A 144179-nucleotide genomic window follows, 5' to 3' on the forward strand; every position below is an offset into this window, starting at 1 on the left:
CAAAAAAGGCAAATGCTATTTTAGGCTGCATTAACAGAAGTATAGTTTCCAAATCATGTGAAGTTCCACCCTGTTCAGCACTGGCTAGGCCTCATCTTGTGTACTGCATCTAGTTCTGGACACCACACTTTAAGATGGATGCAGACAAACTGCAACAGGTCCAGAGGAGGGCAACAAGGATGATCAGGGGACTGGAAACAAAGCCCTATGAGGAGAGACTGAAAGAACTGGGCATGTTTATCCTTGAGAAGAGAAGACTGAGCAGAGATATGATAGCATGCTTTAAGTACTTGAAAGGTTGCCACACAGAGGAAGGCCAGGATCTCTTCTTGATCATCTCACAGTGCAGGACACAGAATAATGGGCTCAAGTTGAAGGAAGCCAGATTTCAGCTGAACATCGGGGGGGGATTGTGTTGGAGTGGCACAACAATGAAACCAATTACCTAGGGAGGTGGTGGGCTCTCCAACTCTGAAGGCATTCAAGAGGCAGCTAGACAGCCACCTGTCGGGTATGCTTTACATTGGAATTACTGCATTGAGCAGGGAATTGGACTTGATGGTCTTATAGGCGCCTTCCAACTCTATGATTCAATGAAAGATAGTAGTGAGGTTTACATCCAAGAGAAAGGAGTGCAGCTGACATGTCAGTCACAGTTGATAAAATGCACTTGTAGCCCCAACTGCCACCTAAGCACAAGTAGCAAGGCTATGATCCTGATCTTTCTTGGGATGTGAGACCTCCATCTAGTTCAAGAAATAGGTAATTTATTGTGTAGAGTCAGTCAGTTGAGTATATATGCGTATGTTCTTATGGCAGCCAGAGGGAAAGCATCCTTAGTGGCATTCCTGGATTCAGTTCTTTATTATTTCCAAAGTCTCATCAAAGTCAGGCAAATCAATCCCTAAACCTTTAATACCTTTATCAGAAGTGCGTGCAGATCAAGTTTTTAATTAATATTTTTGTATCCTCATTTGCTTTAGTTAGGAGTTCAGGGAATATACATATTGGTGTTGAGGTTGAGCTCGCAGTAGAGGAATCAAGTGGATGCACCAGCCAAGGCTTTAATCCAGCAACTATCTTAGAGTCAAATGACATAATAATAATAATAATAATTTTAATTTATAAGTCGCCTATCTGGCCAATGGACACTCTAGGCGACGTACAACTCAATTAAAATACATCATAATAAATACAGTAAAACAGTGACAGTTCAGAGTAGCAGGCAATTAGTAAAAAAGATTAACGCTCCCTGGAAGTCCCGAAGGCCTGTCTGAAAAGCCAGGTCTTCACGGCCTGGCGGAATACATTCAGGGAAGGGGCATGCCGAAGATCATATGGGAGGGAGTTCCAGAGAGTGGGAGCCGCCACAGAGAAGGCCCTCTCTCTAGTCCCTACCAGCCTAGCTGTTTTAGTTGGTGGGACTGAGAGAAGGCCCTGTGTGGCTGATCTTGTCGGGCGGCATAATTGGTGGCGTTGGAGGCGCTCCATCAGATAAACTGGGCCGAGACCATGTAGGGCTTTAAAGGTTAATACCAACACCTTGAATTGGGCCCGGAAAACAACTGGGAGCCAGTGCAGATCGAACAGCACTGGGGTGATGTGCTCCCGGCGGCGACAGTTTGTAAGTAGTCGAGCCACCACATTTTGTATAAGTTGTAGTTTCCGGACCGTTTTCAAGGGTAGCCCCACGTAGAGCGCATTACAGTAGTCCAAACGAGAGGTGACCAGGGCATGTACCACCAATGGGAGCTGATGAACAGGGAGGTAGGGTTGCAGTCTACATATGAGGTGTAATTGATACCAAGCTGCCCGGTTCACTGCCGAAATCTGAGCCTCCATGGACAGCTTGGAATCAAAGACAACCCCTAGGCTGCGGACTTGGTCCTTTAGGGGCAGTTTCACCCCATCGAACATCAAGTCAATATCTCCCAACCTTCCCCTGTCCCCCACGAGTAGCACCTCGGTCTTATCAGGATTCAGCTTCAACCTGTTCCTTCCCATCCATCCACTCATGGATTCCAGGCACTTGGACATGGTCTCCACAGCCAACTCTGGTGAGGATTTAAACGAGAGATAGAGCTGAGTGTCATCTGCATACTGGTGACACTGCAGCCCAAATCTCCTAATGATAGTCCCCAGCGGCTTCATATAGATATTAAATAGCATGGGAGAGAGGATAGAGCCCTGTGGCACACCACAATTGAAAGGCCAAGGGTCTGAAACCTCTTCCCCCAGTGCTACTTGTTGATGCCTATCGGAGAGAAAGGAGCGGAACCACTGCAGTACAGTGCCTCCTATTCCCAGTCCCTCCAGGCAATGTAAAAGGATACTGTGGTCAACAGTATCAAAAGCCGCTGAGAGATCGAGGAGGACAAGAAAGGTGAATTCTCCCCTATCTAACGCCCTCCTCATATCATCCACCAGAGCAACCAAGGCTGTTTTAGTTCCATGTCCAGTCCTGAAACTCGATTGGTATGGATCCAAATAATCCGTTTCATCCAAGTGTGCCGACAGGTGATTAGCCACCACTCGCTCAATGACCTTGCCTAGAAATGGTAAATTTGAAATAGGGCGAAAGTTATTCAAAACTTGGGGATCCAAGGAGGGCTTCTTTAAGATGGGCTTCACGACTGCCTCCTTGAGGGCTAATGGCATTACACCCTCCTCTAGGGATGCATTAACCACCGCCTTAATCCCCTCGCCCAATTTCTCTTTGCAGCTCACAAGGAGCCACGACGGGCAAGGATCATTTAGACATGTGGTAGGTTTTACAGTTGAGAGCACCTTGTCCACATCCTCAGAAGGGAGAGGCCAAAACAGATCCCATTTAACTGGCTTGCAACTGGCCAACTCTGGTTCATCCACTGTATCCACGCCGTACGGGATCAAGTTCCGTAAGTGTTCAATTTTATCAGCAAAGTGCTTTGCTAATTTGTCACAGGAGGCCTTTGACTGTTCCAAGGGTTCCTGAGCAACTGGACCGACCAGGCTTCAGACCACTTGGAACAACCTCCTGGGACAGCACTCTGCGGACGCAATGGAGGCAGCAAAGAACTTTTTCTTTTCTGCCTTCACTGCCACTTGATAGGTAGCTACTGCTACTCGAACCTGTGTCCGGACATCTTCGGAACGTGATTTCCGCCACCGGCGTTCTAGTCGTCTCACCTCCCATCTCAGATTACGCAACCGTGGTGTATACCATGGTGCTAACTGAGTTCTATTCAGGGGGAGAGGATGTTTCGGAGCCATGCTGCATGTGTGTGTGTGTGTTAGATTGGAGTTGAATGTGGGAGGGGGGTCCTAATCATTTTCCTCATCTTAACTCAGCTGAGATTCCTTGACTTAACTCCACCTCTGAAACTATTCCCAAACTACTATGGTCATAGCCTAGTGGTAGAGCATCTGCTTTGCATATGGAAGGTCCCAAATTCAATCCTAAATAGGGCTGGGAATATTCCATTTGAAGCACTCAAGATTCACTGCCAGTCAGTATAGACAGTGCTGAGGTAGGCAGACCAATGAGCAGATTAAGCATAAAGCAGCTTCCTATGTTCCTATTGGGTGAAGAAGAGAAAATTAATTAAGTATTTTCCCCTCTGTCAGTAACAGGTATTTTAATGGAAGGTTTAAATGGGGGAATCAGCACAAGTGCAAAAGGTTAGAACCCCTTCCACCATCCCAGGGCCCTGTTGTAAATCTCACCGACACCACACAGAAACCTTTTGTAAAATAAAAATAATCAGGAGTTCTAATCAAGGAACACCCACATTGCATGTAGTTTGACTTTCATATCAAATAACAATACTTTAAAACAATGTTTTAAATTGTTTTTAAAATATGTGTTTTAAATTGTATATTTGTTTTAATGTTTTTGATTGCTGTAAACTGCCCAGAGAGCTTTGGCTATGGGGCGGTATACAAGTGCAATAAATAAATAAATAAATAAATACTGTTTCAGCATGACTGACTAGGTGGGTCAAATCAGGTTGTAAATAGCTGTTGCAACCTCCTTGAAATATATGCATATGTGGTAAGAATTGTACATGTTTTTAGAGAGGGAAAACAATACCCTTCTGACCAAATCAAACAATTCAGAAACATAACATAGCCTGGGTTTTCCCTGTAGGTGACAGAAGCTAAATATGCTACTACCCCACTGCTTTTCAATGTCAACATGCCAATCCTTGACTATTACAGTAACTCTTGCGAAGCATGCCATTTGCTGTGGAGAAGAGTTGTGTAATACAAAGTACAAGCAAGCACAAACTAGCACAGTGAATAATCCCTATCTACCTAGATACCAGCAGAGGGCTCTAACCACTTCATAAACACAAACATTTATATACGGGAATAATCAGAGTATGAATCGACTAAAAACAGGACTTGAGTGCATTTTGATGGAAAACATTAGTTTTTAGTGAGAGCGCATCATTCCAAGCAAACATCTGCTAGCAGAAGTATTGGCAGAGTTCCATAGTTAATGTACATAAGGTACTTTCCAGACAACACAGAAACTGAGATTACTTAGTATTTACTTATGCTAGCACTGATTTAGCAGTGCCTAAGGCAAAGGGTGAGGGGAAAGAGAAGAAATTCATTATCACATTATTAGCACCTTCCCTGCTGAATTTCTTGGGACAAGGGAAGGATGATAAAATATCAATGGGAGAAAATAATGATCCTTAGAGGTCAGTAGTCCAACAGGCAAGGATTTTACACAGTCCAAAGTCAGAGTTTCACATTTGTTGTTTAGAATGGAGTTCAGGTAGGAGCACTGAATAGGGCTACTTTTTTCCTAACAAGGCTGCTGTTCCTTCAACAGCTGCATCACACACAAATTCAACAGGTAATGCTTTCCCAACACTGGTACAACAGTGGGGGTGGGGGCGGAAATCACCTGCTGTATTTATGTTTATCATACATCTGTTACAGACATAGATTTTTGCTAGGAAAAATGTTGCCAACCCTAGCTAGACTTGCAACTCATATTCAAGTCAAAAAATTAGTCAAATAGTCTAGCAAAAGGTAGGCTGAAGGGAAAAGGCTCCAATCACCAATAACTTTGCTAGTACACAGAGATTTACAGCCAGAGAGGCTACTTGCCCAGACATCCTCCTGGCAGAACAACTGTATTCTACATCTGGAAAAGAAGTTAATCTATTGAATGACCCAAACTAATTGTATTACATTAATTCAGCCGAGCATGATCATAGGGAACATTGACAGCCACTGACGCTTGATGGAGAAACATTGCTGGCAGCCCAGCTGCAGCTAATTGGCTTTAGAGGCAAATATGCTTCTTTCTTCAGCTTACCAATTTCCTGCTCTGCCTCTTTGCAGTCATATGATAGTGGAATGAGATCTAAGTGATCTATATTATGCTTTGTCTAGGGCTGCCAACTTTTCAACAGACCACAGCAACTGTGCCTATCATCAGTCTGTCCTGTTCCTGTATCCCTAACAACAGTTTCATGTGCAGAAAATCACAAGTGAAGCTTTTCGCAGCATGGAGATAAACAGTTTCACCTGATAATGCCTGGGCCTCAAATTGCTATAAAAATCACAGGAACTGACAATGCTGGATTTCTTTTCAGTCAGAAATCTTAACTTCCATTTGTGATTTTAACTTATATCTGTGCAGCTTGTACTGCTTACCCATACAGTGTTGTGGTCATAATGAAATGCTGAAAGGAATTATGAGTACAGTAGGGCCCCACTCATACGGCGGGTTAGGTTTCATACCCCTGCCGAAAAGCAAAAATCGCCCAAAAGTGCAGCATAGCCTTTTTCCCCACTAATATAATACAGTATAATAACTCAGTGGCGTACCAAGGGCGGTGCAGTGGGAGCAGTCCGCCTCAGGTGCAGGCAATAAGGGGGTGCATCAGCCCTCCCTTTTGTTTAAATTCCCCACCATCCCTCTGTCAAAATGGGCTTGTGCTTCTTTCTCACTTTGCAAAACCAGATCGCCTCTTCGCTCGCTTGCAAAGGTTGCGAACAGTGCCAACAGAGCCGTCAACAAGTACTGCAAAAGCTTAAAGAAGATGGCGGGGGGAGACAGAACTTCAGAGTTTTGTGGACTTTGGGTGTTTTTAAGGACTAGCCCTCAAAAAGTTGCACAAAAAAATGTGCGCCCATCGATGCCCTCCAGGGGTCCCCAGAAAGAGTGTGACAGAGCAAGCGAGTGAGCCCGGCTCCAAAGGCGCCCAGACCAGTTGCAAGCCAGCATCAGCAACTCCAACAGCTGCCCAGTGACCCTGCCTGCCGCAGGTCCCCTTGGCTGGCTGCATCGGCTTGTGGGCTCCTTCCTGCCGCTGCAAGCGCAGCACTCACCACATGGCTGGAGGTGGAAGACGCGCCTCGCCATTGCCATCGCACCTTGCTCCAGGGCTGTGCTTCACATCATTGCGGCAGCGGCGGCAGGGCATCTTGCCTCCATCGGAAGGAGCAGCGTAGCAGCCCAAACTGAAAGCGGTCACGCATTGGCCCACTGGGAAAAGGGGAAGGGACAGAGCAGGAGGCTGCAGTGAAGCCCAAAGCAACACACCTCTGCCCCGCCTGCTGGCCCCCACACACGGATCCTAGCATGCTTTCCGCAGCGTGGAGCCGCTCCCAGAGGAGGAGAACAAGGTGGCGGAGGATGGGGCTTGTGCATGCGTATCCACTCTGGGTGTCAAATATGCTAGTAATAACTTTAGGTACGCCACTGTAATAACTTTAAAAAGTTTGAAAGTTTGGAAAATTGCCAGAATACAGAGGCGCAGAGCACACAAATGCTGTAAACAGACTGAATCACCGACAATAAAATGGTACCCAATGCCCTTCTCGGACTCAGCTGCTGAGCGCATCATGCCGAAAAACACCAAAAAAGCAGAACAAACGGCAAACATAATGAACATAGATATAATTGAAAACCGTCGTATTAGCAGAACGCCGAGAAGTGGGGCCCTACTGTACTGTGTAATGTGCTATTACAATGGAATACTATCAGACATCTGACTACCACTTTTGAGAAAGCAACAAAGCAAGCCTCTATAGTGTGTGACCCCCACAAGCCCAATGAAGCCCACAGCTATGTACTGTGGCCTACTAGGTGCAATTTCCTGCTTTTGCAATGATTCAAGCAGCAACAGATATAGAGATAAACTTATTGAGGCATTGGCGTGCCTCTGTGTACAAATACTTGGCTTGGGTGGTTACAGAATGTGTGGGTCTGACATAAAATGTAATTGTGATAAATGCATTAAAAAACTGTCCCCCAGTATAAAAAGCCACAGAATTCCAGGAGAATGAATTATCAAATACTGCTGCCTATTAGCTATAAGGCTATACTGAGATGACTTCCAGTCATTTCTTAAAGTCTTCAAAGAAGGCGAACCTTCCAGCTTCTCTTTACACCCTTCTGCTTACAGCTTTATCACTTTCCAGTTTCCCAGCATGGTAAAATATTGACCCCTTATCCTCTTATCCCCAAGGCTACTACGACATTAATTGTTCATGGCAAACATGCTGGGTTGGGGTGCTTTTGGAACAGGACATTAATTCACATCACAAGCAGGCTCACTCTCAAAAAATAGAACACAGCTGTGTCCAACTTTTAATTAACTTCTCACAAAGTGGGGACTTCCACATCCCCAGCACTCCATTTACCCATAATGGCAGCATTTGTACCAGAGCTTGGAAGTAATGCGTCAGGAAAAATGAATTACTTGTAATTTATTACTTTTTTGAGAAACGAGTGGGTAATTTCTTTACATTTTGTAAGAGAACAAGGAGTAATTTCATTACTTTTGAGCTGTAATTGTAATGTTTCTGGCATTCCTTTTGGGTGTTAATTGGGGGGGAACAGGGGGAACATTCTGCTCCTCTGATTTGTGGATAAAAATCATGTGCTCCAGACTTTGGAGTTGCAGTGAGCTTCTCCCTTGGAAGCCTGGAAAACTGCAAGGAATAACCGGATAAAACTGTGGAGAGAACCCAACGGTCTGATGTAGTGGTGGCCCACGCCCCTGCGAAGTTTAGACAGCCCCCTATGGCTCCATGACAAGCCACTGACCTGGCATCAGGAGGCTTGACCCTTCTTTGACCCCTTCTGGAACTTGGAAGTGGAGGGGTAAGGAGAGGCAGATTGTGATCTGGATTGATTGGTACTAGGGGTTCTATCTGACTTCCCCCATCAAAGCTTGTACCCTGCTGAGGTATTCTGGTGATGAAAGTGTCTCAAACTCAGGAAGGGCTGCTGCTGCTTGGTCTTGCGCTCGTCCTTCTTAGCCATGGGGAAGGCCTTCCATTTATCCCTTGTCTACACTAGGACTTTTTCCAGTGGTTCCCTGAATAGCTTAGCCCCCCCCCCAAAGGGGAGTTAGCTAGGCGACTTAGCAAGCCAGGGTCCACTTCCCAGTGTCACAGCTAGACGTTCTGTCTTGCCACTGTGCTGGAAGCCATTGCCCTGGCGTTAAACATCATCACATCCCTTGTAGCATCTGCTTGGAAAGCTGCTGCCAGCGAGATCTTCTTCAGGCCATCCTTCACTTGCTTTGGAATATCTTCCCTGGCCACCAGCTCATTTGACAACATCATGTTTACCTGCACAAGCACGGATGCAGCCACTGAAGCTCTAAAGACTGAGCCTTGTGCCTCAAAATCCTTGCGCAGCGCTTCCTCCACTCTCGTCACAGGCATCCTTCGGGGGCCCTTCCCCTTTCAGTGGGGATGGTGGCGGAAGAGCAGAGAGCCCACTGCAGGGCCCACTGCAGGAGTCTTCAACTGCCACATCACGACTGGTGCAAAGGAGTAGTGCTTACTAACCAACTTATGCACTGGTTTGTGTTTGGCTAGAGTGGCCCATTCTGCATTCCATAATGCCTGGAAGGAGTCTGGGAAGGGTAGATTATCCATTTTAGGATGGCCCTCTGGGAAAGCTATCTTGGAGCCTTTTGAGGCAATAGAAGTACTTGGTTCACCTTCCTTAGGCTGTTGCTTGGGATGTTGTAAAATCCGTCTAGCCTTTGCAAACAATGCGGGGAAGAACTCGCATGGAAAAGTCTCCCCTTTGGAGGTGGGGTCTCCACTTCTTCCTCAGAGAGCTCCCCTCTCCTCTCTATTTTCTGAAGAGGGAGAGCACTCCGAGTCTGACTGGAGTCTGAAAGCTGTAGCTGGCTGTCTACTCATCACACTCTAGTCCCCTTGCTTCCTTTTGGACTGGTAAGAGGAGTGTGTGCCTTTAGTTTTGTGTTTCTGTCTCTCTTTATGCCCCTTCCCATGGGTGTATTGGTGAACAGGGGAGGAGGAGGGGGAGGAGGAAATGGAAGAGGACAAGGAAGATGCTGGTGAGGAAGACCTGAAGCACCTCCTTTTCTTGTGTCCAATTTGGATGGGTGCTTCCTCTTGTAGTGCTTGATACCTAGGCTGGGGTCTGTCCCTGCCTGTGCCCCAGAACTCCTAACTTCCTTAACCACAGTCCCCCTTATCCATTACAGAAATTTGGGGAAATCCTCCTGTCCCAGGAGAGGGGGAGAAGGGCTCTGACAAATGGCCACTACTCAAACCTTCCATGTGGTGCTCAAGCACCTCTCCTGTCTGCTGGGAGCGAGGTGAGATATGCTGGTGCATCGGATCGCTCTGCTCCTCTTCTGAGAGTGTAGCCATCCCTCCACTTGCCATTGCAGGTGGGAACAAACACAGAACCCAGCCGAACCTAATGTGGGGGTAGGGAGCAGGGCTGTGGAGTCGGAGTCGTGGAGTTGGAGTCGGAAGCGATTTTGGGTGGAGTTGGAGTCGGTAGAAATGTACCGACTCCGACTTCAAAATAAATTTTGATTGACAATTTTTTTAAAATATAAATTCAAAATGTCAAAGAAGCTTCCCATGAAGTCAGCTGTAGTTGAGCATTTCACCATAACTCAAGAGGGAAAACATTTTGTGTGTCAGTGTATGACACAGGACCCAGATGAAGACAAATGCTATGATGCCAAGATCAGCGCATATTCAGGCAGCGATAAAAATGCTCCTATGAGAGCTTCCAATTTAAAAAGACATGTACAGCCCTTTCCAGGGCTGTGGAGTTGGAAGCAATTTTGGGTGGAGTCGGAGTTGGACAGTAGAAAAATAGAGGAGTCGGAGTCGAAGGTTTGGTGTACCGACTCCACAGCCCTGGTAGGGAGGGCCTGATAGTATGCCAAGGCCTTTTTTGCACCTTTCCACGCTGTGCGCAAGTGAGTAAAGGCCGTGGCTTGATGTCACCGCTGCCGCTTTGTGTCTCCGCTGCCGAATGGGAGGGTATTAATACACCCAAGGAAAAGGCTGCTGCTGTGCAGGCTGAAATGTGGTCATACTTCTCCTCCAAACAAGAAGGCATACGCCACTGCCCAAAGATCGGCTCCCTTGCCATAGGCCACATGACTCTCTATATGTTACCCTGCCCCACCCTGTGCTGGGAAGCCAGGTAGGAAGGGGAAGGGAAGAGGAGGAGCACTGAAAGAAAAGAAAAAAGGAAACACCGAGAGAAAGATGGAGAAGCATTGAAAAACTAAAAAGGTGAGGTTTTAAGGAGAAAGGAGAAATAGAAGCTGGCTGGCTCTTAGGGAGCACAGCCAGACCTTGACCATCCACAGCAATAGGCAGGACAGGTCTGGAGAGTGGGATGGCCCCTCCCCCTGGGTGAGGTGATCTGAAGATTAGACCCTGCCTACCACACCGGTAGAAATGCCATCCCAAACTGTAGAACGTCCTCCAGGAACCACTGGGGAATGTTATATTTCGTACAGTTACAGATGTTCTTTTTAAAAAAAAAATAGCCCAGATTCTGTGGTTATTATTTTTTTTAATTTGAGTCCTTTGTATGGTTTAGGGTTGGCATTGCAGAAGTTCAGGCTCTTGTGCATTTAACAGCTGTGAGGCAGGTAAAAATTAAATGGAGTAAGCCTTTTCTACTACAGAAATACAATTATGGGGAAAGCTTCACCTGTTAACATTCTGCCTGTCAAACATCTTATCGCTTGTATGTGCCCCCTCCCCAGATTTACTTTTGATTTGTAAATGCCATGACCATTGCCATTCTCTCCCCCCCCCGTTTATCTTTGCAAAAACCCTGTGAGGTAGCTTAGGCTGAGACAATATATGTACACAAGCAGCAGTTGCTAGTTGTAGATGGTAGAGCATTAATAAAGTATAGCCACTGAAATGCTGAAATGTATTCTGGTGGAGTCCAGTCCTATATATGTCTACTCTGAATTAAGCCTCATTGAGTTAAATAAACAAGTATATAGGATTACGGATTAATTTTTACCTCTGAAAGCAATGCGGTGTCAGACATAGAATTTAAGAGACATACTTTTCTGGATATGTTTGAAACAGGTGGGTAGGTGGGAAGGGAGTTGTGTTAATCTAATTGGGTCATCAACATAGTGCCCTCCAGATGTTGTTGGACCACAACTCCCAACAATCTCAGACAACATAACCAATTATCAGGGATGATGGAAATTGTAGTCCTACAACATCTGGAGGGCACCACGTTGGCTATCCCTGGTCTCTAATGTTCCACAATTTTGTTGTTTGTTGTAATACATACAAGAACATAAGAAGAGCCTGCTGGATCCAGCCAGCGGTCCATCTAGTCCAGCATCCTGTTCTCACAGTGGCCAATCAGATGCCCTAACGGGAAGTCCACAAGCAGAACCTGAGTGCACAAGCAGCACTCTCCTCACTTGTATTGCCAGGAACTGGTATTGAGAAGCATACTGTCTGTGACAGTGGAAGTAGAACATAGCCACCATTGCTAGGTGTCACTGATAGCTTTATCCTCCATGAATTTGTCTAATCCTCTTTTAAAGCCATCCAAGTTGGTGCCCATCACTACTTCTTGTGGTAGCAAATCCCATAGTTTCACTATATGCTGACCAAGATTAGATTTTTAATTGCAGAAGGGATAACATTTATTCTGGTGGATTACTTTTGATACGTGCATTTTCTGTTTACCTACGTTATATCTCTTAAGTTCTACTTCTTTATTTTTATTTATTTATTATTTGATTTATATCCCGCCCTTCCTCTCTGCAGGAGCCCAGGGTGGCAGTTCAATCATGCATACATGTCTACCCAATGAGTTCAATGGGACTCACTCCAAGGTAAGTATGTACAGGATTAAGTTACCTCTAAGTCAGCCTTTCCCAACCAGTGTGCCTCCAGATGTTGTTGGACCACAATTCCCATCTTTCCTGACCATTGGCAATGCTGGCTGAGGCTGATGGGAGTTGTGGTCCAACAACATCTGGAGGCACACTGGTTGGGAAAGGCTGCTCTAAGTTATATTGTTGACAAAAAAATACACAGGCAACTAGTAAAATAATAACTTTTGCATTTTTGTTTGATAATGGGGGATTTCCATATTGATAAAAATGTGTTTTAATTGAAAGGGGTGCTGCGGTGTTTTTTGCAGCACAACACAGGCATGCCTTCAAGAGCCACAATAGAATGCCTGTTCAGTATTGGTGGCAACGTAATGACTGTAAGAAGACATTTCTTCTCTGACGTGCTCTTTGAGCAAAGATGAGGCATAACAGAAATGTATTGTAAAAGCAGCATTTCAAGTGTAAAATTTGATTTTGAGTGAAAAAGTATACATGTGTTGGGATATCACCATTGCTGGGGTGGGGGCTGGATGTGATATTCTGTTATGCCATTCTGTTAATCTAATGGAATAAAAAAATATTCTACTACCCTCTCTCTCTCTCTCTCTCTCTCTCTCTCTCTCTCTCTCTCTCTGTGTGTGTGTGTGTGTGTGTGTGTGTGTGTGTGTGTGTGGTATATTCTTGGTTTACTAATCATGGTTTGTCCAAGTGAAACAAAACATGATCCCGAGTTCAGGCATAACACTATGCCAGAGATTGTGGTTTGTTGCTCCTGCTTGAGCTAGGTCGGAATAAAGGTACATAGCTTTTTGCTGACTATGGTCTCTCTCTCTCTCTCTCTCTCTCTCTCTCTCTCTCTCTCTCTCACACACACACACACACACACACACACACACACACACACACACACACACACACACACACACAAAATGTTTCTTAAAATGATTCTAACTTCTTGGTCATATTCACTGCCATCTGCCATATAAAACCATTTTGAGATTAGCCACTGCAACTGACAAAAGGCTAGATGGATGCCAAGGGGCCTAACTATATACAGATGAAGCTGGTAATGGACTCCACATGATGGTTTCTCTGCACTGCTGATACTATAATAGAAGTTAAGTATGTCTACCTGACATTAGATTGAACTATAGGGCAACCACTTATTGATATAACCTCCATGAGTTTATCTAAGAGCCTAATCCTATGCAGAGCAGAGCTTGGAAAAGTTACTTTTTTGAACTACAACTCCCATCATCCCCAGCCAGCATGGCTACTGGATTTGGCTGATGGGAGTTGTAGTTCAAAAAAGTAACTTTTCCAAGCTCTGATGCAGAGTGAGCCATACCTACGCTCATTAATTTCAAAAGGTCTAGGTGTGCCTAACTTTAGATTGGATTGAGCTGTATCGCATCTTTCAAAATGTTTATTACCGAGCATCATTACATTCCATGGCAAAGAATTCCGTAAGTTTACTTTGTGTGAAGAAATTTTTTCTTCACACTGTGATGTTTAAATTTTTAGTTTAAGCTTGCCCTTTGTCAAACTCCTTTGCACCTTAATTTGCTATTTGTCACAATTCACTGAATGATCTCTACGTACTTTTAATTTAAGGATGAATAATGTTTCCCCGTTAACTATCTAGTTACCATGTCTAGCTTTATAAAAATTCACCACTATCATTCAGGTTTTTTCTTTCCTCTGGTGCAGATAACAATGTCACAATGCCTTTTTTTAAAAAAGCAAAATTGCTTCAGGCAGAGGAAAGGGGTGCCTAATAGACTTACCAGGTCTCCAGTTTTTGGGCGGAGTCTCTGGTTTTTGGGGGGGCCCTTCGGCTCTCCGGCTAGCACCCCTTAATCTCTGGACTCTCAGCTTCAATTTAAAAAAAAAAGTTTCTAGGTGATCTGGTTCCCAAGATATACACAAAAACGTTAGCCCCCGCGACTGTTTAATCTATTTAACTAATATGACGCTGAAGTTGGTTCCTAGCTCCCAGTTCCTTATTTGCTTGAAAGTTCAAAACACTAAAAAAGAAGAGTTAACAACTACAGCAACTTCAAACCAAACTTAACATCTCTCTGAACCCCAAAATATATGTTGGGGTACCCTGTATCACTGTGATCGGGGGACTCTCCCCCTCAAGAATAACAATACATTTATGCAATCAAAATCAACAGGCCTCTGTTATTATTATAAATACATAATGATATCATAAAAACATAAAAAAATAAGTAACTGGGGGTGCCCAACCCAAACTCTGCTCTGGGACAGGACAAATCATATACCCCAGGAAAAGGGAGGGTGTCCTCTACGAGATGCCACTGCGTCCTGCCTGGCCCAGAGCTTCTGCTGGCTGCGGGGCACGGAGGAGGGCATCTATACAAAATCAAAGCAGAAAAAGACATACAGGAAAAATAAATAATTGGGGGTGCCCACCCCAAAATCTGCTCTGGGCCAGAACAAATCATACACCCCATGAAAGGGGAGGGTGTCCTCTATGAGATGCCACTGCGTCCCGCCTGGCCCAGAGCTTCTGCTGGGCGCAGGGGAAGGATGAGGGTATCTATGCAGACAGAAAGGGTAGAGAATCTTCTTACTCTTATTCATTTCTCAGACCTCTTTCTGAAGTGAAGGGTCAAATCTGTAAAGAAGTTTGGAGCAGCCACATTAAAAGATAAGGGCAGGGCATTCCAGGCAGGGGGTTGCCAGCCCTGCTTGGATATGGATGTCTTTACAGAGGATCCCTAGTCAAGCTTTACCAACAGCACAATCCAAACTATATCTACTCAGAAGTAAGTCCTGTTGAGTTCTATGGGGGCTTAGTCCCTTAGTACGTGTGTTTAGAATTGCAGCCTTGAGGGGCATCCATCTTTACTCCTGAATGCTCCCATCTAACATCTCCACAACGCTAGGCTCCTTTCTTCCTACAGTGACCTTCTGGTGACTGGTGTGGCCTGAAGGCACTTAAACCCTTCTTGCCGAAAGCAAGTAGGCTAGATTAAATGTTCCCTACCCAGGCTCCATCTTTTAGCTAAGATGTCTAGCTTAATTTCCAGTCAGATATATTTTTAATTGTACGCTCCAAGCAACTGTGATTGATGCTTAATGTATCATGCTTAATGACATCACTCGGGCCTGCCCCGTGACATCACTTGGGCCCGCCCCTAAAATCTCAGGTTTTGGGATGCTTCTGACCTGGCAACCCTAGTGCGTAATCTTTTCACTGGCCATTGTTCCCTCATTCCATATCCCCCCCCCAATTTCAATTGTGTTTTTGCACTTGCATGGGGATGAAGCCTTGGCACCCATCTCTGCATAGGCAAGCTATTTCTCACAACTCTGTAACATCTGAACTGTGGGCCTGGAAAAGACAAATCTCCAATATTGTTTTTGTTATTTTAAATTCATGTAACTTTAACAATGGAATATCATCAGACTATTCTATGGGCCCACATACTTTCACTTGATAAAATTTGTTTCCAGCTTTGTAATATCTTTTATTTTTGTATTTTCCTCTCTTCTTATTCATGATCTAAATGTTTCCCATTACCTGTGACCACATTTGGACATAATGCTGTTTTAATGGCACATGAACAATCCTACTCTCCTAGGCTGACACATCGCCCTACCCTACTTCTTTCTGCATGGCTGACAGGGAAAGTTTGGAAGGTTTTGCCTCTGCTTTCCATTAGCTGTGTGTATAATCAAAGCTGCAAAGTATGTGGAATCCAGCTATTCCTCCTTTAATGCCCTATCTAATATTTATTTTAGGGTCTGATACTGCTTAATACCATACTTTAATTTGCCATAGTAGTTCTGTAGGAATGGATAATGAAAGACAGTCTAGGCAGAACAGGATGGGAAGGCTGGACACTCCAGATCACCCAGACTGTCTCAGTAGGTCTTTGATGTGGATGAGCTTGGGAACAAGGTGACTCATCTCTAAAGCATCATTTGAAGTAGTCAGGAAACAAGAAACATCACCTGGTCTACACAAAATAAGAACATGGGACTGTGTAGTAAAAAACTAAATAGTAAATAATTAAAGCAGTGCCACCTATTGGCCATTGATAATACTTGAAATGGCCTATGGCAGTCATTTCTCTGCCTATAAAGGAAACACACAGGCACAGAGAGAGAACAGAGACAGAAGAAAAAGTTCCCAATGTTAATCCATCAACTGATTAAGAATTGGGCAGGAGGAGAGGTGTGTGTATACTCAGCATCTGCTAAAGTTAAGATCTGGGGAAGAGAGTCTCCCCTGTTGCTGAGTTGTATTATCTGCCTGTTCTGAATAAAACTGCATTTAGCACAGCTGATGACAAACTTTATTGCTTATCTGACCTAATTATAAAAGAACATCTTCCCCCACCAGTAAACATAAAGGGGTGACAGAACACATGACCTTGATGGAGAATTTTTCTCCTTTGGGATCTTTTGCTGGGAGTCCTTGAAGAAATTTGAAGACACAGGCTTGGAGCAAAAAGGTAGGCCTTTATTCTTTACAAGCATATGCAGGGTCAGCCTCCCAGAAACATCCAGGAGAGACTGCAATGAGGCACAATCTGCATAGATCTTTTATACAGCACTAAATACACATGTGACATTAGGTTACCAATCCCACAAGTTCCTTCCCACATAACATAACAGTTCCTTCCTCCTGCAATATTTCCAACCAATCAGATTACTTTATTTAAACGAGTATATGTATATTTATAATTTTCAAACACCTCCCATCCCATTGTTCTGTTGCCTTCTTTGACTAATGTCAATCTGTCCCCTTGACTAATATTTCCAATATTCCACTGTCTCCTTGACCGATGTTACCACTATTCTTCTGTCTCACGTTACTGATGGTTTTAGGCCAGTTGAGACCAGTTTGTACCATACACTTCATTCTACTTATTGTGAGTGGGCCTTCACACATACTTTCATGGCTCCTGATCGACCAAGCTGACCCAGGGACACCTGAGGACATTACAAAATGTTCCTTAAGCAATACCACAATGCCAGGTTGAGATTGGCTAACTTAGGGTGTCCATGAGCATCATAATTTTATTAGCCTGCTATAAGGTTCCTTATTCCTTGTATTTTCTCAGAAATCCCATTCCTTACTTATAAAATACATACCTTATGAGGGAGGATTATATTTAAACACTAGGTTACGTTTATGACCACACAGTCTAGAGAAGATACTGGGGGGTGATTCTAGCCAACCAGTGTCCCTCAGCCTCAGAGGAATAGACAAGGCAAGCCACCTCAAAATACCTATTCACCATGAATACCCAATTACAAAGTTGTATTCTATTTATCAAAAGTAAAAAACAACACACCAAGTTATTTTAAAATGCATGCTAAAGCTCAAAGTTCCTCTCATTCCTACTTTGGAAGAGTTACAAAATATTTCCGCTAGTCAGCATTCTCGCTCTACAAAATCAAGAATAGAATATATGTGATTGATATCTATTTTACTAAAATGCCATTTCTCAGGATCTCATAGCTCAAAATACATTAATCAAAGATTATATGCTTCTTTGCTTAAAACAATATGGTCGTTGTTCAAAAGTTAATCATACACACAGGCCTACTTGCTTCATTCTCATGAGTTGAGAAGTTCGAACTGAATTTGCTTCTCTATGATCCCAAGGCCTGTGGCCTTCTTTGCTTAGTTCTTTAGCTCCTTGTGATTATATTATATAAACCTATACCGTCTAATATAATAACCCATGTTTATATGTGTGAATATATAAAAATCCATTTTTCTCCATCAACCTCACTAATAGGATAGGACCAGATAAGCAGAAACCAGCGAGATCCTGAGCAGATAAAAGTGACGGTCAAGGCTTCATTCCCAGGTGAACTCAGACAAAGGTTTGGGAGCCTATAGCCACAACAGGAAACAGTTAACACTGCTTGTGTCCAGAGGCGGAGAAAGAACAGGTCGTTAAGAGGCAATAGGTTTGGAATGTGATCTGCTGAAATTAATTACTGCTCAGAAGAAAGAATGAAGGACAGTTAGGTCTGACAGAGTAAACTGATGAATGGAGAAAACTTCGCATACAGACTGGGAATTTGCAAGAAGTATTGTATCAACCCTAAGGAAAAGACTTATTTTACAATGCTTGAAGGAGTTTCCCATAGCAGATAGAAACTAAGAGGGAGAAGGGGATAGAAGTTTCTGGAGATCTTCAAGGCTGGAGCTGCCAACTGATGCCAGACAAACAGGTGTGTGGTGTGCCTGAAAGACACTGACACACTAAGCACTCAGAGACTGGCTTGTGGAAAAATCTAAGATAAAAGACAGGAGGCTGTGATGGGGAGAAGCCACAGGAAGAAAGGGGTAAGTGCCCACAGAGACTATTCTAGAGTATCCATGTAGCAGTGATAGGGCATTTCCCACCCACAATCTCCAGTCAGCAGAGAAAACACCCATTTGGGCACAGGAAGAGGAAGGGAGAGAAGAGGATCATGTCCCAGGAAGATGCAGAGATGAGACAGCAGACATCAACCACTGCATGTCAGAGGCACAGGCTCTGTGGAGGCCTAAGGAGGGCTGCTATACTGACCCATAGGAGGCTGTCTTCCCTGTAATATAGGGGAGAAAACCTCCCCCATACCTGAGATTGGTAAATTATTACATGCAATAAAGGATCTTTTTTGTAATGCTGAAGTATGATCTGTTAGCTGAATAAAACTATACTAAGTAGCACAGGTGGTGTCAACCTTTATTGCTTATCTGACCTCATCATAAAAGGACATCTGCCCCTCCTCCAGGCAAACTCAAAGTGGGTGACAGAACACTGTGGTGTGTTGTTCCATCTGAACCAGGGATCATGGCTTAACACTAAGCCATGGTCAATTTCAACAACCTAGTTTCAACAAGAGATGTCCAAACACAGGCACTGTTTAGTTCCTTCAGGAATGTGCAATCAGTGCTGAAATCATATAATTTTCACCTGAAAATGAAGCTGGTTGTTCTTTGACTCAGTAGTAAAGAATGTATACAAGTAATTCTTCAACTGATAATAATAAACTAGGCTGATTATAAAACTTCATTGTAACTTCAATACTTTATATTTTAATTCCTGCACAATGAGAATGTACACTGACTCTGAAATTCTGCTTTTAAAAATTTGCTATTGTTGTATTCTGCTGGATAAAAGACTGGACACAATTCTAGTGGAAATAATAGTGACTGCCAAAAGAATTTTGTAATGTGCATACATTAGAAAGATTTAGGAAAGCAAAAGGAATTGACATCAAGTTCCTGCAGTGTGTAGGAGTGAGCTTTAATGGAAATTTCACTGCAGTGTGACTCTATGGAAAAGAAATTCTGTCTAGAGATTAATGTGCTGATAATACAAAATGAAAGCTTCCTTTTTGGTCTCATCATAACTTCTCCTCCTTCAATTTTCCATAGAAAGAAGTGGGGATGTAAATGAGGATTAAAAGGCTGACAAGTATGGCACATGTCAAACCTGGGTACTCTAATAATTATGCAATATACACAGTGTTTCATTTTTAAAAAATAAATGGGGGGTGCTGGTATTGTTATCTCCTTCCTCTTGACATTTTTAACAGGGTGTGAAGACAGGTTTTAATTTATCAATTGTTAGAAAAAGGAACTCTGCACATGTTCAGAACCATTTGTTACTGCTACTATAAATGTAAATGTACTGCCTTCAAGTTGATTCTGACTTATGGTGACCCTATGAATAGGGTTTTCATGAGGCTGAGAGGCAGTGACTGGCCCAAGGTCACCCAGTGAGCTTCATGACTATGTGGGGACTTGAACCCTGATCTCCCAGGTCGTAGTCCAACACCTTAACCACTACACCACACTGGCTCTCTTATTATACTAGGAAAAATACGAATTTATTATGTATTCAAACCCGACACGTTTCAGCCTATTGGTTTTTAGGCCTTCATCAGGGGCTATAAATAAAACAGCAGAGACAAATTTACTTACATGAACATGTAAAAACATACATATAAAATCTATAAATCAGTCTATGACTTACAGTGCAGGCTAACAAGAAGTTCAAATGAGCAGACCGCTTACAATATAAATGCCTCAGTCAACATCTAAACAAATTCTTCGAATAAGTTAACAACAGGAGTGCCAATATCCAATTTGATTTCCACCACAGTTTGGGGGAGGTCAATTTTTTGGACTTATTAATTAAAAAAGAAAGATTATCTGTGCACTACAATATATAGGAAGCCCACTGATAGCTATACCTATCTAAGATTTGACAGCTCCCACCCCAAGCCCTTAAGGCAGAATCTACCATATGGACAATTCCTAAGGATCAAACGGAACTGTTCCTCCGAAAAAGATTTTGTGCAGCAATCTCATATTTAGAAAAATCAATTAATTAAGAGGGGTTATCCAAACAATATTGTTGAGAACAGCTTCAAGAAAGTTCTTCACAGAGAACACACTGATCTTTTGCAGCAAATGGTAAAGAAAGCTCCTGATCGTTTAAACTGCAATTTGACATTTGACCATGTCACCAACACATTACAAAAAAGCATAAAAAGACACTAGCACATCATACATCATATTCCTGGATGTCATGAACATCCCCTAATTTCCTTCAAGAGAACCAGGAATTTAAGAGACATTCTGATTAAAAGTGAATTTAGAATAACATTCATCCCATTTTGAACATCCTGCCAGGCACCAGTGCACCTAGGGGTCATCACCCCTGTGGACATTGTGCCTATTGCAGGTTTACATGTAAAATGATGGAGTTTGTTAACCCTATTAATTAAAAAAAATACACTTTGAAGCATTTTTCAACATGCAATACTGCCAGTGTTGTTTATGTAATTCAGTGGATGCTTGGAATTTTATATTGGACAGACCTCTAGAATTGTTAAAAGACGCATAGGGGAACATCTCAGCAATATTAGGAACAAGAGGTCTGGGGCCCCCTTAGTGGATCATTTCAATAGTTGCCCCCACTCTGTTGCTGTGCTTAAATTTTGGGTTTTAGAAAAAGTATGTGGGGAAAGTAATAATGTTTTGCTTAGGAGAGAGACGTTATGGATTTTGGATTTGAAAACGATGACCCCTAATGGTCTTAACGGGGAGCTTGAGTTTCTTCCTCTCCTATGAAATCCAGAAAATATCCATGGTCTTTTACTTGTTTTCCATCCCCAGATGGTTGGCATTTTGTAATAAGAATACCCAAGTGGTTGCACTGGCATCATATTTCTGGTTGCTTGTATTATACATGCCCAATGTTCTCTTCTTTGAGGCGCTTATATTGTTGTAAGCAGTCTGCTCATTTGAACTTCTCGTTAGCCTGCACTGTAAGTCATAGACTGATTTATAGATTTTATATGTATGTTTTTACATGTTCATGTAAGTAAATTTGTCCCTGCTGTTTTATTTATAGCCCCTGATGAAGGCCTAAAAACCAATAGGCTGAAACATGTTGGGTTTGAATACATAATAAATTCCTGTTTTTTCTAGCATCTTGGTTTTCACCCCCCCCTTTTTTCCCCCTTGTTCAGATGCTAGCCACTCCTCGCTGTTGCTCTCTTATTATACTATAATTTGTTTATATTGTAATTTTTTGTTTTTTGTTAACTGTCTTGAGTGGTTAGTGCAGAAAGCAAATTTAAAATAACAATAGTAACAAAAATTGTTCCAGTGCAATATAAGTGATTAGGGGAATATATGAAATAGACACATTTTACATAATTTGTCATGTTTTTATTTCTTATATTAACAATAAAACTAATGAGATCATATGCCTCTTTTTAGACATTATAAGGAGATCAACTGGATACCCTGATACAAAAATAGGCACCCAGAAGTTGAGATTAATAGCAACAGATTCCATATCCTCATGTGCTCTGTGAACAAAACGAAAAAATTGTTGTAATTTTTATACAGTTTATAATTTTTATATTTTTATTACTGGCCAAACTTTTCCCCAAGAATCTGTAAACTGAATCCTGTATATTATTGTTCATATAGCCAATCTTTTGAAATTTGTGTTTTATTTAATTTTCTTTGTTCTTGTTAATATGGTTTATTATATGCAGAGATGACGTATGTTGATATTAATTAAAAAGGTGTTCCAGTGCAGTGTCGTGAATAATGCTGTGGTGGTAGTTTATGGATGTCTTCAATTTTCCACTGTTCATATTCATGACAAAAGTTAAACAAAGGAAGAAAATAAAAATACATTATTGAATTGCAGAAATAAGACCCAAGGATAGATTTATTAGAAATGTTCCTACTTTTCCAGATTTTGGTATGTTTTTACCCTACTAAAGCCATAATGTGTAAAATATGTTACAGTTTGATAAGTGTGAGCTGTACTATCTCTCATGCTACAAATAATTAGAGCAGCATTGCTAGCAAGATGTTAATATGTTGTTGATTCCCTTGATGTCAGATCATCCACCAGTTGCTCAGGTGGTTGCTAAAGCATAGTTCTGCCAAGTCTGATTCATGTAAAATAAGATTTATACACAGGCTCCGTTTCCAAGCTACACATCTTCCAAACTCAAAAGACTCATAATGGATTTGATGCTGCATATGAAAATCTATCTTATTGGCATTGTGTTAATGTCCAGATAAAAGCATTCTCTCTTAATCACAAGCCCATTTGGCATTTCATGCAAGAAAGCATTCAGTTTTTCACCTTCCAGATGAGGGAACAATTAAAACAGTTTTGTATCCACAAATACTGAGCTCTGAAATTATAGATGATTAACATTTTAACAACAAGACATTCACAGAGCATAATAAGATTCTACATGTTAAAATATTTATTTATTTATTTATAAACGATATACAAATGGCTTCAAGTGTTTAAAGTGCTACAGATGCATTATCTAACTATGATATAAAATAGAAATTCTGGGAGATGTGTACAAGAAGATTGATTGTAATTACCAAAACAATTATAAATTGTATGTATGAAAGCTAATGTTATAGGTTCCTACTGTTGAAAGCTGCTGAACAGCAAACTGATTTAAACATTATTATACCTTTAATACAAAATGCAACATCAGAAGATAACATACTACACAAAATATAAATACTTCTTAAAAAGCAAATCCAAAAGTTGTTAATTGAAATCAAACGGTGTTGTTTAAATAAACCCTATGTATAATCTTAAAATTAAAAATATATTGATAGTGCCATTAATTGTGTCCCCTGCAATTTTTTTTAAAGGTCAGAAAACATTAAGTGCTCTGTCCAACATTAGTCATAGAGAGACCCACTGAAATCAATGGATGTGACCAACATACTTCCATTGATTTCTGAGCATGACTTAGTTGAATATAACCCCTAGTGTTAAGGTTTACTGATTTGCCTAGACCTTTAGAATGTCTCAGCTGATGTGTCAAATTTTCCATTATCACTGATTTTCAGTCTTAAGTCACTAACATAAGAATAGTCTCCTTGATCAGGCCAATGGCCCATCTAGGCTAGCATCCTGTTTTCATGAGGCCAACCAGATACCTATGGCATTAACAACCTTCTACTTCCAAGATCTCTTCTCAAACTGATACGTGCATTGTCTGTTCCCCTGTTTGATGTCCATATTAGGGCAATACATTTATTAGGCCAACCAAAAAGTCACAAAATAGCATGCACGTTTTCAAGTTCTCCTGAACTTTTCAACATAGGAAACAAAGTAAGGGAATGAAGAAAATGGTAATGCCATGCTTTATTCACCATTGAGCCTGATGAGGTGCTCTGGAAAGCTTGACAGCTTGCACACTATCTTATGACATAGTAACTGAGGTATTGCCTTAATATAGATATTTGGATTTTTCTTATGGGTCTGTGAGTCTTAGTAGCAGCCATCACTTTATGCTCTGTGTACCTATGAATACAATTCACGTTTCCTTCAAACAATGTATATACAAATGTGCTATATTACTCTTTTTAAATGCTGGAATTTTCTTTGCTACCTTGACAGCTTGCTAACCTAAAGCCCCTAGTGTGTCGATACAATTATTTAAAACATACAAACAGAGATTTCTCTTAATCCTAACACTCAGAAAAACAAATACAAAGCTGGTTAAATGAAGAATGGCTGGGACTAAAGTAAGATCCTTCATGGACATAGGAAGATCCTGAGATGTCTTCAAAGGAAACCCAGTCCAGTTTTATTAACATGACTCTGGTACCAACAAAGTTTAAATTGTGGCATATCTGAAACATTCATGGCTTGCTGGACTGGTCGAGCTTGTGGGAAAACCAAGCAATAAGAAAAAATCAAATTACTCTGGATCTAGGCATACAAGAAATGTTCAAAACTAGGAAGTCAGAATGCCTGTATTGTCTTGTTTTGCTTTTTTTCAGCTGGAGGGTTGGCATATTTATGGTGGACTGTATGAGTTCTCTGACTATTGTGGATTGATGTCTATGTGGCCTAGTGGCATGATAAATGGTGTACTGAATATTTTCTTGCTGAGCATTCCATATACAGGATGTATTTCAGGTGAAGGATATTAGAGAGAGTTGTTGGACAGCCTATCTCAGTGATCCAGGGGAATGGTAAGCATGGTAGAGGGAGGCACTGGAGGCGTGATGGGATGCACTTCTGCCTGATATGTCCTGTCTGGAGTGAAGGAACACAAGTGCATACAGTTCAATAAAGTTTTCTCTTTTTATTAAAGTTACAGTTATATCAAAAGCTTTTCTACTCATTCACCTAACTATGCTTTCTAAGAACTATTTCCCTGACTAATGCTAAGCAAGCCTCCAGTTACAGATGTTGACTCAGCACCCCCTCGTTAACGCCCCTTAAATAGGTTTCACTTTCATGAGCAACTGACATTGTTACAGATGTTGACTCAGCACCCTCTCCTTGTTAAGCAACCTCTGACAGCTCTCCCTGCACTTCCACGGGAGGAGTTGGGATTTGGGTGTACTGAGATCCTTCCTCCCTCAACCCCATGCCCGAGTCTTCAGAGTCCTCCTCCTGCAAGCCCTCCCCCCTGTCCTGGGTCACAACAGATATCCCCCACGGAGCTCCCTCCTCTTCCTGGTACTAATGGTTGCTCTACCAATGTCTCCTCCAGTCTGGTGGTTTTGCTATTGAATGCCAAGTTGGTCCATAATAAAACCATGCTGATCCATAATATGATCATGGATGAGCAGGCCAACCAAGTGTGTATCACTGAGACCTGGGTGGGGTGACTGGGCAGGCCAGATCTGACTCAGCTCTACCCATCTGCATACTCAGTACAGCATCAATCCCAGACTGGAGGGTCAGGGGAGAAGTGTTGCTGTAGTCACTGGGAAACCTCTCTCTTTTGGAACAGGATTGGAGAACCTGCATCTGATGTTGGCTCAAAGAGACAGTTTATGGTTGCTGTTGGTGTACCATCCACCATGCTGCTCAACAGCCTCCCTGTTAAGGTTGTCTCAGGTGTGGTGTTGAGGAACCCAGAACAGTGGTTTTGGGAGATTTCAACATCAATGCTGATGATGCCTTGGGTCCAGCTCGGAAATTCATGGCCTCCATGGGCCTGCTTCAATTAATCATCTGTCCAACACAGAGAGCAGGACATACCCTTGATTTGTTCCATGTAGAGAGGGGGATGGTTTGGGAATAGCCAGGGTGGATTTCACCCCATTACCATGGTCAGACCACTTCTTGGTGAGGTTTGGACTTGCAGCAACACTGAAGTTTGGACTTGCAGCGACAGTTAGGATGGTACACTCTCGGAGACTGATGGAATCTGATAGATTCCTGTCTGTTCTGGGGGATTTTCCACTGGATAGAGCAGGTGATCCTATTCCCACTATGGAATGGTAAAACTCATAGGGCCATTGCCACATTCATTCCCTCTCCAGTGCAGTGGAGACTGATTCATTCCTTGGTACACAGAGGAGCTGTGGATGAAATGGATTGGGTGAGAGCTGGAGTTTAAGTGACTTAAGTGTCACTCCAGAGCTAACCAAGCACATGTTCACACTCATAACTGGGCCTACCAATTGGCTATGAGGGCAGCAAAAAAATCTTACTTTGCTGCCTCTACTGTATGCTTGAGAAGTCACCCGGCAGGATTGTTCCATGTGGTCCAGAGGTCATTTACTCCTAACTAGTGGGGTGGACCTCTGGAGCACACATTTGTTAACTGTAACCAGCTGGCTAAACACTTTGAGGATAAAGTTGCTCAGCTCTGCAGTGATTTAGTACTTCTCACACACCCCCGCCACTTGTTCTATGGGGTTCCACAGCATTTTATACTTTCCCCAATGCTATTTAACATCCATATGAAACCATTGGAAGTGTTCATTAGAAGTTTTGGAGCAAGGTGTCATCGATATGCTGATGACACCCAGCTCTATTTTTCCATAACATCTGAATCAGAAGAGGCTGTCAAAGCTCTAGACTGGTGTCTGAGTGCAGTGGTGGACTGGATGAGGGTCAATAAACTGAGCTTGAATCCTGGAAAGATGGAGGCTTTTTTGGGTGGGTGGTTCCCTTGTCCGGGAGAAAAGCAAGTTACCTGTTCTGGATGGGGTTGCACTTCCTCTGAAGGAGCAGGTGTGTCACTTGGGGATACTTCTGGAGACATCTCTTTCACTAGAGGCTCAAGTGTCCTCTGTGGCTAGGAGTGCCTTTTCCTAGCTTTTTCTGGATAATGATAGCCTGACCACTGTAGTCCATACGTTGGTAAGCTCAAGGCTGGATTACTGCAATGTGCTTTATGTGGGCCTGGATCAGAAGCTCTAGCTGGTGTAGAATGCGGTGGCCAGACTGCTGATAGGAGACACGTGACTGACAACATGTGACACCATTATGAAAACATCTGCACTGGCTGCCCATCTATGATATATGATATGATATATGATATGATATGATTCACCCAGAGATTCCACGGCGGGTTACAACAATTTTAAAACACATAATTAAAACAGTTAAAAACAACCTAAGCAATATAACTGAAAATAGGGTGGGTCCTAAAAATATACATCTCAGGTGACAAAGGCCAGGGTAACGTCTTCAGCATTCACTGAAAGTTGTATAATGAAGTTGCCAGACACACCTCAGTGGGGAGGGAGTTTCACAGCTTAGGAGCTGCCACAAAGAATGCCCTCTCCCGGGCCGCCCGCCCCACCGAGCTTCTGAGAATGGCAGAATAACCAAAAGGGCTCCCTCTGCTGATCTCAACACCCGCGATGCTCTGTAGGAAAGGTGGCAGTCTTTCAGATATCTACTACTGAGCCTGGGTCAACATCCTTGTATTACTTTACAAAGCCCTGAACAACTTAGGCCCAGGGTACCCAAGGGACCACCTGAACCCTTTTATTCCAGCTCGATCACTGAGATTATCTGCAGGAGCATTGCTGTTCATCCCCCGAGTTGGCGAGACTTATTTGACAACAAGAAATCAAGCCTTTAGTGTCATTGGCCCAGTTCTGTGGAATGCTCTGCCAATAGAGATTCAGCAGGCACCTTCTGTTCTGACTTTTCAACACCTGCTGAAAACTTTTCTATGTCACCAGGCTTATGTAGGCAATTGTGAAGATATCTTTCTGCAATAGTTAGTTAATTATTTCTAATTTTAAATTTTTTATATGGTTTTATCATGTATTTATATATTTTGTAAACTGCTTTGATTTTGTTTAATGAATATGGGTATAGAAATATTTGTATAAATAAATACAAATAAACAATTAGAGAAGACTTCCAAGTATTTCAATTGCTGTTATTGGTACTACACATTCATCTTTTTAGACTCTACTAACTATAAAAATGTGACTTGTCATCATTTATAAACTCAGAGATTTTTGAAAAGAAACGTGAAACTGTTTCTTCTAACCAAGGATCCAATTCAGGAATGGAAGGGGATGGGCTATAACCATACCTCCTCTAGTCTACTTATGATGAGTTTATTTATTTATTTATTGTATTTGTATACCACCCCATAGACGAAGCTCTCTGGGCGGTTTACAGTAACTAAAAACATTAAAAACAAAATTAGAATTAGAAAATAACAGTCACAAAAAATCTTGATCTCCACTGAAATCTTTGTCTTTACCCTTCTCAATCCAAAATGAAGCTTTTACTGTTTTATGTAATCACTTGTTGGGGGGGGGGGGTCATGTACTAGTCAAAAATGGATAAATTTAAATTCTAATAGGAAATAAAAATATTGGGAACATTATGACAATGTTCTTCAAGTGTTGTTATACTCCAACTCACATCAGCTGTAGCTAGCATGGCAATGGTCAGGGATGATGAAAGTGCTAATCCAGCAATATTTGGAGGGCACCATATTGACTTCCCCTAATTTACAGCATAATCACATACCAACCCAGATAGAGCAATGCAAACTATAGGAAGCCATCATAATTTACAGTGGGGTATGCTAATGTAACTTACCCCTGTTCCAAACTCCATTCAGAAGTGAGGCTTGTGAACTGGCCCAAGCCTGACAGAGGGAAAACAAGCCTTTAAAATAATTTGATTTACACCACTCTTTTTCCCACTGCAACTCTGGCTGGGTTGCTAGGTCACATGATTGAACTGAACAGAGTTTGCAATAGGAATAAGTCTGTCCCTGCCCTGTCTCACCCATCACTCCCCCTGGAATGCCCCTTTTGGGGGACTTGTCCTGGCCTCAGCTCAGCCAGCTGAGCCAGGATGGTGTCCTGGCTCCCAACCAGAGAAGCAGATTCAGGACTCAAAGACTAGGTTTTGCATGAACTATAAGGTAATCTATCATGAACTGGTACTCTATCACTTCTGAATGGTTCTCACAAACCATCAACAGGCATATTTCAAAGCACTGTATGTCAGATGAGCTCAGGCAGCAGCACAGAGAAAAATGCATGCCTGCAGTGGCAGCTTATCTCCATGGTCTCCCTTGTGAAGCCGCCACTTAGGTGGCTTCAGGGTGCCTCGTGGGAAGTGATTCATAAATTAAATAAATATGCCACTTGTTTTGGTAAATCAAACTTCAATAGAAATGCAATGCAGAAAAAGTTAAATATGATTAAATTTCATTAGGACTAGCACTGGAACTTATATTTTAATTGCTTCATGTTTTCCAGCTTACCAACATTGTGGAGTGGACTGTGATTCAGCCAAGTACAGAAATATATTCAAAAAGACCACACACACAAAATCTATCTTCCTTTTCTATCTTACTTTATCTCCAAACTTATCAGTTCCACATCTATAGTGTGACCAGTGCCAACAACCAATTTTATTATCATGGCATTTTGTCCTGGATCTTGCATAGCTTTTTTTATTCATTTCTGTTCATGGTCTTTAGTAGAAGATGTAGAGGCCTAATTGTTGCCCACAGTTTTACAGGGCACTTGGGTGATTCTTCCTTTTCAGCTGCATGCAGTGTGAGGACATAATGAAAAATATTGCCATTTGTGAAATGGAGTGAAGGCCTTGTCTCTTGCAGAATGCACAATCAGCCTGGCCTCAGGGCTGGAATTTCAATTTGTCCATGGAGCTTTATGTGGAATACCTAAATAGGGAAGTAACTAAAGCATTAAGTCAAAAGGAATGGCAAGAATCTTGCTTTTATTAGCATTGTAGACACAGTAGTGTACATTATAAAATACTGAAGTATAACATGGTTATTCAGAAAAGTGCAGAGCAGATACTATCACTAGCAGAACATAATTAGCAAGGTTTGTTCTAATAATACAGGTACACAACGCTTGAGTTAATCTTGAAAAGCAATCAATTTATTTTGAATGATTGTTGCTATACTATAATTATATCATTTGGTGGCAATGAGAGCAACCAATCGATCATTTAACTGATTGCATAATTATTTAATAGTGCACATCTCCTTAGCACTGACATACTGTGCTGCGGAAAGACAGTGTTAGCAGTTGCTTTCAGAGGATGAATTCATTAAACTTTGTTTCATTCAGAGAAGCAAGGAGGGAATGTACTACAATAAGGGGTCAAAACTTCACCTAGAAAGCAATGGCTGCAACCTCAGAGTAGACACATCCAAAGGCTAGTCATGCATCAAATGTCTCACTTTTTGTCATTGGGTTATTTCTGAAGCTATCCCGGGCTTTGGAGATAGTCATGCAGTGTAAGGATCTGCTGTTGGAAGGAACATGCAGATGTCAAGACATGGACATTTGAATCCAGGGCCAGTATGTTGCCTATAAATATATGAGAAGTACAAATGTTATATAGATGACAGAATTGCAAACTCACCACCCTCATAAGAACATAAGAAGAGCCCTGTTGGATCAGGCTGAAGGTCCATCTTGTCCAGTATCCAGTTCTCACATTGGCTAACCAGATGAGAAGCCTACAAGCAGGACCTGAGTGCAACAACACTTTCATTTTCAGCAACTGGTATTCAGAGGCATACTGCCTCCAATAGTGGAGTTAGAACATCGTCATTGGGTGAAGTAGCCACTGACAGACATATCTTCCATGAATTTGTCTAATCCTCTTTTAAAGCCTTCCAAGTTGATGGCTATCACAACAGCCCTTATTACCATCTTAACAGGATTGCGCTACCCTTACATGTGGTCAACACTAAACAAGAATAGTTCTGACATCTGTTATTTGCACTCAGAGCTAAGACTTGGAAAGATAGTATATTACTACAGCATATGAAACAATGCAGCTACAGATTGTCAGCATTTATTTATAATTTACACATCCAGTGATAATTTCAGATTAATTTACACACTTGAACATTGAGGTGTCTAATTGCCCTGGGGATCTTAACATTCCATTTAGATGTCCATGATAACTGAAATATACTTATAAACCTTTGCTTTTTTAAAAAGTATGTTTCTAATTTCTCAAAGCTGCACAGGACAAATAGGATCCCAGGAACTGGCATGTATGTAAGGGTGTGTGTGTGTGTGTGTTTATCTGTATGTACATATGTGTGCATAGATAGATACAGATGCAGAGAGAGAGAGAGAGAGAGATGTGAATTATACACATATACCAACAAGCCCTATTTGGGCATTCAGTTCACTTGTCCAATGACACCAACACAAAGGAGAGTGGAAGTGCACCAGCAAGCCCTGTCTTTTCTGAAGTGAGGAGTCTTCTACTTGTGAATGTTTCCCACATGATTTGGAACCTTGATTATGTAGGGTTCAAAATGACATCGGAAGCCTCCATAAATACATGAGGCTCCCCCCTGTGGAGGTTTGCCCTTCAACTTTCAGAGGAATGTAAAGGCTAGGAAGGTATCGCGCCAGAGGGGCAGAGCTTGCCAGCACTCCCTTGCTCTTCTTGGCATGGTTGTCATTGTATGAGTGAAGTGAAAATCCAATAGTGCTACAGTGTGGCCAATAATGACAGCTGGAGCAAGGGGAATTGCTCTACGATGCTTGGATTTGGATACCACTGCATCTTTTTCATTTTATTGTTGTTGTCTAGGTTTCCCCCATATCTGAGTATAAACAGATTGATTAACATGTTTGTAATAATTATTAAGAATATTAAAAGAAAGAATAAATGCAGCATACCTGGATTTACCAGTATAAGGTGTGGCAATTACCCTTCCTCTTTGCCTTTCTAGAACAAGCTATTGGAGCATGCACAGTATGTATGATTTCAGGGTGCGCTGACTCCTCTCAATAGATTCCAGCAGTCCAGCCTAGCCCAGGAACAGAGAAGGTGTTCAAGGGGGTTGGGAAGGCCTTTCAACCAACAGATCTGTTTTTGACTATTTGAAGAACTCAAGCAGGAAAAAAAGAGTGCTTGTTGCTATAAAGTAATAGCAATCAGATTGTTAAACAGCACTGACAGTTATTACCATTAGCTACATCCTTTGATTTATATAACTATTGCATTTCCTTCAAAATATTTAAGTTTGATGTTTGTTTTTATTTCCCTTTATTATTGCAATTCATGGTTGAGCTGGTGCAACCATGGCTACGAGTTCTGCTGTCAATACAGGTAGATCCTGCCCACTCATTCTCTAGATATAGGAATGACTAGGGCACAAAAAGGGGGGGAAGTGTTACAATTCTTATTTTTTATTCTGTATTTACTGCTGTGTAAAAGGTATTTCACTATGGCTAAAAAAAGATGACACTGGAAAAGATGTCGGTTTCTCCCAGTCCTCTTGTATGACAAACTATTTGTATATGTCTTATCGAACCTTTATTCTTTGGGACTGAAGATAAGAAAGCCAAAGATGGCAAATGTCGGTACTAATATGGGGAAATCCTCACTAGTAAATCTAATTATGTCTGTCTGTACTTCTCTACCTCTCAAGTCTCCAATAGGCTTCTCTAATATTTGAAACAGGCTTTTATGCAGTCTGTAGTATTTTGTCACATGTTAAGTAACATCCCAGGCCAGCCTTTCCCAACTAGTGGGCCACCAGATGTTGTCGGACCACAATTCCCATCTTTCCTGACCATTGGCAATGCTGGCTGAGGCTGATGGGAGTTGTGGTCCAACAACATCTGGTGGCCCACTAGCTGGGAAAGGCTGTCCTAGGCCATTCCATCAGTTGTACAGATGGAACATCTGTCCTACATGCTGAGAAGCTAGCAGCTGAATGCTTTCACCACCAGCTGCTACTCTTGTAAGACCACAGACCAGACATTGCAGTGTGCTTAATTCTTTGGCATGTGCCTTGTAAAATGACCAACTAAGCCAAAAGTCAGATGACATCACAGCAATCAGCTGGACCTGGGGTAATGAAAGCACAAACTGTAGGAAGGAATCAGGGATTGCAGTACTTATATGGAACCTTCACTAGGATAAGGAAAATAAGGGAAGCAGTCAGACCCCAGACTAGAGGAAGCGGTCCACAAAGGAGGGGTGAACACATTTCAGTAAGGTGAGGGAAGTAAAGATTTTAGAGCAAGCTGGCCAGTGTATGTGAGATTCATAAAGTGATGCATTGAGTGGCATAGTGAGACATCAGTCTCCATATTACGTCTCTCCATGGACCTCACTGCATCTGGGAGAATTAAATACCCAGCTGAGAGAAATGGGACAGAATATGAATATCAATATTCTCTTTCTGAGTCTTAAAACTGGCAGGTGCTGTGTAACTGGGATAATTCCAGCTGTGTGATCTTTCTGAATAAAAATCTGGTTTTGGAGAGGGTGGGAATCAGTGTGATGAAAGCCACAAATATGTATATTGTATAGCACAAGATCAGAGGTATAGCTAAAAAAAATGGAAAACAACGCTTTCAGAAATCTTAAAGAAAACCATGTACCTACACACATATATTAGTTAGCAGTAGTCACACTTTCTGCTTTAACTCTTGTGGGAGTTGGGGGATTTCTGCATGACAGGTTGTGGATGACAAAAGTAAAAACAAAAGTAAAACAAAAAACAGACCACATTTTTCTTTTGTCCCTTTCAATCATTTTTAAGAGAGTTGAACATGGTATAAATGACTTTCCTCTTCTCCCAGGCATTTTAGCACGTGTTTTTAAATTGTTTTTCTTTAATATTTTAATTGGGTTTTTAAATTGTTTTTTGTGTTTTAAAATTTGTATATTTGTTTTTAATATTTTTAATTGCTGTAAACCACTCAGAGAGCTTCTGCTATGGGGCGGTATATAAATGTAATAAATAAATAAATAAATAATAAAAGAGACTTTTGTCCCACAGTCAGCTCTGGTCAAATGGGTTTTGCAGGGTTGTTGTTGTTTTAATCCAGAGGCAAAGGTGAGGTTGAGTATATACAGCACAAACACTTGTTTATCAACCCATTTTTACTCTATGCTGATAGAAAAAATTACTTTAACAATCTGATTTGGGGATCAAATAGCCCAAGAAAACCATAAAAATAAAATATCTGGGTGCATGACATTATTTGCAAGTAAATAAATAAAGTCTTTATTGAGAACTTTCCTTTTCTAGCAAAAGCAATATGGTTGCAAAGAAACCATTGGTGTCAACAATACCACATAATGACCTGGTTCACACAAGGGAAGGAGATAAGGATCTGGTCTACCAGCCGTATCCAGCTGCCCACCCTGGCAGGAAGCCATAGTAGGTGTAAGTTAGGATCTAGACCTATGTTTTAGATGTACTATCTAAATAATGTAATGTGTTAAACAGCACAAGGTTTGCTAACAATGAGAGGGAGCAAGGAGGAATAACAGAAGGATGAAATCTGAGAAGGAAACATAGCCATGCCATTTTATATGGTAAGGATGCCAAAATAGTTCTTTTGAAAGAAAAAAGAAACATATGATTAAGTAAACAGCCAAGTCCTTTGTGGGAGATCCTTCATAACCCTTTACAGTCTCCTAGAAATAATGTGGCATTTTGGTGCAATCTGTTCATATATAAAGCAATGGAATCATTTCCTGCTATAAGGATTTGTTTTAATGTCCTCTTAATTCAGAGTGCTCTGCTGTTACCAAGGTTACCAAAATTATGGCCAACCGAAGAAGAGCAGAAGACTGATGTCAAAGTGGAATTTGCACTTGCAGAGAGTGGAGTGAATGAAAAATAGAGACAAGGACATCCATCTTTCTGAAAGCAAAATTAAAAGTATGAAACAGTGTGCCATTATGTGGCATCATGAAATGTTTGGAATATGTGTTTGGAAGAACTCTGTGTGCTGCTGCACCTGTTGCCACATGCTCACAAATTTCCATATTTTCTTCTGCTCTAGGTATATAAAGGGGAGGGGCTGCCTGACGCAGCATCTCAGCGCACGCCTTGGCGTTGTGCAAAGTGCAACACTAAGTGTGCACTTAGCGTTGCACTTGGAGTCATCTTGGAGTCTGGAATCCATCGCCTGCCAAGAAAAATCATTGCTACAAACGCTGGAGAGAGACAGGCAAACCAACAAGTTGTTGTAATTGAAAGCCTGCCCTCCTTTAGGAATATTTGATACTTGAAAGGTTTTTGTTCCTCAGTTGAGAGATGAAGGACGTGTCATTGCCTACTATGTTGGAAAAAGTGGTTTCCATACCCCCAGGGTGAGAGCCTGGTGGGCATAGTTTCTGCCCCCTTGAGTGAGAGACAAGGGGAAGTGTTTAATATGAATGTTGCATTTAGAACATGTGTGTGCATTATTTGGCTGTATGTAGATTTGAGTGGTTCTTGTATGGATATGTGAGTGTGCTGTTTTTAGGATGTAAATTATGTGAGTGCTTGTAGAGTGTGATTTGAGGTGTGCTAAAATAGTACTCTTGAGTGTGTTGGTTTAGAATGTTAAACATGAATTTGCTGATCTTGTAAGGGTGTGTTTGAGTAAACTAAATGTCTTTTTTCAACTGTAGTTAGATGAAATTCTGTTATAAAGGGGGCCAGCTGATTTAATTGTTTTGCTTATTATACTGTGATTAAGAAATGAGTGGATGTGTTTAATCTATTATGTTCAAAAATAAGCTTGTTTTAACTTGTGATGTTTTTTTCTTGAAGCTCAGAGAATATTCTGTTTAGTCTACTATGCTTGTTACAATTGTTTTTCTTGTACTTAATTTTATATGCAATGTTTATATTATATGTTGATACTAAAGAGGATGCTTTGTTCAGTTAATTGTATTTTATTGATTGTAGTTTTTTGTAGCTGCTGTTTTAAGATGTTTTGACTTACATTGTACACCGCTTAGAATTTTATTTAAATATAAGCAGTGTATAAATGGTCTAAATAAATAAAATCTACTTAGGATAAGCAAGCTGATGAGCTGCAAGCTGAACAGGATTTGAAATGAGATATCAGAGTATACTGGTAATCATATCCGCTATCCAATACAAGTTGTTCTGCATTTCAGACTGAAGTCAAAAGGTACTGAATATGTGTGGGACTTCACAAGATTCTATCATTAACAACTAAAAAGAAAAAAAGAATCTTAAGATTGCTAGTAAATGTAACAAGTGTCACATTACTTTGGTTTCAGTGAAGGCCAACCATATTTTACTTTAATGTTAGCTGTGTAATAAAACCCAATAATGTCCTTCTGTTGTTTTGGAATACTTACACCAAGTTAATATAGCATGCAGAGTAAGAAGGGAGCAGTAATTCAAAGAGCAAAAAATTACTGTATAAATATTATCCATTGATTGTAGTACTGACTGTGAAATGTATTCCTTACTCTGGGTTGGATCCAGAATCAGTGGATACAGAACCAGTGGGACAATCTAGTCATGTCTTAACATAAATCTCATTTATTTCAAAGGGAACTAAGTTCAACTAACAGTCGGGATCCAACCCATAGTTTTCTGCTTGTGTGTCACTTCAAAAGTGGAAAACAGAGAAGATTTGAAAGAATTAATGCACATGTGACACAATCTGAAGCAAATGTACTTGGACATAAGTCCCATTAAGTTTAGCCATGCTTACTCCCAGGTAAGCAGATATAGGATTGTTGCTAAACTACTTGTGCTCAAGTACTCTAATTAAGGTCCCACAGTTCCTATGAAACAAGATACTTAAATATTATGCTTTCCAGCAGAAATACATCCTCAGTTCTTGCTAGAGATTTGGCAAGCTTGGCCAAGAGAGAATTTTAATGTTATGCCGATTATCCAGCAAGTGTAGAAAGTAATAATCCTTTAATGGATACCCATATCCAACCAGGAAGGGCAAAAATCCCACCACTGGGATTGTAGAATTGATTATAGAATTTACACAGAAGTAGACCTACAATGAATTCTTTCTAAGATAATGTCAATAGTAAATAGCAATGTCCCCAAATTTCAGCCACTTCACTTTTACAGCATTCTTTCTTTAACCAAAAAAACACCAGGACATAAAATACCCCAAGAAAGTATTGGACTACATTGTAGGTCTACGTCTGTGTCAGTTCTACAATAAAATGTACACTGGTGGTGGGATTTTTCCTCAAGCCAACATAAAATGTTGAAATAAAATGTTTCAAACAAAAACCTATTCTTGGGAGCAGATATAAAGTGCTCATACAGAGTTTTATTTCAAAATATCAGGCCATAAAATATACCAAAAAACCCTATTGATGTTTGTCGACACAGTGCTTTTTGACCCAGCCAGTGAAAGTGTTGGGGTAAAAAAATGTCTGATAGGGTTTTTCACACAAAAACTGATCCAGGGAAGCTGACAGGAAGACAATCCTAAACTAGCATCCTGAGATGATAAGGAACAACAGAGCCACTTATGAATTTAAAGCCCTGCTGGCTCCTGCTGGTCAGAACAGAAATTGGGGTGTTTTTCTCTCTATATATTTTGCTGTGCCACTCCAGGCTAGTGCAGCAGAGAGGCTGCAATCAGCTCCCGCCCACCTGGCAATGGGCTGGCTTAGGATCCAACAGCTCCTTGGCCAGCCATGCTCTGTCCTGCCCCCCCAAATGCCCCATTTGGGGGCTTTTCACCAGCAACCACCAATGGAAATACCAGCTGCAGTAGTTCTCAAGTGCCCTGTACCTTTGGCAGGCACAGTGGGGACTTCCACAGTGGTGGGACCCCATCATCACTGGTGGACTCAACAGAATCAGGTGGAAGGACTCTTCAGTCTAATCTGAATCCTTCCAGGAGCATGGATTGAGAGTAAAGGGGTGCTTGCTCCTTGTTCCCCATTTACTGGCACATGGTTTTGTTTTGGAACATTTTACTACACATACACACATGTGTATGTGTGAAAAATACCAATATACAGTTGTATGTAAAAAGGGTGCATAATCATCAGGAAGATATCATTTAGGAACAACATATTCGGTTACAGTGGTTACAGGGATGGAGGGAGAGATGATTTAGCAAAAGTCAGATTAGACTTTAAATCCTGGAGATACAACAGTAATGGCCTTATGTGAAGTCTTCATTCATTCAACTCAAAAACAATTTTACACTGCATGTGGGATCAATCAATTGGCTTAAGGACAGTTAATGATGTCTAAATCATCATCATCCCACTCCTATACTGTGGTAGCAGTAAATGCTGCTGTGGTGATATTTCTAGGTCAGAATGACAGGGCAATTCAGGATGGAGTTACCAATTACTTATTTGCTTGTTAATAGGCTGAAGCTGCCCTTACCTCTGCTTTCTTTTCACTGTAGAGGTCTTTGAACAAGATTCTATGAAACAAACCTGACAGCAACATGAGAGACACAAAGAAAATATTAACATGCTGGTCACCAGCAGTAACAGCTGTTATATAATGCTGTTCTAAAATGATTTCCTGCTGCTGGAAGGCTGGAAACAGCGTTTCAAAATAATCTTGTTCTGGTCCATGTATCCATTCACATTTATTTATTTATTTATTTATTTAATTACATTTCTAGACCGCCCTATAGCAGAAAGCTCTCAGGGCGGTGTACAACAAATAAAATCACAATTAAAATATGAGCAAGTGTGGAAAAAATATATATATAGTACAATTATAAAACATTAATAAAATTAATTAACTTAAAAAATAAAACAACTAAAACCAAGAAAAGCCACAAATTAAACCTATACTGAATTTAGCTCATAATGCCTTTAATAAGGGAAATATCAAAATAAGTTACATATCTCTTTTCCCGCAAAATTAATATCCATATTTAACTAGTAACACCAAACATAAAATAGCTAATGTCAAAAAGGCAAAATTAGCAAATAAAACCCAAACCAAAGGGTGACTATATATTCCCCCTTTCTTTTCCATTAATTCATTTTTTGTCAGTGCTAAGCAGGCACAGTTGTAGCTGCTATTGCCCCGGCACCAGTACTGACCTGGAAACCAGTTAGCTATCCATTTATAGTTCACACCCAATTAAGACGAGGAACTCAGATCATCAACATTTGCATTAGCATCACATACCAATAGTACCACTGAAATATGCCTGTACATCAATGTAGTGTTATAGTCTGCTAGTATGGCAAAGAGTTAGTGTGATATACAGTAGGGTCCCACTTTACGGCGTTCCGCTGATGCGGCGGCTTTCAATTAGGGGAAATTCCCCGTTTTAAAGCTGCTTTTGCGGCATTTTCACGTGACACAACCCATTATTGTCAATGGGTTCCGCTTTACGGCGGGGACCTGGTCCCTAACCCGCCATATAAGCAGGGCCCTACTGTAAGGGAAAGATATTTTATTTATATATTTAATAAAATTATTTATATACCTCTTCATGAAATATCAGAGTAGTGTGCAATGATATTTATAAACAGGGATGGGATCCACATTTTTATGCCAGTTCGATTTTTGCTCTGTCGAACTTCTCTGAAGTACCGCTTCATTAGGGATCAATGTCAGCTATTTGCTATAAATACTGATTTTTTTCTGCAAAAATGTCACTATTGATATTGTTATTTTAAAAATATTGATTGTTCATAGATTTTTTAAAGGGAGGGAAATATTGATATTGATATATTTGAGGCATTTTTTTAAAAAAAATCTGCTTCAGTGGCAGAAAACAGCTAAAAAAACTGGATCCGCACAGACAAACAAAAAGTGAATAAATCAGAAATCTGGTGTCAAATTCAAATTTTGCAAAATTCGAGCACATCCCTAGTATACAATAAAATAAAAAAAAATCATTTTACACAAGAGTCTTTCCCAGCCCTACTCGTAGATTCCAAGGACAGAACCTGGGACTTTTACATGCAAAGCATATGTTCTGTTACTGAGCAACAATCTTCCCCTAAGCTGTGAGATGGCAGGGGTAGTACTATAGAGTTTGTTTTCCTACGGATGAGCAAGTGCACTGCAGACATGAGTATGTTTTATAAATATAAGCAGACTGGATATATACTCCTAAAGGAGGTAGAAAAACAGCTGATTCTGCATCAGATTCCAGAGAGCAACAATGTGGACTTCTCACAGGCTCCAGGCTGTGTCCAGTGCAGCTAAACTCACACATTATTGCCCTTTTCATATCTGAATTCAAATTCAATCTGACAATTGTTTCTAGCTGCCTCTCTATCCCTCCCCCCAACTCTGATTGGTATGAAATTGCAAAGGCAGGAAAAGCGACTTCTAGTAAGCAATGAATATTTGTGTTCTTTAAAACAAATAAAAAGTACCTGATGATCATCTATTAATCAAACATTCTCAGCGAACACAGAAAAACTATTAACAACCATTCTATAATCTTGTATTTGTAAAGTTCTAGGATTGCCATCTCACTTGTTTAAAATATTGTCTTAACAGAATCATACATTTCAAAGCCACATAACATTTAGTAATACCCATGTTTGTCAAGGAGCACAACGCAGTATAAAATTAAGGATTGTGAATCATCAATTTTGAATGCCAGCTTCTTGCATACTGGTTAAATACTGGCATGGGAAGAAGCCATTTTTAGGTTCAAAGAATGTGTCTGAGCTAATATCCTTCAGGACCTACAAGATGATCAAAAGTAGGCTGGGAAGAAACCCAGTGACAGGGCCTTAATCTGATTAAACATATCTTTTATGTCAAAAATCTGGAAAGAAGGACAGCATCTTCTGTTTCTCAAACCATATCATTCTGTGATCAAAGATTTTTCTACTGTAAAACATGTCATTCTAATTACATATTTGGGGTGATTATCACCAAAGATAAAGAGATAGACTGTAATGTCCATCTTTTTTCTTTAAGGCTTCTTAGAAAAGAAGTCTGGGATGTTGGCTTCTGCAGCAAAGGCTGCAATACTATATATGTGTAGGAATGGGGAACCTTTGGCCCTCCAGATGTTGCTGAACTACAACTCCCAATAGCTCTAGCAAGCATGCCGATGGCCAGGAATGGTGGGAGTTACAGTTCAGCAAAGGCTCCCCACGCCTGCCATCGCACATACCAGTAGTAAGACCCACAGAACTAAATGAGGCTTACTTATGAGAAGATATGGATAGGATTCCACTACCAATTCGTATGGGGAGGAGACCACTGTGTGGGAGAAACAACCATTACTGAACTGAAATATATCTACCAGTTTATATTTTAGTAAAAGCTTGAGGAAGCATTTTTTCATAAAGAGTGGGAAAGTGGAGTGCTACTGCCTCACAAAAAGAGGAGATATCATTGAGGCAAAAGCCAATATTGATACATTTTTTGAGCTATGGGCTGGAAAAAAAAGATATCTTAGAAGATTCTTCAGTGTTGAAGATATTGACTTTATTCATCACAGCACAGTCTCTTGGATAGTTTTTCCACTGTGGGAAATTACCCATCATTTATCATCTTCTCCTTGCTTGCAGGGCCTTTAATAGCCTCCCTGTTAGGCCCTGCCATCTGCCATTAGATACTAGTCAAGGAGAGCAAATGCCTCTAAAAAACAAAATGTCCCTTTCTTATGGGCCACTTCTCACAATACAGCTGCCATGTGGAGGCTTCTGTGAAACTGGCTCCACACACAATAGCTTTTCCATATGTTCCAGCACAAGTGGGCAGATCAGTGCTCACCAGCCAGTGTCCGTCAAACTTTCTAATGGCCTTGAAACAAATCACACAATGCAGGGAAAGCATTCTAGGGAAACAAATTATTATAGCAGAAACTACTTCCACTTATTGCTTAGTCCTGGCAGGTTGGCATTTGGTGTTGTATAAGTACAAAAATGATGCAAGATCCATAAGATAAAGCTAGTTCAGGCAACCTGTTTGAGGCACATTTTTGACTCTGGGAAAACCACTGCTTTTTTTTCTTTGCAATCCAAAAATTCCCATCACTATCTTCTTTCTTGGAATTTGCACTGGAGAGGACAAAAAAGGCTGAAATAATGTTTAGAATCTGAATTTTGGATAACTAAAGCATGGCCAATGAAAAAGCAACCACTCACCACTTTCAGTTTTCCTCTAAACTGCCCTGCAAGGAAGATCTCTAGCAATTAAAGGAAGGCCCAGGAATTCATCCTTCCTTCCTTCGTTGCATTCTCAGGGGCTCCAATGTTCACCACACACATTATTATTTTCCTGCATGGAGATAACATCCATGCAGGAATATATTAATTGAATGAAAGAAAACTAACACAAAACTTTTTATTTATTTATTTATTTATTTAATTTGTATCCCGCCCTTCCTCCCAGCAGGAGCCCAGGGCAGCAAAAAAAAGCACTAAAACACTTTAAAACATAAAAACAGATCTTAAAATACATTAAAACAAAACAGCATTAAAAACATTTTAAAAAACCTTAAAAAGGGTTAAAAACATTAAAAACATATTAAACAATTCTGACACATATGCAGACTGGGATAGATCTCAACTTAAAAGGCTTGTTGAAAGAGGAAAGTCTTCAAAAGGCGCCGAAAAGATAGCAGAGATGGCGCCTGCCTAATATTCAAAGAAAGGGAATTCCACAGGGTAGGTGCCGCCACACTAAAGGTCCGTTTCCTATATTGTGAAGAACGAACCTCCTGATAAGATGGTCATATAAGGGGTAAGACAGTCTTTCAGGTATCCTGGTCCCAAGCTGTATAGGGCTTTGTACGCCAAAACTAGAATGTTGAACTTGGCCCGGTAGCAAACGGGCAGCCAGTGCAATTCTTTCAGCAGCGGGGTGACATGTTGGCGATACCCTGCTCCAGTGAGCAGTCTTGCCACCACATTTTGCACCAGCTGCAGCTTCTGGACCAACCTCAAGGGCAGCCCCACATAGAGCGCATTACAGTAATCCAGTCTAGAGGTTACCAGTGCATGGACAACAGTGGTCAGGCTATCCCGGTCCAGAAACGGCCACAGCTGTCTCACCAGCCGAAGCTGGTAAAAGGCACTCCTAGCCACTGAGGTCACCTGGGCCTCTAGCAACAAAGATGGGTCCAGGAGCACCCCCAGACTACGGACCTGCCCTTTCAGAGGGAGTACGACCCCATCCAAAGTAGGCAACTGACCAATTATCCAAACACGGGAACCACTAACCCACAGCGCCTCCGTCTTGCTAAGATTCAGACTCAGTTTATTGACCCTCATCCAGCCCACCACCAAGTCTAGGCAGTGGTCCAGGGCTTGCACGGCCTCTCCCGATTCAGATGTTACAGAGAAATAGAGCTGGGTATCATCAGCATACTGCTGACACCTCGCCCCAAAGCTCCTGATGACTGCTCCCAAGGGCTTCATATAGATGTTAAACAGCATGGGGGACAAGATGGTACCCTGCGGCACCCCACAGCACAGCTGTCAGGGGGCCGAAAGACAGTCACCCAATGCTATTCTCTGAGAACGACCCTGGAGATAGGATCGGAACCACTGTAAAACAGTGCCTCCAGTACCCATCTCGCCAAGTCGGCCCAGAAGGATACCATGGTCAATGGTATCAAAAGCCGCTGAGAGATCAAGTAAGAACAACAGGGTCGCACTCCTCCTGTCCTTCTCCCGATAAAGGCCATCAATCAGGGCGACCAAGGCCGATTCAGTCCCATAACCAGGGCTGAACCCAGACTGGGATGGGTCAAGATAATCTGTTTCATCCAAGAGTACTTCCAGTTGCTGTGCCACAACCCTCTCAATCACCTTCCCTAAGAAGGGGGTATTTGCAACCAGTTGGTAGTTGTCACAAACCAGTGGGTCCAGGATGGGCTTTTTCAAGAGCGGTCAAATCACCGCCTCTTTCAAGTTGGCTGGAACCACTCCGTCTCACAATGATGCATTGACCACAGCCTGGATCCACTCGGTCAGACCCCTTCGGCAAGCTTTAATAAGCCAAGAAGGGCAAGGGTCAAGAGGACACATTGGTGGCCGCATCATCACAAGCACCTTGTCCACGTCATCAGGCCGCATCAACTGAAACTGTTCCCAAGAAGTTGCAGAAGATATTGCAAATATACTGAAATTAATACATTTCTTTGCAGATGACATTGCTATCATGGTATCGAACCTGGATCAGGCAATCCCCAAATTGATTACTATAATCAAAGAATATGGAAATCTGGCTGGTCTACAAATAAACTTTGACAAATCAGAAATGATGTGTCTGAATATGGCCCCAAATCTCCAACAACTCATTCTACAACAGACACATTTAAAAATATGCCTCTCAGCCATCAAATATTTAGCAGTCATTATACCTAAGATTTTACATAGGGCAGAATCCCTTAATTATAAACCTCTACTCCTTGATTAGAAAAACTCACCACTCACATGGTTAGAACGAATGGCAACAATAAAAATGATGATCCTCCCAAAATTACTTTTCTTGTTCCAACCCTTCCCAGTTGTAATCTCACCAGTGAAGCTGAAAAAAATGGCAATCCTTATTAATAAAATTCATCCACCAGGGCAAAAGAACCCAGACTGCATCATACTGTCTTGTATAAACACACACTACATGGGGGGTGCAGGGATTCCCAACCTTAAGCTATATCATGACACCTCCCACATCAGAACCCTTTTTCTCTTGATACATAAGGACGAAGGGCACTCATGGTTAACCATGGAATACCTCTCCTGTTGGGATCATAAAATAAGAGCCTTACCTTTCACTTACTCCAAAATAAAAAGATCTCAATCTCCTGGACAACCCCTTCCTCCTCACAGATCTAGCAGTATGGAAAACCTGGGGGAAATGCTCCCAGCCCTCCTTGATAATACCTTTTTTACATCACCCGCCATTTCACCATATAGACAAACTGACACAATTCCAGAATTGGGAACTTAAAGGATTTTACACTATTAAAGATCTCTTCCCTAACTCTTTGCCATAACCCCAGAGAGAATAAGAGAAAAACTGCGGTCCTCCCCCTGCACCTGGTTCCAACTCCAAATATAACACTTTGTATCGATTCCCTCAGTCAAACAACAAGGCACTAAAGCCCTGAGCCCATTGGAAAATCTCTCCTGGAGCTCCATCACAGATAAAGACTTACTATCAACGCTGTACAAACTACTATTAGAAGCAACAACTGGAACCTTAGACAGTCTCTGCAACATATGGGAATAGGATATTAACACTGAGATTAACCTCACCAAATGGAACTCTCTCTGGAAGAAAAATCCCTTCCACTCTGCTTCAGCCAGGCTGAGAGAAAACTCTTTCAAATTGATTCACAGATGGTACCTGGCTCCCCACACCCTCAGCAGAATCACTAAGGATTCTAGGGGGTGTGGGGGACAAGTAACTACTTCCATATGTGGTGGATGTGCCCAGTCATCTGGACTTTTTAGAGCAAGGTATTCCATGAAATTGGACTCATCAAAGAACAACAAATAACACCAACCCCTTTGCAGCTCTCCTTTCAATATTTCAGGGAGGCAGTGAGGCTTTGAACTGCAGACAGTTACCAGTCTCCTTTTTTGTAGCTTGCAACATTGTGGCACACCGTTGGAAACATGTTGACCATTACTTAATGAAAGAATGGTACCAACAAATTTGGGCAACAGCCTTTGTGGAGAAACTCACGCCACAACAACAAAAATGACATAACCCATCAAAGGAAGATACATTTCATACAAAATGATACATGTTTATTAACCATATTGCAACAAAGGAACATGGTTGGAGACCACTCCACTCCACCCACGACTCTCTATGGAGAGATGTTATATGTTAGTGATACATTATAATTCAGATGTTGTTCATATACCCCTCTTCCTCCTTAGCAATGTTATTCTGATCTCTCTTCATTCTCCAACGTCTCTTCTATTCCTCCCTCTCATCTTTCTCTCTCTCTTTCCTTTCTTCCCCTCTTTCTTCTTTCCCCTCTCTTTTCCTCTTCCCTTTCGTCTTCCCTCCTTGCCACTCACCCCCTCCCTTTATTATTGTTATTATATTTATTTTCTAATTGTGTTGAAATTGTCTCTCTTGAATGTTGGACATCATGTCCCCTTATTTCATGTCTTTGAAAACCTTTACAACAGTTTGTTCAAAAATATATATATACTGAAACTGCAGCCAATGCATGTGCATGCATGTGAGCACACACACAAAATAACTTTGACAGCACTGTCTAGTCCTGTTGTATTTGATGAGTTTCAGTTGATAGGGCTCAAGGATGTGGACAAGGCACTTGGCTCAGTTCAGGCAACCATCTGCACTCCTCACCCTTGCCCTTCATGGTTGATAAAAGCTAGCAAGGAAGAGACAGCTGGCTGAGCCAGGGAGATTATTAATGACTCCTTGTAAGAGGGAGTGGTTCCCGCCTGCCTAAAAGAGGTGGTGATAAGACCACTCATTAAGAAACCTATTCCCCAAATATGGAAGATCTAAATAATTACCGGCCAGTCGCTAATGCTCCATTCTTGGGCAAGATTCTGGAGCGCATGGTCACAGGCTCTCTTGAATGAAACAGATTTTCTAGATCTATTTCAATTGGTGTTCAGACCCAGTTTTGGTACAGACGCCCTGTATGATGACCTATGTTGGGAGATAGATAGGGGAAGTGTGTCCCTATTAATCCTCTTTGACATGTCAGCAGCTTTTGATACCTTTGACCATAGTATTCTCCTGCAGCAGCTGTCCAAGCTGGGGGTGGATAGCACTACTTTGCAGTGGTTGCAGTCCTACTTGGAAGGTCATTCTTAGAGGGTGATGCTACAACCTGCTACAGCTCTGTGGAGCCTTCAATATGGGGTTCTGCAGGGTTCAATTTGATCTTCCATGCTATTTAACATCTACATGAAACCGCTAAGTGAGGTCATCTGGAGATTTGGAGTAAGTTGTCAGCAATATGCTGGCAACACACAACTCTATCTCTCCTTTACATCTCCAGGTTTGGCAGCAGATGTGCTAGACCGATGTCTTGCCTCAGTAATGGGCCGGATGAGAGCCAATAAACTGAAGCTGAATCCAGACAAGACAGAGGCAGTCTTAGCGGGTGGTTCCCTAGACCGGATAGAGGGGTTGTGGCCTGCTCTTGATGGGGTTACATTCCCTCTGAAGAAGCAGGTATGTAGCCTGGTGGTACTTCTGGAACTACTACTGTCACTTGAAGCTCAAGTGGCCTCAGTGATGAGGAGTGCCTCCTATCAGCTTTGGGTGGTGGCCCAGGTATGACCCTATCTGGACAGGGACAGCCAGACTTCTGTTGTCTGTGCTCTGGTAACCTCTGTTAGATTACTGCAATGTGTTATATGTGGGGCTACCTTTGAAAATAGTTTGGATACAGAAGCTGGTGTAAAATTCAGCAGCCAGACTGCTCACAGGGACAAGACAGTTTGAGCACATAACACCAATTCTGGTACAACTGCACTGGCTATCAATTAGTTTCTGGACTCAATTCAAAGTGCTGGTTTTGACCTTTCAATCCTTATATGGCTCAGGACCTCCATACCTCAAGGACTCCCTCTCCCTATATGTACCAACCTGGACCCTGAACTCAGCATCACAGACCCTTCTTTGGGTGGAGAGGTGAAGGTGTGGAGAGTGGCAACATCAGAATGGGCCATCTCAGTGATGCCCCCCCCATTTGTGGAACACTCTTCCGAGAGAGGTATGCCTGGCATCATCATTATCCATCTTTATGTGCCAGGCAAAATAATTTTTTTTGCCCAGGCATTTGCTTCTAAATTTTGGGAGGCTTTTGGACAGCTGCTGTTGTGTAGCCTTCCTAAGAAGGGTTGCTCCAGTGCCTTACATACTGTTTTTATATATGTAGGAGACTATATAGCAGAAGGTCAAAGACAACTAAAGGATGAAACAACATACAGACTTCTTGACAAAGACATCACACGGATCTCAATACTCGTATCATTACATCTATACAAAACCTTACAAGTAGGAAACTTCTTAAAGAGGAGACTGCTGATCTCCTTGTTAATCCAAATCCCACCCTTGAAAGGCTTTACATGCTGCCTAAAATCCACAAAGCCAACAATCCTGGTAGCCCAATTGTCTCTGGTAACAACACAGGTACTGAAAGGATTTCTCTGTACATTGACTTAAATTTACAAAACATGGTGCAAAACCTCCCATCATATATCAAAGACACCAAGGACTTCTTGCTTAAAACTGAGTCTTTAAACAAGCAGTATCAATTCCACAACAATACTATACTAGCTACTTTAGATATCACATCTCTTTACACCAATATACCACATAATGATGGAATTCAGGCTTTAAATGAGTTCCTTAACACCAGAGATATGAACAATCCTCCAACAGAGGTTCTCACAACTTTAGCTACACTAGTTCTGACTTGCAACAACTTTACATTCAATGGAGAACACTACCTGCAACTTCAAGGCACAGCTATGGGGACTCGCATGGCTCCATCATATGCGAATCTCTTTATGGGTAAACTGGAACAGGAGATCCTCAAAAAGGCCATCAACAAACCACTTATATGGTGGTGATACATTGATGACATCTTTATGGTCTGGACAAATGGTAAAGAGAGTTTAGAACAATTTAAAAATTACATCAATTCTATCCATCCATCTATTAAGTTTACATTTAATAGTACAAATGACAATCTGCACATCCCTTTTCTGGATGTCCTTCTCACCACTGAAAAAAACAAAATAGCCATTGATCTCTACAGCAAACCCACCGATGCCCACACCTATTTAAACTGGAAATCCTGCCATCCTAAGCATGTAAAGAAAAACATTGTGTATAGCTTAGCTCTGAGAATCAAACTTATTTGCAACACTGAAGATAAATATCAGAGAAGGATCAGTGAACTTAAAGAACACCTTCTTCTAAGAGATTGCAATATCCACTGAGCCTCTATTCTGTCCAGAGAAAACCTCCTCCATCCTACTGAGGTGTCAAAGAGCAGAGAGCAACGGATTCCATTTGTGGTAGATTTCCATCCAGCATCTCCTAACTATCACAGAGCAATCAGGAAGAGCTACCCATTGCTGGCAAACTCTGAACATCTTGCTAGAGCCATCAGCAAGCCTCCTGTTGTAGCATTTCACCAGCCTCCTAATTTGCGCAGACTGTTGGTGAGAGCTGTGCTTAAGCCACCTATCACCAATCCTGGGTCTCATCCTTGTCACTCCAAATGCTGTATCACATGTGTGTACCTCAGGGAGACAGCTACTTTTACAAGCACTAGGGCAGGCAGGACATATTACATCAAACAGAACATCACCTGTAGGTCCTGCAATATAATTTAAGTCATTGAATGCAAAAGACCAGGATGTCATATCCAATATGTAGGAAAAACCACAACTGACCTACGCACACACACTTCAGGAACCACAAATCAGCTATCTTAACAAAAAAAGGGGAGCAACCAGTTGCAAAACATTTCAGCATTGAGGGTCACAGCCAGTTGGACTTTTCTATAACAGCGATAGAGATGCCAACAGATCCAGCAGCATTGACTAAAAGGGAGAACTTTTGGATATACTCTCTGGACACATTGGCACCACATGGCCTGAACCTGGAGGACAGTACCACCACTACTTAGCTTCTGCAAATAAAGCCCCTCTGAGCATTCCATCCTCAAAGCTCTATAACTGCCACCTTGGTAACAGCATTTGTATGTTAGCAGCTGATGAAGGCGGAAGCTGAAATGTTTTGTTAATACAATAAAAACCTCTGTTTTGTTAATCACAATTACGTTCATATATTTTTAGGTGATTAACAGAACCCTTATAGGGATCCAGAGCAAGCTTGAGTGAAGTTCTGTTTGTTGCTTTCAAAACTGTCTATCTATCTATCTATCTATCTATCTATCTATCTATCTATCTATCTATCTATCTATCTATCTATATACACATACACACACACACACATTAATCTTTTACTTTTGCTTTTTATTAACTGTAAGTCGCTTTGAGTGCACATATTTGTAATAAATAAAATTAAAAAATAAAAATAAAAATGTAAAAGAAAAATTGTATTTTCTTACATATAGTTAAATAGTAATATGTGAAGTGGTCAAGAGTGCTGGTGTATTGAGTTGGAATGGGAGCAATGGAATAGGGACCCCAGCAATGGTCAAAAGACAATAGAAGAAAAGACAGTGCCAATGAAACCGTGGATGGGAGAACAAAGATGAATACATTGACAAAGTCAGCAAGCATAAAATCTAAAAGCATGGCCATGCATGACAGACCATCTGCACCACTCTGACCAGGTGCCATATGCCTTCCTTAGTAGTTGGCGAGTCACCAAGATTCACTTTGGAACAAATCAAGGCACTCAAGGTAAGGCATTCAAAATTTACAGGTCAATGCCTTTATTTGTCTCAAATTTGCTCAAGCACAGCTTGGTCATCTATAAGTGTATGTGCTTGGGTGCTCTCTATCAGAATCTGAAAAAACTGGGGGTGGGGATCCAATACCTATTCAAAAACTGTAGGAATAGCTCTGGTAGTCTTCTTATCCACCACCAACTGGCCACCAACATTCCTGGAGGTTTGACTAGAAATGTGATAATCAGATTATAAATCCTATGTGGCAACAGGGGCCAGCCTGTGGCAAGGACACCACAAGTGGCAGAGGCAGTGGAGGTATATAGAAAAGAGGAAAAAGAGGGTCCAAGACCAGATTGCTGCCTACAGTAGGGATAGCTTGAGGAATTCGTTGGGTCCAAATTCCAGAGAAACCTCACTTGAATTACACCTCCTAGACTGATGTGCAGATTGGAATATAGTTCTCCTTTGGAATCCACACTGAAATAAATTTTATGAGGTGATCCAAGAGTTTCCTTTAAAGATTTTTTTAAAAAAATACCAACAGGTTATACCTACTCCAAGTAGCTATAAAGTGCAGGAAAATGGGACCACAACTGCTCCTGGGAGCAACAAGACATAATGACATGCCATTCCTTCCAGGAACATTGTATGAGGGGGAAGATGGCTGCTCTAATGGATCCATCTGGCTAGCCATCATTTTCCCCACACAAGGGCCCTGGGAGGGACTAGAGATGAGTTGATGACCAGTAGGAAAATATTCCTTTTTTTTGAAGAAGAAAAAACTGGGGGAACACACAAAAGGTTTCCATTTTAACCACTTCACAAATGGCAATGCATCATTTGTTGACAATAACTTATCAATGGAAAGGGACTTTCTGTGTATATCTTACCAAAACCACTGCTTCCTGCTAAGAAACATTAGAACACACATAAAGTGCTTTTAGTGTTTTTGTTTGCTGCCCTGGGCTCCTTCTGGGAGGAAGGGCAGAATAGAAGTAAGTAAGTAAGTAAGTAAGTAAGTAAGTAAGTAAGTAAGTAAGTAAGTAAGTAAGTAAGTAAGTAAGTAAGTAAGTAAGTAAGTAAATGCTACACACAGATATTAAAAACCTATATTCCTCCAGCCTTTTGAAACTTTGTCTGTGGCCCACAAGGAGATGAATAATATGTGTGCCTTCCATCTCCATTTTTTTCTGGCAGCTTTTCTAGAGTTTATAAAGAGTTGTCAAGGTTCATTGAACTAGGGGAGGGGGAGCAGACGACAAAATAGACCAAACAATCATATTTGTGCATATACACTGGCGGATGAATATTATATTCTATCAGTAGTTATTCTCTCTTATTCATACAGTAACATATGCATAACAAACTTATGAGTCTTGACTCCTTGACAAATGCTCTTTGCCAAAGAATAAGTTATCATCCTGTTAGTGCAGCAGAGAAAAATAATTAACTATTAATCACTCATATGCAGAGCAATCCTATAAACCAATTACACTGGGGGTGGGATGAAGAGATGTACCACCACTGTGCCAGCAGAACAACCACTGTATCCTAAAGAGAAGCAGGAGCAAACACACAGGTCAGAAAATCCCAATATCCATAGCATCATTTAAAATTCAAAAAAGCCCACCGATCGGGCTGAGCCAGTGACGATGCACACAGGTCATCCCACATGGAGGGAGGAGATGGAGATACACACCCTAGCATATCTCTGTACACACACAACATGCAAAATGCTGCAACAGCACCACTCCACAAACCCCTACAGCCCAGGTAGCAACAACTCTACTACTGCCAGTCCCCAATCATCTCTACAGGCAGGGTATTCCAAGTTCAAACCCACATACCTGCCTGTACCTGGGCACCTGGTCAAGAGAGCAGTGCCGACAGATGGAGTGGTCTGCCCTTTGTTAACAGAGTTTACTTGCATGTGGGGATTAGTGCCTCTCTATTGTTGGGGCTGGGGAAGCATTAAACCAGTACAATACAGACAAGATGCTGTATTCACATATACCAAAGGGTGTGGCGGGAAACAACTGGAGCAGTAATATTTTGCAGTATGGTTGCCCCCTTCTTTACGTATCTGTGAGGGATGCTCTAACATCCAACCTGTTGGAGTGGAATGTGGGTTGCTGTTGGGTGTTGATGTTTGGCAAGGTATTACAATTTTTATTTATTAATCACTTCATGCCAAAATAAGTTGACAAAGTATAAAAAACAAGTTATACAAATTTTCCCCCTCTCATTATAAGGATATTTCTTGCACCAAGAACTGTAACTGGTGTTAAATTCTGCTATCAACGTGAAAGGAAGGCCAAATGTGTGTTTATGGTCAGGAGGAGTACAGGTTATAGTTTAAGTTTTCTGCTCCCCTGTGTCACCCATATCCTGCCCATGAGTCCATCCCCATTGTACTGCCAGTGTATCTGGGGTGATATGCCTTCAAATTTACATTGGTAGTGGTGTAGCAAGGCTTCCACTATATTCTCATACACCTAAACCAACATAACTCAAGTACAGGAGTGCTCTTTTAGATCTTAAGTCTTTGAAATTGTCTATTTGTATGCATAAACATATACAATCAGGCCATTAATGTCTATGTCTAGACAAGACAGAAAAAGTTGATCAGAGACCTTAATGTGCCAATTCCTCAATAAGCATGTCCCACCCACCAGAAGCTGGTTCTTCACCAAAGCCCTACAGTATACCTCTTTAGACCTGTAACAATGACACTCCCTTCCCTGGCCCTGTGCCACTAGAAAAGACCGCATTCAGCACGCAAAACAGATAGCTGCTGGTCCTTTTAAGACCAGCACCTAGGACAAATGTTTCTAGGGTAATTTTGTCCAATGGGTAATCCTGTGGATAACTGAAAAATTCCGTATTTGCACCAACAGAAAATGACTGTTTTAACTGGTGATTGTACTTGGAGATAGGTCTTCTCAATCCTATTTTAAAATAGGGAGTTAAATCTCTATCAGTTTGACTAACTAATGTCTCTCTTCCCCTTCCACCTGCCCCCATTCTGTTCACTGCCTTTCTAACATTAATGTCAAACAAAAAGGAACTTAGTTCCAGGCTTAAGACACACAAAGATCAATAGGCAAGTTAGAGGGCTTAACTTATAGGGGCTTAAGCACTTCTAACTTTTATCTGCACTCAGGCAATAGTAAAGGCAGCAACTACTTTAAGTAGACAGTCATGCAACATATTACAAGATTTGTTTATTTTTCTAGCCCTTGGTAATCATCTCCTCAAGCAATTCAGCTATCATATATTGACAAAAGCATCAGCTGTGACAGTAGTGAGTTCAGCAAGGTAATGTAAGCTGACTCTTCTTGCAGCTTTTCTGGCCTGCAAGATTTGGAATGAAGTTAAATGTGCCTAAGCAACCCCTTTTAAGCATCTGTGGGCCTATGTAAGATGGAAGAGAGCTTATCCCCCCCGAAGGAAAAATGCACAATTTAAATTAGTTAAGCAGCATTTTGTATCTGTAGTAATAATCATTTGTGTATTGCTAACGAGAGCAAAAAAATAATTCTGTATTCTACAAATAAATTATATCTTACTCTTCCTCCAAATTCTTCCATTCTGTCCTCACAATAGACCTGTGAGGTAGATTCCCATATCCTTTCCCCCATGGAAATATAAACAGCAGGCAGGGGGAGAGATCTGCAGCAGAAGAGTTCAGAGTGGAACAGGCTAAGCAGCCCCTCCTCCACCACCACTTTTCCTTTTCTATTCACACACCCTCCTGAGGCTGCTTTTTGTTTCATTCAGTTTGCAGTTAAAGCCAAATTTATTAAATTTGCACTTTCCAAAACAAAATGAAAACCAAAACACAGCCATCCTTCAAAATTGTCACTTATCTGAATTTTGTGATGCAGTTCTCCAACCAAACAATATTTACAAAAATGTACATATCAGGGGAAAGTGTGGACAAAATTAGTATATTGGTGAAAATAACATAAGAATGCATTATATTATGATAAACTGCATGCAAAAATGTGTATATCACTCAAAACTGCAGAGAAAAATGTATTTATTAGGAGAAATTCACACTAATATGCTGAGGAATTTTCATGAGGATTTTTTTTTAAAAAAAAAATCACAAATTGCTGCAGAACTGTGGAGAACCAAATTTTAGATTAGAAAATTGAGAAACTGAGGGAACCAAATTTGACAGATCCTTCCATCCCTAGCCACAGGACTGAAAAGACACATGCAACTGCTTGTCATGTCTAGTTGGGCTTTGGTCATTCAAAATGTGGACTGAGAAGGAACTGAGGGCCATTCATAAAACCTGTGTTTTTTCCTAACTTGCTATGTGTGAACATAACACTAAAGTACAGTTCGGCATTTCGTGATTGAGCGTTAGGCCTGTGCATTCCCTCTCTTCCTCCAGCATACTATAGGGACACTAAAAGCTTTTATTTTCATTTTTAACTAACTGCAGTTTATTGTTATGCCCAATCCTGGGCAAAGTGGTATTAACTATGGCTTATGGTAGGGACTATGTACATATATGGAATTTTTAGACAGTGCCATGAGCACTACCCGCCTGGCTACTTCTCTTCCCTCTACCACACATACCCTCCTCATGGCCAAATGGTGTGCTTGCAATACACCACTTGTACATGCACACATACACACATTTTGCTTTCCCATGGGTAAAAAATGGATCCAGTAGAATTAAAAAAGACCCTCTTGCATTTGTATGATTTTACATGGGGTCCCACAAATAATACCATCAAAGTTAACATTAGTAGTCAGCATAATAAAAAACACAGATTCAGTGCTTGCCAGCACCACACACACATTGATCCAAGGCATGAATCCACTTAGATCTTCATGATTTTTACATAGAAAGACAACAAAATCACCAACAAATCACATAACAGGCTTGTGGACACAGGGTTAACCTATGATAACCCTTAATAATGGTTAGATGTATCCATAAGGTTTCATGTTTTTGCACCATGATAGCACTAGAACGTGTTGGATCTGTTATGTTTGTGATTCAGTCAGTAGAGAGAAATGTGATCTGTGATTTGCTGGCCATTTGGAAGGCAGCTGGGGAAAACCCATGAAAAAATTACGCAATTTCAAGAGGATCTATTTTACTGGACCCTCTGTCTGTCTGTCTTTCTGTGTGTGTGTTCTCTCTGGTGCTCTCTCCCTCCCCCTGACCTGTGAAACTTTCTCCCATCTACCTCTCTCCCAAGTCATTCATTTACTATCATCCAGATCACTCCCATTTCCCTCCTGTCCTCTCAAATGTTCTGCTTTTTGTTCAGCTGCTCAGGTGCTGATATGAGCCTTAAAAACACATTGAGCTGAAGCAGGAACTGGGAAAGAATCTTTATCTTCCCACTTCCTCTTTTGGTGACTGGGGGGGGAGAGTAATCACCCTTGCCACGTCATAATTTGTCAGCAGCCACATGCTGGTGGTGAGTAGGGCTAGACTTAGCAATGGATTGGGGCACCCCCATCTCTCTCTCCACTTTTGTCCCTCTTTCTATCACCTCTTCTCTCTCTGCCATCCTCTTTCCTGTTTCCCAGAGAGGTGATCTCTCTCACCCCAGGGTTCCCTCCCTCCCCCTTACAGGAACTTTGATCCAGCTGATCTCACGTTCTAGGCAGACTGCATCTGAATCTGGGCCATCTGTCTGAAAGGCTGCTAAGCCACCTTTACAAAACCAAGATAGGACTTTTCTGTTGTTAATGCAGGAAGCAAATATATATTGCCAAGTCCAACATCATCCATCCTATTTATAACTGGTAGAGTAGGCTCTGAAATCAATCAAAACCAAAGAAGCCATCTCTAAGTATAACCCTTCCATTTTAAGATGCAGCATCATTACAAATCTAATATCCCATACAAATTGACTCCTGAGAGGCCAAATATGGATAGCAAATCCTGTTAGCTCACAGCTGACGTAACTACAGTTATAAATCACCTTTGGGATTGTTACACACACTGCAAACTACCTGGCAGGATAGGAACACTGAGGAATATGAGAAGGAAAATTAATAATAAAAGTGAAATAATGTAAAATACTTTATTTCTAATATCATCATAATTTACCACAGATGTAAAATATGTGAAATTTGATCCTAATGATGGAGGGGGGGGAGAAGAACTCTGCTGATATATAGCTGTACCTGTGTATACTGTTAACCTAACTTCAACAGAACAATTCTTCCATTGATTTCAAACAGATGACTCATCAGTAAGTGTTTTCAGTATCACTGCACTGAAATGACCAGAATAAATTTAAGGCTAACAGATTAAGAATTTTGCAAACAAAAGACACACCAAAGCTATCTGAAATAAGCAACAATTGATTACACTCTGTAGAGCTATAAAGCAGGGGTGGCTAATTTTTGGTCCTCCAGTTGTTGCTGAATTACTGCTCCCATTATTGCTGAGGCCATGCTGAGTAGAGAGGGTGGGAGCTGGAGTCCAACAACTGGGAGGCCACAGGCTAGCTACCACTGCTGTAAAGTATATGCTCCCTTTAAACTAATTTATAATTTGCTAAACTGAAATAGAACTTTACTTATCTCAGTTTTCACTTGTGCTTAACATTTATGTATGTATTAATGACAATGCTATTAGCGGACAGTGTGGTAGGAGTCCCACACACACCTGACCTCCTGCTGAGTCGCTGCTGCATATTTGGAAAAAAGGAGGAGGGGGAAGCAGCAGCAAGATGGGTATGGTGCAAATGTGGTGGTGAAGCCAATCCAGCACTCTTGCCAGAGCATTTACACCTTGTGATCCTTGCCCTTCCCACCCTCAGTCCTGGTATGCATCAGCAACTCAACTGGAGGGACATCAGGTGAGCGGTGCAGTCCCACCACACCATCCGCTAGTGGCCAATGTATTAAAAATGGAAGAAGTTATGAAGGTGAATAATATACGTTTGGGTTAGGGTTGCCAGGTCAGGAGCATCCCAAAGCCAGAGATTTCAGGGGCGGGTCCTAGTGATGTCACAGGGGCAGGCCCAAGTGATGTCATTAAGCATGATACCTTAAGCATCAACCACAGTTGCTTGGAGCATACAATTCAAACAAAAACATTTCTCCGATTGGATATTAAAATAGAAATCTTAGCTGATAGAGAGAGCCTGGGTAGGGAACATTTAATATAGCCTACTTGATTCTGGCAAGGATTCAAATGCCCTCAGGCCAGCCCAGTCACCAGAAGGCCATTGTAGGAAGAAAGGAGCCTAGTGTTGTGGAGATGTTAGATGGGAGCACTCAGGAGTAAAGATGGATGCCCCTGAAGGCTGCAATTCTAAACACACTTACTAGGCCCCATAGAACTCAACAGGACTTACTTCTGAGTAGATATGGTTTGGATTGTGCTGTTGGTAAAGCTTGACTAGGGATCCTCTGCAAAGATATCCATATCCAAGCAGGGTTGGCAACCCCCAGCCTACAATGTCCTGCCTGTACCTTTCAACATGGCTGCTCCAAACGTCTTTACAGATTTGACCCTTCACATCCAAAAGATGTCTGATAAATGAATAAGAGTAAGAAGATTCTCTATCCTTTTCTGTCTACCTTGTGGGCTGCTATAAACTCACTTTGACAGCCAACCCAATTCCAGTGAGTAATAATTGTCAGAGAGAAAAGACATGCTTTGATCTACCTTCACAGATAGCAGCTTGGGAACAACAACAATTGCAGCCACACTTCCAAATATGTGGATTCTCTTTTACCACTATTGGGCAAGAAACATACGGTCATGCAAACAAGGTGCATCATCAGTGAGTTTAAGGGGGTTGAGCTGAGAGCATGGAACCACTGTGGTTTCTTCGATGGCTATAAGGGAGTGAGGTTAAAAGGAAATGAAAAGCAAACAGAAAAATAAAAATAAGACAGTGATGCTTTCCTAAATGCAATACCATACCAACAACAACAAAATTCCTATGAGTAAGGCAGAAAACTCAGCATCCCACAACCAGTCAGGATTCCTAACCAAAACTAAAAAACTCCTGGTAGCCAGTCAGCGAAGGTGACAGAAATCCCCATGCAGCACAACCTGACCCAGGGGCTGAAGTCAGTGCAGAATGCTATGACACGATTGCTGACAAGAGTGAGATGCTATCAGCACATAATACCTCTGCTCCGAAATCTGCAGTGGTTGCCGATTTGCTACCAGGCCAAGTTCAAGGTGTGCTTTGCATGCTATGGGTGCCACATAGTACTTGTTCTGCTCTTGTAAGAAAACAATCCTTTAGTGTGGCAGCACCTACCCTTTGGAACTCTCTGCCTATTGACATAAGGCAGACACCTTCATTGTACTCTTTTCAGCACCTGCTAAAAACATTTTTGTTTAGGCAAGCCTATCCTGGCATGTGGAAGCTATTGTGTTTTTATATATTTTGAATGTTTTTAAGTAGCTGTCTTTAACTGTTTTTGCCAATAGTTTTATTGTTTTAATTCCTTCTGCAAACCCCTTTTAGATTTTTTTTTTACAATAAAGCCGTATATAAATGTTGTAAATAAAATACATAAATTAATTTTGGAGTCACTGTGGCCCTTGGGTCTCTTTTCACTTTTAGGAATAAAGGAATCTACCTTATACTCAGTCAGGCCATTTGATACCATCTAGCTCAGTACTGATGACATGGACTAGCATTGGATCTCCAGGATTCCAGGCAACAGACTTTTTCCAGAAATTGAATTTTGGGCCTTTGCATGCAAAGCAGGTGCCCTACCACTGAGCTACACCCCTTCCCCTGTTTAAAAAAGTATCTTTTAAAATTGTTGTTTTCAATTCACTAATGAATACATATCATACCTAGGGCAGATCTACACCATTCATTTAAAGCACATTCAACACCCATTTGAAGCACATGAATCCCACCACAGAATCCTGGGAACTGTAGTTTGTTAAGGGTAGTGGGAACTATAACTGTGAGGGGGAAACTACACTTCCTAGGATTCTTTAAGAAATATTTATATAAGCATGACTGTCAAAAATGCTATTTACACAACCTGTAAAGATATTTGTAGTGCAATCCTATGTTTGTTTACTCAGAAGCAAGTCCCAAAGTATTCAATGGGGCTTACTCAAACAGGGAAGCATGCACAGAACTGCAGCCTCAAGTAAGGAACACTCACCGAACCCAAAATTCAGAATCATGCCATTTTAAGCTGTTTTGCAACTGTTTATACTTGTTTTTATGCTCATTGGATTTTAAAGGGATTTATTTCTTGTTTTGAGCTGCCTTGGTTTCCAATCAGTAATCCTACCTCATAGGGTTGTTGGGAAGACTCCATATACACACACACACACACATTGGAGATGTAAAAATACATAGACCCCATATAGTAGTTTATTGTCCAAATAAGTTGGTCATTGCAGAACATTTTTTTAAAAATCAGTATTAGTTTCCTACATAAAAGCAGTGATATCTATGAAAACCCTACCTAATTCCTTTAAAAATAGGATTGGAGGAGGAGAGAAAGATTTACAACACAAACACAGTTCTTTATTATGTTCACTCAAAAGTCCCATTAATTTACAGCACAATCCTAACTATGTCTACTCAAAAGTAAGTGCTATTAAATTCATTGAATTCACTGCCATCTTCAACAGCCCAGGAAAATTTAAACTTGTGGACACAAGAGAAAAAAAGACTTGGTACTTAGTTTATGAGAATTTCAGATAAACGGGGGGGGATCCTTTTCTACCTTTGCAATGGAGTCTAAGGGCCCCCAGAAATGGAGGCCCAGAAATCCCTTCTCAGGCCCAGAAATCCCTTGTCAATCACAACCCTGACTTCACTTACTGACTACAAACCTGAAAGCATGGGGTTAGAGCAGCCAGCAAAGAGATCATTTCACGTAAGTTGTGGGGGGAGGGGGAGCTGAGGTTTTGGTGTATACCTTGAGAACCAGACCACAGACTTCCTGGAAGGAGTGCTGGCTGGTGATTGTCTCTGAGTGAGCTCTATCTCAGAGGAAGCTTATTTCAGTTAAAAGCCAGTCAAGAGGAATTTTTGACTGGCGTAAATGTTCTCCAAGATAAAAGGAGAACCGAAGAGATTTTCCACAGAACTCCGTCGAGCTGTAGATTGCTAGATTTGATCAGGAATCCCCCTGAGATAAGAAGGCTTTTCTAGCAGTGGAAGACTGAGTCTGGATTTCCAACAGGCTGTGCTGAAAGTAAGCGAGACGTTTTTTTCTTTCTCTTTTAAAAATGTTTTTAACGAGCTAGCCTCCTTCTGTCTAAATCTTATCAACTAACTTAAATTACTATTGTAAAAGAGACTTGTTTACGAATCGGCAACTCAGTAACTTGGGTGAGTCACACTTTTTTCGTATTACACAAAGCTAAGGAAGAAGGGAGTAATTCAAAGAACCTGCTTTATTTTTTATGACAAAAAGGTGGCTTAAAGCTGGAATTACAAAGATTAAACGGATAAGAGGCAACTTATTAGATAAGATGATTTGATTATTTGAAGGAAATATATCTGAAAATATTTTTTTTTTGGATTAATTTTTTTTTTTGAACGAATCTGCTGTTCGTGTATCTTACTAACTGCTGGATGCTGAGAACTGGATTTGTTTTACATTCCTGAATGTGCTGGAGATAAGAACTGTGTTGGTTAAACAGGCCTGGAATATTAACTTTTTTGTTGCTGGGAGAAAAGAAACTGTTTGCCTCTACATTGGCTAATCATAGAAAAGGGTTTTTTTTTTCAAGAATGACAACTAGGAAAACAGCCAAAGTTTTGGAGCGAAGAGTTTCAATTGATACACAGGAAGGGATGGACATGTTCCAGAAAATTATGGAGGGATTTAGTGATTTTAAACAAGAGTTGAAACAAGAGATGAAACAGGACAGACAACAACTTAAAGATGAATTTTGCAATATGAAAAAGAATTTTAAAGATTTACAAGATCATATTAAAACAGAAGTGGGTGAGATTAAAAATAACATTGGGCAATTAACACAGGATGTAAAATTGTTAAAGATAAGGTGCAAACCTTAGAGAATAGAATAGACATTACAAATATGGAATTGGAAAAAAATTTGGACTATATTGCTGTTATGGAACTTAGAGATAAAGAACATTGCTTGAGATTCCGTGCAGTTCCTGAGGAAACAGGTGAAGATATCAGAGAGAAAATTCTTAATGTTTTGGCAAAATCCTTCGACAGGAACGAAGATCGGATGGAATTTGAAATAGACAAAGTTTATAGAATTAATTCCAGATATGCAACAATAAAAAAAATCCCAAGAGATGTGCTTGTTTATTTTTTAAAAAAGAGGACCAGAGATATGGTTTTGCAACATCATTTTAACAATGTCTTCAAAATTGACGGTAAAGAAATACAGGTGATGAAGGAAATTCCTGTTAGGCTTCTACGTAAGAGAAAAGATTATGCTTTCTTCACAGAAAAACTTAAACAATGTAAAATTCAATTTAGATGGGATGTTCCAGAGGGAGTGATTTTTACATTTAGACAACAGAAGTATTGATTAAATACTGTTCAAAAAGCAAGGGATTTCTTGAGAAAAGCCTCAAAAGATATGGAAGAAGATAAACTCAAAGATATGGATATAATTCCTGGGAAACAAAGTCAACAGAAACAGGTAGAGGAAGAAAAGGATGATGATGGATCAAAGGGAGCAACAGGCACAGACTTTTCTAAAATACATGCTTAAAAATGGATTACAAATATCTAACTTGGAATATAAATGGAGCTAATTCGTCGCAGAAGAGAAAGAAAGTATTTCATTATTTGAAAAAATTAAAATTGGATATAATTTGTTTACAAGAAACTCATATTAAGAAGAAAGATTCTAAATATTTAATTTGTAAAAATTTGGGTGAAGAATTTATTTCGGCAGGATTCAAAAAAAATGGTGTGGTTCTTTATATTAATTCACAACTGTCTCCTAAATTGATATTATTGGATGATAGTGGCAGATTTGTGGGAGTTGAAATCACCATTCAGGGTACAAAAATTTTGATACTGGGCATCTATGCTCCTAATGAAGATAAAACAAGGTTTTATACTGGACTTATGGAAAAACTATCAGAGTTTGCATATGATCATTGGTGTGTCATGGGTGATTGGAATGGGGTAATTTCACCAAAAATGGATAGACTTTCTGAGAAAAATATTAAAGAGACACAGGGCAAATTGCCGAAGATCTGTTTCGAATTGATGGAAAATTTAGAATTGGTGGATGCTTGGAGATATATAAATGACAATGCAAAGGAATTTACTTATTTTTCAGAAAGACATAAAACATTTTCGAGGATTGATATGATTTGGATGTCTAAAAATTTAGTGAAAGATATTTCCAAGATGGATGTGATACCAAAAACCTTTTCGGATCATAATCCAGTGATATTGACTTTAAAAAAAAAAATCTTGGATTTAGATGGAGACTAAATGAATCTTTATTACAGAATGATAAAATAGTGCAGGAATGTAAGAAGAAATTAAAAGAGTTTTTTGAACACAATTTACATAAAGGAACAGATGAAAATATTGTTTGGGATACAAGTAAAGCATTTATGAGGGGATATTTTATTAAATGTAATTCTGAATTAAAAAAGAAGAAACAACAGAAAATGCAATTGATCTTGGAAGAAATAAAACAAAAAGAGGAAGAATTGAAAAAGAATCCAACTAAAGCTTCTACTGTAAATCAAATTAAAATGTTACAGAAACAAGTGTCAATGTTGACAGTTAGAGAAATTGAAAGGAAATTAAATTTTGCTAAACAAAGGACTTTTGAATTTGCAAATAAACCGGGGAAATTGCTAGCATATAAATTAAGAAAAGAACGACAAAAAAATCTTATTTTAAAGATACAAGAAGGAGATGAGATGTTGACAGACAATTTAAAAATCCAAAGGGTTTTCCATCAATATTATTCAACTTTGTACAAGTGTCAGGAAATTCCCTCAGAAAAAATAGAAGAGTATATATCCAAACAGAAATTGCCCAAAATTACAGATCTTCAGAGACAAGCTATTAATGGTCCTATTACGTCAAGAGAAATATCTGAGGCTATAAGTAAAATTAAATTAGGAAAGGCGCCAGGACCGGATGGACTATCAGCAATGTATTACAAATGCTTGGAGGAGGAACTTTTACTACCTTTACAGTATACAATGAATTCTATTTTACAAGAGGGGAAGTTAGCGGATAGTTGGAAAAATGCCAATATAACATTAATACCTAAAGAGGAGCAGGATTTAACTAAAACAAAAAATTATCGGCCAATATCTTTACTGAATAATGACTATAAAATTTTTACAATGATTTTGGCTGAAAGAATGAAAATAATATTGCAACAATTTATTCAGGAAGATCAAGCGGGGGTTTTACCTAAAAGACAATTACGTGATAACGTCAGGAATGTTTTGAATGTGTTGGAATATCTAGAACAACGAAATGACATACAAGCTGCTTTGATTTTCTTGGATGCTGAGAAAGCATTTGATAATTTGAATTGGAAATTTATGTTTAAGGTTGTAGAGCAAATGGACTTTGGAGATAATTTTATAAAATGGATCAGATCGATTTATACATCACAGAAGGCACAGATAATTGTCAATGGGGATTTAACGGACTCATGTGAAATACAAAAGGGTACAAGACAGGGATGTCCATTGTCCCCCCTTCTATTTATTCTGGTTTTAGAAGTGCTGCTTAGAGACATAAGGCTAGACAAAAGGATTTCGGGAATAAAGATTAAAAAAGAGGAATATAAATTGAGAGCATTTGCTGATGACTTGATAATTGTATTAGAAAATCCCTTGGAAGGAATCAAAGTATTGATGGATAAATTAGAAGAATTTGGACCATTAGCAGGATTTAAGATCAATAATCAAAAAATGAAGATGCTGGTGAAAAATTTATCTTTAAGAGATCAAAAAGAGTTAATGGAGAAGATAGATTTTAAAATAGAAGAAAAGGTGAAATATTTAGGTATCATTATGACAAATAAAAATTCAAAGTTGTTTCATAATAATTATGAAAAACTATGGACAGAGATTAAGAAAGATTTGTTAAAATGGGATAAATTACAGTTGTCATTAATGGGTAGAATATCTGTAATAAAAATGAATGTATTGCCGAGAATGATGTTTCTATTTCAAACAATACCTGTCATATCCTCTGATCTACCTTTCAAACAATGGCAAAAAGATATTTCTAAATTTGTTTGGCAGGGGGAAAAACCAAGAGTTAAATTTAAATTATTGCAAGACGCCAAAGAAAGAGGAGGGCTGGGATTACCAAATTTGAGACTTTATTTTGCTGCTTGTTGCTTAGTCTGGATAAAGGAATGGATTCTATTGAGGAATAAAAGATTATTGGATTTGGAGGGTCACAACCTGAAGTGGGGATGGCATGGATATCTATGGTATGATAAAGTAAAAGTTAATGTGGATTTTAATAATCATTTTATAAGACGTCCTTTGTTGAATATATGGAATAAATACAAAACAAGGTTTTTTTCGAAAATACCACTATGTGTTTCAAGTCAAGAAGCATTTTATAGAAGAGAAATGGCTGGAAAAGAGAAATGGTTAACTTACCAAGAACTATTAGAAAATGTGCATGGTGAATATATAATGAAAGACAGAGAACAACTAATAAAGGAAGGATATAGTTCACAATGGTTTGCCTATTTACAATTGTTAGAAAGATTTAAAACGGATAAGAAAATGTATGGGTTTGAAATAAATAAATCTGATTTTGAAATAGGTTTGTGTACAAATGATGAATGCATAATTGCAAAAATGTATAAATTTTTATTAAAAATGGACATGGAAGAAGAACAAGTAAAAGAGTGTATGGTTAAGTGGGCAAAAAAATTTGGTTATAATATACAAATGGATCAATGGGAAAATATGTGGAAAAAAGGTTTGAAATTTACATTATGCTATAATCTTAAAGAAATTTTTTATAAAATGATGTATCGTTGGTATATGACTCCAGAAAAGTTGTCAAAAATGTATAGTAATGTTTCTAATGTATGTTGGAAATGTAAACAACAAGAAGGATCTTTTTATCATATGTGGTGGTTGTGTAAACAGGCAAAATTATTTTGGGCACAGATAGGTAGGATGATGCAAAAAATCTTAAAGATAAATATTCAGTCAAAACCAGAATTTTTTTTATTGGGTTTTATGGATAAACAAAAGGAAAAGAAATATGGAAGAATAATATTATATATGATCACGGCAGCAAGATTACTATATGCACAAAAGTGGAAAATGGAATCGATACCAATAATGGAAGAACGGCTATTGAAATTAATGGACTTAGTTGAGATGGACAAATTGACATGTCTTATTAGAGAAAAAACGACAGATACATTTCTTAAGGAATGGAAGCCTCTTTTGGACTTTTTGTTGAAAGAAAAAAATGAAATGATGATAATGGGATTTGACGATTAATTAAGATAGACTTTGGAAAAAAGTGAATTTCGTATGTTCTAGGAGACAGGTTTGATATATATTATATACTTATAGCTGATCTGTAACAAATCGGAAGTCAAGTTTTTCTTTTTCATTTTTTTCTGTTGTATTGTTTTTGTTGTATTTGTATTTGTTTTTATAAAAATTTGAATAATAAAAAAATTATTATAAAAAAAAAGAGAACCAGACCACCTAGAAACTTAATTTTTTTTTTAATGAAAGCTGAGAGTCTGGAGATTATGCTGACTCACCCAGATACCTGGAGAGGACCCCCAAAAGCCAGAATATCCAGCCAAAAACCAGACTCCTGGTAACCCTAGTTTGGAGCCAGAGGTGACCTTCAGTGAATTCATTTTTTTTCTAAGTAGCAGAGCAATCCTAACTCCCCAATCTGTGCTACTGGAGGGTGATAGAATATGGCAAAGGTGTTCATCTGCTGATCTCCACTGGTATGGGGGACTTCGCTGCTGTAGAGGCCCTCATAATACCTGCAAAAGCCCAGCACTTGAGAATCTACTGCTGGTAGCATTCCTGCTAGCAGTTGCAAGCAAATGTAGAGCTCCAAATAACTGAGCACTGAGGGGCAGGCCAAGGCAGAATGGAATCAGCCATGTATCCACTGGATCCAAAGCTGCTTCATCCCCTTGAAAGGAGCCTTCTCTGTGCCCCTTAGTGTGCTAGCCTAAAATTGGCACAGCAAGCAATAACAATAAATCCCATGGTCCCACCTTCTGCCCTGGTAATTACAACCATTAGGGCTTGGGATATGGTGGTCAGTCGTATGCTTCACCCCACTGCTCCCCAGCTGGGGCTAGGATTGTTCTGCACATGCAAGAAAAGGGAACTGAAATCCAGAAAGGAATTGCACAATCTCTTGTACACCACAGAATGGCTCCTACAGAACATTTCATGGAACAGTAGCACTGACAGAATTTTGTTTGCTGCTACATCTCTGGATCCAGCACATAATATTTTAACATATAAATTAAATACTCATTCTAATGACTTTTCGATATCTTTGTCAAAAACTTGGATTTTTCACAATTCCACAATGCAGATAATAATGACAAAAAGAACTGCAGAAGATTATACCAGGGCCCAACGATCAAGTTTGCAGAAGGCTACGGCAGAGAGCGAGAGCGAGCGTTTAATTGGAACTTCCCTCCAGGCTATCCAGTTGGATAGAATGAACTTAAATTATAGGCCTCTAGCAGATGAATGCAATAAACAAACTCTGGAGACCAGCAGCTCTGATATGCCAGTGCAAGGACTCCTGGTATATTTTAGGAACACAGAACAGCAGGCCAGCTTTTGCTGCTCACGCTCCTAGAGAACGAAGCAACCTGCCGTTTTTTCTTCCTGTCAGAGTTAGGTGGTCTGAGTTGTATTTGCACTAAATACTCACATTGATTTCTAATTGTATTTTATTGCTTTTGTTTTTTCCTGTTTTGTATTGTATTGTATGGCATTCAAATTGTAATACCATAAAATACAGTATAAGAAATAAAAGAAGCAATAAAAATACAATTAAAAATCACACAGCATCTAGCACAGTGCATTGCAACTGCTATAACAGGTAGAAAAATAATTAAATTGTCCACCAAGACACTTCAGCAATTTTCAAGTGGTCCACTGTGGAAAAAAGTATGGGAACCACTGACCTAAATAGTATTTGACTGCTCAGGAAAAGGAGGGTGTGATCAAAGAATGGACACCTTAGACAACTGGAATTATAATGAAACAAGGAAAGGATGCACAACCAGCAAGAGATTCAGACAACGGGGGGAGAATGCAAGTGCAGAATCGGTACAATCAGGAATGAAGCATATGACATATGACCAAAACTGTGTAGGCCTAGAGGTTGGATGTTCATTTGAGGACCCCATTTCTTCTCACTGTACCCTGTATCAATCTCATTTTTAGCTCAGTTGCAGGGGGGGATTAGATACGCGTGTAAGTTTTCAAAATCTGTTTCAGAATGAATCTGCTGAAAATATTTAGACGTTCTGCTTGTGTAGAATGTTTGTATTCCTTCAGTAATTTCAGAAGGCCTTTGAGATGGATGCCTGTCCACATTAGGAAAGGTGTCAGGGATGAGATGTTCTACTTGTATATTAGGCTCTTTATTGGTTTCAGATTTAGTGAGTTCCAGAACACTAATGCATACACTCATTTTGAAAGGAGCACGGCCCTTGAGGAGATGAGTGGCCCATTGGTATGCCTTCCAAGAGGGGCACTGAAGGGAAAAAATTACATAAGATTAGGATCATGTTTCATTGTTTCTTTAAATTTCTTTGCCTTTCATTTAGCAGCTCCACTTTCAAAGTATTGTGAGGACATTATAGAGACACTAGGCTACCTGTCAATATGGCAGAATACTGTGTACCTCAAATAGGTCAGACCAAAGCAGACTTCACCCTGCCACACTATCAGCATTATCCAGAAAGGTAAACCCTGTCCCAAATCCCACCTCAGTTACTATTCTATGCTCCAGACCTGGACTGAATGCAGACCTTAGAAAACACTGTTTGCTTGTCTGAGAGATTTTCAGCACATGGAATAGAAATAGAGGTGCAAAAGAATGTACACCCAATCGGACAAATGTGAGATGTTATCAAGATGTTCTGTTTTTATTTCACAAAGTCCCAAGCCTGACTTTTATTATTCTACCCCAATGTTTGTGGGTTGCTGTAACTTCATCAACATTAAAATCAGTGAAGGATAGTGACATCAATGTCAGTGGGACATTGAAACCACTCAGGGTTTTAGTCTGAACTGTCAAGGAGCTATCCAAGGTGCTGAAGGCTGAAAACACATTAGACAGTTAATTGAAAGTTCAGACTAAAAGCTGGAGTGGATTCACTGCCCCAGTGATATTGGCACCACCAGCCTTCATTGATTAAAGTTACCTTGATGTAACATAGTGGATACTGATCAGGTGAGCAGCAGAATAATCTGGCAAACTTTCCTGAAACTGTAAAAACACTCACAACACAATCCAAACCCAAGATCTGCTGGGATGAGAGTGTTTGGATTCTGCAGATCTTGGGATCCGCGAGGGCTATACCAGCATAAGTCCCTCCCCCTGGCTGGGCTGGGGCTCACTCAGTGGAACTGAAGCTGGTAAAAGGGGCATTCCAGGGAAGTGGGGGGCAGGATAGGGCAAGATGAGACTAACCCTATTCCAAATCCTGTTATCTCGGTCATGAGAACTAGAGCCCAATTCTCAAAATTCAGGCCCACACTCACCTGCCAGCTCAGCTGGCAGTAGCCCTTCCCAGAGGCTCTTGAAGTTTGGAATAGGGGTAACTTACACCAGCCTCATTAATGCCAGCCTAAGTTATGTCTTCCTATAATTAGGACTGTTCTCTTATTATCTGACTAGAAAATATTCAAAATTTGTACCACAGCCTACACATTAATGTGTGTGTGATGCTATATTCAAATAAATGTGGCACTGCCCAGTTCATTTATCACCTGCTCCGCACAATAAATTGGTGGGGAGAGAGAAGTACACATAAGATTCTGTGTTATCAGGCTGAGAGTAATCATTATCTGTGAAGCTAATCGGCAATTGTAGTTATTATTCCAGACCAGACCGATACAGTACAGAAAATATAGGGGAGGGGGAGAGAAAGAGAGTTTCTACATTTGTGCATTGTGCTAAGTTCAAAGTGCTGGTCCCAAGCCCTATTCATCTTGGGACCAGGATACCTGAAAGATCATCGCATCCCTTATATATCCAGTCAATCACTGAGCTCTGCAATTTTTGATCAGGAAATCTGTTTCGCACAATATAGAATTCGGCCCTTAGTGTTGTTGCACCTACCCTTTAGAATTCCCTCTACTTAAATATTAGACAAGGCCTGTCTCTGTTGTCTTTTCGGCGTCTGCTGAATACCTTCCTCTTCCAACAAGCCTTTTAAGTAGATATTTTTCCTAGTCTGCATCTGTGTTAGAATTACTTTTAAGACGTTTCAGATACTTTTTATTGTTTTGTCACTTGTTGTTTGCCACCCTTGGCTCCAATGGGAGGAAAGGCAGGATAACAACAACAACAAAAACAATAATAATGAAATTCATAGTTTAGCATGACATGACAGAGTTCAAAAGAACTAAAGCAAACCTCAGGTTTGTATACTCAACCCAACACACCCTCCCCTTCTTCCTGCACAGCTAGGAGAAATTTGGCAGTATTTACTTTCATTTTCAATGAATCTCAAGCTTGTTACTATGGGCGAACCAGAGATCATAGGTGGTTAGTTTAATAAAAGCTAGTTGGTTTAATAAACCAGTTTCATAATTCACTGTCTGAAGTTGGCTTGTTTTGAAACTCATGAGAATTTGAAATAAATCATGATTCCTAATTTGCATGCAATGACAAACGAAGATTCAGTAAAAATGAAAGTAAATGTCAAAGTTCTCCTTCTGCTGCACATGAGGTAGAAAGGGGTGTATAAGCCTAAGGCTCACTTGGGCATATTCCAGCATGTTGTGTTAAACCATGGTTTAGTATGATGTGCTAATATAACCAATATATTATTAATAAAGGAATGTTGCCATTCAGCAATTTGCTTTGGAGTTAAAATTGCCCTCCCCCCCGGATTTCTATACTGAAGTACGAGAGGGCCTATCAGTATTGGCATTCCACCGGCTCTTTAAGACCCACATGGTTAGACAATCTCCTGTGTTAGACAGTTAGACCCTAATCTCCTGCCTTGAATTTCCCATTTTAATAGTTTTAATTGTTCTTTTAACTGTTGTGCTGTTTTAATGAGCTTGTTTCATTGTACATTTTAATTGTAGGTGCTTATTTTAATGTTTTGATGTAATTGTTTTATTGTGTTTTATAATTATGTGTGCATTTTATAATTAGTTTTTACAGCTGTAAACTGCTTAGAAGCCACCTTGGTAATTAAGCAATATATAAAATAGTAATAATTAATGTCTAAATATATATCACATCAGATATATTGGGAAAACTGGCTTTCTGGCCAAGGATGTGGAACTTTTTCATTCTTTCATTTTGAAGATCTGACTACAGTAGGGCCCCACTCATACAGCAGGTTATGTTCTGGACCCCCGCCGAAAAGCGAAAACCGCTGAAAAGCGGAAGTCATTGATAGAATGGCACACGACACCCGAAAACCGCAGTAAAAGCGGAACAAGCACTGTATGAGTGGGGCTTTAGTCTAATTGCATCTAATTGAGACTGCCACATTAGCAAAGCGCCATAAAGCAAAGTGCCGTAAAGCGGGGCCCTACTGTACTTTACATTTTCTATACACAAAAAAGCTTTCCATATTTTTCCCACGTCTCTTGCCAATGAAGACTAATAATCCCAAATGTGTGGTCTATTGCAGTGATGTTGCTATTTACAAGATATAAAATGACCTGCATAGGCAACAACTCCATTTAATTCCATCACACACACTCCTCTATTTTTTAAATTACTCCTAGCATGAGGTGCATGTCAGGTGAGCTGCACTGTATATTAAATAAACCTGAAGTATTGGGTTATTAAGGTACAGTTTTCCAGACAGTGCAAATGACATACAGCTAATAATAATCACATTAATCAACACTTGGGTGGTGTTCAGCACCTTCAAAACTCTGGAAGAAACTTTGAATAATTCATCTGTACAAGCCCAAGTGTGGAAGGAGGAAATATGGCTTTTTCGATTACTATGTAAGGAAGCAACAATTATATTTTCAAAACTTTAATAAAAATAACATTTTAAAAGAGAATGATGAGATTACGGGGATGCCCTGACTTTGAACAACATTCACCATTTTAATGGAACTGATAGGTTTCATTTTCAACTTGTCTACCAAGGATTATTAATAACATTGAAGGGAGAAAGCCTAGGCACAGCAGCATCACTAGGGGGGTGCGGGGGTGCGGACCGCACCAGGTGACACCATCAGAGGGGGCTGACACCCAGAGCCACTCCTAGGCACCTATCTCTATCTTCAGCCCTGCAGCAGCCATCTTGCCAGCCACTTCCCTTTTGGGGAATCTCCCGCTCTTCGGCTGCAGAGCGGTTTTTTCCCCCATCCTGCCTGGCCTGCCCGCTCATCAGCTGTGAATTTTAGGCAGGAGGTTTGAATCCCCTGCCTGCTCTTGGGCTGCGTGCCTGAGTGGCTTCCCAGGCAGGATGGGGGAAAAACCGCTCTGCAGCCAAAGAGCGGGAGATCCAAACCTCCAGCCCAGGCAAGCGCTGCCTCTGTAAACCCGCTGCATGCTTCAGTGGCGTACCAAGGGGTGGTCGGGGTGCAGTCAATCAGGGGGTGCAAAGATGGAGTAGGGTTACCAGGTGTCTGATTTTCAGCTAGAGTTTCCGGTTTTGGGGGGTTCCCTCTGGGTCTCCAGGTAATTTACCTTAATCTCCGGACTCTCAGCTTCAATTTAAAAAAACAACTAAGTTTCTAGTTCATCTGGTTCCCTAGATATACACCAAAACATCAGCCCCCCCGTGACTGTTTAATCTGTTTTTTAACCGATCTGTATAGCAGCTTTTAGCCAGAGCTTGGGAAAGTTGCTTTTTTAAACTACAGCTCCCATCAGCCCCAGCCAGCATGGCCATTGGATTGGGCTGATGGGAGTTATGGTTCCAAAAAATAACTTTTCCAAGCTCTGGCCTCTAATCCCACCCTTTCAGGATTGTAGCCAATAAGGGGAGCCAGGCTTGTGATTTGTTGACCCATACAGTGCTTAGGCTTCATTACAACATCAAAATGGTGGTTTTGAGGTCTTCAGTTTGAGTAAGTAAGAATATGGGTTAAAGTATTTTTTCTCTTGTGTGTAGCAGTCAGACCCTGGGCTGTTGGAGAGGGCAGTGCTTTGAAAACCTTTCCAATATGAAAGTTTTAATCCAATACTTGCTTTTCTGGGAGTAAAGGAATGCTGATCCCATGTACCTGGAGTAAACCCCATTGAATTCATTAGGATTTACTTTTGAGTAGACATGGTTAGGATTGTGCTGTAAATTAATGGGACTTCTGAGTAAACATAACAAAGAATTGTATTGTTTTCTTACCGAATTTTCACTTTAACCACCTGAAACTATGTAAATGTAAATACATTTAGGCTGTGCATATGATATTGTAATTTAAAGGTGTAATTTTAATTTTGCTAGTTGTTTATGTCACTACTATTGCCATTACATTCAGTGATATACGGAAATTATGATTTACGAGTAACATTAGTACAAAAAACATTACTAAGGATTCTGTATGGTCTAGTACGGGAGGAGGTCCATGGGGGTGACACCATGTGTTACCGCACTGGGTGACACCAACGCTAGTGATGCCACTGCCTAGGCATGAGCACACATGAGTTAAGGGGATGTCCTGTCCCCTCCGGTGGCTTATTTGCTATACACATTGAAACAATCCTAATTCACACTTTGCACATTAAAACGTATCAGTCTTCCAATCAATATTGCTGTGCCTGTTTATGTAAAAGAAAAATAAAGAGTATGAATAAAGTCCTAGCACAACATTGCTACATGAATGTTTGTGTTTTGTTCTGCCTCTGAGCAAGAGGAACAGTAGAAAAATAATAAACTCAGATTGCAAGGATTTGGTCCAAATACTGTAGTCCAAACTGATAATTTTCCTCACTTTTAACAACTACTTTATAAATATAATAATCTGTGCTCTAGGCCACTATCATTTTCTCATTTGGCTGATAATAAATGAAAGCTCGAGTTGCCACTTGCCTTCTTTTCTCCCATTTAAGTTCCTCTGTTTCCCCTACTGATATTGTCCAGAAAAATGTAATGTGGTAAATGAGTCCATAAGAAGCAAATGTGTGCTCCCAAAGAACCAGAACTGTACCAACCAAATGTATCCTCATATTGTATCCCTAAAACTGAGAACAGGAAATGTTTTCTTACTAGACAATTTTGTTTAAACACTACTACTGCTACTACTACTACTACTACTACTACTACTACTACTACTGTAGTAGCAGTAGTAGTAGTAGTAGCAGCAGCAGCAGCAGCAGCAGCAGTAGTAGTAGTAACTTTGTTCAAACAAGAAGAACTCAATTTATTACCCAGGGCAGGTTATAACAATATTAAAAAGTTTAAAATAAATTATATTCATAAGAATTGGATGGGTCCTAAAAATTCATCTCAGGTGTCAAAGGCCAGGGTAAAGAGGTGTGTCTTCAGCATACAATAGAAACTGTACACCTTTGTGGGGAGGAATTCCACAGTTTAGGGGCAGCCACAGAGCATGCCCTCTCTCAGGCCACCACCCTCCCCAAAAATCTGATGAGGGTGGAACTACCAAGAGGGTCCCCACTTCTCAATTTAACACCCTAGAAGGTCTGTAAGGAAAGAGGCAATCTTGCAGGTATTTGGGGCCTAAATTGTATCCCATTCAGAAAGTATGCTTAAATACTCTTATCAGCTTATATGCTTAAATACTCTTAGAGCGGCTGCGGCAGCCTATCACGTGGCAATAAGCGCAGCAAAAAAAGATTTTTATGCTGCCTCTATTGCATCTGCAGAGTGCTGTCCCAGGAGACTGTTCCAAGTGGTCCGGAGCCTGGTCGGTCCAGTTACTCCGGAACCAATGGAACATGCTAAGGTCTCCTGTGACGAGTTTGCTAAACACTGTGCGGAGAAAATCGATCGTATTAAGAGTGTTATTCCGTGCGCTGTAGACACAGTGAGCGAGCCAGAGGTGACCAGTGGTGCTCTGGTGGCGTGGGATCAGTTCCAGCTTCTTCCATCTGATGAAGTGGACAAGGTGCTTTCAACCTTAAAGCCAACCACTTGCTTACTCGATCCTTGCCCATCGTGGCTCATTATGAGCTGCAAAGATAGACTGGGTGAGGGGATCAAGATGGTGGTAAATGCATCCCTCGAAGAGGGAGTAATGCCATCACCGCTCAAGGAGGCAGTAATAAAACCAATCTTAAAGAAGCCCTCCTTGGATCCCCAAGATCTGAACAACTTTCGCCCAGTCTCAAATTTGCCATTCTTAGGCAAGGCGATTGAGCGGGTGGTGGCAAAACAGTTGCAAGCGCACTTGAAGGAAGCGGATTATCTGGATCCATTTCAATCGGGCTTCAGGCCTGGACATGGGACTGAAACAGCCCTGGTCACCTTGGTAGATGATACGAGGAGGGCGTGGGATAGGGGTGAATGCACCTTCCTTGTCCTCCTTGATCTCTCAGCGGCTTTCGATACCATTGACCACGGTATCCTCTTGGACCGCCTGGAGAGGTTAGGTGTGGGGGGCACTGTATTGCAGTGGTTCCATTCCTTCCTCTCTGGTAGGTACCAAAGAGTGGCATTGGAGGATGAGGTTTCGGATCCTTGGTGTCTCACTTGTGGGGTGCCACAGGGTTCCATCCTCTCCCCGATGCTGTTCAACATCTATATAAAGCCACTGGGGGCAATCATCAGGAGATTTGGGCTGCAATGTCATCAGTATGCGGATGACACGCAGCTCTATCTCTCATTTAAATCTGCACCGAGGTTGGCTGTAGAAACCCTGTCCATGTGCCTGGAGTCGGTGAGTGGCTGGATGGGAAGGAATAAACTGAAGCTGAACCCTGACAAAACTGAGGTACTGTTTGTGGGAGACAAGGGAAGGCTGGGGGATGTGGACCTGGTGCTCAATGGGGTACGATTGCCCCTGAAAGACCAGGTCCGCAGCCTGGGGGTCATTCTTGACTCCCAGCTGTCCATGGAAGCTCAAGTCTCGGCTGTGAGCAAGGCGGCGCTGTATCAACTCCATCTGATACGGAGGCTGCACCCCTACCTTCCCAACCATCTGCTCCCACCGGTAGTACATGCCCTGGTCACCTCTCGCCTAGATTACTGTAATGCGCTCTACGTGGGGTTACCCTTGAAAACGGTCTGGAAGCTGCAACAGGTACAGAATGCGGCGGCTTGTCTGATTAAAGGCAGCCGCCGGCAAGATCACATCACTCCAGTGCTGAAGGAGTTGCACTGGCTACCGGTTGTTTACCAGGCCCAATTCAAGGTGTTGATTTTGACCTTTAAAACCCTATACGGTTTTAGCCCAGTCTATCTGAAGGAGCGCCTCCAGCATCGTCAGGGATGCCGCTCAACAAGATCAGCCTCAGAAGACCTTCTCTCGATCCCACTGGTTAAAACAGCTAGACTGGTGAGGACTAGAGAGAGGGCTTTTTCAATAGTGGCCCCCACCCTGTGGAACTCTCTCCCAAATGATCTCCGCCATGCCCCTTCTATGATGAGCTTCCGCCGGGCCTTGAAGACCTGGCTCTTCAGGCAGGCTTTTGGGGTGGGTTAGGTTTTTATTGTTATGGTTTTAAATGTTAACATTTTAATGTATTGTTTTTATCTTGTATGTCGCCCAGAGTGGCTGGACATCCAGCCAGATGGGCGACTAATAAATTTAATATTTATTATTATTATTATTATTATTATTATTATTATTATTATTATTATTATTATTATTATTATTATTATCAACTAAAACTTCAGCATCCCAGCATATAGGCAAGTTTAGCTTTGCACATGGTGTTCCAGAGGGGGAATACCCTTCCTCTCCACTCTCCTCTTCCTCCTCCCCAGCCCCATGTCTCTCACCACTAGAATAGAGACAGAGAGCATATGCAACATTATGGAATTCCCCAACCGAGGAAATGCAGTGCAGTTACTATGGTTGCATTCTCCAAAAGCAAGGAGGTTTGAGCAGGGGCTTTGACTACTATGATGCAGGAAGCACTTAGCAAAACAAGTGGAAAGAGGGTGGCTTTAAAAACAAAACAGGCAGGATGTCTCTCATCATCACAATTACGAAAATGTGTACAATGTTATCAGAGCCAAAAAAGATACTCAGTAAAGCACACCTCTCCCAGCCTACCATATTGAGGCAAGATATTTTATACCTAACATTACTAACGGACCTGTCCTTTGTTTTACAGATTATACTGTGACCCAAAGAAGAAGGAAAAACATGAAGGACTGAAGCACATCACATCATCATAATGAAAAGTCCAGACAAAGTCAAATTATATGGATCTTAGGGACAAAGATATCAATTCAGATGGCTTAAGTAAGCAAGCCATGCATGTTACAGGCAATATGACCTTGGAGTAAATTTCCTCTATGCTTATAAATGGAAACTTTCAGTTCATGCCTCCTTTCCTTTCAAGGAAAAGACAATTTTCTAAGCATCCAAATATCCCATCTCGTTGTCACCCCTGATTATTGGTTTGAGTGACAGCAGGGAAACCTTCATGCACATTTAAGATGCCAGATGTTTTCAAATAAGGAAGACTGTAGTTGGTTTGAAAACCCTACATGTCCCCAGTTACTGTTCTAGAATATGTAGTGCTGCAACTAAATGAAAAAATGTTAGGAGGCAGAAACCAAGGTCATAACAGGTTGGCAGTTATTATTCTGTTAATCCAGAAGATGTGAAATTGGTTATGACATTGAATATAATTACACAGTTCATAAATCCATAAACTCAAAAGATACCTAGCACCCCATAAAGTCCCAGATTACTCTAGGAATCTTTATCTTGATATACAGCCTTTAAAATATCAGTAGCCCTGCAAAACCACCCACACCATTAATTACTAGAAAACAATGTTCATCATTATAATGGATGAGATATATGCAGAGGGAGAGCTTGTATACTTCACAAACTCCTGGGAATGAAGCTTACATATCTGCTTTGGGATTTGTTTTTAACATCACTTCTTTTAATCTACAAATGTATGTACTTCTGCATACACAGGCAATTCCCTGCATATACAGAAACCAATACCAATATGTGGGTCTTCCCCAAGGGCTTCAACAGGCTCTCTAGCTTCTGGCTCCCTTGCAAGATAAGACTACTGAGATGTGCCTTTTGTGTAATTTACCCATTAGTAGCACCATGGCCACTACATTTTTATAACCTCATCTAACCAGATGGAAATTATCATAAAGGAGAAAGAGACACACACACGTCAATTCTCGTACCAGCAATTAAGTACCATTGGGCAGACGAATCAGTGTGGGAGATCCTCCAAGTAAAGCCTTGTTACTCAAATGTAGGTCTATTAAGTAAAATATTAAATGATTCAAGAGTAAAGTTGTGTGACAAATAGTAGGATGTGTTAAAAATAACAGATAAGCAATATTGTCTAAGTTATACTTGGTATAGGTCCTAAAATCAGTTTCAGTAACTCACATATGCATGAAGTGCCCTTCAGCATGCCAAGGGCATGGGTTCTGTTCTGGCAGGGACGGGCAAAGTTCTCACAGGCTCACAAAGATAGAGACAAACATCTAAAATCATACCACTTTATGATTTTCCCCCCACACTGATAGGTGGGATAGAACAATTATCCATTGTAGAGCAGTAAATGATGGAGAAATTGTTATTTTCTCCTGTGGGATCTTTGCTGGGGGTCCTTTAAGTAAATTGAAGACACAGGCTTAAAGCAAAAAGGTAGGCCTTTATTAAAAAAGAATAGAACAAGCATATGCAAGGTCAGTCCCCCAGAACACATCCAGAAAGTATCCAAGAGGGACTGCAAAGAGGCACCATGTGCAATCTCCTTTTATAAAGTACACTTTCAGCACGTGACAATCATTTTACCAATCCCCTAAATTCTTTGTAATAGTTCTTCCCTCTTGAACTATTTCCAGCCAACCAGATAGCTTTATTAAAATGAATACTTGTATATTCATACCTCCCATCTCTATTGTATTCATTGATGTCAACCTGTCTCCTTTGCTGATATTACCACTATTCTCCTGTCATGTATTACTGATGATTTTGTACTATGCATTCCATTCCCATCATGGCTTTCTGATCAGCCAAGCTGGGAAGGAACATCCACAGGACACAACAGTATCTCTAGGACGTAACGGCATGTTCCTCTAGACAATACCATGATGCAGGGCCAATTTTAGTTCACATAGAGTGACTGGAAATTCCATGTGAGAATTCCTCTTACTACCTTGCTATAAAGAAAGATTAATTTTATATCACCATACCATAATCAAAAGCTACATAATATAAAGAATATAATACAAAGAATGATTAGGGAACACAGAAAAGGGAAAGGAGTAAATGGCAGCAAGCCACTCTCCATCAAACACAGAGGGAAGCAGAAAAGTGGCCCACACACTTATTACATTTATGGAATAAAATTAAACATATCATGCTATTATAAAAATTAAATATCAAACTAAAACTTTATCTTGTCTTCCACTTCTGATTCTGTTATGAAGATTTTCCCTTAGCTGCTCTATAATCTCAGAAACCTGGTTTCCAATATCACATAGTAACAGGTATATTAATCAAGAGAAACAATACTAAATAAATGATCTGCAGTCACGCATTTAGGCATTTAGCACCAAAAGATGCTCAGGAATTTTGTAACAGGGTGAGCTTAACCCTTTTTCTGCTTGGTACACGCAGGCTGCTTTTAATGCCTTCTGTGTGTGACAAAAGGGGAAAGAAATCCATTTTTCCTTCATTAATTTTCAAGGGCCTAAATTACTTGGGGCCAGGGCCCCTTAAGGGGTTCTCCATCATAAAAGGGCATATGGAGTGTTTATCTCTTAGGCAGATGTGAATGCTCAGTACTTGTCATTCACAATGATCAGGAAGAAGAGGTGTAAATTAAAAAGGATTCCCCTCTTGGTTTCCTGTTAGACAGGAGGTAAGCATCACTTTGTAATTTGGAGAGCAGGCTAGAATTGAGGTGTAATGTCACCTTCCTGAAGCCAGACCACAGTTTTGTCTTAACCACGAGCACAAGTGTATGTGTGTTTTGCTCATTTCCATCTATGATGGAGAGATTCTGAAGGTGACTGAGGATTGGGGCTTTGCTTTATTAACAGCTACAGATTCTGCCCAAAGAGCCCACTTCACACTGAGTGAAACAGAATGCAGTTAATCTATCTGACAGAGCCTACGCTGTACGTCACTTAATACATTTACACACACATACCATTGACAGCAGTTCCACTACTCTTCATTACTGAAAAATGTGGATAATCTACGATAGTTCTTTTTATTTAATCAGAAGCTTGACTACAAACAATAAACATTTCTATAATTCTAGGAGAAAAGGAGCCCAATAAAACCTCTAGTAGTTTATGCTGACTTCTGTGAACCTACAGATACAAGAACTGACCTGCTGCTGAACTCAGATAACAAGCAACTCATGCTTCTAAGCAAACAGCACTTGTCCTCTTTTTCTAACAGAACACAAATTGAGTTCATCACTGTTCTACCTTTTCCTTCTTAGAACAAGCAACTAAATTACATATTCTGGCCATCTGAATTTAGGCTGCATTCCTAAACATACAATGAAATAAGCCCAATGGACACAGTGGTACTTACTTCTAAGAAAACATGTAAATACTGTGCTGTTTGTGTCTAGGATCCAAGAACAGGAACCTTTATACATTTATATTATTTCTACTCAACCTTTTAATTTCAAGGGAATTTACAAGGCACCTTGCAAAACATCAATAAAATGCAATAAAAAGAAAGGCATAAACATGATTATAAAATAACAGAAATACAATAAAACATAAAATAAAATAGCTAAATAGTAAAACTTTAGAAGAAGCAATAAAATCCATGTTGGTGCTCATTAAAAGCATGGCAGAGAGGCAGACAGACAGATCTGGCCTGGTCCTTAAAATGAAAGGAAGTAGGCACTAGGCAACCTAAGTTTTGATGGTAGGGGGTAGTCAGAGAATGGCCTCTGAAAAGACGTCATCAAAACTGGGCTGGTTCACATGGGAGCAGGCAGTCCTTTAGATATTGTGAATTTTTCTTTAGTATGTAGAATGCTTCAAAGATACTAATTCATCCACCATAAAGCAATTTTTGGTGCACTGCAATCCTGCCCTTCCTCCAAATATTTCAAAAAGCTGACATGGAGTCCAGTTAATTCAAAGCAGTCCTATACGGTGGATGAGTCTGATAAAGAGTTACTGGTGCGAGGTCACCTGGTGACCTTAAGCAGGAATAAATCTAGATCTCCCTGGCCTAACTCCAATGCTCTTTTCACACAAAGTCTTATTGTCTCTAAAGCTTTATTATAAACATCATACTATTGGGAAAGCTAACAAAAATTGCCTGAAGCCACTTTATGCCTGAGACTGTGACTGAATGCAGTACAAGCCCTTTCATTGAGATGTATCTGATATATCTGTAGGCCTCTCAGTAAGATCCTCAATGAACAGCAGCCTCTTCACATTGCTACCAGGGAACCATGTGACCTGTTTTGTGCAGCCATATCCTAAGTGATTGATTGTCACAAAGCTATTGCATCAATGTAGTCATTCTCAAAATAACTGCTGTGCCAAATGTTCATTTAAATTTTCAAGTCAGAAGTACTGATTTGTGTGTGTGTGTGTGTGTAATATTTCCTGAAATAATTCTTAATTGTAAGAGTATTTGCACCTTCCTATTCTATCTGTTGCAGGATTGTTTTCGGTACCTGCTTCTCCTTTTGTGCATTTTTCTCCTAATTGCTGGGTCTTCCTCCTGGATTAATCACCTAGGTGATCCCAGTCAACTGGGGGTCATGTAACGAACAGGATGATGTTATAATGCTATATCGCCAGGAAGATTTGTCTATGTGGCATCATCACTGAGGGCCGAGTAAGCCAACTGGAAGTGAGAGCTAGGGTTCCTGGTTCAATCACAACAGGATTATAGCCAGAGATTACATTGTGACACTATATAGCTAATCAGATTTGTAATGTGCTGGCATTACTAACAGCAAGTAACATCCATTTAGAATGAAGAAAATGCCTCCTAAATGAGCAAAAGCGTTTGAAGTAATCACTGAAAAATTGTTAAAAGGGATGTAATTTCCTGAAGCTGCTGAAATGTTTAGTGAATAACAAATGAGTTTCAGCTCAACCTCAACCGAAATACACAAAGTATTTCAAAAGAAACATACATCCATATTTGTTTGTTTGCAGTATTTATAAACCACTTTCCACCACACTTTTCAGTGTCCAATATAATAGAATAATACAAGATTTAAAAGCATTAACCATAGTAAAAATCATAAATTAAGAGTGCCAATACTTCAAGTCCAGTGTACCCAAGATCCAACAGACTTAACCAGAGCCTCCAAAGACCTGGGAGAACATAAATGTTTTAATTCATCAATGGAAGCCCATTAGTGACATGGCCAAGGGAAGGGAGTTCCACAATTGGAGCATAACTACTGAGAAGTTTTATCCTATCCTATATTCCTACACAGCAAGCAGCACTCACTGGTGATATCAACAAGGAGGACTCCCTCACCCAATCTCAGAGCACGAACTAGCTGATATGGGGGTGGGGGCTGCAATCCATCAGTTATCTAGGTCAGAAGTTGTTCAGTGCTTTATATGGCAAGATTAATATCTTGAATTGGACCTGGTAACATATAAGCAGCCAGTGCAGATCCTGCAAGATAGGTGTTATGTGACATCACACCAAAGTACCAGCCAATAATCTAGGGGCAGCATTCAGCACTAGCTGCAGTTTCCAGACTGATTTCAAGGGTAGCCCAATGTAGAGTGTATTACCAGAGAACTGTCTCAGCTCAGGAATGGCCATAGCTGTTACATCATCCATAGTTGGAAAAAGGCATTTCTTGTCAATAAAGCTACCTAAGCCTCTAGTGACAGAGACAGATCTAAGTGTAACCCTAGCCTACATACCTGCTCGTTCATGAGGAGTGGGACTGTCCAGAACAGACTATACACCTCATTCCGGAAATGGGAATAATCCACCAATAGCACCTCCATCTTGTCAGGATTCAGATTTAGTTTTTTTGATCCTCATCCAGCCCATTGCCACCTCCAGGTACTGAAACAGATTCATTTGTTTCTGATGGTATGGAGATATAGAGTTAGTGTCCATATATGGTTGATACAAGCTCCATACGCAAGTGGCTTCATATAGATATTAAATAGCATTGGGGATAGAATGGAACCCTGCAGGACCCCACAGTACAACTGTCACAGGACCAAGAAGTCACCCAATGCTACTGTTTAGAAACAGACCTGTAAGAAAGAGCAGAACCACCATATCAATAATCAATGAAAACCAACAAGAATGTACTTTCTCTTTCCTGAACTAAGTCATCAACCAGAGTAGCCAAAACTGTCTCAGTACTGAAACCAAGCCTGAATCCAGACTGAAATGGGTGAAGATAATCTGCTTCATCCAGATACATCTGAAGTTGTACAATCACAACTTTCTTGAGTACTTAGGATATTGGCAGATAGGTGGTAGTTGTTCAAAATCTCAGGATCCAGGGAAGGACTCTTAAAGAAGGGTTGCACTACTGCCTCTTTCAGAGTAGCTGGGACACCCCTTCTTACAATGAGGCACTTATTGTTAGCCAAGTCACTTAAATAACTGATGTAGTCCAGAGAGAAAAGTCCTGATAACACTTTACTGATCAAACTGAAAAAATAGTGTATAATTCAAGGAGAAAGGAACAGAGAGATTTTGACTTTCAGTTCAAGCCTTCTACATAGCAAGGAGGCATACAACCAAACATACAGAGGAAAACTCCCATAGAACTACACAGCCAATCAGAGCATGTGCTATTTCATTGACTCTGTCCTGATTGCTATGCAACACTCCACACCCCTCTTGGGTAATTGACTAACACTGAGAACAAAATTAACCTTTAAGTTACAAACTGAATGATCCCTGCTATTGCACTTCCAACACCTCAACATCAAGTGGATCATTCTGTGAGGCTCATTCCTTTACGGAGGTTGCAATGGCATTCTCTAGTCAGTGACTTAGTCAACGCATTTGCAACCATTTCCTCTGATCGACAGTACAGGAACCCTATAGTTCCTTGCTCCTGTGCATCTCTTAAAATGTGATACTTAAATATTTTTACTGTCTAGGAGAGCCTGAAGGGTGGTATGCCCTTTGTTGTTCTGCTTGAACGTCCAAGCTCCATTCCAGTTCATTTATTTACTTATTTATTTATTTTTTATTTATTTATTCTTGGATTTTTAGTCGCCCATCTGGCTGGTTACCCAGCCACTCTGGGCGACGTACAAAACAGAATAATACATTAGACATTAAGCATACCATAAGCATTAAAATATTAAAACATACAGTAAAAGTATCAACCCATCCCAAAAGCCTGCCTGAAGAGCCAGGCCTTTAAAGTCCAGCGGAAGCTCATCATAGAAGGGGCATGTCGGAGATCATTTGGGAGGGAGTTCCATAGGGTGGGGGCCAATATTGAGAAAGCCCTCTCTCTGGTCCTCACCAGACTAGCTGATTTAACTGGTGAGATCGAGAGAAGGTCTTGAGTGGCTTATCTTGTCAAGCGGCATCCCTGACGGTGCTGGAGGCGCTCCTTCAGATAAACTGGGCCCAAACCGTATAGGGTTTTAAAGGTCAAAACCAACACCTTGAATTGGGCCCGGTAAACAACTGGTAACCAATGTAACTCCTTCAAAACTGGAGTATTATGATCTTGTCGGCGGCTACCCTTGATCATACGAGCCGCCGCATTCTGTACCAGTTGCAACTACCGGACCGTTTTCAAGGGTAACCCCACGTAGAGCGCATTACAGTAGTCTAGGCGAGAGGTGACCAGGGCATGTACCACCGGTGGGAGCAAATGGTTGGGGAGTAGGGGCGCAGCCTCCGTATCAGATGCAATTGATACAGCGCTGCCCTGCTCACAGCCGAGACTTGAGCCTCCATGGACAGCTGGGAGTCAAGAATGACCCCCAGGCTGCGGACCTGGTCCTTTAGGGGCAATCGTACCCCATTGAACATCAGGTCCACATCCCCCAGCCTTCCCTTGTCTCCCACAAACAGTACCTCGGTTTTGTCAGGATTCAGCTTCAGCTTGTTCCTTCCCATCCAGTCACTCACCGAGTCCAGGCACTTGGACATGGTTTCTACAGCCAACCTCGGTGAAGATTTAAATGACAGATAGAGCTGCGTGTGATCTGCATATTGATGACACTGCAGCCCAAATCTCCTGATGATTGCTCCCAGCGGCTTTACATAGATGTTGAATAGCATCAGGGAGAGGATAGAACCCTGTGGCACCCCACAAGTGAGAGGCCACGGATCTGAAACCTCCTCCTCCAGTGCTACTCTTTGGTACCTACCAGAGAGGAAGGACCGGAACCACTGTAATACAGTGCCTCCAATGCCCAGCCTCTTCAGGTGGTCCAAAAGGATACCGTGGTCAACGGTATCAAAAGCCGCTGAGAGATCAAGGAGGACAAGGAAGGTACCTTCGTTCCTATCCCATGCCCTCCTCATATCATCTACCAAGGCGACCAAGGCTGTTTCAGTCCCATGTCCAGGCCTGAAACTCGGTTGAAATGGATCTAGATAATCCGCTTCCTTCAAGTGTGCTTGCAACTGTTTTGCCACCACCCGATCAATCGTCTTGCCTAAGAATGGCAGGTTTGAGACTGGGCAGAAGTTGTTGAGATCATGAGGATCCGAACTTCCCAGGAGGATCCCTCCGCCTGTGCAGCTCTGAGACGGGCTCCCGTCTTGGATGAAACTTTTTCAGTTTTAAATTCAGTCAGAAGGGTCTTTTCTGACTGGGGATAATTTCTTCCGGATAAGGAAGAAACGTGAGATTTCCCACACAGCTTTGTTGTGATTGTTGGAGTCTGGAATTCGTCAGAACTGTCTGTGAAAGAAAGTCTTCCAGCAGCTCAGACGGAGCGAGGATTTCTATGTTAGCTCAGCTGAATAAGTGACCCGTTTTTTTTTTCTTTAAAGAATAACGGATTAACAGGCAAGTATCCTCCTGTCTACGCTTATAACTTTCTTATCTATACAGCTAAAGAGATTTGTCAAAGTAACAGCAATTAAGATAACCTAGGTGAGTTAAGACTTTCCTTTTTTACTCATGGAACTAAGAGGGAAGAAAATAAAAAATAGCCTATCTTTTTTTTATTGCAAAAAGCTGACATGGAAAATAGCATTTTAAAGATTACACGGATGAGGGATTTCTGATTGGAAGAGAAAAGAAAAATCTTTTTGATTTATAAGACTTTTGTGTAATATATGTCTGGGACTATTTTTCCTGATCTACTTTTTTTTTGACGAATCTGCTCATTCTCTCTGCTACTAGTTATTAGGACGCTGTGAACTAAAGCTGTTTTTGCACTTCTGGGCATATAAGCGATAAGGGCTGTCTAGCGTGTGACGCCAGTTGGTTGGAAAGATTAACTCCTTTGTAACTGGATAAAGAAATAAACTGCTCTTTGCTTGGGACATTGAAAATTGAAGGAGTTTTGTTCCTTTGGCTTTAAGAATGACAATTAAGAAGATCATGGATGTACAAGAAGGGACTTAATCTTTAGACATGTTTCAGAAAATAATGAATGGGATTAACTCAATAAAACAAGAACTGAGAAATAATAGACAAGCGTGGAGAATTGAATTTCACAAAATGAGACAGGAGCTGAAAGAAATTCAGGATTCTATGAGAAAGGAGAATAAAGATAGATCTGGAAAACCAAAAAAGGATGAAAGAGAAATTAAAGGCAAGGTTCAAACTATGGAGATTGGATTAAATATGGACATGAAAAAAGATTTGGATTTCCTGGCTGTGACGGATCCTGGAGACAAATATTACAGTTTGGAACTCAGCGCTGTCCCTGGAGGAATTGAAGAGATTGGAGATAAAGATATTATCGGTTCAAAAAAATTCCTGGACTGGAAGGGTTTGATGGAACTTGAAATGGAGAAAGTTAACAGAATTAATCCCTGTTTTGTGTCAATGGAAAAATCTTCAAGAGATGTACTAGTGTATCATGTGGAAAAGAGGAACAGAGATGCGGCTTTGCAACAATACTTCAGTGATACGTTCAGAATTGATGGCAAGAAAATATCTGTGATGGAGGAAATTCCTATCAGACTTTTATTATATGACTATGACAGCAAGATTTTTGGGTGCGTAAAGATGGAAGATGGAAGATGGACCCAATAAGGATAATGACAGAAGAGCGATTTGAAATTACTGGACTTAGTAGACTTGATGAGTTGGATTATTTGACATGTTTATTTAGAAAAAAAAATTGATTGACATATATCTCAAGGATTGGAAACTTCTCTTTGACTTTTTGTGGAAGATTAAAATGATATGATGTTAATGAGATTTGAAACCAACTAAGATAACCGCTGGAGGAAGGTGATTTTATAATCTATTAAGAGATAGGTTTGTTATATATTATAGATTTATAGCTGAACTATGACAAATCGGAAGTCAATATTTTTATATATTTTTTCTTTTTTTATTGTATTAGTTATTGATTTGTGTTTTTTTCTTTTTGTATTGTTTTGGTTTTGAAAATTTGAATAAAAATTAATTGAAAAAAAAAAGAGATCATGAGGATCCAAGGAGGGTTTCTTTAAAATAAGTTTTATTATTGCCTCCTTAAGCGCTGATGGCATTATTCCCTCTTCGAGCGATGTGTTAACCACCATCCTGATCCTCTCACCCAGTCTATCTTTACAGCGCATCAGAAGCCACGATGGGCAAGGGTCGAGTAAGCAGGTGGTTGGCTTTAGAGTTGAAAGCACCTTGTCCACTTCATCAGAAGGGAGAAGCTGGAACCGGTCCCATATCACCGGAGCACTACTGGTCACCTCTGGTTCACTCACTGTATCCACAGCGTACGGAATAGCACTCTTAATACGATCGATTTTCTCCACAAAGTGTTTTACAAATTCATCACAGGAGACCTTATTATGTTCCATCGGTTCCGGAGCAACTGGACCAACCAGGCTCCGGACCACTTGGAACAGTCTCCTGGGACAGCACTCTGCGGATGCAATAGAGGCAGCATAAAAATCTTTTCTTGCTGCCTTTATTGCCACACGGTAGGTTGCCACAGACACTCTCACCTGTGTTCGATCGGCATCAGAGCGAGACTTCCGCCACCGGCGCTCTAGCCGTCTCACCTCCCACCTCAGAGTTCGCAACTGTGGGGTAAACCACGGTGCCGTCTGAGCTCTATTCAGGGGGAGAGGGCGTTTCGGAGCCACCCAGTCTAATGCCCCGGTGATCGCGGTATTCCACCCCTCCACCAGGGCTTCAGCCGAGTGGTTGTGTGCCTGCTCCAATGAGTCCCCAAGCGCATTCAGGAATCCATTTGGATCCATCAGACGCCTGGGGCGGACCATCTTAATGGGTCCTCCACCCCCACGGAGGGTTTGTGGCGTCGAAATATCCATCTTCACCAGATAATGATCTGACCATAACAAGGGGTTGATGGACGTATCCCCAATTTTCAGATCACTCCCCTCCTCTCCCGAGACAAATACTAGGTCGAGTGCATGACTGGCTACATGGGTGGGCCCCATTGGAATATGGTGCAGTTCCCAGGAAGCCATGGTTTCCATAAAGTCCCGAGGTGCTCCAACAAGGGTGGTCTCGGAATGCAGACTGAAGTCCCCCAGTACCAAAAGGTTTGGGGACTGCACTCGCACATCCGAGACCACCCCCAGCACCTCGGCCAGGGAGTCCATCGTGCAGCGGGGGGGACGGTACACGAGCAGAATCCCTAGACTGCCCTTTGGGCCCAACCTCCAGTACATACACTCAGCCATCCTGGTCTTACAGAGAGGGGGTCTGGTGAGAATCAAGGAGCTTCGGTAAATAACCGCCACTCCCACTCCCCGACTCCCGACCCTCGGCTGCTGTGCATACGAGAACCCAGCTGGGCACATGGCCGCCAAGATAGGAGCAGCAGCCTCATCCAGCCATGAACAGGCTCATGTGTGTCAGGTGCACTCACTGAAATTTCTGCCTTGGTTTGTTGGCCTAGGTCCTTATCTTGGCAGTTGGCTCATGTCTGTGGATAGGCCTTCTTTTACATTTTCTAGTTTCATGATGCTGGGACTGGATCACTCATTAAAGTAAACACTGCAGCTTACTAGCACCTTGCATGTCTTGGGCTGGAGGATTTTATATTCTTTGCACTTCTCACTATTCCTCACCAGTAAACTTTCAATCACTCTGTCTCCCATTTTTGAGCACTTGTCACTTCAGACATCAATGGTTCACCACTGGTTATAGGATGTGACTGGTGATGCTGCCTAGCAGGAGGATCTAGTGAGATCTGTGCTAGAGCGGAGTGAGAAACCATATAAAGGACGGTCCAGACTGGTGGTATCCCTGGTGGTGCCTAGTGAAAGGCAGTAGCCACAAGCAGGTGGGAACCTGACAGGGAGAACTAGGGAAGGACGTCACATAAATATATATAAATTACAGCAAAGTCTTTGATTGTGTAGATCACAAAAAACTATAGAACGGTTTTAAAAGAAATGGACGTACCACAGTATCTGATTGTTCTGATGCACAACCTATACTCTGGACAAGAGGCTAGTGTAAGAACAGAATATGGAGAAACCAATTGGTTCCCCATCAGAAAGGGTGTGAGACAGGGGTGTATTATCATCCTATTTGTTTAATCTATATGCAGAACACATCATATGGAAAGCGGGATTGGACCAAGATGAAGGAGGTGTGAAAATTGAGGGAGAAATATCAGTAATTTAAGATATATATGTTCATTTATATAAGAAAATATTTTCTTCTGAAATACCTTGGTCCATTCCATTATCCAGTGTATGCTTGCAATATGATCTCTGGTGCCTCTTCCCTTTTTAAATCCAGCTTGGATTTTTTCCCCCAGAGAGCCGGTTGTTAAACATTTACCAGCACACCACTGCTTAGAGGGCAGGAATTGACCCCAGGAGCTGAATAAGGCTCTTAAGAAAGTAAATAGGGAGATCTAGCTCGCTGTTTGGCAGGGCGAGGTAATACATCACCTGGAGGTGAAGTGTGGCAGGGCTGATCTTTACTGGCCAGATGGTGTTCATATGTCTGACTTGGGTAATAATCTGTTTGTAACTGATCTGCAGAGTGCCCTGTGTGAAATTATTGGCTGCACGTGGGGAAAGAGGGACTAAGCTAAGGCTTGTCCTCTTTTGTGGTGGACATGTGCAGAAATTTCACAGGGTAGGGTTTGGTGAGCATCCTTAGGCACCCTTTAAGGTGAAAGGTGCAATCTGAGGCTTGCCTTCTGAGTTGGTGAGGCCTGTTGGCAGGATAATGTTCACCTTTGGGGCTAAGCTGTAACACCCACTCATGAGTTCTGAGGCCCTGGGAGGGGGTGGAGCAGGAAGGCCTCCCTAGCCACCCTGCGGGGCTGGGGCCCGGAGAAGGGGACTGGGGTTGGACCACTCTCTTTTTCATGGCAAGGTGTGCTCGCCCAATTGGTTAAGAGTTCTGTCCCACACTTTTCTCTGCAGATAATTTTTATACAATCAATCATTTAATTGGCTTTATTTAAATAAACATGGCCCTTGATTTACCCACACTTCATCTTGTCTTGTTGCCTCTTCATTTCCCAACGATGGTTGCAAATACAACCTTCCACTTTCACAGCTTTAAAGACTTGCAAAACAAAACGGCATAAAGATCAGGAGATGATGTTCTGGTTGTTCATAATCTGATTCTGTCGCTCTATACTTTTAAGATGGCTCTAATTGTATTGTCATTATAACCTGAAACCATGAACATATCCAAAAGTACTTTGCTATTGGTTAACAGATACAGGGCAAGTGGTAATTGTGTGTCTTAAAAAGGCTGCTGTTCTGACCAAGAATAGCTATTTTTCATATACAATTTATGAAAATCTATTAGCTTCCTAACAGGAACCTGAAATCTTCCCAGAGATTACATCTCATTTTTAAAAAGACCTCCCAGATTAATCCACTGGTCATTTAGTATAATAAGTTATAAGAATCCATGCATTGCCTCATGTGCACTTTGCTGCTGCAAAGGCTTAAAAGATTCAAGGCCAATTTTGCACTTGCTTCCTTAAGCTGTACTTTTTGTCCAAGCTTTTTTCACTCTTCCTATTATTTTCTCCATCTCTCATTAGGGCCATCCCTTGATGTACATCAGCCAGGCTTCTTTAGTGATGGAACTCACCAGTACATAGTACTGTAGCTCTTTTTGTTTTTTGGCTGCCTCTGACAGCCATTTTGTGCTGGCACCCACAGCACTTTTATCAAGATATGAGTACCAGCACCTTTTTTAAAAACCAAACAAGTACTAGATGTGTGTATGTTTTCTTGCCAATAGAATGTCAAGTGGATATGCCACTTGATCTTTTGCTGCTTTGTTAGTCTCAATCAGAAAGTTAGGTCACTAATGTTTTCTTATAGCTAATAGATTTTCATTGCAGGCTCCATGGCCTTTGCTTTTTTTCTGCCTATGTATTGGGAAAGCAAGCAAAAATCCTTTGGATTTTTTTACACCCTATACAGTGTGTTTCACAATCAAATACAATATACTTTTAAAATTGCTTGAAGTGATTTTTTCTTAGATTTTTTTTCCAACAGGAAGGTTTTTTATATAAATAAGCATTTAAAATCTTTTATGCAACAGTATTTCCTAAAGTATTTTGAGACAGATTATTTAATATCAGAATATCTCTTTGGAGGAAATATCCCCTTTTCCAAATTCATGCTGCCATTTTGCAAACAGTACAAAAACTACACAGTGCAAGCAACATTCTTGAAATTATTGTCAAACATAAATCTACGTGTATTTTTCTTCAGTATATTTTCTTTTCAATAAGCATTGTTGTGTAAAATGTATTCTGATTTCCATGAAATATGCAGTACAATATCAAAGAGCTCACTGATCCACACAATTTAAATGTCAATAAAGCTTGTTCTTCTGTTATGATGGTAATTTGTGTTGACAATTATGGCCTTTTCTCCAAAGTAGTATGTTCACAGAAAGTATTCCTTTTCTAAGCTTTCCTATTTATTAGAGGCAATCAGAGCCACCTTATGGTGTTTGCTGCTTCATTATGTAGGACACCAGCACTCCCATTGTTTTTATTTATAATTTTGGGCTTAAAAACAATGCAACACTATACAAACAACACCCACATTCCCTCTTTCCTTCTGCCAAGGTGGTGGGCCTTTGTGATTTCACAAATGTTCTTGCTACATTCTTAGAGATATTAAACTTAGTTCACAATTCTGGAAAACAGTGTATATGTACCTAAAATGAAGAGTCAGATGGAAAACAAACAAGAAGAATATTTCACTTATAAACATAAATGTGTATTTACACAATCTTCATATATTATGAAGATCACCTCTAAACAGGGTTTGACAGTCTTACTCCCTCTTCCGTTAGAGGTCAGCTATGTTCTGGCAAGGAAGAAGAGCCTGAGCTTCCTTCCATCCTTGGAACTATCGAGGGGGAGAGATGATCCCTGACCTACTCCAAACAAGGGTGTATGCCTGCAATTTGTTTTATGTATGTATGTATGTATGTATGTATGTATGTATGTATGTATGTATGTATGTATGTATGTATGTATGTATGTATGTATGTATTTTAAGCACTTATACCCTGCCCTTTAGCCAAAAATTCTCTAAGAGCAGACTACAAAAATCATTGCTAACACAGCCCCCACCATCATTCTCACAATCTAAGAAGACTTGACACACAAGGACAAAGGAATTGGAGGGACAAGATCTTAGTTATTCTTCTTATCATGCAATTATATAGCTCAGTCTATGCAAATTCTGGATGTCAGTTGTGGTTGTGAATGTCTTGCCCTTGATTAAGAGCAGTTCCTCCCCAGAAGCAGTCCTTTCCCCTACCCCAGATCAGATCCAGGAGCAGGGCTGGTGACAACGTCCAGGCCTTGAGGACATAGCATCTCCTGCCACACAGTTCATCCCTCAGACAGCTGATTGTATAGCAGTTAAAATCCTTGGAGGAGGAAGCTTGATGGGAGTCACCCTCCTCCCTTGCCAATGTCATTGGCAGTGCTCGCTCTCTTGTCCTCCCCAGAGGCACTCTTCCTCATATTTCACACCCAGGAGCAGAATCAGTGACAATGTCCAGGGCAGGACACTTCTTGCTGTAATCAAGCAAAGAGCCATATCAATCTTTATATCCCCTTTCTGATTCCTAGATGGAAGGTGTACAATGTAGGAATAGAGACTTGCCTTGCATTTGCTGGGCTGTTGAAACTCCAGCTGCCCAGATGAGGCAAAGAACTGAAGGACATCAAAGGCTTGACTTCATGCCTGCCAGGAAGCCATAGTTCCAACCACCCAGCACCCAGCAAAAAAGAAAAGAGAAAGAGAAACCAGCACTCCTCCACTGCCCCTGGCTAGATCTGAGCTGAAAGAGAATGACAGAGGTCAGGCACACAACATCCCACTACTCGGGGCAAGAACATGTCGTGGTGACAGCAAACATTTGGTTGACCACCCTGGCCATGCAAAATTTGTCAAGTCTTGAATCTTATAATCAGTCATTTTCATTTGCAGCTATGCTGACTATTTCTAGGATCCTGGCATTCACTGCCAATATATCACAGCCTTTCATTTTCGCAGAATTAGTATTCTGATGGCAAGTGGATGTCCAAGGGTAAAGCACCAGTGCTGTCAATTAAAATTAAAATGTTGGAAATCGGTACTACATGTGTGCATATATGGGTGTGAATGGGCAGTTATACATCACATGGTTTTTGCAAGAACACACTGAGAAAATATCATTTCTGTGTTTCTATTTACATTTTTCCTGCTCATTGCAGAACTATTCCACTGTCTTTCCCCACCATGTCCCTGTCAGGACCAGCCCATGCACAGAACCACAATCAGAAGAGACCTCCCTCAGAGCCAGTCTCAGCATATGCAGTGATCAAAGGAAGTCCAAAAACCTGACAAATACTCTAAGATCACCACTCTGGGAGATGCCCCACCAAGGGCACTTCTACAGTGTGGAGGATCTGACATGCCCCACCTTGTCACACACACACATACAATTCCAGACCCTTCACTGTCACTTCCTGACCAGAGCTGGTGGTGAATCTGAGTCAAAGCCCAGAAGAGTTGGTGCTTCCAAAGGATGTTTTTGCAAGTTTCAGGGGCATCATTTGGGGGTGAGCATTCTGCCTAGGAATGCCACAAGGCTGCTGAAGGCAACCAAGTTGCAACTGGAAGTGATGACGGTGTGTGTGTGCGTGTGTGTGTGTGTACGTGTGTGAAAGAAAGAACTCACAGCCACCTTGTCTTTAAAGGTAAGACTACTACGCACATTTTTTTTGGAATTCACCCACTCCCCTGAAAGTTGCTGAATGCCTGCTTTTGGGAGGGAGTGCACAATCCCACGAAATGAAGAGATATTTTGCCTGCACATGACCTGGCAACATGAGGTCTTCATACCAAAGTATACTGTAGATCAGGAACCCAGTGAAGTTACAGGAACAAGCGGGGCAGCAAATCCAGCTAAAAACCTCTCACTTGCTGTCTGGTTGTTCCAGGCGGACACCTCAATTTGCCTGGTTATTTTAGCTAATGAGCTTGGTGTTCTAGTTCTGACCTCTTGGTTGGACAGCTCCCCTGCTGCTACAAGCCACCTCTTCCTTGCTTTACTGGACACCCCCTAGTTTTGAAAGTGTAACAGTGGTGACAGCAATACTGGGCATCAGCCACGTCTATTTCTCAGCCCTTTGAGGAATCCACAGGTCAAAGAGCTAAGATAGCTCCATAAAAACTTGCACTCTATTTACATTGCTGATAAGTGCCAATAATGCTTTCAGTCTTTTTGGATATGCATCTTCTTTTGCATTCATCAGTGGCAGAGCACATTCACATTTTTACTTTATAAGTTCTACCTTTGCCATGTCATCTCAGAATGCAAGGATGGGAAAGAACCCTGCTGGAGGCCCTGGAGAGCTGCCACCAACCAAAAAGGGCAGCATTGATCTAGAAAGACCAATGGCCTGGCTCAGCATAAGTCAGGGTTAGCCACTGTGGTGACCTACAGCTCCTGGCCATTGGCTATGTTTGCTGAGGCTGATGGGAACTGTAGTCCAATAACATTTGTAGGGGACCACACTGGTGACCCCTGGCATAAATGACTTATGCTGCCCTGGGCTCCTGCTGCGAGGAAGGGCGGGATATAAATAAAATAATAAATAAATAAATAAAATATTTTGCACTAAGGCTGGTCTAGAAGTATGCAAATGTTTTAAGTACCTTTTAATGCTGGAATCAAGTTAAATGACCAAACAAAATAATATGTACCCCACAGCAAGTAATCAGCTACTACATTATGCAAACACCAGAGCAGCCTTCCCATACTTGGTGCTCTCTGGGAGCCCTGGCCAGCATGGGCAATGGTCAGAGTTGATGGGAACTGGAGCTCAAGATCTGGAGGACACTCAGTTCAGGAAGATTGCACGAGAGCTTATTAGCGGTTATACAATGTTATGACAATCAATCAAGTAGCAGAAAATATTGTATTAAAAAATATTAGGGGTACATATTTCTGACACAAAGACCCTCTTTACAGATTTCATATAGTAGGTTGCATAAAGAATTTGTTACAACACTGGACAGCCAGTGAAAATAAAATTACCTTCCTGCTTCCTCTAATTTCTTCACAGCATAATCTTGCCAAGTTGTTAAGCAGGAAAAGTGGTTTGTTTCTATGGTCTCTGCTACTCCCACACGTATCCTTGCTGACAATCAAATTAAGGTAGAGAGCTCTGCTAATTGTGTGCCTGATGCAGAAGCAGTTCACATTTCACAGCAGCCAAAACAGAAGAAAACCCAACTATTGCCCACACACACCACCCAATCATATGTGTTAAAAGAAACCCACCAGTTCTGCAAAAGCTCATGAATAAGATTCAGAGTGAATTTTCCTTTCCTGTTGAAAACAGACTGCTTAAAGACTGTATCAAGCCATTGCACAACACAAAAAGTGTCATACACAAATTATGGGGCATTTCCTTTTGCTATAAATCAAGTTACTCTTCTCACAGATTTTTCTATAAAGCCATAAGCAAGGGATCCATGATAATGCTAATTGTTCATGTCATAACCTACTCTTCATTCTACCCTATGACTTAATTTAAAAAAAAAAATAACAGAAGACTAGATTTTCATGTTCAATTTACACAGGCTGCTATTCACTAGTATTTAATGCCAATGAAAAGCTGCAGACTGCTCCCTACCATGCAATCCCAGATGAGCATATTTAGTAAATTTAGTCAGGTGCTTGTCTGGGAAATAATATTATTTTACAACATATAACATTCTTTAAAGCATAAACAAAAGAGACAGCTCCCTGCCAACAAAGAGTTTACAAACTATCAGTGACAAAGAACAGAGGGAGAACGAGGATGAGAGGCAAGAGACATTAGGTTTGCTTTTTAACAGCAGTCAAATCTCTAGGAGTCAACAAGCCAAGATGAATATTTATAAAATGTGGTAATATGGGAGTTTATCATTCACATACTTTAGCAACATCTGATTGGGGAGATAAGATTTACAATGGCAGCCAAGAAAGTAAGTCTACAAGTGAAAAAAAGCCATACATGTGACAGAATAGAATGGTGTGGGAGTTCTACCTTCACACTCTTTAACCTCCTTTCAATTGAGGAAAAGAGTATTTTCTGGGGCATCCATTAATCTGCTTGCAGAATGCAAGTTGCGGCCAAGGGTTGAAATAAACACACAGACACCAAGGCTAGGTTGAACTAAGGACCACTTTATTAAACTTTAAACTTAAAATAACCTGCGGAGATAAACCTAGGTGCGGGAGCTAGGTTATAATTGATTTATCTAATTACAGCTATTGGGCAACCACCCTTGCCTGGGCAAGGGCGAGCCATTCTGCTTGCCCCTACCCCCGCCTCACATCTAGGGTGAGTAGGGGGGCCTTCCCACATTGCCACCCCCCGGACTGTACAACTCCATGTGGATGAGGCAAGTTGGCCCCAAAGGCAGTCCAGATCCTGCCTCCAAGCCGTACAGCTCTGAAGGGCAGGCCTCCGGATCTGCCAATCACGCCCAAAGGTGCCTAAGGGTGTCACCTAGCTGTCCCTTCCAGCTTCCCTTCCCGCACTTTTCTGCCACAAAAGGGTGTCAAATCTCTATTTAGAACCCTTTACCCCACTGCCGAGGACCAAACCTCACAGAAGCCTCTGCAGGTCTGCCAAAAAAATGTTGTTACCCGCATCAGTCAGGTGAACGCCATCAGGCCTATAAAGTTCAACCCTGTCCTGACTTATGTCTGGATGCTGTATAACTAAATCCCCTTGACCAAGGAGAGCCAACCCGATCTGTCGGCTGACCTTCCTGCACGCCCTTGGAGTCCCACAGTAGTGCCACACCCTGCGCGGTAGGATATCAGACCACACCAACAGAACTTGAAGCCAACTCTGCTTGACAACACGGAAGTCATGGCACACCTGCAACATCAGGGCCTTGCCCTTGAACAAACCTAGGTCATTCCCACCCAGGTGAATTACTAGGACATGCAGAACAGCCTGCACCAAACTTTGCTGGAACAACAGGGGTAGCAGCCCATCCCAGCGCATCCCTCGGTGGCCAAGCCATTGCATCATGGCCCACTGGCTAAGCCCGAGCTGTGAACCAACACTTGACTTCACCACCCTACGGCCGGCCCAGAAAACCATGCTATGGCTGCAGAGCAAGATGCACACATGCTCCATTCCCATCCAGCAACCTGCCAACACAAAAAGAAAAATGACAACAAGTCAAGTAGAATGCCATCTACCAATAACGTGGAGCTGGACTCGTGGAAGGCCAATGCAGTTGAAGCCGCCCCAATCTGAAAGGAATGGATACCAAATGCAGCAGTGTCCATCCCTAGGCCCCAAAGGGCGGATTTCGTGAGGGCCCAAAATTGAAACCTTATCAGAGGGGAACCCCCTTTGTGTATAAACAGATAACCAGGCCCAGATCCTCGAATCAACATAAAATGCTCCAATGCCCTAACGGGGCAAATGTCCTCCTATGATGCAGGTGACAAGAACATTGTTTGGCCCTTACGCCACTGGTCGGTCTTAGACCACCGCAGCCTAACATTAGCTTGCCCACCAACCAAACTAACATCCAAAATCAACAAAGCACAGAAGGAGCCATCCATCTTTGATCTGGCCACTACTTCTCCTATCCTAAATGCGCCAAAAAACAATGTGAGGGCAGCGGCGTGAAACAAACACGCCTCAAAGGGAGAAGAACATAAGGTGTTCCATTGCTCCAACAACCCCAGGAGCAGTTGTGGTGAAAAAGACTGTCTAGTATCGGGGGAGGGGGGTGCTCCCTGGTCCAACCGTCCAACATACACTGCACTTGGAAATCCTCAGTGGAATCCATGACACCCCGGGCCTTGGCAAGAAATGCAACACCAGCTAACTTACCCCTTAGGGTTCTGACTGAAAGGCCCCATTGTCTACCTTCCATGAAGAATTCCAGTAAGTGATCAACTGGAATAGGCCATGACTGAAGATAGCCACTGACAGCCCTAAAGTCATGAAGCTCCCTACCTGCTTTGTTATAACTGGCCAGCGTGTTTGGGGCAAGTGATAAACCTATCGCCCTCTCCGACTCCGCTCTCCAATCTCCTGAAGTGAGGGTGGGACAACATCCTGCTGAGCCCTGGTGAATGGTGCCAGCTGGCAAAATCTCTTCATCTGGTTCCATGACAGAGCATCAGCAATGCTATTATTAATGCCTGGGACATGCCAGGCCCGAAATAGAATATTAAAGCGGAGATATTGAAGGACAAACGCCCTAACCAAGCACATGACATTGGTGTTCCTGGATGTAAGGGAGTTAATCACCTGAACAGTGGCCATGTTATTGCACCAAAAATGGACAGTAGAATTCTGTAGCCTAATTGCCCATAAGTACACTACCAGTACAATATGGAAAAATTCGAGGAAGGTTAAGTCTATAGTTAATCCCGCCTGAATCCAATCTTCAGGCCAGCCACCCTTACACCAAGAAGGGCCAAAAATCACCCCAAAGCCAAAAGACCCAGCTGCGTCTGAATGGACCCGCAGCTCCGCCTCCAGGAGGCATTCTTCTCCTCAGAAGGACACTCCGTTAAATCCTTGCAAGAAGGATGTCCACACAGCTAGATTGGCACGCAGGGCAGCCATCACTCGAATCCTATGATAAGGCCTAGACAGCCCTGCCATGACATCGTACACCCGTCGCAGGAATGCCTGCCCAGGTGCAGTGACCCTCCAGGCAAAGTTCAAATGCCCAGTCAGCTCCTGAAGGGTGGCAAGGGACACTTTCTTTGCCCTAGTCACACTGCAAATCCTCTCTCACAATGCATCAAGCTTATCCCCTGGAAGCCAGCAACACTGAGCCCCAGAGTCAATCTCGATGCCCAGAAAGGTAAGCACCGGTGAGGGCCCGAGTTTTTTCAGTGGCCAACGGGACACCCAGCTCCTCAGCAAGCTTGTAAAATTGGGACATAAGGTAATGGCACTCACCGGAATCCTTACCGCTGGCAAATAAAAAATCATCCAAATAATGCACCACAAAGTCTAAACTGGTTTGACTCCTGAGGGTCCATTCCCAAAAGGAACAGAAACACTCAAAAACTGAGCAAGAAATTGAGCAGCCCATTGGCAATGCACGGTCAACATAAAATTGACCTGCAAAGGAAAAGCCTAGCAACTCAAAATCCTCTGGATGGACTGGCAGGAGCCGAAAGGTAGACTTAATGTCGCATTTTCCCATAAGGGACCCTAAGGCACACGAGCGCACAATGTGCATTGCAGAGTCAAAGGAGGTGTAGTGGACTGTGTACAACTCCCCTGAAATAAAATCATTAACTGACATACTCCTAGGATAAGAAAGGTGGTGTATAAGACAATATTCTCCTTCCGCCTTCTTAGGTACTATACCCAGGGGTGAGACCCGCAATGGAGAGGTGGGGGGGATAGAAATGGACCCAGCACCCAACCACCCTGAACTTCCTTCTCAATCTTGTCTTTAATGATGTCTTCAAGCCTGATAATCGACTTGAGATTACGAGACATGAAGGTTATCTGGGGCCCAAATAAGGGATCCAAAAACCAAAAGAAAAACCTTGTAACAAAAACTGAGCATTCTTGACAGATGGATACCCCACCAGCAGCGCTTTAAGAGCATGCAGCTTAATTGGGGAGGGCCCCTTTTCCTGCAGCTGCTGCTGGAGGAGGCTGCCTCCTACCGCCCTGGGACTCCCTAGCTCCACCCCTAAAGGAGCGGTCCTGTGTGCAGTTGCTGCAGGAGTGAGATCTGTCACAGATGGCACACTCATGTTTAAAGCGGCATGGATTCCTCATAAGCAAACTCTTGGAGCTGAACTCCCAGCACAGCAGACGGTGTTGAACCCATTACCCCGCAGTTACACAGGAAGGATGTACTACTGGTGGCCTAAGTAAGAGGTGCCCACTGTCACTCCTGTCCCCTAGAATCATAGAATAGTAGAGTTGGAAGGGGCCCAGAAGGCCATTGAGTCCAACCCCCTGCTCAATCCAGGAATCCAAATCAAAGCATTCCCGACAGATGGCTGTCCAGCTGCCTCTTGAATGCCTCCAGTGTCGGAGAGCCCACTACCTCTCTAGGTCATTGGTTCCATTGTCCTATGGCTCTAACAGTTAGGAAGTTTTTTCTGATGTCTAGTCGAAATCTGGCTTCCTGCAACTTGAGCACATTATTCCACGTCCTGCATTCTGGGATGATTGAGAACAGATCCCGGCCCCCCTCTATGTGACAACCTTTCATGTACTTGAAGAGTGCTATCATATCTCCCCTCAGTCTTCTCTTCTCCAGGCTAAACATGCCCAATTCTTTCAGTCTCTCCTCATAGGGTTTTGTTTCCAGTCCCTTGATCATCCTCGTTGCCCTCCTCTGAACCCGTTCCAGTCTGTCTGCATCCTACTTGAAGTGCAGAGACCAGAACTGGATGCAGTATTCAAGATGATGCCTAACCAGTGCTGAATAGAGGGGAACCAATACTTCACGCGATTTGGAAACTATACTTCTGTTAATGCAGCCTAATATAGCATTTGCCTTTTTTGCAGCCACATCACACTGTTGAATCATATTCAGCTTGTGATCAACGACAATTCCAAGATCCTTCTCACATGTCGTACTGCTGAGCCAAGTATCCCCCATCTTATAACTGTGCATTTGGTTTCTTTTTCCTAAGTGTAGAACTTTGCATTTATCCCTGTTGAATTTCATTCTGTTGTTTTCAGCCCAATGCTCCAGCCTATCAAGTTCCCTTTGAATTTTCTTACTGTCTTCCACGGTATTAGCTATGCCCCCAAATTTTGTATCATCTGCAAATTTGATAAGCATGCTTTTGTACCTCCTCATCCAAGTCGTTAATAAAAATATTAAAGAGCACTAGGCCCAGGACCAAGCCCTGTGGTACCCCACTCATTATGTTCGCCCAGTTTGAGAAGGAACCTTTGATAAGCACTCTTTGAGTATGATTCTGGGGCCAACTGTGGATCCATCTAATAGTTGTTCCATCCAGCCCACATTTAGCTAGCTTGCTAATCAGAATATCATTGGGCACTTTGTTAAAAGCTTTGTTGAAGTCGAGATATATTATGTTCATAGCATTCCCACAGTCTACAAGGGAGGTTACCCAATCAAAAAATGAGATAAAATTAGTTTGGCAGGATTTGTTCTTCATAAATCCATGTTGGCTCCTAGTAATCACTGCATTGCTTTCAAGGTGCTTACAGATTGACTGCTTTATAATCTGCTCCTGAATTTTTCCAGGGATTGATGTTAGGCTGACTGGTCTGTAGTTCCCCGGTTCCTCCTTCTTGCCCTTTTTGAAGATAGGGACAACATTAGCTCTCCTCCAGTCATCCAGCATTTCACCGGTCATACATGATTTTGCAAAGATAATAGAGAGCAGTTCTCAGAGTTCTTCAGCCAGTTCCTTCAATACTCTAGGATGCAGTTTATTGGGCCCTGCCAATTTGAACTTGTTCAAAGTGATTAGGTATTCCTTTACCATTTGTCTATCAATCTCAAGGTCCAATCCTGACCCTTCTACTTCACGTTTCCTGGGAGGGTCATAGGCCCTTTTTTGGGAGAAGACTGAGCCAAAGTAGGAATTGAGCACTTCTGCCTTTTCTTTGTCATCTGTTATCATTTTGCCATCCTCATTAAGTAGCTGTGCCACCATGTGTGGCCAATGTATGCATTTACACAATAAATGCTTAAACATACATTTCTGTGTATCTATTTTTAATAAGGTCAAGCCTGCAAATTCATAAATGCAAACAATTGGAAAACATTAGATGTACGATATTTCAAGTAAGAGCCTCCTATTCCTTGGCAAAAAAAATAAAATAATGTTTGTGTTCATAGTAGAAACTCATGGTTCAGACCAAAAGTCAGCTTACCCATGAACATCATCTATAACGAGAGGCATTATCAAAGTTTTAGGAAGTATAAACAGAAACAAGACAATCACATAGCCATTTCCTTTTAATACAGTATTAAATACCTATAATCTTTTCAGTAAATTGCTGGGATTAAGAAAGAATATTAAGTTAACAGGAAAAAACCCTATTTGGTTTAACATGTTCTGTTAAGGGTTGTTGATGTGGATGGCATTGGTTGCCTACATAGATTAGTATCTTCAGTTACATGGACTCCATGTGTCTATTCCAGTGAACTGAAAAATCTGGGGCTTAGCTCCACCCCTCTACCACTGAAAGCCAATCAGCTCTAAGGTAGTGGTGAAACTTGAATTAACCATAGGATACTATATTGATATTGCATAAATAACACATATTTTAAGGGTGCAGCCCTTAACAGTGGCAATTTCCTGGCATTTGGGGGTTTGAGAGAACATGAAAAACTCTTAACAATGTGCTAAACTGAAAGTTTTTTTGTTAATTACATTGATTACATTTTGGGATGGCTACACCTACGATTCACTGATCAGGCAGGCAAATTTGAAACTGAAAATGAGACACTAGGTAAAAAGAAAAGTAGAAATATCATGATTAATAAGAAAACACACCACTTATTAGGATAAGACACCATATATCACATCTCGTACCTATTATGTAGCTGATACTCAATATCAAAATACCTGACTCTATTTCATTTTGTCTAGAGGTCTTGAGCTTCTTTGGCTTATCTAGTTCAGTCTGTAAACCCTTCAAGTCTGTTGGACCCAGCTGAGATGTTGCCTCCTGAAGAACCTGCATGGAACTGAGCCTTCCAGAAGTCTAATAACGTGTCATGATATTTCCCCCCACCCTGATTTCTGGTTATAATGGCTGGGTGTGCTTCATATATGCAGTGGTGTTTTATTTTTAGCATTCTAATGTTATCAACTTAGAAAAATTATTAATCTATTATTACATTAATATCACATCTTACTTTTAAGGCACTCAAGGGGTATACTTGGTTCGCCCATATCCCATTTAATCCTTGCAACAACCCTGTCAGGTAGGTTACACTGACTGGCCCAAGATCACCCAGTGAGCTTCATGGCTGTGGCAGAATTTGAACCTTGGTGTCCTAGGTCTAGTCGAACTTTCCAACCACTGCGGCTTTCTCTATACATTTTATTCTTTATAAAATTAAAACAATTTGTCACGTCAGTATGATATTTGGAATATAGATTCTAACTGAGACAGGGTATAATTTGGCTAAATTTTACTCATACTTTGCCTTGTCTTTCAGTTCAACATTGCACTTGGTGTATGTGTGTCGGTGGGAATGTGTCCAGACAGAAATTCATCTGATGTATTTGCAGCAATTGTTTGTGGAAGCTATATCTATAGAATTTCTATTGGGATATTCACTACACATTATTATGGCAAGGGAACAGTTTGTTTTATAGATGCATCAGGCAGAAATGCTTATATGTGCACATAAAAAGCATTTGGGGAAGCTACATCTGTAGAATTTCTTCCTTGAAAGTCACCACGTTGCTGTGGTGAGGGAACACATGTATTTTACCACCACAGCAGACAGAAATTCTTAGCTGTGTATGTAGCAAGTGTGTGGGTAACCCACACCAGTAGAATTATAGGTTTCCTGTTAAATACAGACATTAGCTATGGAGGTTTTCTGAGTGAGCTCCCCACTTGGGGAAGAATTTGTTGATCCAGAGGCTCTAAGTAAGAGAAAGCTTTGTATTTTTCCTTCCCAACTCCCCATGCCTCTAAAATTGTTCTTACTTATAACCTCTAATTTCATCACCCTTTCTTCTTTCACACCTAACTTGTATCATATCCTCTCCCCACAAACATTCATTTTTGACCATCCCTTCTATTACAGTCATTTCAGTTTATTAGTTAATAAACAAAACAAACCTTTCAATCTCTTTTTCTAATTTCTTTCAACACTTCCTCTGACTCTTTTCCCTCAGAGCAGAGAAACCTCCCTTCCATGTTTTCCATGAACTTCTCTAACTCTCAGCCACCTTTACTCACCATGCAGGGAATTGTTGATTCTAGCATTGGGTCCAACTGAAAGGTTACAGCTCAGCCAGAGGATTCAATTTAACCCCTCCCTCCTCTACCTAATCTTCTTTCACAACAGGTTCATACTGAGCATTGAGTGGAGAACAGCCTTATGAGTTCCCAAGGATCAACGTTGGCTACAAAAATGCTTTTAAAAATAAAAACTACAAACATGTTACACTACTATTAGACAAAAGCATATACTAGAAGCTCCCCTTGACCTAACACAACAAAGCATTTCCCAAAAGATGCAGTACAAATGGAAAAATATTTCTGGAAAAACCATCCCAGCAAAGTTTATGGAAGAAAAACACACACCTGCCAACTTCATGAAGTCACTCAACAAACATTTAACTTATTCAAACTAAGCCATTTTGTATCCTTTCTATCCCATATTTGGTATGGACCATCTTCAACATTACTTCTCCTACACTGCCAAGTTGAACAAGTTTCTAACTACAAACCATAAAACCAACTGCCCCTCCCATTTCTCATTATAATAGTGGAATGCAACTCAGCTGGCTCATGCTTAACACAGGGCCCTGATTGTGGCCCTAGAATTAGGCAAAAAGAAGATGAACCAAAAAGTTTGTTTCAAACGAGAGCCTTCAGCTGAGAATCTGCTCAATGAATTCTAATGCTCAATGAACTTTAATGCTAAATGAAATGGGGTATACCCAGGATAGATTGCAAGTTGTCTGCAACTGGTTGAACATAGAAATAGAACAAACTCCCAGCACTGATCCAGCAGTTTGTAAGAAGCCAGAGCAGGAAGCATAGCTGTAGGGGTGCATCATCCTGAAAATGTCTTTTTTTTTTCTTTTAAAAAGTAAACATTTTCTTCATGTGTATACTTTTCAGTAAAGAAGATAGGGATTTGTACTTCTTCTAGGAAAAACAAATATTTATTTATTATTTTATTTCAAAACTAGCACAACCAAACTGAAGCATAAGACAAAAAATACAGTAAGGTCACATGGAGGTTGATCCCATGCACTCATTTTGCTTGATTTGTAAAGAGGCCAACACCATGCTGCAGAGGACGATGTAAGCAGCCAGAATTTCTGACATTATAGAAGGCTACCCAGAGCCACTAGCCATGGCCTAAATATTGCTAAACAAGATTATAAAGAATGACTTTATGAATGTGGCTTGGGTGATCCTTCAAGCAACATTCATAAAGTCATTCTTCATAATCTTGCTTAGCAATATTTAGGCTATATCTGGTGACTCTGGGTTTCCAATATTATAGAATTTTGTTTCCCATATTAAATAAACTTTCTAACCCAATATTATCTCAGAATGTATTCACCAGAGTAAGATTTGAATAGGGGTTTTCAAAAGGAGGAAGAGGGATGTATTGTTCATATGCCAGGGCTTGGGAGCTGTCCTTTAGAAAGCTTTTCCTCTTCTTTTCCCTCTGCATGCTGACCTTGTATATCTCCTGTGCCCACAGCCCAAATCCACCAGAGGAGTCTATACATTCATTACTCTTTTTTGTGCACCTGAGACTGCTGAAGGAGCAGACCGATCAGTCTGAGATAACGCTAGATGGACATTGAAGAGGAGGGAAAGATATTTTAGATCCGAATGAGGTTTCCACTTCACTGCTTTCTCTCTGCTTTACTGAACTTCATAGATAGCAGCTGTTGCCTTGTGCTCTCTCTGTCTCTCTCTCTCTTTCTTTCAATCTGCTCAAAAAGCTTTAATGTCCAGGGACCTTCCAGTGACAGCACGTTGTCAAGAGGAAAATGTCTGCTGGTGCATACATAGCCAGCAGATACAGAAAGTCCTAAAAATTAAAACAAATGCACATTTTAGCTGATATAATTTAGCAGCATCTATCCCTCTCTTTTTAAAAAAGAGTTTCTACTTTTGAGAATGCTTACAAGGCTAAACTTCCAGACCAACAGTGTGTTATTTCTGGAGGCTGAAGAAGTCTTCACCAATTATGTTTGAGATCCTCTTCTTTGTCCGGCTACCACATAGGAAAGCCTTCTCCAAAGGTAAATGCTGAATGTGGTAAGCATTTGCCCTCACCCATGATATGAGAAAGAGATGCAGCTTATGTACATATGAGATTTGGGATGTTTTAGATGTTCTCACAGACAAGGCCTGATAACTCCTAGCATGAAAGCCTCATAAAGTTATTGCGGGTGACTGCTTAAAACAGGACAATCCCCAGTGTAGTTTGTTTTGTCGTGCCAAAGAGGAACTTGCCTTATCTCCTGTACTTTGTTTTACTCTTGCCTAAAATGCCTTGTTCTGGTTTTGTTTCTAGGGGAGTTTCTCCATGTTGCTCCAATGATGAACAACAACAAAAAGTACATCATAAAGAGGTGCTTAGTCTCATGGGAGTTTTCAGCTTGTATTGCTGCTTTTGTGAAACAGTCATTTTGTTTTCCATGCCAGTTTGATCTAAATGTGGAGTTTCCCTGACCATGCTGTTTTCCAGTAATTGGCATCTTGATGCAAATCCATTACAGTAGAAGCACTGTATGCAAGCCATGATTTTCCAACCTGGTGCTCTCCAGGGTGTTTTGGAATACAACTTCCGTTGGCCCCAGCCAGCATGACCAATGGTCAGGGTTGATGGGAGTTGTGGTCCAAAACATATGGAGGACACCAGGATGAAGGAGGCTGCTGTAGGAAAAGCCCTGGTTCAGAATTTTTTTAATGTAATATATTCAGTTTCAAAATTGATTTACATACATAATAGTTTAGGTCCTCCATAATGATTAAATGTAGTATGTCATTCATTCAGATTATCTTAACTGATACCACTTAAATGCCATTTTACCTTGGACGTTTAAGCAAGATGAAAAGTAATTGTACAATAAAATACTAGCTCTCAATGGCAATCACAGTTAACTATGGCTTGAAATCAGCAGTCTTGGACCATAGTTCGTTTGGCCACCTCATCCTAGATGCCCACCAAGCTCCAAAGGCATGAAGTAGGGGCAGATGGACAACAAATCAGATTCTGGAGAAAAAAAGCCATGGCTTGTTTCGTCATCTATGGGACAGCTCATGGTTAACTCACTGTCTGTTAAAGAAACTGTGACTGTGCAAACCAGCTCATTGACAAAAAGCAAAACTGCAGAGAATCATGTCACAAACCCTTAATGAGAAACATAAACAGGGAGTCTAAATTTTGAAAATAAAAAATTCTACTCTTTTGTGATAAATTATACAACTGTAAATACACCCCAGTATTTTCTTTATTTCAGTTCCCAAATCTAGATTCTTACAGACTTTGGAATGCTTTGGGCAAGCCCAGTGCCCAAGGAAGGATATAGATGCATGGAGAATCATGTACAGTGGCAGAAGGAAGAAAGACTTCAAGAGAGAATCCAAAAGGTATGCAGAATGGAGAAAGCCTATCCCCAGTTAAGTAATCAGATTTCATGAATGGCTGCCATTCAGATCTATAGTACTCATAAGAGAAGCATTTTAACTTTTAGTTTCAGAATCATTCAGAAACAGATACTGTCTTATTCTGTTATACAAGAAAACAGGAATGCAGGCAGCAATCTTAACTAAAAAAGTTTCAGGAAAATGAGATGGACATACACAATATGTAACCATGTTCTTGCAGTTCAAGATAAATCTGACAGAGATAGCTTTGATGGAAGAAGAAAATGGAATGCTTATTCTATCACTAATGGAGATACGTAGTAAGATGCCTAGAGGAAATTGCATTAAATGGAATGGGCAAATGTTATATCCATAGCCACTCTGAGGTGGGCCACTATAAGATGGAAAGCCCTAACAAGTAACTGCAGATGCAGGACCGGTGCATGGTCTTTGCTCTCAAGCCTGCAGAATCACTTCCTGTCATTTCCCTATCATTTCCGTCCCTTTAAATATACTGTAACTTCAACATCAATGTTGCCGCCCAACAAAATCATCCTCAAAGACCTCTCCATCCCACCAGTTAAATCAGCTAGACTGGTGAGAACTAGGGAGAGGGCTTTTTCAATCATGGAACCTACTCTATGGAATTCCCTCCCAAATGACATCCACCATGCCCCCTCCATAATGAAAACCTGGCTCTTCAGGCAGGCCTTTGGGGTGGGTTAGGTTTTAGTGTTACTGTTGGAATTTTAAGGTTTTAGTGTGAATTGTATGTTTTATGTTGTGCGTTGCCCAGAGTGGCTGGAGAACCAGCCAGATGGGCGACTAATAAATTTAATAAATAAATAAATAAACTGTTTGTTACAGATAAAGAAAGAAAGAAAGAAAGAAAGAAAGAAAGAAAGAAAGAAAGAAAGAAAGAAAGAAAGAAAGAAAGAAAGAAAGAAAGAAAGAAAGAAAGAAAGAAAGAAAGAAAGAAAGAAAGGAAGGAAGGAAGGAAGGAAGGAAGGAAGGAAGAAAGAAAGGAAGAAAGAAAGAAAGGAAGAAACTTTATTCTAGAATACTTACACTTACTGGCTGTGTTTGCATGTAACACTAAACCAAACTATGGTTTAGTGTGAAGGTACAAATATACTGACTCCCAAGGAGGAGATCACAGCTGATTTGCTCTTCCTCAGTCCTTTTCGTTGGGGAGATGCAGCAGCTAAGCCAATGTTTGACATATTGTGTCATTTGAATTGAGGGCCATATTTAGGCTCTCTCCTCCTTAGCCATGATCTGTAGCCAAGGTTTGTTCTTGGCTACAGATAGTGGTTTGAGAGAGGACAGCTTGACAGCAATCCTGGGTTTGGATGACATGCTAAACCAAACTTTTGTTTAGCTCCCATACCTCATGAGCTAAAAGGACTGAGGAAGCTAAAAGGACCAATGATCTTGGATGTTAAATCTTTATTATAAGCCCTCTTCATCTGTACTTTCTGAAATGAGAAACAATCATTTATGTACCCTCATTCTGCCCAAACTCAGAGTGCATTGTGGAATCCTTGCATTGTAATCATGTGCAAAGAGGCCTAGCAGGTTATTCATAGGGGTTTCCAATACAGTCAGGTGATTTCATCACTATCCTGTCATAACTAGGGTTGTCAATTCATCAGAATTTCATCAGGAACAGAACACTTCAATGTTCGTTCAAGGTCAGGAACGGAAATCATACAAGCGAACACAAGTAGTATTAGTTATTGTCTTATACTATTCTTGGTGACCTCTGTAGTCTATGCTTTGGTAACCTCAAGGCTGGATTACTGCAATGCACTCTATGTAGGGTTGCCCTTGGCCCTGGTTCAGAAGCTCCAGCTGGTACAAAATGTGGCGGCCAGATTGCTGATGGGTGGGAGCACATGGCCAACAACATGTGACACCACTTTTAAAACATTTGCACTGGCTGCCCACCCACTACAGAGCCAGGTTCAAGGTCACTGTATTAATTTACAAATCCCTGAATAACTTAGGTCTTAGGGACTGCCTGAACTGTTATATCCCAGCTCAGTCACTGAGATCATTTGCAGGAGCGGCTTTGGTCGTCCCCCTAGTTGGCAAGGCTCATTTAACATTAACACGAAATCAAGCTTTCAGTGTCATTGGCCCAGTTCTCTGGAATGCTCTGTCAATAGAGATTCAACAGGCATCTTCTGTTTTAAGTTTTAAGCACCTGCTAAAAGCCTTTGTATTCCACCAGGCTTATACAGGCAATTAAAAATAATTTTTTTTCACAACAGATGATCTTTATTTTTATTGTATTTTAATGGTTTTTATTCTATTGTTTTTAACATGTTGTTTTTAACATGTTGTAAACTGCTTTTATGTTTTTAACTAAATTACCGTATAGAAATATTTTTATAAATAAATAAATGTTACATAAATAATATGTTATTTTCTGCATTGCTCTTGCTGTTTCTGCTCCATTCAAATGCACTGAAATTAATTACACAATTAATTACAATAGTTTTGGCCATAGTGGATAGCGAAATGAATAGTGTAGGTTTTAGCGGAAGCAGAAGAGAAACAGCACTGATTGTGATAACACAGGATGGGATGAAAATTGCTGCCTTTTCCCCCCATATTTTTTTCCAAATGACTAATAACAACATACCCTAAATGTCTTACCTATCACCTGTCTCCCTCCTTCCCCCCACCTTAATACAGCAAATAGACAAGTAGACCATTAATAAGCTGTTCAAAAGGTAGGTACAAGCCTTAAGAGGTCAAATCATAGCAATGGTATCAGCCTAAAATTCCCCTCCATACCTGAATATGAGATGGCGGAGGCTGCTGTATTTGTCTCTGTGAGTAATAAAGCGGTAAAAGGTAAAGGTGTCCACGCACTTATAGTGCAAGTCGTTTCTGACTCTTAGGGTGACGTCTTGCAACGTTTACTAGGCAGACCGTATATATGGGGTGGTTTTGCCAGTTCCTTCCCCGGACTTTTTTTACCCCCCAGCGTATGCCGGGTACTAATTTTACCGACCACAGATGGATGGAAGGCTGAGTGGACCTCGTCCCCTTTTACCGGAGATTCGACTTCCTCCTTCCGTTGGAATCGAACTCCAGCCGTGAGCAGAACTTTGGCTGCATTACCACCACTTACCACTCTGCACCACTCTGTGGGTGATTATCTGTAAGGAAACAAACTGCTGCTCTCTCTTGTAAATACCAATGCTTTTACTTTTAAATAAACTATACTTTTACAAACTGTGTGTATTGGCCTGAAACTGAGGATTCTAAATCTAGACCTTGGCTACTGAACGCTACTGTTACTGATAGTTAACAAGGGCTAATCCCTTGCAATCCACGTTGGGCTCTGAGGTCCCTTCCCTCAGAGAAAGGAACCAGAGGAAGGGTGGTGGCAGTGCTATCGGGAGTAACTACTCATAGAAGAGGGAAAATTTTGCCTGGGAAGCAGGGACCCAGTAGAATTGGGATTGTTCTCGGAAGCAAAGACACACACACCATTGGAGAACTAAGGACAAGGGACCCCAGGGGTCAATAAAGTCATTTGGCTTCCATTTAGTGCTCTCAGTTGCTTCACTACTTTTTCCATTAACGCTATTGTCCATATTTTTTGTCTCCAGGTCTCCAAGCATAAACTGTCCAACTATAGCCAATGCTGAACGATCATTTGTCTTGTCGCCATAAGGAAAAAAGTTATCAGTTCCTTATGTGCAAGTTCCTTTTATTCCTCACTAAACAAAGTTAACAACCCCAACTGCAGTTTACAGTATATGGTTTGTCCAGTAATTAAAAACATTTTATTAAATGGAAATTGCTGCCTCTTTACATCCTTAGTCTTAACATACAGGCCTCGGTGTATACAATGCAAGGGCCAAGTGGAGGCTTTTCCCTGTCCACTCTAGAAGTGTTTCTGCTTCAAGAACATTGTTTTAGGTATACAAACAACCTTCAGAAGACCACATGTTCAATTCAACTTCACTGCTAATTAATGAGAGCAAGAACAGCAGAATATAGAATTCTTCAGAAAATGGGCCAGACCCAAATGAGATTTACATGTGACAATAACCACATGGCCACTTTAAATCTTACAAATAGTGTACTGCAGTTCACCATGCAAATTGGGTTATATTCAGGAAGGTCGGATAATATGGCGAGAATCATTTGATTCATCTGGTGAGCTGCTACATATGGAGAGCATGGTATGTGGTCTAACAGTTCTCATGTGGAATGCTTTAAATGGCTTCCATGTGGTGGCTTTTATGTGTGAACTGGTTCTTCATATGCATGACAGAGGTAGTAACTGAGCCTTTTTTAAATGATAAGGCTTAACAATGTTATCCCCCCACTTAAGTAATATGATTAAGTACTGATTGACAAATAGCAAGGGTGTTTATCCCTCATGCAGGGGGAGGGGGAAATGCCAAGTCGTTCTAATGGCATTTTAGATGCTCATACCTCTAATGCTAAACCTCAGTGGTTTGTGAAAGTACAGCTATGCCTGTTATCTTCACTCTAAGGTGGCTTGGGGATTTCTTAAGCAAGGTCTGTAAAGCCAGAAAGGACCAGTTATCTGTGGGTTATTGTGTTTTCCAACAACATACAGGCAAACTTGCTGAACACCACCCAAAAATACTGTTCGCTATCCTGCAAAGACCCCTGTTATTACATGTCTTATGAAACATGCGGTTTGGGATTTTACAAGCCCCATTTTACAGCAAAATTAGCTACCACATTCACTCAGCTTTATTTAGCCATCCCCCTTATTACTTTCAGCTTTGAAAAACAACTGTTTGGCACGTGTGTGTGTGTGCAGAAGCAGAGAAGGAAGGATAACCAATATGCAAATCCATAATCACATAGAATAAACTTCAAATATTGTAGTGGAATTATTAATATTACCTGATATTTTTATTACCATAATGCTAGTCATGTTACTAAATGTATGTATATATTTTTGTATGTAAAAAAATATCAACTGATGTTTAATTCAAAGGTTAAGCAATTTTGTTTACAGCTATGCAAGGACAGACTAGCATAAAAATGAGTCACATTAAGTAACAAGGATATTATTTCAAGGCTGGAAGATGCAGTGGGTGGAAAGTTATAGCGGCTTTGATGGTAGGCTTTGTCCACAAATTAGTGCAGCTGGAAGCTCCATCAGAAGAGAAACTATAATTTGGATAGAAGAAACAAAAATAAATACAAATAATAAAAATACAACTAAAGATCTCCCTATTCAGATGAATTAGGAAGAAATGGCCATTATACCAAAGTATTTTCAACCCAGAAACCAAATTCTGAATAAAGAGATACCCAAATATATATTTGTCATTATAAAGCAAATTGTAATATATTTGAAGGTCTGTTTTTATGATGTTTTAAAGTGTTTTTAGCGCTTCTGTTTGCTGCCCTGGGCTCCTGCTGGGAGGAAGGGTGGGATATAAATCAAATAATAAATAAATAAACAAATAAACAAACAAATAAAGTGAACAAATTCAATTTTGAAGCCACAAGTTTAAAGATAAAAGTGAGATGAAGATGAGACAGTATGATACAGTGGTAAAATATTGAAAAGATTATGGAGACTTGTCTCAAGATCTCTCTTGAGCCACAAAGCTAACCAAATTATCCTTAAATAGTAATTATTTCTCAGCCTACCTTATAGGGTTTTTGTGGTGATAGAAAAGGTTTCCAAAAAGAGTTTGACAATGTTCCTCACCAAAGGCCCCTTAGTTTCTCTAGCAGTCATAGGATAATAAGGTGCCTTCCTTTAAGGGATGGTAACTGAATGAACACTGAGAATTGAGAGAAAAAAGTCATGGCATTCCCAAGGATTTGTTCTTCTCCCACTGTTAATTGTATTATTTATTATAGTGCTCCTATATCTGCATTTAGAAATGCTTTAATTTTCCTTCTGTAACTGTTAGCAACTGATAAAGCCTTAGTGTTTCTGTGATCATGTATTGACTAGTTGTTCTTATGGAGAATATCTAGACAGACATCTAGGTAGAACATTATGAGTGTTTATATTTAATTTATTCATAAATTATATGGAGTCACATGTGAACAGTGAGGCCAGATTTGCTGAGGATATGTACAGAACAATCCTATGCATGTCCACCCAGAAATAAATCTTATTGTATTCAATGGGCCTTGCTCCCTAGTGAGTGTGCTTAGAATCGCAGGGACTCAAATATCGGCAAGAAAGCCTTCTCCCATAGCACCCAGGCTTTACGATGAGATAAACCCCTCCTGGTGTGGGATGAGGCACATGATGCAGGAGACCAGGAAGCGGCTTTTTCGGTGGTGGCTCCTTGCATATGGAATTCCCTCCCTATTGAGGTGCATCTCACCTCATCCCTTTATACCTTCAGGCAGTTGGTCAAGAGATGCATCTTTGCATTTGGGGAGAGACCTGAATCCTGCTGCTGCTGCTGCTGCTTCTATTAGTAATTGTCATTCAGTGATTTGTTGTTGTGCATTTTCAATGGACTGTGTTTTTTATAGATTCTTACCAGTTTTTTAATTGTAAACCACCCTGTGGCCTGTGCAAGTGTGGTACATCTAAATCATTGAAAGAAAGAAAGAAAGAAAGAAAGAAAGAAAGAAAGAAAGAAAGAAAGAAAGAAAGAAAGAAAGAAAGAAAGAAAGAAAGAAAGAAAGAAAGAAAGAAAGAAAGAAAGAAAATGACTAGGGAGGAACAAAACGGCCACAATCTCCCCCAGAGAGCCTGCACATGTGCTCATTCTTAAGGAAGGGCAGAAGCTCAGAGATAGAGCATTTGCTCTGCATGTAAAAGGTCCCAGATTCAAACCCTGACATCCCAGGTAGGACTGAGAGAGTCCATGTCTGAAATCCTGAACAGCCAATGAGAGTCAGTATAGGCAATAATGTGCTAGATGGACCAATGGCCTGGTTTGATATATGGTGCCTGCCTATGTTCCTAGTTACATGTGAACTAGGTCAATGTACAATATCAGTACAAAAGACCAGCTCAGTATTGGCCACTTAACACAGTTTGATGCTGCTGCTGCTTTGCTTGCTGCTATCTACTTCTAAGCCAGAAGAAGAGGGTGGATGAGATGTGGTGAAGAGGGAGAGCTGCGGGATCAGGAGTTGACTGAAGATGCTGACTCCTGATACTTGCTCTGGATAAGCAGTATGAAAGTAAGATGAGTCTTCCTGAATAAGCTTTAACATGTTCCGGACACTTTTTGTTATTGTTTGTGGCAATGCAGCCTCAGGGCTGGTGTGCACATTACATCTGCCATATGGAAATCATTTGAAGTTGCTCCACATGGCAGCTGTCACCACATGATTAGCTCTTTGGCCATATGCAATGGCACACCATGCAGACGAAACCTCAATAACTGGGAATTTATTAGGAAAGAAATTGGGGGGGGGATAAAACTGCCAATCTTATCATGCCTTTTTAAAATCTAAGGTGGAGCCACATTTGGAACTCTACGAACACTAGTTTCCTCATGCGGAATAAAGAACACAGTATAGCAGCCCAAATTATTGATTTGCACCTTCCCTGCATTTGGGTACTGTTGTTTTACTTTGTGGGGTGGAGAGACAACAAAGACTTATAAGATTATGTATGGTATAGAGAAAAAGAAAGATTCCCCCCTCCTCTCTCAGAACTCAGGATTACCCATAGGAAATTACTGGTGGTAGGTTCAGCACAGATCCATGCCACAAATATTAGACTGAGAGACAGTGACTTGTTGAAGGCCATCCAGTAGGTTTCATGCCTGAGTGAGGATTTGAGTTCAGGCCAAAGTACAAAACTCTATCTGCTACACCACGCTGGCTCACAATTCATTTCAAACACTAAAACAGGAGGCTAAAAAGAAAGAGAAGCATTACAACCAGAAGCAAGGAAGGTAGCAGGAAAATGTACAAAACAGATCCAATACCAAACTGAACAGATGCCATTATAACCTTCAGTGGTGCTTATTAATCTAAAGTTGCATTATTTTTATTCATATTTAGTATTACATTTATATCCATCCTCTTCTCCAAGGAGCTCAAGGTGGTGTACACAGTTCTCCTCCCTGCCCTTTATCCTCACAAGAACCCTATAAGGTAGGTTACACTAAGAGATGGTAGGTCACCCAGTGAGCTTCATGGATGAGTGGAGATTTGAACCCTCAATCTTACTGGTCCTAGTCCAGCACTCTAACCACTACACCACACTGGCTCTCCAGTATCAAATCCAAATATCAAGCCCATAAGGAAAGTACCCTTTAGCCAGTGCCACACCACATTCAGCATTAGTTTAAAAAAACGGTGGCATCATTTAGATATACCATTATTACTTTGCTTTCAGAATTAATTAACTACAAAAGACTTTATATCACTGAATGTCTATCATAATAAACTGTACTCCCACAATATCCTCCAGAAATTGTAACAACTCAAGGTGAAAATTAATTGTCTGAGCCTTGTTCATTACAAGTTGCAGTGCAGATAGCAATGGGTGGAGTGTGTGAGAGCCTAGGGAACAACCAGAATATGAAACAGCATAAACTGTGCTTTTTTTAAAAAAAAATGGAGATGGTTAGAGATGGAGGTCAATAGAAACATGGTGAAAACCTACTTTAATGATACTATTAGAAAAAGCAGAGAGGAAAAGTGATCAGCACACAGTTAGAAGGGCTGGCTAGCTCTGTTTTAGCAAAAACAGCATGGTGCAAAAGCTTTAAAAGTCCATCAAGTCTTAAAACCTTGTCTCCAACAGTGGGTTCATACAAATACTTATGAGAAGAAGCATCTTGAAAAAGCAGTGGTATGATAATAATGTCAAAGGATTACCCTAACAATCTTTCCATCAATGCATCCAAGTTTCTCTGTACATCAGACCACCACAGCTTTCAGTGGTGATGGAAATAAAGGCCAGGTCTGCTTGATCTGTGTTAAAAAGTATTCTGTGTTCACGTTCTAATGTTACATGAAGTGATAACCATTTTACTAACTCTTTATCTGAGAGCCAGTGTGGTGTAATGGGTAAGGTGTTGGACTACGGGGTTCGAATCCCCACATAGCCATGAAGCTCACTGGGTGACCTTGGGCCAGTCACTGTCTCTCAGCCTCATGAAAACCCTATTCATAGGGTCTCCATAAGTCGGAATCAACTTGAAGGCAGTACATTTACATTTTATTTGAAAACGTGGGGAAATAATTTTCACTCTCTGTTATTGCCACTGCTTTCTCATCCACACTATGAGAGTTGATTACTAAGTTACCTCTGATGGAGGTAGTACTGAAAAATCCTGATTCGGATAATCTAAAAACAAAGTCATAACAAATGAAAATACTTAAAGACTGGCAATTGTATGTGCATGTGGGTGCAGGGAACAGACCACCTGCACTTGCCATTTGTACTGAAGGAGAAAGTTCCTGTATGCTGCAATGGGAGCTTCTTGCCATGCAAATTGTAGGTGCCCTAATCTGGATCAGGAGTACAACAGAGGGTGAAGGATTAAAAACCCCACCCTCCTGACTGCATGATCGCAATCTGGGGGTCATGATACCAATCCAATGGCCCACACTGGCAATTTGTGAAAGAGAAAATGTGCACTCAGGTGCAAATATGTGGTAAGCATTATGTGTAGTCTGGCCATGAGATAATGGGGGAGCACAATTACCACATGACCAAGACCACCAGTAAGTGGGATGAAGTGGGTGTGTTACAGAATGGTAAAATTACAAAAATGCCTTCCATTGTTCCCTGGGCCTGAGGTTCCCCACCCCTGAACTAGGTATTTGAAAGCAACGACATAATTTCAATCCTATATCTGCTTCCATTGTCTAATATGGGGGCAGAGGGGTATTTGGAGATATGTGGGCAGTGATCAGGATACCCAATCATAGAGCCAAGATAAAAATAAAACCCAGGTTATTAGTAGTCATGGTGAAGATCTGAAAAGTGTTTGGAAGGCACACACACACCAGTCCTTTCCATCACGTGTCCTCTGCAACCCTCCTTCCCCTATTGGAGGCCAACACAGGGTTTCGCGCACCATATTTGCCGGTATAGACAGACCACCATCTGAGACCACCCATATGCAATATGGGGGCAAAAATAATGGTTTACCTTAAAAGTTTGTTGTAAGAACTACCTAGGTGATGAATGTGAAGTACTTGGAACTCAAAAAAGTAATATATAAATATAAGGATTATAATTCTGAAGTACAGTTTCCAACACAGAAGTGACTTTCATGTAAGACACTTTATTTTATATAAAGTGGCCCCTATACGGTGGAAAATACCCCATGGAGAATTCAACATCAGATGGATATGCAGCTTTAGACTGGTATCCAAGTGTGAAATATTTGGAGAAACTTCATCCGAAAAGCCCCAAATTGGCTACATAAAGAGAGAACAATAGTCCTCTCCATATCAGGGCTTGAAGAAATGTTGCATATGGCTTATTCTGGAAGTACATTATACTTTCACCCTTATTATTCACAATGAAACTAGTGATTTGGCTTTAATTTTCTCCTGAGAATTCACATCTTGGAGAAAATTTAAACTCTAACCACTTATGGGCAATTGTATCAGATCCAGTCTTTTTTGTTAATAGACCAATTAAACTAACAGCAATTTTATGTTCTGAGTGATAGTTTTGTTCCTTTTTTATTTTATAACTAATCTATATGAGAGCCCAAGTGTTTTCTTCATGCACACACTCAAGCCAATATCACCACTGTTACTTAGTTTATTTATTTATTTATTTATTTAATTAAGCTTATATACTGCCCGACTAGCAACAGCTCTCTGGGCGGTGAACAGTTTCAACACTACGTTGGTTTTCTGCTATTCTTTAAATGCAAAGAATACATCAGAATATGGTTGTAATATCTTATTTTTTTCAATAGGAAAGAAGCATGATTTATTTCAAAGGAATTACTTCTGAGTAAAACATATGATTGTGTTTTATTTTGTAAAGACAACACTCTTGGGAGTGAATGAAATCATGTGGACATAGAAGAAAGTGCTTAAACAGAGGAAGGTGAGAGAAACCCAGCAGGACCTACACCTTGCTGCTGTGGCCTCCTGCAAAACTCCATCTGCAGTCTTCCTCAGTTGTCAGCTGCTACTCCCTGCAAGGTCTGGGTGCCAGCTGAAGCCAGCTGGGGCTAACAAGGGAGAAGACAACTGCCAGAGGGTGGGGAAGAGAGCTCCCCTTCATAAGAGCCACCTCTAGCCAAGGCTCCCCCCTCCCCAGTGTCAGGTTTCTTTTAACATGTGCCGGGGTAGGAGTAGTCGGGGGCCTGCCGTTGAGATAATATTGGGCAGGGGGTGTAACAGAGATGGGAGGCAGACTGGCCGTTACAGGGGAATGGATATAAGACATCTTCGTGCTTGCATCCCTTCTGGTCCCCCTTCTAACCCTCGGGACACTGGTAGCTATGCTAGGAACTCCCAGGTCTTACTGTCCTGCTGATGAATGCAAGGTCAGTGACTAATAAAACCACTTTAATTCAGGACTTAATCCTGGATGAATGCGCTGACCTTGCTTGTATTACCGAAACCTGGCTAAATGACCAAGGCAGAGTAGGTTTCTCCCAGCTCTGCCCACCAGGTTTTGTGGCACTCCAGCAGCCTAGATCCAGGGGACGGGGAGGTGGGGTTGCAATTGTCTGCAGGGAATCTAGCTCCCCTGTCAGGTACCCTGTCCCTAACACCTCTAGCTTTGAGTGTGTGCGCCTGGCACTGGGTCAGGGAGACAGAGTGGGGATTCTGTTGGTGTACCATCCACCTCGCTGCACAACAGTCTCCCTCCCTGAACTGGTGGAGCTGGTCTCGGCATTGGTGTTGCAGTTCCCCAGGTTGATGGTCCTGGGTGACTTCAACATACATGCCAAGGTTAGACTCACAGGTCCAGCTCAGGACTTCATGGCTGCCATGACAACCATGGGGCTGTCGCTAATATCATATGGACCAACGCATGTGGCAGGACACACACTTGATTTTGTGTTCTGTTCGGGATGGGAAGAAGGTGATCTGAGGGTGGAGGGGTTCTTAGTGATTCTGTTGTCATGGACAGATCACCACCTGACAAGGTTTAGACTTTGTGCCCCCGTTAACCTTCGCAGGGGTGAAGGGCCGATTAAGATGGTCTGCCCCCGGACACTCATGGATCCAGAAGGCTTCCTGAATGCTCTGGGGGATATTCCCAGCATGGCTGGTGATACTGCCGAAGCCCTGGTCAATCTCTGGAATACAGAGGTGACCCAGGCGGTGGACACTATTACTTCAAAGGGCCCTCTCCCATCAGGGAAGGCCCATAACCTTGGTTTACTCAAACCTTGGGCCTGATGAAACAGCAGGGATGATGGCTAGAGCAACGATGGAGAAAAACTCAGTCCGCTTCCGATCGAACACAGGCTAGAGCTCATTTTCGAGCCTATCATGTGCTAGTGATGGCAGCGAAGAAAGGGCACTTCTCTGCCACCACTGCGTCTGCTCAGTGTCGACCGGTGATGCTTTTCCAGGTGGTCCGGGGTCTTTTGGGCTCTGGCTCTACATTAGACTCTGAGCCCTCAGTTGCTCCCTGTGACATGTTTGTGAGGCACTTTGCAGATAAAATTGCTTGCATTCAGACTGACTTGGATTCCTCATTAACTACAGTTGTGCCAGATATTCCCGAAGCTTCCTCTTGTCATTTTTCTATGGATACTTTTCAGCTTGTAAAGCCTGAGGATGTGGACTGGATTCTGGGAGAATTGAGGGCCACTACTTGTTCCCTTGACCCTTGCCCATCCTGGTTAATCAAATCTGCCAGAGGGGGAGTGGCTGACTGGTTGGCATATTTAATTAACACCTCCCTAAGGGAAGGTTCTATGCCAACATTGTTGAAAGAGGCTGTGATAAGACCTTTGTTAAAAAAGCCTTCGTTAGACCCTGCAGATCCTAACAACTTCCGCCCAGTCTCTAATCTCCCCTTTCCGGGCAAGGTGATTGAGAGGGTAGTGGCTGCTCAGCTCCAAGTTTTCCTGGATGAATCGGACTATCTAGACCCTTTTCAATCAGGCTTCAGGCCTGGCCATGGGACAGAGACTTTGGATGCTTAATGACCTATGCTGGGCATCAGACAGGGGGAGTGCATCCCTGTTGGTGCTGCTGGACCTCTCGGCGACCTTTGATACGATCGACCATAGTATCCTTCTGGACCATCTAGCTGGCATGGGATTGGGAGGCACTGTTTTACGGTGGCTCCGGTCCTACCTGACAGACAGGACCCAGAAAGTGGTGCTGGGAGACTACTGCTAGACCCCCTGGCTGTTGGCCTATGGGGTACCACAAGGTTCCATTCTGTCTCCCATGCTCTTTAATTGATGACAATGTCATCAATATGCTGATGACACTCAGCTCTATCTCTCCCTACCACCTGATTGCAGGGAGGGAGTGCTCATCCTAAACCGGTGCCTGGAGGCTGTGAAGGGCTGGATGTGGGGTAACAAACTGAAACTTAATCCAGGCAAGACAGAAGTTCACCGCCCTGAGAGCTATTCTGCTAAGGGCGGTATATAAATTGAAATAATAAATAATAAATAAATAAATAAGTACTGCTGGTCAAGGGAAAAACTGCATCAGGGACGGGGTTGCAACCTGTTCTGGATGGGGTTGCACTCCCCTTGAAGGAGCAGGTCTGCAGTTTGGGAGTCCTCCTGGATCCTGCCCTGCTGCTTGAATATCAGGTGGCTGCGGTAGCCAGAAGTGCTTTTGTCCAACTCAAACTGTTCTACCAGCTGCGTCCGTTCCTGGAGGCAGTTGACTTGGCCACAGTGACACATGCATTGGTGACATTGAGGCTTGATTACTGTAACACACTCTATGTAGGGCTGCCTTTGAAAACAGTTTGGAAATTGCAGTTGGTTCAAAATGCAACAGCCAGAATGTTAACTGGAGCACGGCGCAGGGAGCATATCACCCCTGTGCTTTATCGACTCCACTGGCTCCCAATTTGTTTCCGGGTCCAATTCAAAGTGCTAGTTCTGCCCTTTAAAGCCCTAAATGGCCTTGGACCAATGTACCTGAGGGAACACTTACGCCCATATGTACCTGTCCAGGATTTAAGATCATCTGCCTCTGGTCTCCTCTGCGTGCCTGAAGTGAAAGATGTTAGATTGACAAGCACGCGGGAGAGAGCTTTTTCACCCGTGGCCCCCAAGCACTGGAATACCCTATCCCAAGAAGTTCGCTCTGCTCCCCCCCTGTTGGTTTTCTGGAGTCTTCTGAAAATGATCTTGTTCCAGAGAGCCTTTGCGAGAGACTGAAGGTAGAGCCTGACACTGATTTTATGTCTTCTATGTTAAATTTTACCTTTGTAGTCCCTTTAGTACCAATCCTTATATATATGTATATATATATATATATATATATATATATATATATATATATTGTATTTTATGTATTTCAATTGTATTTCATATATTTTAATTTATTTTAATGTTTTTCTGATCTTACTGTTTACAATTTTATTATGTACATGTCTGATTTTATTTTTGTAAGCCACCCTGAGTACCCTATTATAGGGTAGAACGGCGGGATAGAAATATTTTAAATAAATAAATACTCCAGTATCCTCCTCCATTGGATGCCAGGCTAGCAGCAACAACGAGCTTCTCCTGATTCTATTCTATTCTAGTTCTATTCTCCCACCCTAATGAGGGGCCCTTAAGGGGCCCCTCTGGGCCGCATGGGACCTCGGTCAGGGCCCAACTTGGCCGTCCTTTGGCACCGGCCCTGCCCCCAGACCCTGCTTTGCACCCTCCTTGGGTGTTTTTTTAAATTAAAAAACAACAACTTGGAATTCAGTCCTTGATCTCTGAACATGCTTCTTGCTTCCTTGATGGAGGATAAGGAGGGATCAATGAGTATGTGTAGAAAGTAGCCTACTGTAGAAAGCTAAAATTAACATTAATTACGCTGCCCAATTTTGCCTCTGGCCCCTCCCATTACTGGATTGTGACCTCCTGACAGTTGCCCAGAAGAGAGAGTGACCTTGAGAGAGAAAAATGGTTTTCTGTTCTAAACCTTTAGATACTGTACCTCCACTGATAAAGTGAGGGAACCCATATCCACTGCTTCTGTCATTCCATAACAAATAGACTGTAATACAGAAGTGACTGCAAGAGGAGACACGCTTAACTTTCCCCATGCCACTTTCACCTCCAACTAGGCCCCTCTACCAGGCAACTCACCCCTTCCCCCACCTGAGCTTCTTGGTTTCCATTACAAATACAGCTCAGGAACCATGGCTGGGGGAGATAGTGACAGGCATGGAAGGGATAAATAAGCATTTCCTCCCCCCCTTCTGCTTCCTTAGTGCAATTGTGCCTTCTTGAAGGTGGCTGGATAACAAGTAGCTCAAACCTAAGTTGCTTATGTCCAAGATTCATTACACCTGTAAGGAACAATAAAATACATGGTGGTAGTGAACTGCGTAAAAGTAAAATATTAAAAACTGCATATAAGAGTCAAATTCTTTGGTGTTTTCTGTTAGTCACATTTTTACCAAATAGGATGCAAGAAGCACAGCTTTTTTGAAAAGGAATAAGCAGTATTCACACAAAACAGTCACCCATGTGATTTATATTTGAAGAAGTAAATTGGTATTGCAGATGTGGGGCTGGATGGGGGAGACAGAGAAGAAGAAATTGGAAGCATGAGGTTTGGCAAAACTTGTGTTAGGTAGGTGCAAGCCATCCTGGGCTCCCTTTGGGAAAAAAAGTAGGAGGAAGATCTAATAAATAATTAAAAATAAAATAAATAAAAAGTCAGGTTTTTTTGCAAGTCTGTGAACTTGCTGGGTTTCTAGAAAAAAAAATATATAGGGAGGTTTGATCTTAGAAGTTTTCCAGTACAAGATATACTGATCCAATTCATACATAAAGCTGAGCCAAACTACAGTCTACCATGAACATGCTTTGTGAGGATTCCCAGAAAGGAGATTGTATCCATGTTGCTCCTTCTTTGGACCTTCTTTGGTCCTCCTGCTGCTGTGAGCTGAACCATGGTTGGGCTTAGTGCGTCATCTGAATCAGGGCTCACAGTATGTCTCACTTCAGACAAGCCACAAACTATAACCAAGGTTATGTTCTCGGTATACAGTTCATGGCTTGCCTAGGGTTGACCATGGCTTAGCTCACAATAGTGCAGCAGCAATCAAAATGCAGGGATCTGTAACTGCCAGAATAGAGTGGCTGGCTGAGGACCAAAGTAGATGTGCACTTAAATACGAAGCAGACAGCTATGTATTGTGTTTTTCCTTACCTAATTACAGGGGCAGAGAAACCCAGTTCTCACTGTGAAGCTAATGGCCATGGACTACAACGACCATCATCCCTGGCCATTGGCTATCCTTGCTGGGGCTGATGGGAGTGGTAGTTCAGCAATATCTGGAATGCCAAAGGTTCTCCACACCACACCTGGATTAGAAGAACATCTTGCATATGATCCCTTCCCATTATCTTAGCAAGTGTGAATGGGCTGTGCAGAGATGTGAACTACTTAATTATTTGACACACGGCCCTGTGCTGATGGGTAAACTGCCATTCTTAACCAGAGTTAAAAGATCAGGATCAGAGCACAATTTGGCATGTTCTCTCCCTCTGCCAGGCTTCCTTCCTTTTTCAGCCTTCATCATCATTTAGTAGTACATCTGCACTGAGCATTGGAAGATTTATTGGGTTTCTCAGACTTGTTTCTGGAAGATTTGGTAAATGAGTTCTCTGTGATAATTTTAAGTATCTACTTGTACCAAAATCTGTGCTCATTTTTTGTCCCTTCTGTGAAATGGTTTTCAGATAACTAGCCCTAATCCATCCAGAGATGCCAGCCAGCCTAATCAATAAAGCATTATCAACACTGGCAGTTTAACTTTCCCAAATGCAAGAAGCTAATTCCACACAGACCAAGTCACCATTTAAAAAAACACCAACTATATTTATAAACCCCCACATCTAGATTTTTTTATCATATGTATATAAAACCACTGGGGTTGTGTTATCTAAAAAATAAAAATAGGTGACTGCTGTGTAACATACCTTTTCAACTTTTGAAACATCTTTTGCTGATACTTTTTCAGTAGATTGCAGTGCTCCAGCCCAGCCAACACAACATTTGACCACCAGCACAGGCCACCAGCCAAGGCTCTGACAGACCCTGTTTTTGGTGCCTGTTTTACTGTAAAAAGCAGTGAGACTTTCTTTTTCCTTATGCGTAACGATTGGTTATGTAGAACCAGTTTCTCCCCCTTCCCCCTTGGCTAGCCACCAAACGTTCATCTCTTTCCTTAACACAATAATAACAATATTAATAATGCCAGTCCAGAATTTAAACTCATCTAGAGCAGCTGAAACAGTGAGACAGTGCCCAGGAGCTTGTGGATGCCCCTGCCAAGGATAAAAGCCACAGTTTTCTAATAGATGGCCCAGTTTTGAACACCATTTGGAAACAGATGATGAGTTTCACATTGGAAAGCAGTCAGTAAGTTAAGAACAGTTCTATCTAAATCAGCTCCTAAAATGACAATTTAACAAGGCCTGTAACCTGTGGACTGGAGAGCTTTTCATTATTTTGTATTAAAAACATCATAAAGTACCTTCAGGTTTACAGCCCTGACAGTCACATTATCACATTAATATTTTGAATGTTTGAGTGCTGAAACAGAGAGAACTGAATCTTAATAGTGTCTGCAGGTTACACTGTGAAGAGATGACTAAACAGCAATATGCCTGTTCATTCCATAAACAATCGGCATCCTGACAAAATGCAAAAGGATATGCAAAAAAAGATCAGTACTTAAGCCAGAGGAAGTGGCTATATGTTAAACTGGGAATGCTTGATTTTTCACAAACATCAACCTTTAATATATTTACTGTTAGGCAAGCAGGTGGGTAGTTATCTCAGTTGCGGAGGGAAGGAAGGAAAGAAGGGACTGGCCTACAGAGGTTTGTAGGCTTAGGATCCAAACACCTGTTTCTACGTTTCTATTTACTTCACACATCAAGTTTTCTTCTTTCAGAAATCAGGTCCCAGTTAGTTCCCAACAACTTAGAAGATTCCCAATAAACTGTTATTTAAAAAAAAATGAAGAAAGCACACAAGTAATGGGGAGCTGATGAAGGCCATCAGAGAATTCTAATTAATTTTGACAATGCTATCAGATTTATTGGGAGTCTACTTTTTTAAGATGTTGGAAACAAACTGGGACCATTCAGCCAGACCAGGTCCTCACCCAGTTAGCTTCAGAGAGGAAGCTGCATTCTCCTACCTCTCCCCAGCAGCTAGAGGTCATTTGTAAGCACCTTTAGAAACAGAATGTCCAGCCATACTGTCCTTTTGGCAAGGTTTATGTTAGATCAGTGATGGCATCTGCCCGAGGGGCCAGTGTTTCTCCAGACAGGCTGCTCAGGGACCCAGCTCCACATGTCATTATCACATCTTTCCCAAAGTAGCTTTGCCAGGGATAGCCCTTCCAGCCCACCAGAATGAAGACCCTGAGAGGTGCCACTCCCAAAAGGAAATAAGAGGTTGCACCAGAAATCTCTGATGAGAGCCTCTAAAGCAATTCCCAATCAGATCTGTGTTTCCCACTTAAGAAGTGACATTGTTTGGCATGGGAACACTGGGAGAGAGACAAAAGCCGAGATGTGGCCTGTGACTGGGCTGCCAGTTAGCCATCATAAGGATTCTTCAGTCTCCCTGAATTTCAAAGAGGCCTGCATCAACATTTTATGGATGCCTTATCTAAGAAAATTAAGCTTGTATCTAGGGATAATTCAAACACTGAGTGTCAAAGCAATAAGGACCTAAATGTCTACAGTTATTTTGATAACACTAACATTTTAGTGAGTTTTATAGCATCGCAAAAGTTTCCCCTTATTCTAAATGCATTACATATGTTCCAAAGTAAACTTTAATACTTCCAATCTCATACTTTGAGATAACATTGTCATTTTTCATGATTTAAATATATTCTAGTCAATAGTTACTTATCATTATCTACATTTCAGGAAAGAAGGAACAAATTTGTCGAAAATCAAAGCAGGTATGGTAATACTGATTCTGATTATTTAACTGGTCTTTAAGTGAGGAAAAGGAGCACAAGAAAATATTGCTAAAGGTGAATATAGCATCTTTAGGGTTTAAATTATTTTTCCACTTATATTTTTATGCAATTATGCCACAATTCTAATTTGCTGAATGGCAGTGGTACAGTGCATCTGCCTAAATAAATTATACATTTGAAAATCTGTAAGAGCTACAACAAACAAGGCAATCTATAGATACTATTAAATAGCATGCATTTTATTCCCATATGTTCATAAAAGTCTACTTAAATTGCATAACATCAAGTTTGCATTTAATGGCTTCTCCAGAATGTCATGATTAGAAGTTCAGAATAATTCTATTTTATTCACAAATCCAAACCTTAAACAGATAAACTTGTGGGCAAAAAACAGTGCGTAAAAGGTTGATTCCACACTGTCCACTCCTGTGGCAGCTTCAGGCTCATAGGAAAAATAGGCAGTGTCTGATCCAAATCAAGTCCAAGTAGAAAGTAAGCAAGAACAGGAACTTGGATAGCTCCAAAAGGCCCTTGTTGCTGGAGAATTCTGTTCCTAAAGCAGGTACAGAAGAGTAGGCTGGCAACACCTGGCATGTGGTAGGGCAGAGCTGGCTAGCTGGTTAAAGGTCCTTTACCTTATTTAGTGACCTTCTGCAAGGCTAGGGAGATAAGAGGCATTGCAAAGGATCCCTCTGAGTCAAAATATGGTGGAAGGGCTGCAACTTTTATTTGGGATGGCCCTGAAAAAGATACTGACAGTTCTCCCCCAAAGAAACTTACTGAACTTCATCCTCATCATAGTGTTCCATTGCATACTGCTGGGTCCCAAGGTCGTGACACACACAAGAGCTCTTCAGTGATTCTGAGACATTGCTTTTCTATAATTAGATGCAAGTAGAATACAACAGTGCTGTATTATCTAGCAAGTCCTTCCCCATGGCCAAACTCCTGCTCTAATATTTACTGGCAAGTATCGCAGTAAAGAACCTTTCCAATATTAATCAAAAGTTTTCTATTTGCTGGTCCTGGGCAACTAAGAAGTTATACAAGGGCTAATTAAAAGGCTGTCCATCACTAATCATCCAGCCATGATCAACAGGATAAGCATAAAATAGACAGGATATGCAAACTGGAAATACTGAATGCACAAGTGTCCTGAAAAGCCTATTTAATAGCACTTTGCCTGACCTCACTGGACAGCATGGTGCTGCAATTGCATTTTCAGCTCTGAGAAGTGCAGTGTATTTCCCCCCACCTCCACCTCAAAAATCACCATAAATCAGATCTGGAAAGATATAGGATTACAAGTGGGATAATATCACAATGCTGTTGACTGGATCCTCCATAAAAAGTGAAGTGGGAACTCAATACTAGAGAAAGGATGTATGTGTGTGTGTAATTAAAGACCAAATTCTAAGATAGCACTTCATACTTATGCAATTATTTTTAGAAGTGGCTGCATACACACTGGATACTGTTTAGTTTGAGGATCACCAACCCATCACCCCCAGGTGTCATGGCATCCATAGAGCACTTCAATGGTGCTCCCAGCAGGGAGGCCAGAATCCGAGCTTTCGTTTTTTTTGTTTTTTTTAAAAGGAAGTCTCTAGTCCTCCTAAAAAGGTTATGGATCAAGATGTGCAGATACTTGTCATGAGCCCCGCAGAAAGGGAATGGGGAGGCAACAACAAGGAGGAGGAGGACTTTGACTGGGAAGAAGGCACCAGTGACGTATCTACAGGTATGCTGGAATGAGGGGTCCTGTGTTATAGCCAGTGACAGGTCTGCCTCTATATATCCTGCTACCAGCGAGGAAGCCCAACTCAGTCAGGAAGATGCCCCTCCGCCTATCATTCATTCATCCCCTTCCTTCACCCACTCTGCTGTCGCCACTGCATAGCTTTCCTGTGCTGAGTTCGCCTGAGATCAGGTAGTGCCTAGAAGTTATTTTCTTCAAATACTACTATACAGTAAGTGTGGGTGAATATTAAAGAATTTTCCTCACCCCAAAAGGCAAATGTGAAAACTTTGCAAAGAGGTTTAGGCATGTCTCCTGCTTTGCAGGAGCTAAAGACCAGGGGCTCATTAAGAATTCATTATATAATTAGCTTACAATATAATGGTATACATGTTGATTGATTGATTGTACTTATATACCGCCCCATAGCTGAAGCTCTCTGGGCGGTTTACAGTAACTTAAAACATTAAAACAAATATACAAATTTAAAACACATCTTTTAAAAACAATTTAAAACACAATTTAAAAATTTAAAACAATTTAAAACACATGCTAAAATGCCTGGGAGAAGAGGAAAGTCTTGACCTTGGACCCAAAAGACAACAGTGTTGGCACCAGGCGCACCTCATCAGGATGATCATTCCATAATTTGGGGGCCACCAGTGAGAAGGCCCTCTCCCTTGTTGCCAGACTACCAGCTTCCCTCTGAGTATGCACCCGGAGGAGGGCCTCTGATCTTGAACGTAGTGTACGGGTGGGTTCGTATCAGGAGAGGCGTTCCATCAGGTATTGTGGTCCCAAGCCGTGTAAGGCTTTATAGGTCAAAACCAGCACCTTGAATCGACCTCAGAAACATACAGGCAGCCAATGTAAGCGGGCCAGAATCGGTTTTATATCTTTGGACTGTCTGGTCCCTGTTACCAATCTGGCTGCTGCATTTTACACAAGCTGCAGTTTCCAAACCGTCTTCAAAGGCAGCCCCATGTAGAGCACATTGCAGTAATCTAATTTGGAAGTTACCAGAGCATGGACAACTGAAGCCAGGTTATCCCTGACCAGATAGGGACATAGTTGGGCCACCAGCCGAAGTTGATAGAAGGCACTCCATGCCACCGAGGCTACCTGAGCCTCACGTGACAGAGATGGTTCTTGGAGAACCCCCAAGCTACGAACCTGCTCCTTCAGGGGGAGTGCAACCCCATCCACGACAGGTTGGACATCCACCATCTTATCAGAAGAACCACCCACTAGCAGCATCTCAGTCATGTCTGGATTGAGCCTCAGTTTATTAGCCCTCATCCAGTCCATTGTCGCAGCCAGGCACCGGTTCAGCACATTGACAGCCTCACCTGAAGAAGATGAAAAGGAGAAATAGAGCTGCGTGTCATCAGCATACGGATGGCAATGCACTCCAAAGCTCCGGATGACCGCACCCAACGGTTTCATGTAGATGTTGAACAGCATGGGGGACAGAACTGACCCCTGCAGAACCCCATACTGGAGAGTGAAGGGTGCCAAGCAATGTTCCCCAAGCACCACCTTCTGGAGGCAACTTGCCAAGTAGGAGCAGAACCATCGCAATACTGTACCTCCCACTTCCAACTCAGCCAGTCTCCCCAGGAGGATACCATGGTCGATGGTATCAAAAGCTGCTGAGAGATCAAGAAGACTCAACAGAGTCACACTCCCCCTGTCTCTCTCCCGACAAAGGTCATTATACAGGGTGACCAAAGCTGTTTCCATGCCAAAACCAGGCCTGAAACCCGACTGAAATGGATCCAGATAATCGGTCTCATCCAAGAGTGTCTGGAGCTGGACCGCAACCACTCGTTCCAGGACCTTGCCCAGGAATGGAACATTTGCTACTGGCCTATAGTTATTAAGATTTTCTGGATCCAGGGAGGGTCTCTTCAGGAGTGGTCTCACTACTGCCTCTTTCAGGCAGCCAGGGACCACCCCCTCTCGCAGAGAGGCATTAATTATTTCCCTGGCCAAGCTGGCTGTTCCATCCCTGCTAGCTTTTATTAGCCAAGAAGGGCAAGAATTCAGCACAGAAGTGGTTGCAGAAGTGGTCTACTTACAAGCAAATATATTTTGTGTTTAATGGGACTTATTTCCAGGAAAGTGGGTACAGGATAGCAGCCTAGGCTTTGGTTCAGAGTTGACACTGGGGAAAAACAGGCCTTTTCAAGTAAGTGGGTGCAGGATAGTAGCCTAGGCTTTGATTCAGAACTGACATTGGGGAAAAACAGGCCTTTAACAGTTGTATGGCAAGCAGAAATTCAACAAGTCAGACCTTTTCTAGTATGGAAATATAATTATGAGAAAAGCTTCACCATGACTTCTCTCTAATTTTGTGTTATGCCATGCCCCCATGTCATCCATGTTATGACTGGTGCCTCCAGCACTCTTTCAAAATTTGAAATGTGCCCTCTGATCCGAAAAGGTTGGCGATCCCTAATTTATTTGAATTATATTCAAATAAAAGAGCAATATATAGGAATAAAATTAAACCCTAGCTGAATTGTGTTCCTTCACAGAGAAACCTGTGTGAATTAGCTGCAGCATACTGAGGCAAAACAGAACATGTGTGTACTTATCATATAGGATACTGTACACAGAGATCTCAATCTAGCACAGTTACTCATTCTTATATCCCACTTAATGGTGCAAAATTGCATTGGCTAGTGGCTATGGTTTATACATAGATTTTCAAAGTTAAGCAAAAAGTCAGCATGTGAATTCACCCTTAGAGTTGCTTTTCATGTTAATTCTGAGGCTCTTTTTTCTGTCTGTGGGGTTCCACATTATTCAGAGAAATTCTTGTATGGAAAGGAACGCCAGTACTATTAATTATGTATCAATGTGTATAGTGCTTTACATTTCTGCAGCATGACTTTACTGGGGCATTATTTGGAGGTGTGCTGTTCAGAATAACCCTGGTATTCCTATCATGTGCCCTCCTCTCAACAAGATGAAGAATTCCATTAAGAGGAATAAGAAACTATAAATGCATGTGGAAAATGGGCCTTAAGTTAATTTGTTCTGAATATGGCTCGAATGTACTGCATTTGTATCCATTCTTTCTACAAGAAACTCAGGGTGGAATGCATGGTTTCCTCTTCTATCTTCATAATAAATATCTGAAGTAGCTTAGGCTGAGAGAGAGAGTTACTGGCCCAAGATCAATAGTAAACTATGATATTTGAACCCAGGTCTCCCTGGTTAAAATCCAAAACTCTGGTTCTTGTACAGCATTTCCTTTTCACCAGTAATTCCTTGTATAGCTCAACTGTGTTTGTTCCCTCCTTTCCCACTATGAGAAAGTATTATGTTCTGATTTCATTTTAATTTCTTTGCTAAGACAACAAAAATACTTGCACTCTGTAACAGAAAGACAAAAGGCTTGATTTACAACAGAGTTAAGACAAATGTATATATATATTTTAGACCAGTTTATTCCACCTGAGCTCAAACAAGTACACTGGTATCAGTCCCAGTGTTTTGTATTGAACTGGGTCTGGACTACATCAAAAGATAGCATCTATACAATATTTAGTGAAATAATATCATATACCAAAACATACTGATGCCTGTTGCCCCATATAGACAATTTAAAGTAACCAATCACTGCCATGTTTGGATTAGCAGTACATAATTAGTATATGCTGTATAAGTGGACTGTACTGCATCCTGAATTTAACAACTAGGGGAAACTTACATGGCTCCCCTTTAGAACAGAGTATGTGGATAGCTGTCTTCATGTCAAGGAAGCAATCTCAGCTGGAATTCTAGATTGACTATAACAGCAGTGTCAACCATTTTTTCATACTTGCCAAAATTGTGGCGAATGTGTTAACATTTTCGCCACATGACAAAAAAAAGTAACTGTGTAATTGAAGGTAGAAAATATACAATAATCTTTTGAATTATTTATTGATATAATTAGTGAGAAATATGGCATACCTTTTCATTAAGTAGTGCAGGGAAATCAGGCATAAAATCAATTAGACTGTATCTCAACTCCACCTCCAAATTTTCATCCACTATCCGTGGTCTATATTTTTATTTCACCATTTTTATTGTAGAAAAAGTTGATCCACGGAACCACATTGAACCAAAAACTGAAAACGGTTTTGCAGTAACTATTTAGAACCACACCTCATTTCAGGTTAAAATACTCGTCCACATCATAACAACTGAAACATCTTTCAAATGTTGAGTGCTTTCAAATAACATCACATCCATCTTGAAAAGGTGCCTCTCCAAAGAAAGAAGTCTCACAAGCTCTTGAGATAGTTGAGAATTGCAGGTGTCAAAAGTTCAACAGATCTTGCATGAATTCAAAAACAATTCTGTACTTTTCAAAATTGGAAAAGCACAAGTGCATTTTGCAGGGTACAGGACCCAAGGATGAATCTGTGATTGTTAAGTGTGGAGGGTGGACACTTTTTTCAACTGATGTACTTATTAAATAATTTTATGGGGGAAAGTCTTTAAAAAATAAGTGGTACAAGTAAAGCATCCATTTGCCACAGGCCAACAGCCATTTTGCCATGTGTGGGGAGTGACAATTGTGTTGGACACCAGGGTCTATATCAATCCATTATAGGTCTGAAACAGTTCTACATCCTTATGAAAAAGGGAACCAACACTAGTTTTAAAATTATTTTCACTCTGGCTAGTTCTTCATTTGCTCACATTCTGTTCCTCAGAAATCAGACTGTTTATAAAGTTATACATGTGTTTGTACAAAACGGTAGCAGTAAAAAAATTGTATCCAACAGGAAAGGCAAGAGAAAATAAAATGTTTTTATTAGATGCCTGAAGGAGAGGAACCTTGGCGCAAAGCATGTCTCTTTTGAGAGTGTTCCAAAGTCAGACAGCCACAACAAAAAGACTTTGTCTCTAGTAGCCACCAGCCTAAACTCAGAACAAGGGGACCTAGCTCTGATGGAAGATTGTTTCCCAAACATTTTTTCCCCCACGGATCACATGAACATTGCTGAGGGTCTTAGTGGGCACTTAATGGTTTTTCTGGCTGTTGTGGCAATTGTAATGTGTATTTTATTGTATGTGTAATGTGTATTTAACTGTATTTTATTGCTTCTTTGGTTTTTTTTATATTGCATCTTATAGCGCAGATGAAACATCAGTTAGTTTGCCTTTAGTTTAACTTGGCAATGTTGTTCTTTGCAGAAGCAGGTGAGGCTTTCAGATTAAGGCCCATTGTAAAGAAAAGGCTTAAACAAACTTTTCATTTTAAAAAAATGTAGTCAATCAACTATAATTTATTCATAAATCTGGTTCTTTTGAATTTGCACTCAATAATTTTGGATTCAACAAAGTTTGAACCTCCAAAATTGCTCAGCTAGAGATGCATGTGTTCCTTTCCAAACTAAGAATACAGTTGCATGCTAACTGATATTAAAAGTGTGGGCATGGGGGTGGTCTCACAAACTCTACAGCAATACAGGCTTAAGGAATCTGCCTGGCCTCCTGATATAATCATATCAGCAAGGTTTGATCTAGGAAGCAGCTTTACACAAGCCGTGTCTTGGTTCATCTAATTTATTTATTTATTTTATTTATTTTATTTATTCGATTTTTATACCGCCAGAGGCTCTCTGGGCGGTGCACAGCATAGAGTAAATACAATACAATAAATACAAGAAAATAACAATAGGACACTAAAAACATACATTTTAAGCATTTAACAGCCTGGTATATATTAACAGCAATAAAATATATTAAAATGCCTGGGAAAATAAAAAGGGTTTAACCTGGCGCCAAAAGGATAGAAGTGGATAGCCAAAACCGGGCCTAAAACCGGATTGAAATGGATCAAGATAATCGGTTTCATCCAAGAGCACCTGGAGCTGACTGGCAACCACCCGTTCCAGAACCTTGCCCAAAAAAGGGACGTTCGCTACCGGTCTGTAGTTGTTCAAGTTATCTGGGTCCAAGGAAGGTTTCTTCAGGAGTGGTCTTACTACCGCCTCTTTCAAACAACTAGGGACCACTCCCTCTCTCAAGGAGGCATTTATCACTTCCCTGGCCCATCCGGCTGTTTCGACCCTGGCCGCTTTCACTAGCCAAGAGGAGCAAGGATCTAGTGCAGAAGTGGTTGCACGCACCAGTCCGAGTACCTTGTCAACTTCCTCAAGCTGTACCAACTGAAACTCATCCAATAAATGAGGACAAGACCATGCTCCGGATACCTCATTAGGTTCAACTGCTATAATATTGGAGTCTAAGTCCCGGCGGATGCCTAAGAATTTATCTTGGAAGTGCCCAGCGAACTCATTACAGCGGATTACCGATGGTTCTCTAATATCCTGAGGGTTAGCATGTAAAAGCCCTCGGACAATTCTAAAAAGCTCCGTTGGGCGGTTGAGGGATGATTTAATGGTGGCAGCGAAATATTGTTTTATCGCTGCCCTCACCGCTTCTGTATACAATTTCGCAGAGGCACTTACCAAGGCGTGATTGCATCCATCAGGAGTACGCCTCCATCTGCACTCAAGCCTCCTCCTCTCTTGTTTCATCGCTCTCAGCTCCGGGGTATACCACGGAGCTGCATGAGCTCGACATGGGAGAGGGCGCGCAGGAGCGATCGTGTCAACGGCCCGGGTCATTTCCATATTCCACAGTTCGACCAGGGCTTCAACAGGAGCACCAGTCTTATCAGCCGGAAAAACCCCCAGAGCCCTTTGGAAACCCTAAGGATCCATTAGTCTCCGAGGTCAGACCAACTTAATAGGTCCCCCACCCTTGCGGAGGGAAAGGGCCACTGTAAGCCTAAACTTCAACAAGCGGTGATCTGTCCATGACAATGGAGTCAATGAAAAACTCCCCACCTCCAGGTCACCATCTCCATGTCCAGTGGCAAAGATCAAATCAAGAGTATGCCCTGACACATGCATTGGGCCAGCAACAAATTGAGACAGCCCCATGGTTGCCATGGAGGCCATGAAGTCCTGAGCCGCCCCAGACAAAGTAGTCTCGGCATGGATGTTGACATCTCCCAGTACTAAAAGTCTGGGGGATCTCAGCAATACCTCCGAGACCACTTCCGTCAGCTCAGTTAGGGAAGCTGTTGGGCAGCAGGGTGGGCGGTACACCAACAGTATTCCCAGTCTGTCTCCTTGACCCAGCACAAGGTGGAGGCACTCCAAGCCACTTGTCACCTGGACAGGGTGCTTGATGAGCGACAGAGAACTCCTATAGGCCACAGCTACCCCACCTCCCCGACCCTCGGATCTACCACAGTGTTGAACCATATACCCAGGTGGGCAAAGCTGGAAGAGAGTAACTCCTCCCTGATCACCCACCCAGATCTTGGTTACACATGCCAGGTCGGCGCCCTCATCAACAATTAAATCGTGGACAAGGGAGATTTTATTATGTACCGACCTAGCGTTCAGAAGCAACACTTGGAGATCCAAGAGCTGGCTGATAGGACAACCAACAATCCTGCGGATGTGAGGAGGACCGGAACAAGGCACAGGCACAACTTGTCTGGGATGAGTTCCCCTTAACTGGCATGTTCTCCTCACAACACCATACCTCCCATTACCCGTCACTACATTAATTGGGGCCCCCAAAAGTCCCCCCGCTCGGCACAAAGTCCTCTCTCCCAGGCACATAATAAAATACACATAAACTCACACTCAAGTACTCATATACACATTCAAATTCATTCACACACGACACAGTCCACTAATTAACTACACATAAGTCAAACTCACACATTCAAATAATCATTTAAATGCATTCACACTGATCACAATCCACAATTAAAACAATAGCAACAGGCATTAAACACTCAGCATTCAAACAGGCGGGGACAGCAGCAATTTAGCTTGGCCAAGATGGTAGTAGGCCAGAGTAATGGCAGCAACCGGAGCTGAAGTAACAGTAGCAGCGACGCCCACATTCACGACAACAACAGCAACCTGTCCCACATGAGATGATGATAATTCAATGGCTCTCCAAGGTTTCAGCCAGGGTTCTCTTCCAAACCTCCCTCAGTCAACATGAGCCTTCTGCATATAAAGCATATGCGTTACCACTAAGCCATGGCCATTTCCTAAAGGAGTGGCAGAATCTCCAGCTTTCATGTATCACTATCTTTTTGGGTATGCTTCTTAAGTGAACACTTTACATGATGAACATATGGGACTTCCGGGAAGGGTGACTTAGCCTGTGCCTGCTCTTGAGACGGGCTCCTGCCTCAAAAGAAGCTTATTCAGATATATCAGTCAGATTTTTTCTTTTTTTGACTGATTAAACTTCTCCCGGGTAGGGAGAAACGAAGAGATTAACCTCAAAGCCTATTTTTGTTGGGACGACCAGATCTCATTAATTTATGGGACGAGGTCCAGCCGACGAAGGTGGGACGGATTTTTAACAACAAGCTCTATCTGGAAAAGCGAACGTTCATCTTATCTTCTAAGAGAGAACGCACTAACAGGCAAGCACCCTTCTTTCTATATTTTTCTTTTACTTGACTTAAATTGTTGCTGTTTAAAAGAGATTTGCCAGACTGATCGGTTTTTGACATCTCACTGGGGAGCCATAACTTCTCTCTGCTACTCACTAATTAATAGCTTATCTCTGTTTTTGTTGCAAAAAGCTGTCCTGGATTTGCATTCTAAAGATATACACAGAAGAGGGATTTCTATTCCAGATTTTTATTTTGAAGAATATTATATTGTCTGAGACTACTCTCTTTTTGGTCTATTTTATTTTGACGAATCTGTTTTCTGACGACCGCCATTAATTGTTTCGATCCTGGGAACTGCATTTTGTTTACTTTAGCATGGAGAGATAAGGCTGTCTGCTCTGTTTATACTGTGATGTCACCAAGTTTGGAGTATTAACCCAATTGTTGCTGAAATAAGAAGTGGTTTTCCTATATTTTTCTTTTAAAATGGCAATTAAGAAAGTGGCTGAGAAGCTGGAAATAACTATGTTTCAGAAAATAATGGATGAGATTGAGATAACGAAACAAAACCTGCGACAGGGTTGTAAGGAGCTGAAAATTGAATTGAGTAAAATGAAGCAGGAGATTAAAGATATAGGGGTCCCTGTGAGAGAGGTGACCCTGGAAGGGGTCCCTGTGAGAGAGGAGACCCCGGAGATTGGAACAAACGTGGAACAGGAAAAAGATTTGGAGTCTATGGACTTTAGAAACAAAATTTATTGTTTGGAGACACAGGAGACTGGAACAGGGGTCCCTGTGAGAGAGGAGACCCTGGAGACTGGAACAGGGGTCCCTGTGAGAGAGGAGATCCCGGAGATTGGAACAAACGTGGAACAGGAACAAGATTTGGAGTCTATGGACTTTAGAAATAAAATCTATTGTTTGGAACTCAATGTTATCTCTGAAGAAATTAATGAAGATTCTAGAGATAAAGTTATCAATGGCATGGATAATCTTCTGGACTGGAATGATGTGATGGAGCCCAATATAGAGAAAATCTATGGAATTAACTGCAGCCATGTGACAATGGAAAAACTTTCAAGAGATGACCCAGTGTATTTTGAAAAAAAGAACAGAGATATGATTTTACAGCAGTATTTCAGCAACCTATTCAGAATGGATGGCAAGAAAATATTTGGGATAGAGGTAATTCCCATCAGACTCTTACTATATGACTATGGCTTTGACAGCAAGATTATTATGGAATACTGATAATGGAAGATTGGATACTGAAATTACTGGACTTAACAAGACTACTGAAGATGGAAGATGGAAAATGGAACTAATAGGGATAATAGAACAATGGCTACTGAAATTACTGAATCTAACAGATTCTGATGTGATGGATTAATTGAAATGTTTATTTTGACTATGGTTATGACAACAAGATTATCATAATTAGTAATGAGATGGATTAATCGATATGCTTATCTGGAAAAAAAAATTGATAGATATATTTCTTAAAGAATTGAAACCTCTCTTTGACTTTTTGTGGAAAGAATAAAGTAATGTTTATGAGATTTGATGATTAAGTAAGATAACTACTGGAGGAAAGTGATTTTATAATATGACTTAAGAGACAGGATTGTTATATATTATAGACTTATAACTGATTTGATCTTTGACAAATGGGAAGTCAATATTTTACTCTTTATTTTTTATTTTTGTTTTTTTTTTCTTTTCTTTTTTTGTTTAACTATTTTTGATTTTGTTTTTTGTCTTTGAATGTTTTATGATTTTGTCTTGTATGTTTTATGAAAATCTGAATAAAAATTATTGAAAAAAAAAAAAAACATGATGAACATATGAAGCTGCCTTATACTCTGACTGGCAGTGGGTCTCCAGGGTCTCAGGCAGAGGTCTTTCCCATCACCTGCAATTGATCCTTTAATAAGAGATGACAGTGATTGAACTTGGGACATTCTGTATTCAAGGCATGCACTCTGCCACTGGCCTATGGCTCCTACCCCTCAAACTCAGCATTTACCAGCACTGCTGACATTTCACACTTTTCTTTCAATCTTCACATGGTGTATATTTCATTAGGCTACTGAAATTTCACTTGCTTTCCTGTGAGGGGCAGAGATCCCCAATAGACTAACAGATACCTTTGGGGAAACATGACTCTTCTTGCTGATTTGCAGGAGACACCACATTAAATTGATACATCTTTTACTGCTGAGAAGTCAGCTGCATTCTCACTTTGACAGGTGAAATATCAGTGCAAAAGAAACAGATCAAATTATATTATCAGTCCTTCCCAGAGGAAGTATCAGGTGTAATAAAGAGCTGTACACCAATTGTACAAGGTTTGATGAGAAGCAAAAGAAGTGGCACTACTTTTAACCACAATGATTTTTTTAAAAAAATGTGCATTGCTGTTCTAGGTAACATTCTGTCTTCTGTCTTCTCTTTCAAACATCCACTAGGTCAGAAAATCTATTGTCTTTATATGCAATAACGTTTTTACAATTCTCACAAATCTAAAGAAAATCTTCCTCCTAATATTTTTAATTGTTTTTTAAAATGTGTTTTTAAATTTGTATATTTGTATATTTGTTTTTAATGTTTTTAATTGTTGTAAACCGCCCAGAGAGCTTCAGCTATGGGGTGGTATACAAATATAATAAATAATTAAACAAATAAACAAACAAACAACAACAACTAATTTCCTCTTTTTACAATTAAGGTTAACACAAAGAAGCTTGAATCAAATTCTACAGTGAATCATGATACAACACTGCACCCTGCACAGCACCTAAAGATAGGATTGACCTCAAAATAACTCCGTATCTTGGTGAAAAATAACACGAGTAACCAAGCAGAGCAATTCACTACTACATGTCTACTAGCTTGTCTAGTTGCTGACTGAAATTAGGCTTCAGTCTAAGTCTGTCTCTCACCTACTCCTACTCCTCCCAAATGTTGTTGTCATGTGCCTTCAAGTCGACTATGACTTATGGCGACCCTATGGATCAGCGACCTCCAATAGCATCTGTCGTGAACCACCCTACTCAGATCTTGTAAGTTGCGACTCCCAAATTATGACTCCCAAATAGTCATATCTTAAATATGAATTGGGCCTTTGCTAACCCTCCAAGAAGAGGAAAGCTGGGTCTATATATGCAGCAGAATTGCGGTGGGAGGAGAGAGACAGAATGAACTGCAGGTGTGGGGATTTTATTTTTTTAATATTCCCCAACTTAAAAAAAAAACTACGCTAAAAGTAACATATTGGGTTCTAATTCACAAGTGGGTAGCCAATTGAAAAAACAAAATGCTTTTGTGCTAGTTTTATAATTGTAGAGGGTCTTTTCTTTTTTAACAAGAAGGGGACAGCCAACAGTAGAATTCCCCCAACGATCTACAATCTTAAGTGGTAGTATCTATGTGTAGATCTAACCTTCCTTTCCTTGGAGGCCTGGCCAAGACCTAGGCCTGATTAGTCAACATGTTTATCATGTGACTGTCTCTCTAAGGCTTCTTGGCTTTGGTGCTTTAAGAAAGAAAGAAAGAAAGAAAGAAAGAAAGAAAGAAAGAAAGAAAGAAAGAAAGAAAGAAAGAAATAGCCATGGGAGCCCTGATCAAAATTGGGACCATGACCATTTCTCCTCCAAAAATCACCCAAAGTTGGTATTTACTTGAAAGTGCCATTTAAAAAAAAAAGCCAGCACAAATAAACCAATGCCCATGAAGTAAATGTACTGCTGAATCTAAATCTGAATTTATTAAACTATGACAAACCCTGTTAAACTAACCTGCAGAGGGAAAACATAGGTGCAGGAACTGTCTATCAGCAAGCAGTTGCAATACAGCTATCGGGCGATCAGCCTCCGCCGGGGCAAGGGCAAGACATTCTGCTTTCCCCTTACCCCAGCCACACCGTGTAAGTGAGCAGGGGGGCCTTCCCACATCACCACCCCCTGAGGCCCTACAACTCCAGGTGGATGAGGTAAGTTGGCCCCCAAAGCACCCCATATCCCCGCCCTTGGGCCATAAAGCCCTGACAGACAGGCCTCCAGAGCCACCAATCACCTCCAAAGGTGCCTAAGGGGGCCACCTTGCTATCCTTACCTACTTCCCTTCCCGCACCTTGCCGCACAAGTGACCAGACAGCCTAAACCAACTCAGGCAACTAAGGGGGCAGCGAGGGCTTAAATAAGCCCTGACGCCCTGCTCCCCACGAAGCATTCCTCACGTGCACTTCATGTGTACCACGCAACCACTGCCCTCGCCTACGATGCTGGCCAGGGCTCCAACCCCTGGCCGCAACTGCACCCCACACACGCAGGCTGTGCTCAGGCGAGCAGAGAGGGACTTATATGCATAGGTACAAATGTTCATATGAGCTGTCAACACAGTCTTCCTTTTAGAGGAGTGTGCGTGCTAGGGATGACACAACAAGAATTGCTGAGATAGCAGAGGGAAATATTTTTACACAAAATTCACATGGTTCCATTTTAAGCTACCACTCACATGTGGCTAAGTGAATGAAATTATGCCAGGCTTCAGCATCCTTCACAAATGCTGCAAGTTTCAGATTAGTTTAAGGAACTGATAGCTTTATCTGTGCATGTTTTTACTGTTTAAATTAATTTATTATATTGAGATATATTTGTTTTATAATCAATTACCACTCGCCTTTAGTACAAGGACATAAATTAAGATATTCAGATTGTCACTATCGAGCATATAGGTTTGATGCACCTTCCACTTGCCAGCCTGATGCCATTGTTCTGATAGTCACACACTCAATACACACGACACCCCATTTCACCTTGGCATGCTGGTCTTTTCATAACCTTTTTAAAGCTGATTTGCACATAAACAGTTATGCTGTAGTACAAGACAGACAAAGCCTTCATTATGTTAGTAAAATATTTTAAAACAAAAAAAACTAAATAAACAAGCAAACACTTCACTTGAACAGAGGGCGGGGAGAATGTCCAGTTTAAAGTACTATTTAAAATACAGCATTAAAAAGGAAGCTATTGAATAGCAAATCTGAGTGTGTATAAAGCCTCTGTGGGAAACCAGTTCCAGAATGTGACAAATGGGAGAATTAGCTGCTCTGAGTTCTGCAATGAACAGTGACAGAGCAGAAGCAAAAACCCCCTGCACATTCTGTAATCTAAAAGCACAGATACAGAAGACATAAACAGCCGCTTGAGATGCAAAACTGCTGCTGAAGACTTGTCAGGTGGTTTTCCAGCAAGAGGTTATATTTGGATAGCAGTTCTGCAGCATGGGGGTGGAGGGAGATTTGGTTGGTTATTGTTCCACCTGCTACAGACTGTGGATGTTTGCAACAACAACAAAAGCCCTATGTGGTGGTGGCTCTGTGCACTGAAGGAGTAGGATTAACCTAACGTTATACCTGGAAATTTAACCCATGATGCACCACTGGAATAAACAGCACGTCTGTACCAGATTTAAAGAGATCAGGAAGAGACCATTCATAGCCCACTGGAGGAAGAGAGAGGGAATGCAAGTAGATGGGCAATGAGTTGTAGAAATTAAGCAGGCAGTCTTCTGATATAATTGAAGTACATAAGAACAGAGAGAGAAAAGCCCCTTAGACACCAAGACAATATAGGAGCTGTCAAAATGCTCTTAATGCCTAGTTTGAACAGATTTTTTGAGGCAATCAGAAAAGTAGCCTTGACCTTGTTTCCATTATAAATCTAAAACAGAAAAATACTGTGTAGTTCACCTGTGAGCTATATTATGTAAACCCTAATGCAGATGAATGGTGAGTTTTGTCAGAGCCAAAATGTGTGATCAATATCAGGGCCACTGAAAGATGGGTACTGGAGATACAGGAGTACTAGACCCCATATCCAACAGGGGTCCCAGACTGTCAACTTTCATTAAAATAAAAAGTAAGTCTCTAGCATTCTTAAAAAGTAAGTTATGAAATACAATGCAAGCGCTCCCCACCTCCATGATTTCTGTGAGATAAGCCAACCTAAGCTGTTCCCACCTTTTAGTGTTTTTAGCCAATGAGTGAAGTCACAGCTGTGATTGATGAGTGAGTTGTCCCTGCGGTCCTAAACAGCTGCTGTTTTCACCTCTCCTGAACATTTTTTTCTTGGCTTGTGGCTTCTGTCTCTTTGTAATCTCTGTTTGACATCAGGTACTCTTCATAAATTATTTTCTGAAGATTCTCCTCCACAGTAAACGTGGATGTATGTTAAAGAATCCCATTGTATGCGTATCTACTCAGAAGTAAGACTCTTTTTGTTTAATGAGGCTTACGCAGATATGGGATTGTAACCTAGGTTTTCTTAAGAAGAAGGGGCAGGGAAGGTTTCATTGTGAGAGGGTTCGTTCAGCACACCAACCTGGGAGTAAGCTCACTTGAACCCAATCTACAATGATCATGCCAAATTGGTTGAAGTCTGAAGGTGTACGGGGGGGGATGGAGGGGGGTGTACAGGGGGGGATGGAGGGGGGTGTCCATTTACAAAGTTTCATCACTTTAGTTAAAAGAAGCAAACTGTTATCCCTGTGCAGTTATTTCATATCTCCTTCTTCGTCTTCACAACAGCTTGGTGATGTAGGTTCAGATGAAAGTTGGTAAGTAGTCTAATGTATCAGAGTACCATTTTTGTTTCCTGTAAAAAATCGACAGTTGAAGGTAGCAATTAAAGCACGTTGTGTTTTTATTTCTAATGTCTCATCGCCTCCTTTTTTGCCTGTGCTATATTAAAAATTCAGAGCCTGGAAAAGTTACTTTTTTGAACTACAACTCCCATCAGCCCCAGCCAGCATGGCCACTGGATTGGGCTGATGGGAGTTGTAGTTCAAAAAAGTAACTTTTCCAAGCTCTGTAAAAATTATACAGTTACAGATGCTAATCTTTAATATATATCAAGTTGCCCATATCACCAAACGGTCAATATAGGCATCAAATTGATTATATAATTGGTAGCAGAAAATGGAGAAGTTCCATACTTTCTGCGAAAACAAGACCAGGCGCAGACTGTAGTACAGATCATGAACTGGTCGTATCGAAAATCAGAGTAAAGCTAAAGAAGAACAAAGCAATCACAAAATACAATTTAAATAACATCCTAGAAGAATATAAAGATCAAATAAGGAACAGATTTGAGGCTTTAAGATTAGTTGACAAAGAACCAGAAGTTCACTATAGAGTGAGGTCAGAGACATTATCAGGGAAGAATGCAAAAAGACAATACCTCTAGTTAACAAGAGAGAAAGACCTTGATGGATGACTGAAGAAACTCTTAACATGGTTAAAGAGAGAAGCAAAAGCAAAAAGGAAATAAAACATGGTTAGAACCCTAAATGCAACAATACAATTTCTCAACAGCAGATATGCATAATGAGCTTCTGGATAACATAAGTGCTAAAGCCTAACTCTAACCTTCCCATATTTACACCAAGTAGATGCCTTTATTAAGATATGAATACTAGGTAACTGAATATAGTTTGCATTTACATTTCCTGGGAAATGTCTTCACTTTTTCCCGAGGGATATCTCAGTCATCTGGCTATGAGCTCAGATTGGCCATGGGTTTTAAAGACTTTGAAAGTTAAGCCCACCGGGTTTTCTTATTTGATCTGCAAGGTCATTTTTGTCAAG

At 41.2% G+C, this 144179-nt stretch overlaps 1 long non-coding RNA gene across 3 annotated transcripts; it reads right to left on the minus strand.

Annotated features, from left to right (window-relative positions):
- Positions 1-29257: 29257 nt before the first annotated feature.
- LOC133384849 (uncharacterized) lies at positions 29258-104336 on the minus strand. Of its 3 annotated transcripts, XR_009762720.1 has the most exons (5): positions 103859-104180; positions 38088-38140; positions 31615-31745; positions 30332-30441; positions 29258-29618 (listed from the first exon to the last, which is right to left on the minus strand). It is a non-coding gene; the product is annotated as an uncharacterized LOC133384849 (long non-coding RNA). The 3 variants fall into 3 exon arrangements; XR_009762719.1 differs by lacking the exons at positions 29258-29618; positions 30332-30441; positions 103859-104180 and adding exons at positions 29673-30276; positions 104207-104336; XR_009762718.1 differs by lacking the exons at positions 29258-29618; positions 30332-30441 and adding an exon at positions 29673-30276 and having other exon boundaries at positions 103859-104121.
- Positions 104337-144179: the final 39843 nt, after the last annotated feature.

Source organism: Rhineura floridana, chromosome 5 (assembly GCF_030035675.1).
Source record: "Rhineura floridana isolate rRhiFlo1 chromosome 5, rRhiFlo1.hap2, whole genome shotgun sequence".
Classification (NCBI taxonomy): domain Eukaryota; kingdom Metazoa; phylum Chordata; class Lepidosauria; order Squamata; family Rhineuridae; genus Rhineura; species Rhineura floridana.